This window comes from Vipera ursinii (genome assembly GCF_947247035.1).
Source record: "Vipera ursinii genome assembly, chromosome: 1".
In the NCBI taxonomy this organism is placed as follows: domain Eukaryota; kingdom Metazoa; phylum Chordata; class Lepidosauria; order Squamata; family Viperidae; genus Vipera; species Vipera ursinii.
This window is the reverse complement of record NC_139512.1, coordinates 112,631,096-112,775,274: the sequence shown is the minus strand read 5'-3', so window position 1 is coordinate 112,775,274 and position 144,179 is coordinate 112,631,096. Positions and strand designations below refer to the sequence as shown.

Genomic DNA, 144,179 nt, shown 5'->3' with positions numbered 1-144,179 from the left:
CCCTGACTTCCCAGAGCTGAATACAGGGTATTGCCTCTAACAAACGTAAGCTAAAATATGCTAACCAACTATAAATACGCTTTAAATCCTATCGCACTTTAACTTCCCTTAAATATAAGTAAATAATAATACATCTTATAATTCTAATATTCATTCATATGCTAGGTGAAATTTTTTAGTCCCATATTTATTCTGAATATAATCAATCCATCTTCTCCATTCCGAGATATATCTCTGTTGTGATTGTTCTTTCAAATATGCCGAAATTTTTACCATTTCTGCAAAGTTTGAAACTTTTAGAGTCCACTCTTCTATAGTAGGCAGTTCCTCCTTCTTCCAATATTGCGAAACCAAAAGTCTTGCTGCCGTTATTAAATTCAACATCAATTTAGTTTCTATAACAGTACAATCAATAATAATACCCAGTAGAAATAGCTGTAGAGTAAACCTTATCTTTTTCTTAAATATCTTCTGCATATTCCACCAAATTTTAATCCAGAAAGCTTTAACTTTTTTACAAGTCCACCACATATGGTAATACGTTGTGTCCTCACAACCACACCTCCAACATTTAGGCTGATAATTTGGATACATACATGCTAATTTTTCAGGATCTAAGTGCCATCTATAAAACATTTTATAAAAATTCTCTCTTAAGTTTTGTGCCTGGGTAAATTTTACATTTATGACCCAAATTTTTTCCCAAACATCCATTGTTATTGGCTCTTGAATATTCTGGGCCCATTTTATCATACAGTCTTTAACAAGTTCCGTTTCTGAATCTATTTCTATCAATGCATTATATATCCTTCTTATATGTGCTTAACTTTGATCTCTAATTTGTTTTACCAGATTTTCATCTGTTGTTGAAATGCCAATTTTCTGATCTTCTTTCCATCTAGCTTTTTTTTATTGAAAAGTTTTACAGTACATTTTATTTTTAACAAAACAAAACAAAACCCCTCCCACCCCCCTCCCCTCTTCCATCTAGCTTGTATCTGGCCATACTGAAACCAAGTTTGTACTATTTTCCCTTCTTTTAAAGTATTAAATGGGTTTAATTGCCATACATTCCTTTCCAGTCTGAGAATATCTTTATATGTAGTCACATCATGTTTAAATTCCAGACTTATATTTTCTATTGCATGTTTAGGTATTGCCCAAATTGGTATTTTATAATTTAACTTGTATCGGTATTTTTTCCAAACTCGCAACAGAGCATACCTTAATATATGTGTCTTAAAGATATTATCCACCTTTTTATCATACAATAAATATGCATGCCAACCATATAATAAATCACATCCCTCAATATTCAATAATCTTCCTTCTGTTAAATTAAACCAATTACTAATTGACGATAAAGCCACAGCCTCATAATATAATTTAAAATTGGGCATTTTAAAACCACCTCTTTCATGTATATCTTGTATTATCTTAAGTTTTACTCTCAGTCTTTTCCCTGCCCAAATGAATTTATTAATACCTTTCTGCCATTCCTCCAAATTTGAATCTTTTTTAAGTATAGGTATCATTTGAAACAAAAAAAAATTGGTAAAACATTCATTTTAACTGCTGCAATTCTTCCCAATAAAGACGGTTGTAATTTTTTCCAAGTATCTAATTCTTTTTGTATTTTTAACCATAACAATTCATAATTATTTTTGTATAATTTCACATTTGAAGCTGAAAGGTATACCCCCAAATATTTAATCTTTTTAACTATTTTAAATCCCGTTAATTTTTCTAGAGCTACCTTTTGTTCTGTAGTCATATTTTTAGACAAAATTTTAGTTTTTTGCCTATTAACCTTAAATCCAGAAACTTGTCCATATTGCAAAATTATTTCCATTAAATCTATAACCGACTGAGTCGGTTGACCCAATGTAATAACCAAGTCATCTGCAAACGCTCTCAATCTATAATCTTGATCTTTAATTTTAATTCCCTTTATTTTATTTGAGTCACGTATCTTAATAATATTTCCAATGTTAAAACAAACAGCAATGGTGACAATGGACATCCCTGTCTTGTACCCTTTTCAATTTTGCAAGCTTCTGTTAAACTACCATTAATTATTATTTGGGCTGTTTGTTTCTGATATATTGCCCTAATAGGTTGTAAAAACCTATCACCAAACTCCATCTTCTCTAAAAGTTTAAATAAAAATTGCCAATTCAATTGATCAAACACCTTTTCAGCATCCAAAAAAACAATGCTGCAGGGACTTGATTATTTCTTTCCAAATATTCTAATCAGTTTACAATATGTCTCACATTACTTTTCATTTGTCTACCACTTATAAATCCTGTTTGATCACTATAAATCAATTGCTGCATAACCTTCATTAATCTATTTGCTAAGATCTTTGCAAATATCTTATAATCCGTATTTAAAAGCGATATAGGTCTGTAATTTTTTGATTGGGTAAGATCTTGATCTTCCTTTGGAATCAACATTATAAATGCTGTTCTCCATGATGGAGGCACTTCCCTCCAGACAGAATTGTCCTAAATAATTCTTTCAAAGGTTCCACCAACTCTAATTGTAAATTTTTATAATAAGTAGCTGTCAAACCATCTGTTCCAGGTGTCTTACCCACTTTTAGTTGTTTAATTGCTAAAATAATTTCTTTAGCAGTTATCGGTTGATTTATCCCTTCCTTCTGTTCTTGTGTAAGTGTAGGGATATTCACTTCTTGTAAATACCTATCTATAACCTTGAGTTATATCCCTTGCATATAATTTAGAATAAAATTCAACAAAAGCCTTTTTAATAAGATTTTGTTGATACACCTCTTTACCCTTATATTCTATCTTGTCTATATTACGTGACTTTTGTTTTTTCCTTAACAAATAAGCTAACCATCTACCTGGCTTATTAGCATTGTAAAAAGCATTATGTTTGACATATCATAAGTTAGATGCCACTTGATCTGCCATCAACATATCAAACTGCCCTCTTAACAAATTAATTGCTTCTTTCAACCTCTTATTCGAGTTCAAGATAAAAGCCCTCTCTTTCATCTTTATTTCCTCCTCTAATTCTTTATGCTTATATTCCAATCTATGTCTATATTTATTATTCAAATATATTAAAACTCCTCTCATATAAGCTTTACTTGCATCCCAAACCATTTCAATTGGAGTACCCTTATGCATGTTTATAGTAAAAAATTCTTTCATTTGTTTTTTACATTCTTCCACATTTTCTTCATATCTAAACAGATTTTCATTTAATCTCCAAGATCTCCTATCTCCCAAGGGCTCGCAACTTGGGAGTCCTCCTAGATTCAAAGCTTACTCTGGAAGACCACATAACAACTGTGAGTAGGGGGGCCTTCACCCAGGTTCGCCTGGTGCGCCAGTTGCAGCCCTATCTTGACCGGGATGCCCTGCGTACGGTCACTCATGCACTCGTGACCTCTCGTTTAAACTACTGCAACACTCTCTACATGGGGCTGCCCTTGAGGACCACTCGGAGGCTCCAACTGGTACAGAATGCAGCCGCGAGAGTTGTGCTGGGAGTCTCCCGATACTCCCATGTTACACCTCTGCTCCGTGAGCTGCATTGGCTCCCAGTTGTCTTCTGAGTGAGATTCAAGGTTTTGGTAATGGTTTTCAAGGCCCTACATGGCATGGGTCCGGAGTACCTCAGGGATCACCTGCTGCCGGCATCAACTTCCCTCCACCCTGTGCGTTCCCACAGAGAGGGCCTCCTCAGGGTGCCACCGATCAGAGAATGCCGTCCAGTGGCCCCCAGGGGGGGGTCCTTCTCTGTGGGTGCCCCGGATTTATGGAATTGGTTGCTGGTTGAGCTCCGGATGGCGCCCGACCTTCGCTCCTTCCGGCGCGATCTGAAGACTCATTTGTTCAAACAAGCCGGCCTGGCCTGATGGGGGATGGGTTGGGATTTTATTGTTGTTGTAAATATTTTTACCTATTGTTTTAGCTTGGGCAGTTGTTTAATTCTCTTTTAACTTTTGTATCTTTGTATTTTTATATGTTTGCCCTGTTCACTGCCCTGAGTCCTTCGGGAGAAGGGCGGTATACAAATAAAATTATTATTATTATTATTATTATTATTATTATTATTATTATTATTATTATTATTATTATTATTATTATTCCCCTTGTCCAATTCCATCCATACTGGACTGTGGTCTGATAAGATTCTTGGACATATCTTGATCTTCTTAACCCTAGAAAAAAATCATTAGTAGTTAATACAAAGTCAATCCTGGAAAAAGATTGATGTCTGTCAGAAAAAAAAAGTAAAATCCCTTTCTTCCACGTTTCGTTCTCTCCAAACATCTCTCAGTTCCAGATCATCTTTCATGTCAAAAAAAGATTTAGGCAATCTAGCATGATTTGGAGTGCTTTTAAAAGGTCCTTTTTATCTTTTTGTGTGTCCAATACTCCATTCCAGTCTCCCATTAAAATACACGATTTATAATCCCATTGAATTATTTTATTATGTAGAAGTTTATAAAATTCTCCTTGCTGTTGATTAGGTGCATATAATCGAATTAAAAGTACTTTCTTCCCTTCTATTAAAAGTTCAATTATGATATATCGTCCTTGTTTATCTGCTTCAGTTAAGTTAGCTGTTAAATTCTTCTTCACATAAATGACTACACCATTTTTCTTTTCTGCAGCAGATGCAATAAACTGCATACCCAATCTAGAGTTTATCAAATATTTTTGATCAGATACACAGATATGTGTTTCCTGCAAGCATATGACATCATTTTTAAATTGTTTCAAGTACTGAAATATTTTCTTTCTCTTTTGCAGTGAATTTAAACCATTAACATTCCATGTTAGAAACTTTGTCACCATTTTTTGCAACTTGAAGCTTTCGGAGCGTATCTTGCAGATTCACAAGCATCTGCTTCTTTGGTCTCACTCCTCCCACTGCTTCAGTATAAGTAGATTCTTGAGTTGTAATTGTAGTATATTGTTTCTGTTGTTGTTGTTGTTGTTGTTGTTGTTGTTGTTGTTCCTTTTGTCTGGTTGCAGCCCGTGTCACTCTTTGAGCCCTTGATTCTTCTAATGGAGCCAAGGGCTGCGCAATTTCCAAAGTTTGCTGTGCTTCTTTTGAAATCAGCGAGATAATTTCTTCATCTCACTGTGTATCTTCCAATTGTGTCTGTCGCGCTTCTTTTTCCTTTCTTCTTTTAATTTCTGTGGATGTCGGTGAGTCTGCCTTCAGTATATTACAATAAAAATCTTGTGCCTTCAGAACTGTATTAAGACGATATCTTGTACCAACATAATTCACCACTATCCCAGTTGGTATCTCTCATCTAAACTGAATCTGTGGTTTTTTTAATTCATGGTTTGGAAGCCATTTTAACACCCAATTAACTTTCGTTTCTCACTTTCACTTTTCCGCCCAAATTACAACTTTGTTGCTTCACTGTTAAATATCCAAGTCTTTTAAATCACTTTTGAGCCAACTTCAAATGTTTTTAACAGAGTCTTTTACAACTTTAAAAATCCACTTTATATCTTCCTCCTTCTTTTATTCTATTTTCCTTATTCTTTGTTCTTCCCACTTTCTCTAAAGATTTATTCCGGCGCCATCCTCCTCCCCTTCCTTTAAGTTAAACCGGAGTTAAAGATCATATACTTGCTGTTTCAATATTCTCCTGCTCAGCTCTGCCTGTGTCCAAGTAATCCAAAATACAATATTGGGAGCAGGGATGGTTGCAGCGTCCTGTTCTGTTTCAAAGCCTTGAAACAGAGGAGTCCCCGAGTCCGGAGCTAATTCAGGCTCCGAGGGAGCTCTCACCCTTCGACCCCCAGAGTGATAATTCTGGGGGTCTAGGTGAGCTCTACCTCTACCTGAATGCTCACCCCCCCTCTTCTCCCAAGGAGGGGATTCCCAAACCGTGAAACAGCTGATTGTCACTGTTTTTGCGATTTAAATGCAGCAACGGGGCTGACGGTCAAAAATGACCGCCTTCGACGGAGCCTTGCCACCCGGAAGTGTCGATAAGGTGTAACATACTTATGAATTCAGGCCTCTGTTCCCTCTAAGATGAAAGGCTGAGATACTAATCAATGATGTTGAAGGTACTATTTTGTGTTTTGTATTCTAATACAAAGGTATTATACTTATCTGTGCTCTCTGCATGTGTATTTGAATACTTCTCTGACATTTAATCAAATGGCCTTAGGAACAAAAGCCACATACAGATCTGCAATGAGAAAAACATTTCTTAATCAGCTTCATGCAGAGAAATTTAAGGATGACAAAAGGGAGGATTGATTGCAGAATCAGAAAATGAGGCCACTGTTCAATCAGCAAGGTTACAATCTGGGTGGCTTTAAAAAGGCTGCAATGTGTTCATCTGTTCCTGTCAGAATCCATTTATATCACATTCATAAATGTATGTTTAAAACATTATCCCCTCCCTGGATTTTGCCATCTCCTGAGGAAGGAGGAGTGGATATGGATTCAGCCTGCCTTAGGTTATTTCAAAGACCAAGGGAAACCTTTTGAACTGGGGTAACAAAGGGGAGGGTTAGGGAAGAAGGCATCTGGCCTGTGTCTCCATTTGAATCTGTAAAGGAAGAAGGCAATAACCGTAAAAGATCCAGAGTTCCCTTTTTCCCACGAAAGGGATGACACGAAGTAATGATGGGGGGGCTGACCAAATGGGGTTGAGGGAAGGGGGGTTGAACCGGGAACTCTTTATAAAGTCTCAATCTGTAAAACGATACTAGGTCCAGAAATGCCACATGCTCCTGTTCACAGATAGGAGGAGACAAACACTCCTTGGTCGAGGATTCACATCGACTTTGCTGGGTCTTTCAGGGACAGCAATTTTTGATAGTGGTCGACAGCCACTCTAAATGGCTGGAAGTTATTCCAATTGCAAGTATGACTACTGCTAGGACCATCCAGGTGCTTAGAAAGCTTTTTGCAACACACGGGCTGCCGGACGTCATAGTATCCGACAATGGGGCCCAGTTCACAGTGGCAGAGTTTCAAGCCTTCTTGAGGACTAACCTCATAAGGCATGCTACATCAGCTCCCTTTCACCCTTCAAGTAACAGGCAGGCCAAACGGATGGTGCACAGTACAAAGGAGTCACTCAAGCGCATAGTGACTGGGGATTGGCACCACAGGCTGGCTGATTTTTTGCTTTGCCAGCACACCACGCCTTGCACAGCAATAGGCAAGAGCCCAGCAGAGTTTTGCTGAGGAAGAAGGCTCATCACTAAACTGGACAGGCTATACCCAGACCAGGTGGCAGCAGACGCCTCTCGCCCAAAGCTTCTGAGGGGGTTGAAAGTGGGTGATGGGGTGTGGGCCCGGAACTATGGGCATGGGAACTTGTGGGTACCAGGTAAAATTGCTAAAGTCTTGGGCCCCCTCTCATATGAGGTGGCTCTGAATGGCGGGCAAGTCGTTCGCCACCATATTGATCAGCTGCAGAAGCGGTTCCCAGAACGGCCACAAAGCAAGGACCTCACGACAGGTCCGTTCCCAGAGCCAGAAACCAGCAGCCAAGCAGGGCAATTCACATGCCCTGAGGACTCTATCAGTCAGAACAATGGGGAGGTGGCCGTAGATGGGCAAAGCCCAGGAGTGCAACATGTGTCCCCCAATGGGGAAAGTCAAACCAACCAAGACAGCCACTGTGCTAACTCTGCTCCAACGATGGACTTTGGCTTGGGCCAAACAGGAATGGCCAGCCAGATGGACTCGAGTCAGTCTGACTCTCGTGGACTCATGGGTCCCGGTCTACCCAGCCTGGCGGGCAAGCTGGTAGACTGGGAGTTGCCTGGATCCCCCAGGCAATCTACAAGGTCATGTAAGCGTCCAACTTATTTTCAGGATTTTGTCCTCAAGTAATTGTACTATCGTAAGTGCTTATGTAACTATTGTACTTGCCTCCTGTTCAGGAAAAGTATCTGTACTATTGAAAGTGTTTGTACACTGCTGTACTTATTTCCTACTATTGCTTTGTACTATTGCAAACATTGTAAACTGCTGTATTTTATTTTCTACTATTGTTTATTATAATATGTGTACATTCTAGGGGGAGTAATGTATTGGGCCTAGTTTAACTTGAGCTGTACCACATGGGTTCTGAATGCTTAAGGAGGGAGTTGGTAACGGTTCTGGCTCCTCAGACAGACAATCTCCAGGACCACCATTGGTTGGCTCTAGGGCGGCAATAGGTTCCTTTAAACCTGAACACTGGGCACTATCTAACAAAATGAAATTCAATTGTGAAAAAAGTAAGGTTCTACATTTAGGCAGGAAAAATCAAATGCACAGATATAGTATAGGTGGTACCTTGCTCAATAGTAGTAACTGTGAGAGATCTCAGAGTCCTAGTGGACAATCACTTAAATATGAGCCAGCAGTGTGCTGCAGCTGCCAAAATAGCCAACACAGTGCTAGGCTGCATTAACAGTTGCCCACCTGGCCAAGCAATGCTTGCAACTGCAGGGATGCTGCAACTTCCCCCACCCACCTATCTCCCCTGTTCTATGTGCTTTTGGCCACCCTGCCCAGTGACAGTCAGTGGTGGCAGCATTATGAAAGATGTCAAACCCTTTGGAAATTACATCAGTAAAAAACCTGTCTTAATTTTCTTCCTTGTCCTAAATGTTTCTAAAATCAGATACTGTATGCATTAAACTTAATAGCAGTTCTCTATACTTTGCTGACTTCTTGTCTTCAATATAAGGATTTGTTGAGAACAAAGAGCTAAACTGCTACTACAATTCAAATACTAGATCTCATCTTTTAAAACTCTTAAAAAGTCACGTAGTTTTAAAAGTATAGATTGGATTTCAAAAATATAAATGTCAGATGGTTGCCAAGCACCTGAAATGAAACCGTGTGACCACAAGAGGGTAGTGCAACATTTTATGATGATTAGAGGTTCTGTACAGGTAGGAGCTTTAAACAGTCATTAAGCAATTAGTCAAAAGTCAAGGACTATCTGTATATAAAACACTCTCCAAACTCTTATTCAGAACTAAACCCCATCAAGTTCCACTGTTATTATTATTTATCATTTTCTGTAGTACTGTGTTCATCAGATGTTTGGGATTTTAACTCCCACAATCAGCACACAGGAGGATAAAAAATGAGATTAGGGGAGCAGGAATTCAGTATTTCTGAAAACTGAGAAAGTTTATCCTAAGAAATATATTTAGAACTGCAAATTTCATCGAATGCAATGAAGTTGCATTCTACTTTTTGCATAAAAGTAGTTTTATGCAAAACTACTTTTCCATAAATGTATAGGAATGTACATTTAACTATTTCCAATTGTTCGTTTTAATAACTGTTATTTAATTTCATTTATGTTTTAATTTCATTTTTGTGTTCCAGATGGATTCACAAAATGCAAATTTTCTGTCTCTTTTTGGTCTCTTACTTTAGTGATTTACTCTTAATCCAAAGTGAATTATTCACCCTACCATTACTTTTCAGTTTGAGTTGATTTCATGTTTTTCTTGTTTTCTTTTTTTTTTGCTTCTAATGTACCATTTTTTCTAGTTTTGGCTGGCCATGTAAAAACAACCATAATCCTGTGTTTGTTATAAACCTTTCAATACCAAGATTATATTTTGCATCTGCTGTTGGACATATCCCTGGCCACATCATGATACCAGCTGTGAAGCAATATTGACATATCAGCATTTCAACATGTCAGCATGTTGCAAACACTGACACTGACGGTGCACTTCCTTTGCACTCTCCTAAAACCAGCTTCTTTTTCTGTTTCATTTCAGCATCGACATGGACACATACTTCTCCTATGTGCTGGGTTTCCATCAACAAAACTGCCTGCCATGCCCCCATTTCTCAGCTTGCATTTCTCAGCTTGGACCCTGCCAGTCCAAGAAAAAGCCCCCAAAATGAAGAAAAGCACAGAAATATAGACGTGCATGGTCATCTTGGTGATAGTATTTGTTTAGTAGTGCAAGATAGTTTCTCATTTCTCTTTTTATTAATGAATTTGGATGAATTACTAGATTTCTACCAGTATTGGAAGCTCTGGGTGAGAGAAACATCAGGTAAATAATATGGAATCTACAAATGCTAAAAAAAAAAGTAGAAGAAATAGGGATTGGTATCTTAGCTGCACTTTGTATCTGCTGATCCAGTTTAATCTCATATCATAATCCAGAATCCACTACAGCAGCTATTACATTTATTTTCATGACCGTAGCAAAACTGAGATCAAGTGTAAAAGTAGCAACAAAGCAATTCAATGAAAATTTTTGAGAAACTTTCCTACATCTTTATTTATGATGCATCCAAGACCCATAAGCAGAAAAGGAAAAAAAAGTGCTTATATTCATTAAGAAACATATTAAAGGTTAAGCTGAGGCCAAAAGTCTCTCCAAGCATTCTGTTTCATCCACAAATTACTTTAGGTTTTCTGTGCCCAAACACTGTCAGGTCCATCTCACATCTATTGTGTCTCTTCACCCTTCTTTCCTTGTTGAAGGCAGACTTTAGGATTTTGTGTTTTCTGTTCAAGATGATACGTTTTGAACCAGATTTCACCTGCAACCTTCAAGGAACTGTAAAAAAACAGAAAGTAAGTCCTGCTTCATTGCTATGAGAATTAAGACCTATTCAGAGAAAAATCATGCTTCTGATTCATGCAGAGGATTGAATTCAGAACGAGTACAATACATTGAGGACAGATTGAGAAGCACAAAAATCTCTCCGTGATTCCTACATCTTCTTTTAGGTATTTGATGTGACTTCACAGTTATGTCTAGTTTGCATTGATGCTTTATGGACTTATATATCATTATCATAAAGTAGCACTTTATCCAAGCACCCAAACTGAAAAGTCATGGTGATAGGGAGAAGGCAGACTCTGCCCATCTTCAAGAGACCAGCTGGGCATGTAATTTTCATGCTAGCCATATGGAAATAGTTTGCCATTGCCTGTTTCTAGAAGGTGGTTTTTGTTTTTTTGTTATTTTGCAACTTTACAGTCTAGCTCAGCTGCCCCTAACCTTTTGGGCACCAGGGATTGGTTCCATGGTGAAAGGTTTTTTCTGTGGATGAGTGTGGTTTCACATTCTACTGCATCTCATGGATGGAGCTTTGCTTGTTTGTGCAGCCTGGTTGCTGGCATGCTCCAACCAAGTGCAGTCCATAGAAAGGGAGTTAGGGACCCCTGGTCTAGCTTACACCTTTTTCTTGATGGCTTCTATCAAAATACTACCAACTTAGATGCTGCTTATCTTTTTTCAAGATCACCCAAGTATTGTTGAGAGCTACCACATATGAAAGGCTCTTTGATGTTAACTGATAACTAATTTTTAATTATAACTAATTTTATGAAAGAAGCATTTGATAGAGCACATGCTTAATGATTAGCATTTCTCTCTTTCTGACATTAGACTTGTTTTTTCTTAAAGGATCTACATCTTTATTCTCATTAACAGTTTAATGCTTTGCACAGCAGATCACTTTTGAAGCCTCTACCCAATGGACTTAGTGTTCAGTTGACATCTTCACACTTATGTATATGCCTGTATCATTGCAAGTTCGCCTTTCTCATGTCCTTAAGAGCAAAACCATGCAGATTCTTCATTTAATTTGCTGTTTGGCTAACCTTTATACGTATACTGAGTGTTTCCTAGATGCCCAAATATTCTTCTGAGCTGATAGTCTTTGCAGTCTGATACTTACTGCACAATGTCAGCAAAGCCAGTGAAGAGGGATTTTGATTGATATTCAATACCATGTTTGGCACACATGGATTTCACCAAAGGAGTCACCTTCCAAAAGTTGTGCCGAGGCATCGTAGGGAAGAGACTATAGGCAGAAAGGAAGGCAGAGAATTATGATCCCTTTACTATCTTTTTGTTTTATATGAACTATGAAGCAGTTTCTCACGGATACCTTAAAATCTTTCTCATTGCCCTAAATCTGTACTCACTGGTGCTCAATTTGAAAATTCAGGTGCCCCGTAAACCAGTCATTGAAAAACGATTGATTCACATTGCATGTTGCCTGAAGCTGGGAGAAGAGAGAAAGAGAGGTTTTAGTCCAGACATACTGTGAATGAAGGAAGAACAATTTTCAGGCAAATGTCCATGATTTATATTCATGTATGTTTGTATGTATATATTGGTATATAATTTGTATTTCTAGACAAATATATTGAATTTTGGAAAGCTTAAATTATATTAGTTTAAATACTCATTTGTTTTGGAAACATGGAGAATTAAAGTGTAATTCTACTAATATGTTTATTTTTCATTTTGTGAAACATTTCTTTTCAACAGTTACTTTTAAATCTTCTCTTTACTTATTCCAGACTGAATCAGGTTGTCTGGTAAGATTTGAACTCAAAAGCCTCCTTTTTTAAAAAGAATGTCCTGATCTTGATGAAAACCTGATGCTGGGAATAGAAAAGAGCGAAATGATTTCTGCACTGGCCGGTTTCTCTTTGGTGCTATTATCTTAAAATGAGCCAAAAAAAGTTATTTATTCTGCTCATCTCATTTCCATGTTTATAAAGTCCGAACAAAAGTGAGGGCAATCATAACCTGTAAGAAAAGACATGGTATTTTTAAACACACTTCAAATTTTTCTATGATAGGAAAATAGGTAAAAATAACTTCCAAAAAGGAATTCAGTTTTCACCTATGCAGATTATAGTTGATGCTGTGGTAATTGGATTATTATGGATCTGTGAATTATTGTCATATGATAAAATTACAGACAAGTGTAACTTTAAGATTAAAGTTTAATCATGTGCAGCCATCAATTTTATCTTTGAGATCTCTCTTACCTGTGTAGAGAACCAATCCATGTTTTTATCGTGATCAATGTACATAGGAATATGACTCATCTGCGATATCCATGTAAATAGGATACTCTCAAGAACACTGAGAGACAGAAATGAGGCAAAGTCAGGAAGTGAAACTATATCTACACAAATTAACCATTAAATAGAACAATGGGACATTTTATTGGTTTGTTCGTTAGGTTTAGAATGCAAGTCATTTGCTAAACCTACTTATGCCTTTCTGTGGAAGCCAATACCTGTCCAACTGAAACACACACACACACATACTCCAACAACATATTCAAACCAAAGATCAGGAGCCTCAATCTTTCTAAGTCAGTGGACATACTTGGAAGGTTGATCAAATACCATGGAAACTGATCCAGAATGGTCACTATAGAATGGCTTGGATAGATCCCAGATAGATATATAATGGCAAATGGACAACATATGATCCTCTGAGAGGAAGGCAAATTGGTGAGGTTGTTGTTGCTATTCCCTCCAGCCCCTCACAATGCTCTTTGTCATTTCTAAATGACAGTATAAACTCAAATAATAAAAGGGAATGGAGAGGAGTAAAAAGTGAAAGGAAAAAAGAAAGAAAAGTAAGCATATAATCAAGAGAAAAGAAGCATATAAAAGCTTCCAAACTTCATCACAATAAGTATATAAAAATAGTAACTCTTCACCCTCTGTAAAGTTCTAAACATTTATCTGTTCATCCCATATCTTATCTCTAAACAAATCCATAAAACATCCTTTTCCATCTTGTGTCAGCAGAGAATCCAAAAAAGATAGTAAGAAATAGTAACTTATCTTATCAAGAATGATCAAATGAGCCAACTTTATACTTAATCTTTAGCTCATTCATATATTGCCATAAGATTTTATCTCTCTTCATTTCTTTTTTGTTTCAGTTCTTCAAGGCTTTAACAAGACTTTTATTAAATTCCAGTTGGTTTGTCATTTGCATTTCATTTTTAAATTGTAAAACCTCAACAAGTTTCTTTTGAAGATCCAGAGAAACATCCTTTTCTAACTAATTCTTTTGGTCTACCACTTGTAAATCCAGTTTCAATACCATCTCCATCTTGTCAAAATTTGTTCTAAAAGTGACATTTCTTCAATAACATCCGTTGGACGTAGTTTATCCATTACAGCATCACCATTATGACACTATTGAAATTATGGCTACTATTTTCTAAATCACTTCTTCTCCTTCAGTGTTTTTATTTTCATAACATTTTGTACTATTTTGCAGGCCTGTATATCTTTCCTCTACTTAAAATCTTCAGTCTGCTCTTGTGCCCAGTTTTTCAAATCATGAAATTATTTGCATGCGCACCAATCTTCAACAGGAAGAAAATGAGTTTGGGTGTCCTAAAAAAGTGGGGGACTTTTTGGAGTAAGTTCAGATTAGCCTTCCACAGCCTGGGTATCAACTCCCAGAATTGCCTGGCCAACAAAGCCATTATTGCCAATGGTAGAACTGAAACCCACACATATGGAAGTGGGCAAGGCTGGGGAAGGATAATCTAGAGAATAGCCAGGGCCTGTGAAGGAATGGTGAAACACAAAGAAAATAGTACATATGATGAACAGTACTTCAAAAGAAAGAGGTATCCCAAAGCACCCTTGAATCCCAATATGGGGTTGAAGGCAATAAAGAATCGGATAAAATATGCCACAGTCCATGCCATTTCCTGCAGAAGAGAAGAAAAGGAACAGACATTAGAATAGCATCTTCCCTTGCTCCAAGTAGGCACCCTACATGGAATCGTAATGAGTTCCAGATGTGTATCTTCAGGAAACTCTGCTCTGTTTACTGCCTCTTAGACAGAAGCAGAAAATACCCTGGCTGCTTTTTTAATGGATTGACAGATTTAATGGGTTGAAAAGACTCACAGAAAAATTCACTAGACAAGATTGAGTATGCTTGTTTTTTTAAAAAAAGTACAATATTTTGAGCTCACATCATTCCAGAAAGTGATGGAGGAGAGAAGTGTCTTTGCATGTTGTTATAAGAGTTTTTTTTAATTAATCAGGGAAGACAAGCTTTCTATATAGTGATTATCAATACAAGAGACCATGTGTGATTGTAAACACCAATGTTGGTGTGTATGTGGATCTGTTTGAGCTCAGTTATTTTCAGTAACTGATCTGTTTATCAGATGTGAATGTAGAGATTTTGTTAGCTTTGATTTTCCCACAAAACTTCAGCCATTTTTATTTAGAGTGCTTGACAATAGTGCACGGCAGATACCTATGTTAGATAAACCTGCAAAAGTCTCTTCTGCCATCTTTTCAATTAGAAAAAGATAAGTCCAACCCCATTTCCAATCCCTTTAAATCTTTTTAAAGAGAAAGATGAACCATAACTTCATTTGTTTGTGTTCAACCTACTATAAACAATTCCTGAATCAAAGCCCTTAAAATCACTACTTGAGAAAACTGGATTGTAATTCTTGTACATTCTTAGTTCAACTGATGTCATTGTACAACTCTATGCCTCCAACTTCCCCCATTATACCTTCTACATGTTTGTTTCCTTAGAAAAAACTCTAATGCCTTCTTCATAAAAAGCCTTTTGAAAGCTAGCAATAGTTCATCTGGAAATGGTTTAGAATTGGGTGGCATTGACTTTCCTATTAACAATATTCCTATGCCAATTTTTATATGCTCTTAAAAATAGTCTAGCCTTTTTATATCCTCTTAAGGAAATAAAATTCTAAACCTAGAAATGTACCATGACCTGGGGGGGGGTGTCTCAGTATTTTAATATTTAGTAGGGATTATTTTAAGGGACGTGGTGGCTCAGTGGGTTAGGACGCTGAGCTTGTCGATCAGAAGGTCAGCAGTTTGGCGGGTCGAATCCCGAGTGCCGCGTAGCAGAGTGAGCGCCTGTTACTCGTCCCAGCTTCTGCCAACCTAGCAGTTCAAAAGCACGTAAAAATGCAAGTAGAAAAATAGGGACCACTCCGGTGGGAAGGTAACAGCATTCCGTGCACCTTTGGTGTCCAGTCATGCCGGCCACATGACCACGGAGACGTCCTCGGACAAGCGCTGGCTCTTCGGCTTTGAAACGGAGTTGAGCACCGGCCCCTAGAGTCGGAAATGACTAGCACGCATGTGCGGGGGAACCTTTACCTTTACCTTTACTTTAGGGATTATTTGTGTACTCACCCTCCAGAGTTTGCGCTGAAGTATAAAGTACAATGAGTAAACTTGGAAAGTTGGCACAACAATCAGTGGCAGTGCTGTAGAAGGAAACAAAATGCATATAGTCATTTACATGTCTTTTCTAAACATAAAGGAAGCATCAACCACACTCCTCAAATGTTTTGTATTTAACATTTGGGAAATATTATAATTGTACTTGAGATTTTCATCATCAAAAATAAATCAAACCCCAAAAAGCATTTGACAATGTAAACTGGCAATTTATGTTTCAGCAGCTTACAGAAATGGACTTTGGAAAAAACTTTATAAATACAATCCAAAAAATTTATTGCAAACAGACTGCCAAAATAATTGTAAATGGAGACTATACAGAAAACTTCAATATTAAAAAAGGCACAAGACAGGGATGTCCATTATCTCCATTACTATTTATATTAATGCTGGAAGTATTGAATGGAAACATTAGACAAGATACAGAAATTAAAGGACTGGAGATAAAAGATGAAAAATACAAATTACAAGCATTCACAGATGACTTGGTTTTTATACTGGAAGTTCCATTGGAAACAAGCACTAAACTTCTAGACAAAATACAATAATTTGGAGAAGTGGCAGGCCTGACAATAAATAGAGAAAAGACTAAAGTGCTGAGAAAAAATTTAATAGAAAAACAAAAAAAACTAACAAAAAAACAAATCTTCAAATAGTTAAAAAAAAGTTAAGTACTTGGGAATTTATCTAACAGCAAGATGTGTAACAGTAAAAGAAGATAACTACATAAGACTGCTAAAACAAAATTGGATTTGGAAAAGTGGAAAAACCTTCAACTGTCAATGTTGGGGAGAATAGCAACAGTGAAAATGAAGACCCTACCAAAAATACTCTTTTTATTTCAAACGATTCCTGTAAGGCTGGGAAAAGCCTTTTTTGATGAACTGAACATAATAATACTGAAATTTATCTGGCAAGGGAAAAAAGTGAGAATTAAAGTGAAAATGCTACAAGAAGTAAAAGACAGTGGAGAATTTGGACTCCCAGACTGGAGGTTATACTACCAAGCAACTATTTTAACATGGCTTAAAGAATGGATAATGCTTAGAAATAAAAAAAACTATTATGCCTAGAGGGGCATGACCTACAAATTGGTTGGCATACCTTTCTGTGGTACAGAAAGAACAAAATACACATATACTTTCAAAACCATTTTATGAGGAATGCACTTCTTTTAGAATGGGAAAAAAATAAAAGAAAAAAATTATATTAAGATACCTGAATGGCTTTCAACAATGGAAGCTTTTGCTTATCCAGACTTAATTAACTATGACAAAGTTGTGACATATAAAGACATTTTGGATAATGAAGGAAAATTGAAAGATAGACAAGACATGAGAACAAATTCAAAAGAGATATGAAAAAGATGTAAAAACAACAGGATTTTATAAAGAACAGACAGAATTTGAACAGATACAGTTAAAAACAGATTAAAAGTTGATCAAGAAACTATAGATTTCTGTTAAAGATGGAGGAAGAACAAGTAAAAGAAACGATGATAATATGGGGAAAGAATTTCGGATATAATATAGAATTAGAGGAGTGGCAAAAATTATGGGAAAGAAATATTAAATTAACTAAAGCAGTGCCATATAAAGAAAACTTATACAAAATGTTTTACAGATGGGATATGACACCAGTGACATTAGCGAAAATGTTTAAAAATACTTCTAACAATTGTTGGAAATGCAAACAAAGGCCAGGTACTTATTACCACATCTGGTGGACATGTCCTAAAGCAAAAAGGGTTTGGGCTAAAATACATCTATTGTTGGAGAAGATGACTAAAAATCAAACAGACTTCAAACCAGAATTGCTTTTGTTAGGAATAATAGGAGCCAAGTACAAGAAAGATTGTAGATATTTAATACTACATGTATTAACAGCAGCAAGAATTGTATTTGCCCAATATCGGAAAAATGAAAACTTACCAACTGAAGAAGTACTAATTAAGAAAATTCTATAGTGCACAGAAATGGATAGATTGACTTTAGAGATTAAAGTGAAAGAAGACTTAGTAAACTTTAGAACATGGGATAATTTTTACCAATGGCTAGAAAAATGAGTCAGCGAGAAAGGAATATGATATGCAATCCTGAATATATATTACTAAGAATTAGCCTACTGAGTGATTAATCAATATTGTTTATGATAGTTAACTATATCTATTACTGTTAGTTAAATACATGTACCCAGACAATATATTGTTTGCTAAATGTTGAAAATGTTCCTTGGGGAAACCCTAACCCAGTGGTGGCGAACCTGTGGCATGCGTGCCAGAGATGGCACTCAGAGCCCTCTCTGTTGGCACACGCGCCACTGCCAGCAGCAGCAGGTCCATCAGGCCGCCACCACTGCCCAGAACAGGAGCCCTGCCCAGCACAAAGGAGGCAAAGCAGCTGACTAGCAAGCTTCAGTAGAGGTGGTAGAGCAGAGGTAACCAACCACTGTCAATTGGTGGAGTGGAAGAAAAGGGAGGAGGAAGCATTTTGCATACGTGCGTGCACGAGGCCACGAGCATGCACTCACTGCAAATGGGGCCGGGCTAGTGCCTACATGATACTCACTAGCCCTGCCCTGTTCTTGCATGGTGCAGCGCTTTGTATCAGCGCCTTGCAGCACAGTGGCCCATTTTTGCACCCCTGATTTTTGCGTGCCAGAGACAGCACTCAGAGGGACCTCCCTGCCCCCCCCGAGGGCACCCTAATGCTGATGCACCCCTGGCACTTTGCAATATATAAGTGGGTTTTGGGTTGCAGTTTGGCCACTCGGGCTCTAAAAGGTTCACCATCACTTCCCTAACCCCAACCCTAACCCAAACCTCAATCCCAATCCTGACCCCATTTTATCTCTAACCCTATAAAAACCAATAAAATTTATAATTAATAAATAAATAAAACCCCAAAACTTGTACATGGCAGACACTGCCTGAATTTTGCCACTCAAACTATTTGTGTTGGCTCTATTAGAACCAATTGACTAAAATACACTTGAATGAACTAAATGAAGCTCTGTTATTCCTGGTGATAAGTGGACAATACTATCTTAATCTCTTCAGGTTTATTTAGAAGAAAGCCCTGGTAAATCCAGTGAGACCTGCTTTCAAGTGTTTATGTATTCAATTTATAACAGACATCTTGTAAAACTGCCCATCTTGTAAAACACAACTCTGGGTGACTTACAATATAAAACCTAAAACAAGCCACTAGTATATATAAAGAGAGCAAACCCCATTACCTTCTAGCACTGGTGATGTTACCTAGCTGGGTAATGAAATGTCTGCAAGGAAACTACCGACCTTGGAGATCACCAAAACCCCATAGTTCCACCCTGAGCTACAAATATCCTCTTCTATTGGAGCTAGCTGAATAAAAGTTCATTTTCCTTCAAAGGTGGGGAGGGGTTAATAGTCCAGAGGAAAAGAAGCATAGAGGCACAATAAGAAAAGTTGCAAGTGCTCTAGTTGCTGGCCAATAGCAGAGAAGAAAAAAAGGAGAAGAAATTCCAGAGAGAAGAATTAAGGGAGAACAATGTTTGTAAGAAGAAAACATTGTTATATAATATTACTATCGAGTCTGGTAATAGAGTATAATAATTGCAATCATTATAATAACTGTAATTAATGTAACAATATAGAAACAGCAATAGAATTAAATATAAATTAGAGGCAATAGAAACACACAGATAAACTTGTAAGTTTCACATTTCACTTTTATATCTTGGGTTTCTTTCAAAATAAAATATCTCCCTAACCCTTATAGGGATTTATTTATTTATTTTTTTTAAAAAAAAACCACTGTTCAGAGTCCAGGGCTTTTGTGATTCTTGAGACTCAGACTCAAGAGTCAATTTAATTGGAGACAGGTAAAAAAAAATCGTATGACAGAGGTCTCCTCTGAACTTCTGTAAGCAGTTATTGGTGGTGGCCACTAGCTTGTTTGGCTTCAAAAAACGGGTTGGACCAATTCATGGAAGTCATGCGAATCAATGACTATTAGCCTGCATGGCAGTCTGCCTGTCTGAAGGGAGACCAGTGGGTTTCCTTGGTAGGTCATTGTGAGAATGCCCTCCTGAACTTGTTGGGCCAGAGGTGGGATCCAGCAGGCACCATTGATGCTCTTATGAATAAAGTAGTTTCAAAAAGAAAAGCAACTTCTGGCCAAGAGGTTGGAGCATCTTTTGCATTATTTCCCAGTCTTTCTTTCATGGCAATTTTCTTCCACTCTAATTTGATTATGGATGGTCCTGCCTATAGTATAGAGCACCAAATAATTGAGCAGTTGCAAGAGAAAGTGCGGTAGCCCCTCCGGCTCTCTTTGCACTGTTTAGGCGTAGGCTGCTTTTGAAGACGTGGACTTAGAATCAGGACACCTCCCTCCACCTTGTGTACAGGGGTGTCTGTTTGCTCTGAGAAAGAAAAGAATTCTTCCTCATCCTCTGCAATGTTCTGCAGTTGCTGCCACTGCTCTTGTTCTCCCCTCCTCCTCCTCCTCCTTCTCTTTATCTTATTACTAATAAGACTGCAAGGGATATAAATTCTTCCATTCTCCACCATTCAGTCAGAATGGAAAAAGCTTCTTGGGTGAGAAGCGAAATGTCTTCAGAGAAAAACAAAGTCCAGTCGCCTCTTGTAAAAGCACCAAAAAGCTGAATGCCATAGACACTTATTACTAATACGTCATAAGAGTTGTTATTAATCTGCACTGGGCTGGGCATTATAATCTGTCCATGAGCTCATGGTGGAAAAGATAGAGTCCAAAGATGATACACAGCTTTTTTGTGAAAGTTGTTTTTTTACACAAAAAACTTCATTTACACTTAGCTAGAGGTAGGGGGAAAATCAGATACTCACTGAAGAAAAAATATTTGTGCTGATAGTTATAAGGCATGTATTTCTTTTTCTGCAAACCCAACTGTAAAAGAAAGAAAGTCATGAAAAAACAAATATCCTTCACTAGATAATTACACTTTAAGGCTCCATTTTTATAACATCTTTTTCAGCTGCTCTGTAAAATAAATACTCAGGCAAGAAAAAGGGAAGAAAAGTGAGATGCACACAACTGTCACAATAATAGACTGTAATTGTGGTAGTTAGAGTAGATTGCAGTCTTAATGTCATGGTTCTGACAGATGAAACTCTTCAAAAGAACTTCAAGGCATTGTTTACCTTAAAGAATCTTTTATTCGAGAAACAAAGTATCAGCACTACATAGTTGAAACCAAAAACTAAATTCCCCTCCCCTTGATACAAAGTAACAAAGTACAATTCTTTCCTCCAATAAACAGTCATAACTCACATTCCCCAATTAGCTTGAAGTGCGGGCTTTCTCCCCAGCTCTCCAGCCCGCCAAAACACTATCAGCTCTGGGCCCAATGTCCTTGGGTTCCCATGGCTGTTATTATTGTTATGACTACTGGACTCTCATCCCTATTCCCCTTCCCAGCATTGACTAATTCTAAAAGCAATAGAGAAAATGGCTGCATTTCCATCTGTTGCCAAAGCAAGAACATCCGATGTTAGCAGCATTGACACTTTATTTTCGAAGTTTCCAGATGCAGAAACTCATGGCAGAGTGAGGTAGCTTTTGAACTAAGTCCTACAATATAAATACGGAAAACAGCATTCTTAACCTTAGATATTTTTTTTAGCCAGGAGAGGAAGAGATCCCTTTTGGTAGCAGAAACACTAGATAAATTTTACTAATCTTTCCATTAGTAGAAGGCCCCAAAGGAAAGCAATACTGATGACCCTGGATCTTCTGAGTTCAAAGTGCTCCATTGTCCCAATATCAGCTCTTCACCCACACCATCCTATCGCTGGCACAATGAATGTGCTGACCGGTGTCAGTAGAGGTGAATTATTTTTTTATTTAGAAAACATGTACTGTATTGTTGCCTACTCGCATATGGTGACTCAAAGCAGCTTACATAAATAGAAAAACACCCTATAAAAATAAAATAACAGGCGGAAAAATAATAAAATAATATAATAACCCCCCACCCCAGCGACAACATACATTAAACTACCGGTAGCCATTTGCTAGGCTCTATCCCGCTCTGGGTTCCCCAGGCCCACTGACAGAACCAGGTCTTCAGCACCTTCCAAAAAAGTGTTGGAGTGGGGGTGCATGGATGGTTAAGGATAAATCACACAGCTGATGTTGCTCGGATAAAAGCAAAAAAAATTGCAAGTGAGGATGTCAATCAAAAAACAATATGAAAATATCTTAAATAACATTTTTATTGTTTTTGTCAGGTATTATTTAATATTTTTCATTAATATTTTAAAATGCTTTCTTATAACATAATCTAGTTTTCTGTACCTCTTTTTTTGTTCTTATTTAAGTATTAACTGCATGAAGTAATAAACTACCTTTCAGCACTGTATATCATTTTCTTATACTTAAAATGGTCATTAGGGGAGAGAACCGATTGTTAAATTATTTGAATCTCACCACTGAGGAGGGGTGTCATATGTGTACACCGAGGTCTGAACAGAACCATGTGGGCTGCTGCATTTTGTATCAATTGGAGTTTCCGGATGCTCTTCAGGGACAGCCCCACATAGAGCACGTTAAAATAGCCAAGATGGGAGGTGACTAATGGATGAGTGATCATGAGTAGGGATTGTTGGTCCAGGAAAGGGCATAACTGGTGCACAATCCACAGTTGTGCAAAGGCCCTCCTGGCCATGGCTGCCACCTGCTCTTCAAGCAGGAGCCGCGAGTCCAGGAGTCCTCTCAGATTATGCACAGGGTCTGTTTGGGGCAGTGCCACCCCATCCAAGATCAAAGATAGCAATTCTCCATGGGCCCCAAACCCAGAGCCACTCGATCTTGTCAGGGTTCAGTTTCAACCCGCTGCTCCCCATCCAGCCCCTAACAGCCTTCAGGCACTGCGAGACGGAGGTCATGGCATCACTTAACCCACCACAGGCTGAGATATACAGCTGAGTATCATCAGCATACTGATGATATCTCAGTCCATGGTGATGGATGATCTCACCCAATGGCTTCATGTAAATGTTAAATAGGAGCAGAGAGAGTATTGAGCCCTGCAGAACCCCGCAAGGCCTGGATCTCTCACCTCCTATGAACACCGACTGAGAGCAGCCACGGAGGAAGAAAGTGAACCAATATAGCACAAGCACCCCTCCCTCCCAACCCCTGAAGCAGCTCCAGAAGGATACCATGGTCAACGGTATCAAGAGGTCAAAAATTAACAACAAAAAGGGAATCCAGAATCTCATCTAAAGAGGCAGCTTCTTCATTTTGAGATTTTTACTGACTGCCACATCCCCAACCTTCAGAGATAAAACTTTTTTCTATTTCTGCTTGTGAGGCATAAGTAATTCCATATTTTCTTTGTTTTAAGAAAGAGCCAAGGCAAAATATGCTTATCAAATCTGAAATAATCCATTGACATAATTCACACATAATTAGTCAGCCCAATTCATAACATTAACCAAAGAAGGAGGAAACATGAATAAACATAGATGTTTAGCCTCCATATCACCCACAATGTTCTATCTATCCTACCTGAGCTGCCAGGGGTTTGGGCAAGCAGACAATCTGCTACTTTGCTTCCCTAACACACCTTCTTAGGACTGCACTCATGGCTATAAAAGCTTGCTGCTTTCCTCAGAATATACACTTATAAAGTCAATCCAGAGAGACAATTCACCCAGTAGTCCAATTCATAATATTTACCTATAGCTATGAATTACAACAAGAAAACCAGTTTGGTGTAGCAGTTAAGGCATCAGGCTAGAAATTGCAAGATTTTGAGTTCTGGTCTCTCCTTAGACCAGGGGTGTTAAACTGCCAGCCCGCGGGCTGATTTCATCATACCGAAGCCGCGCCTACCCCATTTCTGGCAATGCAAAAAGAGTCAGGATATGTCGCAACACATCACATGACATGGTGAGTTTGACACCCGTGCCTTGGACAAAGCCAACTGGGTGACCTTGATCAGTCACTTTCTTTCAGCCTTAGAAAAGAGGGGGCCATATATGGAAATACACTTTTGTTGTGGCCACCTTGGGCAATCATTTTGTCCATCCCTACTAATCTATTTTCTCTATGAGATCTGTTTTATCAGACAGTGCCAATAAATATAAATACATCCACAATACATATACTGTGTTCAACTCTAAACATTGACAATGGAGTAGCTAAACAGTTTCTGTTCTGATCTGAAAGGCCAGAGTTCAGTAAAATCTGTTGCTTCTTACCTCCAAAGAAAGAGGTTCCCCTAATGACAGAATAACAGGATGAAATGAAATGTCTGGGTCCTTCTGGAAACAGTTGGGTTTAGCATGATGCTGGGAATGGTGCAAAGACCACCAATTAGCTGAAAGTCCCTGTAGAGGAAGAGTGAAAGAAAGCATTTAGGCACTTTTAAAAGATTACTTGACTATTTACTACAGCAGTATTCTGCTTTGTATAGGCAATATATTATAGAGGAGATTCCATTGAACCTTTGAATCAGATTTTCAAATAAATTTGAGAGGTTGAATCAGCTGACTCTGAATTATCTTGGAGAGGTTCAAAAACAGTTTGAAGATTAAATGCACTTTCCAGCTTTGAAGAATCTCAAGCATTCATTGCATGTATGGAGAAAGCCGGGGGAATTTGAGTACTGTACTGACCTCTCTGATATTAACTTTAAGTAGGTGGCAAAGGAGTTTTATCACCTTTTCAAACCCTGTCTATCAAAGCACTGGAAGATGTGCTGCTCTGCTGTTTGTGTATTTAGAGAGATTTGTCTGGGGGGAAAAACAGAATACAAAATTGAGGACTAACTTTATTCCGCTCTGTCTTGCTTTTAATGAATCTTGCTCTTCCTTGCCTCCACGCCATTTTATCATTCTTCTTTGACTCAACTGTAGATTTGTGTCCCTGTTAGACTTGTGTCCTGTATTTTTCTTCCTTATTTATCACTGGCATTTAATCAAGCTTATTGATCAGGGAATTTTATCACTGGGATTTAATCAGGCTTATCTTACAGTTGTAGCAAAAGCAGGTGAAGATAACACCTGGTATGCTAATTCTCATCTGATTTCATTGCTAATGTTGATACAAAGATTTTAATAGCAGTGTTGGCAAATAGATTACAAATTGTTATTAAAAATGATCAAGCAAGATTAATAAAAACTAGGCATGCAGCAGATAATATAGGATTAGTTATAGATATAATAGACTTAAAACAAAAATCAACTTGCAATCTCACTGTTAGATGCTCAAAAGCTTTTGATAAACTACACAAACAATACATATTTATTGTATTAAATAGATTTGAAAATCCCTTGGAATTCATAAAATGCATTAAGATATTATATCTACATCTAAAGTAAGATTTAATGACATATTTTCTCCCATTTCTCCATTATTTAGAGAAACTAAACACTTTCACCCTTGCTTTTTAATATCTACATTAATATTTCAATTAATATTTAATAATTAATTTATTAATATTTAATAACTTTTTGCATCTGCTATTAGACAACATAGAATTATCTATGGAGTACTGTATAACTCAGTTGAATAGAAATGCCCACATTCTTTTGTTTATTTCCAAACCTCATACTGTTGTTTTAGTATTGAGGCAAAATAGCAGAATATTCTATTAATTTGTCCAAATCAGAACTGATTCCAATAGATGAAAATTGGGTTACCCATCAGCTAAATATCAATTCCATATTCCAAATCAATTAAATATATATACCAAGGGATACAAATATGGCTTGAAGCTTAACACCTCAAAAACCAAGATCATGGTCATCAGCAAACAATCCAATAAATTTGGAAGGAATACCATTAGAAAAAGTTGAGAGGATCACGCACCTCGGTTCTAATTTACATGAAAGCTAGGACATGACCATTGAAGTAAAGACAAGGATAAAGAAAGCTCGAACAAAATTCTTCAAAATGAAAAAGGTCTTCTGCAGTCATGACATAAGCCTAAGATTGAAAATCAGGCTTGTCCGATGTTATATATTTTTTTATCCCGTTCTATGGAGTAGAGAGTTGGTCTCTGACAGAAGGCCACCTGAAGAGACTCAAAGCATTTGAAATGTGTGTTTACAGGCAACTGTTACATATAAGCTGAGTTGACAAGATCAGAAATGAGGAGGTGATAAGCTGCCTGGGAAAGCCAATGTTGTGATTCAGGGTCAGCCTGTGGGTTCGGCAGTTGGGTCGGACGACTCAGAGGAGGAGGAGGAGGGGGGTGTTGAAGAACTTGCTGAGGGGATTGGACAGCTTGATGAGAGCCCCCAGCCAGGCCCCTCTCATCTGGTCACGACGCAGACCCAGCTGTGTGAGCCTGACAGCATGGATGAAGATGACCCACAGCTGGCCCTGTTCAAGGATGCCCGACGCAGGAGGCAGTCAATCAGGACTAAACAGAGGAAGGCAATGGGGCACCTCGGAAGGAGGCAGAGAGAGGCCACACCCTGAACTGTATTTAAGGGGAATGTGTGGGAGGGCTGGTTTGCTGAAGGCAACCGCTTGGAAAGTTCCTGTTTCATAGCTCCTGTTTCATGGTTGGTGTCTTGTCTTGCTCTGTTTTATGTGAATAAATTTGGCAGGCTTTATTCCAGCCTCTTGCCGTTTGTAAAGGGGTTGTCCCTGCTTTTGCTGCAGGGCCGGTAGCAGGCTGGTACAGAACAGCCAAGGGAAATCATCAAAACAATTAAAAAATGAAAGTTAGAATATTTCGGACATGTGATGCGACAGTCAGAAAAATAATTTAATCCTCCAGGGAAAGATTGAAGGCAAACAAGGTCCAGGCAGAAGAGGAACATCATGGCTTCAAAATCTAAGGGACTGGTTTGGACAAAACTCAGCAGCACTTTTTTGTGCAGCTGCTGATAACAGTAGGATTGCCAACATGATCGCCAACATTCGATAACGGATATGGCACAAGAAGAAGAAAGGATACAACAAGTAATATAAATAATTGGAATTGGGTATGTCTAGTTTAATGAAGAGAAGGACGAGGGGTGACATGATAACAGTGTTCCAATATCTCAGGGGCTGCCACAAAGAGGAGGGACTCAAGCTATTCTCCAAAGCTCCTGAAGGCAGGACAAGAAGCAACGGATGGAAACTAGTCAAGGAGAGAAGCAACCTAGAACTAAGGAGAAACTTCCTGACAGTTAGAACAACTAACCAGTGGAACAACCTGCCTCCAGAAGCTGTGAATGTTCCAACACTGGAAGTTTTTAAGAAGAGACTGGACCCCCTTTTGACTGAAATGGTATAGGGTTTCCTGCCTGAGCAGGGGGTTGGACTAGATGACCTTCAAGATCCCTTCCAACTTATTATTATTATTATTATTATTATTATTATTATTATTATTATTATTATTATTATTATTATTGGGAGAGGAGTATTTCTTCAGATATCAATAGATGGGTGTCATTAAACCTTACCCTTTGGGAGAAAGGTGAATGCTCTCAAAATGTATGTTATTCCAAGATTAATTTGTATTCTAAGACAAGTTCCAGTTTAAAAATCTGGAAAATATTTTCAGAAAATACATTCCTTCTTTAGAAAATTTTGATGGAGTCCTTTGATTCTGAGAATCTCTTTACAAAAAGGCCAACTTCCAATTAATGAGAGAGGATTCAGTTTTTAGAATCTGGAACTATCATGCTTACATATTGTCAAGCATTGAATCCTGAAAGCTAACAATTGGGGTTAATTTTCCAATTTGGGCAACCTTGGAATATACATATACAGCACCTTTGGTTGGATGGACAGTATTAAGATCTAAATATACTCAAGCTCTGATACCTCTGAAAACAATTACATTATTTAGAAAGTTATGGAATGGAATGTCTACTTTAAAAAACTGTCTGTTTTTCCCATGCCAAATTGACCTTATGGGGAAAGCCATCTTTAAAAATGAGGAGAAAGATGATGATATGGAAAAATTGGATGGAAACTGTCACACGCAAAGAATCAGGACTACACATTAAATTCCAGTGAAGCTGCTTTACTGCTCATTCCCATACACAAACTATTCAACTAATGGTCCGGACTAAATTGTCACTGTGTAAGAGTTAGAGGACTTCAAGAAGGGCTGGAGTTGGGCTACTTGTGGGAACATAATGACTCCAGGATTATTCCTCTCTTGACTCTGCTCCCCCAACTCTGACTCTGCTTCTCATACATTCTACTGTCTTTAAAAAAAACATTGTCACCATAGCACATAACCTGCTTTTTCTAGTTTATTAAATTTGACTAGAGTGTTTTCTGTTTTACTTCTGTATGGCTGCTCTATACACTTTTTGTTTTGGAGAACTAAGAGACTGTGCTGCTCTTTTTCACTCCTATTATTTCAGACTTAAAAGAGTAGAAGAGGAATGTTTCAAAATGTATGTCAAAATTCTATAGAAACCTTTCAATAAAAACATTTTTATTCGAACAAGCCGGCCTGGCCTGATGGGGGATTGGTGGGGTTTTTATTGCTGTACTTTTGGGGTTTTTATAAATGTATTGTATTAATTGTTTTTAATGGGCAACTATTTAATCTTTTTAAATCTTTTTTAATATTTGTAACTTCGCATTTTATTCTTGCCCTGTTCACCACCCTGAGTCCTTCGGGAGAAGGGCAGTATAGAAATATTAATAAACTAAACTAAACTAAACTACTTATCTCAAACTTTGCAGTGCCAATGTCCTCAAAGGTATCTACTATCTCTGTTATTTTCATTTTATTCTGCACCCCAAATGAAACAACTATAGGCATTTTGATGCTTTCCCATTCAAGTAAAAAAACAAACAACTTTCTTGAATTTATTTGACATGGATTTTGATCTCAGATCTCCTATACTAGAGTTTCCCAACCCATTGGCCAATACCCATGGGCCAATACGGCCTGTTGGGAACTGGGCTGTGTAAGTGGTGGGCGAGCTCACAAAGCTTCATTTGTGCATGCAGGGATTAGTTTGCACATGTGAAACCATCCCCTCCCTCCCCCCCACCTTGGCTACCAATGCCACTCTGTGGAGCCAGGACAGTTGGGAACCACTGTCCTATATGTATCAAGTCTTGCCACCTTCAGATCTTAAATTTGGATTGGCCCTCGGTTAATTTGCACATTCATATTATTTATTACAAGTGAAATTTCATTCCTTGTCTGCAGTTAGTAATGAGATAGATGAACAAATAATTTGATTTAATGTTAGAGAGCTTTCTATGTTCTTTGAGTGGGAATGGGAAAATGGGAACCCCATTTGACACATCTGTTATAAATAACACAACACATTTGATACTTACTGATGAAACTTTTTCACTGTATTTGCAATATTCCCTATTCCTTCCCTTCAATTCTGTGGAACATTCTAAGAATAATATACCATACTTACCTTTAAATGGCACATCACAAATTCCTGAAAAAGGTGGTTCCATTTTGGATTGCTGAAGACTGAAAGATGCCCCAAATCATGTTGTAGCCAGCCTGCTTGAGACTAAAAGGAAAGCGTGATTCACAACAGGACCACCTTTTGTGTCACTCCTACAGCTTATATGCAATGATATTTGTAATAGCTATGCAAGAATGGCTGGGATAGATAAAATACAGATTCATTCATTCTTGGCTGTTGTTGTTTTTATTCAATCAGAGAAGAGGCCACCCAGAGAAACATTACAAATAGGATATGCACAAGAAAGCAATTCTACAATATAACAACAAATACCTTTGACAAACCTATGTGATTTTTGTGATAGACAGTGATCAAATTCCATTTCGGATTGCTTTTATCTAGTTTTGGTGACGGTTTGTTGCTGGAACTTTGTACTTTGATATGGCCCAAGGGCTAATCAATAAAAGTTGTTGATAGACAGTGAGAAGACATAGCTGCTTTTTAATGCTCTATTCTTGTTTCATTACCTGCTGTCCTTCAGAATGGGAGATTTGAGATATAAGATAACATGGCATCATAGAACATAGAATATAGAGTTGGAAGGGACCTCGCAGGTCTTCTAATCCAAACCCCTGATCTAGCAGGAGACCCTATGCCATTTCAGATAAATGGCTGTTCAGTCTCTTCTTAAAAGCCTCCAATACCCTTCTTTTCTACAGAGTCATCTGTTGGGCAAAACAAAAGTGGCTTTTTATCTAAATGAATTGCTTAGTCTTCTTCAACCCTTGTTCCTGCAAACAATTTAGTGCAGTTTTCTGAAGGCCCATGACAATTGAATATGTGTTATTTTCCTTACAAAGAAATTATTTTAATTTGGCCGAAAGACATTCTGCTTGTAGGAAGCCAATCTAATGGAAAATGCAATTTTGCCTAAAAATAAATCCAAGAAAATTACCTGAGAAAAGGTCAGCAACAATGTGGCCAAAAAAAAAGGTACTATAGATATCCCAAAATACCACAACACAAACCAGCCAGCAGCATCCAGCAGTAAAATATGCAGAAGGGTCAGGAAAAAGAAGAATTGGTTTGCCTTGAAGAGTCCCATGTTTTTAACAGTGGACAGCAGCTCCCGAAAATCCTCTACTAATAATTTCTATGGAAACAAAATTCAGCAAATTTGCAGGAGTTTTGACTTTATGGATACAGCATAATTAGCCAGTGGCATCAACAGTTAACATCAAGAATTCTTGGCGGAATTGCCCCCCAAACTATCCTTTTCCTTCCAAACTTTTTACAGGGGAATGAAGAGAAAACCATGCAACCCCAAAATTTGATAAATATTCTTTTAACAATATTAAATGTGGAAGAAAGCAAATGAAATTGTTGCATAAATAAATTATTTTTGTTCTTAGTGACTGCTAGACAACTTACAGCTCATGTTTGGGACACTTGAAATTACTCAACGTCTACCTGGATTTAATAATCTTGGCATAAAGCACATGGAGAAACTAACTCACACACACTTTGGTATAAATAGCTTTATTGAGTGTCCACAAGGTGGCACCAATTTATATATTCCTATAATGCTCATGCAGTCAGAGAGTTGCTAGTTTAAACAAAACCACTGAGTGTTGCATTATTCAATGCTGTTTTTATTTATATATTTATTGTAATATATTTGCACATTAAATTCATTTATATAGTACATTTGTACTGTATTCCAATTAAACATAGTATTTATTACTGTTATAAAATATATAATTAATAGATCATGAATTAATATTATTATTTCTCATTAATAAATATTTATGGAACTGTTATTGGTATCTATTTACCTACTTTATTAATTTAATCAATTTATATTACTGCCCATTCAATGACTTTCATCAGGTTACATCAGTAGACGCCCATTGGCCAGGAGTCTCACCACAGGACATCCACAGGCATGACCAGTGCTGTTTCATTGCTGTGCCCAAGCCTGAAACCTGACTGAAAAGGATCCAGGTAAACCATTTTCTCCGGTCTCTCTGAGGCTGCATTGCAACCACCTGCTTAATAATCTTGAGAAAACAGGCTGGGATTGATTAGGTGAAGGCCGAGGAAGGCAACCTGAAAGAACTGGGTTTACTTGCCCAATCTTATTGCCCAGCTGCATTTTAAAAAGTACCTTAGATCTTTTTTGGCAAAATCAGATGGAAGTTCATCTGATGGGACATGAAATGAGTTTGCTCTGCATCTGGAACATGAACAGGATAAAACTGTGTACATTGGACACTACCTGGATATGACTTGTTGAGATGACAGAAGCCTTATCTTGTGGGGTTATTTGAGTTCAGGTGGAGCCTAAAGAAGCAAAGATGGTTCTCTCTGTGTTATTTACACCTGTGGAGTCCTACTTGCTTAGTGGAAGCAGACAGGGAGATGAGAGGAAGCTGAGCGTGAGTGGTAGTGAAGATATCCTTCAGATGTATTTGGGGAGGCTCAAGTGGCGCTTCAGGGCAATGTGGTGGAGAGTGGAAGGGAATGAAATGGCAGATACTAAGATCACTTCATAATTAAAAGTCTGCTGAAGGAAATGGACTTTTACTGTTTTTATAAAGGCCAAGAGATTCGGGTGAAGTACAAGGGCAATACAGAAAGATTGAGGAATACCTTATAAAAATCTCTTTTGTTGATCTTAATAGCAGATCAGTTTTAATGACAAAAGTGATCTTTGAGACAAGCCTTATAATATTTAAGGCTTTGCATTTTAACACCATAAGCCACTACCTCAATTTTCTGTCTCCAAACTTACATTTTTACTAGGTTCAAAGCTGGGCTGATCAGGTGCCAATTCCCCAATCAAAAGTGATGCCATGTGCTTCCTTACTAGAGTCTTGTCAACATGAAAGGCTGTGAAAGGATCCTAAAGCCAAAGCATAAAGAAAAAAGAGAGAAAAAAGAAAAAAATATTATAATAAAGAACCAGTTTAAAGGCAACCTGGAAGAAACATGTTTAGGCTAATTGATTATACTTGATTCTTACCTTTCTTCTTTCCAGTTCAAGGCATCACAGACAATAATCCACAAGAGTTGTTTGACCCAAGATATTGAGACACTTGCACTATTGTTTAAGGAATTGGCTCTGAAGGGTTATGATTAATTCTAAACTATAATTATTCAGAAAATTATTTTGGCTTTAAGTAACATATGGAGTTACAGATGACAAAGAAACTGCAGTGATTGCAGAAAAGATCAAAGACAGCAAAATGTACAAATCACCTATTTTACTTGTTTAATTCTTTCTAGAAAGTAGTATTTATAGATAGTTTTTATCAGCAATATACAGTAAACCAGTTTTACTGCTTTACTCTGCATGTAGAATTCCTGCTTCTCTCTTTTCAATTTATAGGTGGAAAATGCACAATTTGCTTAGTTCTGCATTAATTTTTGTTACTTAATTTTAAAGTTGAGAAAACTCTGTGCTTCTTTTTGAAGACATTTATAGTAAGTATCTTTTACATTTCATTCATACATAATTATACACCCACTTTCCATGAAGAAGCTTCCTGATATAAAAAGTTAACCTAAAGAACATAAAACTTAAAAATATATAATATGTGGACCAAATAAACAAAAGACATCTAAGAAACTGCTTAAGGCTTTGAAAAATAAAAGGGAAATACAAAAAATAAATCAAAATCATGATCTGGATAGTGACTTTCCAGTGGATCTACAAAAGAGGTCTGCTAAGGACTTGAAGAAGCCTCTGTCATACAACAAGAAAGATAACATCTGAATGAATTAAAGATCAAAATTGTTAGAAGTAAAAGAAAGGAATATAAAGTTGTTCTGTTTAATTAAAATAAGACATGCTTTTTTTGGTAATTCTTTATGGGCTTTTTACTGACACCAGGACTGAAAAGTTGATCATTGATCATTATATATATAGAAAGATAGATTTGGGAAAGGAGAGATATTTATTTATAACTTTATAGCAGGTAATGAGTTATCAATTTTTTTTAATTTGGCATACTGAAGATTAGAAGTCACTTCTTTTATATATTTCTTTTCTTTTTATTTATTCTACTTCTTTCCTTTTGTTTCTCTATTTTTTCTTTCCATTTTTTAATGTATGTCAATGATGACTCAATCATCTAGGCCAAAGGTGTCTAAAGGTTGAATCATGGCAGCTGGACCAAACTTTGTTAATCTGAGACATCCAAGCAACTTCATCAGAGTAAAAATTAGGTAGGCAGACAGTACATTCCATTCATTGGAATGTACCAACTCTTGCCACATCAATTTCAGTTGAATCTTGACTCTCTCTCAGATTAATGTCTCAGATTAACAAAGTTTGGTCCATTTGCCATGATTTAACCTTTAGACACCTTTGGCCTGGATGAGTCTCCGTTGACATACATATTGCAACTTATTTTGGGTTGAAACCCCTGAAATTGGTGTGGTAAGAGTTGGTACATTCCAATGACTCTCTGTCTCACTGCCAATCTATTTTTTACTCTGACTGAGGAAATTGAAGTTGAAGTTCATGAAGTTGAGCAATGACCATCTGGTCAAAGTTTGGTCTAGTTGCTGTGATTCAACCTTTATACACTTCATTTTTTCAATTCTTTCTCTTCTTTATTTTTCTGAGTTTAATTTGTATTTGATTTTACTCTTGTACTTGACAGGAGTAGATTATTAATCAGAAATTTCTAATAAATCGAAAGGTCTGTAGGAGAAGCCACCTGAAAGTCATAAACTCAGACAAGTTAACTATATGCAAATAAGAAAAGGAGAAATTGCTGGCTAACTGAAAGCACAAGCAGAGGAAATACAGAAATAACTATAGGAGCCAAGCTTTGTTAATAGAAAATTAGATGGTGATAGATAAGATGTGCACAAAGGGGCTTCCTGGAACATGGGAGGGGATAGTGGTTTTAGACAGTCCGGATTAGTTTATTGGATGATTAGGGAAGGGGCACTGAGTGCAATCGGGGAGGGGGGAATCTGCATCAGGAGTAGGATATAAAAATGTGTCAAACAGCTCTTTAAGGTGTGGCTGGACTCCTATGTGTGTTTTAGCTCACCAAGCCTTTGCAAATGCTTCTTTTTAAATAAAACTTTGTTGCTGGAATTCCAATTTAGTTTGTTTGTTTTGGGATCTTGAGCCATGTTCCAAACATACTGAAAATCTTTATAAAAATTATTTTTAAAAAAAAAGTACGTAAAAGGTAACAGAAAAAAATAGGCTAATTTGCTTTCAAAGTAGAAAAGGTTATAGCGACTGGATGCAAACTTATTTTTACAATGATAAAGTGATTTTTTTTCCTTCTTTTCAAACATGTCCAATTCTCAGGGACTGCTGGACAAGTCTCTGCACTTTTCTTTGCAAAGATTTTCAGAAGTGACTCACCATTGCTCCCTTCCTGGGGCTGAGAGAAAGTGACTAGCCTATGATCATGCACAAGGCAGGACTTGAACCCACAGTCTCCCAATTTCTAGCCTGATGCTAGAAATTGGAACCAAACTGGCTCCATATGAATATATAATTTATATCTTATTTTCTATATCCAGGTTGTTTTGTGTGTGACAGAGATATATTTTGTTTTGTGAGCTCCTGCTTGCAGTCTGCATTAACAGAGGCCAGATACTGGTTTTCCCAACTGACCAAAAAGGTGTAGAAGTATGTGTATCTTCAAATAATCATGTGATATAGATCCAGTTTCTCTCTTTGCAGAAGGGAAGACAGACAGAATGGTATTGCATGACTGAACTACTGGCTCCTTGTTAAAGTTGTGTATGATTAATTAAAAACTTACAAATTGATTATTTAATTTCCACAATAACAGGTTATGATTTAACTACACTTAAATATAGTTGGAAGGATTTTTTTTTGTTCTGATCTTCACTTTTGGTTTTGGTGAAACTGTAAAAACAAGGAAATTGCAATGTTTTATCAACAATTCTAAGAAAAGCTAACCTACAGATCATAGATTTACATTGCTTTTTCTTATTTTTTATTTCTTAAAAACATAGTCTATATCAGGAATAATATGTGTGTGAGAATGTAAAAGAGAAAGAGAGAATGTGTGTGCTGATTTCACTGCACCATTCTGTAGATAGGATTCCTGTTTTATTTCTCCCATTTCTATTTAAATTAACAATGGGATTTGCAAGATTTGTTCAGCTGTTTGGCTCCATCCTTCAGACTTGGGAAACAGAGCAGAATCAATGGAATGCTTTGTAAATAACTGAGAAAGCCAAAGACTAGCAAAAAGAAGTCAATATGTGCTTCATATATTATAAAAAGGCTTTTAAAAAGTGCTCAGAAAAATGGGAACTCCAGAATCTCGTTGTCCTCATGAGAAACTTACATACAAGTCAAGAAACCACAGTACAGTCAGAACATGATATAATAATAATAATATAATATAATATAAAGTTGGAAGGGACCTTGGAGGTCTTCTAGTCCAACCCCCTGCTCAGGCAGGAAGCCCTATACCATTTCAGGCAAATGGCTGTCCAGTCTCTTCTTAAAAACGTCCAGTGTTGGAGCATTCACCACTTCTGGAGGCAGGTTGTTCCACTGGTTAATTGTTCTAACTGTCAGGAAGTTTCTCCTTAGTTCTAGGTTGCTTCTCTCCTTGACTAGTTTCCATGATAAAACAGATTGGCTCCAGGTTAGCAAAGGGGTACAAAGCTGTGTATTTGACCCTTATATTCAACCTATATGCTGAATATATATTAAGGGGGACTGGGTTAAAAAAATGACGGGCATGGTTTTAACATTGGAGAAAGAAACATTAATAGCCTATATTATGCTGGTAGCCCTACCCTGAAACTGAATATACAGAAAATCTGCAAGTTTTAGTAACAAAAGTCAAGGAGCAGAGTGGAAAATGGGATTACAAATAAAAAAGACCAAACTAATTACAACTTGCCGCGCGCCTTACCGTGGCGTCCTGCCCTGCGAAGCTTGCGATGGTCCGAGAACCCCCTGGGTGCCTCCTGTAGAACCGGCTGACGTCATAGACTTTCCTGTCAATCACCAGCCAGCGCTCCTGTGGCGGGTCTCCCTGGCCAGTGCGCAGCCCGATCTCGTCCCAGGTAAACCACCGCGAAGGGCCGGAGAGATCGGCCGCGGGATCAGCCTCCCTCCTCTGCCTGACCCCGGTTTCTCCTTGCTGGGAAGCCATCACCCTCCCGACTGAGACTTCGGGGTAGCTGGCACTGTCCTTTTCAGCACCACCGGGAGGGCGGACTGGGCGGGTCCTAGTGGGGGGAGTTTCCTTCCTTCCCCGTCTCCGATTGGCCGACAGAGTTTCACTGGAGCTGCTGTTGTGGAGAAACACCGAAACAGCAACTCGGCCGGGCCTGGGATATTCGGCTTTTCGAGTACAAAGGAGAAGCAGGCTGCCGGTCGGGGTGAGTGATTGTATTTTGAAAGGTTGCCCTCCCCCAGCGGGTAGTGATGAAATTGAAATCAGCTGTGCCAGTATTTGTTTATTTTGGAGAACAGACTGGTGTGGGATTCAGAGTCACTGTTGATTCATCTCTGCCTGCCTTCTCTCCATCCCACAGGTTGAGAATTTCCACTCGCTGCACAGAAAGGAGACTGACACAATCTAAAACAGCTTTCATTCGTTTTTAAGCATTATAGTGGCAAAACACAAATCTTACTGGTAGCTTTGGGGAGGGGGAGGCTGACAGGGACGAATCACTAATAAACTACATCCTTATCTTGCAATTGCGTAAATACTTAAACACAGATCAAATTTTTTTTTCCTTGGGAAATCTTTATTTCAGGGATTATGTATACTCTAGGGCCTTACAGTTCTTCTATTTATTTTGTATTTATTCTGATGGAATGATTGCATGGCAACAGGCTCCAAGAAGTTACTTTGAAAGCCTAGAAACAAACTTTTCAGAACAACTGATAGAATGTTGTTGGCCACAGCTGGATCTCAGCTAATGATATTGGAAAGAGATGTTTTTCTAAGCTGTAACAGAAAATACTGAAAGACCCATGAAAATGTACTGTAGTCTAAATGCAACTAAATGGCATGGTGACAGAATTTTACATGTTTAAGAGTTTTTCATCAGGTCAACCTAAAATTGTATAAACAGTTTCAGCAATAAGGTAGAGGGAAAGACAAAACAATGAATGAAGTATCTGTTAAATCAGAAACCAATGGATCATCAAACCAACCAACCCTGAGTTCTCCCTAGAGACACAAATGGTCAGGCTAAAATTATTCTATTTTGGACACATTATAGCTCTCTGGAAAAGGCTGTAGTTCTGGGAAAGTTGGAAGGAAAGAGAAGAAAAGTTGGATGGACTCATTTTCATTGGGAATTAATGCACCACTGGAAGACCTGAAAGTCTTTTTGAGAATCATGGAGAAAATCTATCTATGTGTTTCCTAGAAATCAAAAGCAATTTGATGGCACATAATCGATAATCAATGTTTATAAATCTTGATGCACAATGAACTTTCCCAAAGCTTCCCTCTCTAAAAAACTTTTTGGCACTAGAAGATGGGTGATTCATAGGCAATAAGCCAACAATTGGTTGTTACTGGTAAAGAGTTGAGAGGGTGCACTGCTCTGGCTTGAGAATGAAACTCTGACATCAGGACTTCCACGGTGCCACTATCCCTGAGAATATTGGTTCTCTGTGCTGTAGGAGACATTAAACATTTGATGTATACTGCATTGGCTTCCGGTTGCCCTCCGGGTGTGATTCAAGATGCTGGTTATAACCTTTAAAGCCCTGCATGGGTTAGGCCCGGGGTACTGTACTTGCGGGACCACCTGCTGCCATTGTCAACCTCCCATTGCCCGGTTCGCTCCCACAGAGTCAGCCTCCTCAGGGCAATGCTGGCTGGGGACCCCCAGGGGGAGAGCCTTCTCTGTGGGTGCGCTGACCCTCTGGAATGAATTGACCCCAGAGCTGCAGACGACCCCTGACCTTCGGTCCTTCCGCCGTGACCTGAAGATGTGGTTGTTCCAACAAGCGGGCCTGGACTGACTATGGTTTTAATTAGCTTTTTACTGGTTTTTAAATTGTCATATAATTATTGTATTTATTGTTTAATTCTTTTTAAAATTTTCTATTTTATGTTTTTAATTTTTATTGTTCTGCGCTGCCCTGAGTCCTTAGGGAGAAGGGCGGCATATAAATTTAAATAAATAAATAAATACCTCCCTGAATTAGAGACATTTACAGGCAATGGTTACTGAGTATCTTACTCCCATTTTCTTACCTGTCTTCCACTAGAAAGTAATGTGGGATGTTTGTAAAGGAAAAGAGGAAAGAAAAGAGGAAAGTCTGGAGACAAGTGAGGTTTGTCAAGAAAGCTTTTCTAATAGGCTAGAAATCAGCCCTTATAGAAAACCCTTAAGAAAATAACCAAGTTTGTCCCAGACAGCTTATTTAAAAACATCAAAAAATATGAGTTTTCTCAAAGTGTACTTTCTAATTATTGTTGTTTTATTTCTCATAACTACTTATTTCTGCATGGAAGCCATATGGTTTCTCTGGATGTCTCATGTGAACCATATCCCTGCTCAAGTGAGAATATTTCCACTTCTGCTTAGAGGCACCATCATTCTTTCACTCAATCCATTAATGTTTTGGAGCACCAAGTCTTTGAATACTGTCTTTGATTGCCACTAATTTGTCTGGTCACACCTTTGGGAAAGAGCAAAACCTTGATTCTTTGCAAGGATTAACTCATTGTCTTACCAGCTAGAAAAAAAAAAGTTCATGGCTGAGGGAGGGTCCTTTTGGGCAATGGCTTATCCAGCAGAGGCTGCAGCCAGAAAGAGCACAGAAGAGATTGCATGGAGAAGATGTTCTCACTGCCACCAATCCCTTTCTCCTTTGTCTTTCTGCAGCAGCCTGGAGGAGTCTGGGCAGCACTGGCAGGGGAGAAGGAAAGGGTGAAAGTTTGGCAAATAAAATCAAGAGAATAACTAGGGGCAAAAGTATACAGTTGTAAATGGTTCTCTTATTTACAATTATTAGACAGATTTAAAATAGAAGAATTTACGGTTATGAACATTGTAAGGCTAAATTTAAAACAGAACTCTGTGTAAATGATAAGCATGTTGTTGCTAAAATGTATAAAATCTCATTGAAATGTAAAACAGAAAAAGAACAAGTGAAAGAATGCATGCCACTATGGTCTAAAAATGGTTTTAATATACAATGGAAAATATGGGAAAATATGTATTGAAAGTATTGACATTTACACTATGTTATAATCTTAAAGAAATTTTTTACAAAATGATGTACTATTGGTACATTTCACAAGAGAAATTATCTAGAACATATAGAGGCACTTGGAATTTATACTGGAAATTTGAACAAGAAGGGATATTTTGTCACGTTTGGGACTTGTGAAAAAGCTAGAAAATTCTAGATTCAAATGCATGCACTGATTCAGAAGATTTTAAAGATTAATATACAATTGAAACCAGAGGGTTTTTTTTTTGGGATTGATGGGCAAACAATTGAAAAAAGTTATCGATCTTTATTTCCCTATATGATGATTGTAGTGAGATTATTGCATGCGCAAAGATGGAAATATTCAATGCTATCCACAATGGAGAAATGGTTGATAAAGATGATGTGATTTCTTTGATTAGAGAAAAGATGGGTTCAGGTCCAGTTTGGCAATCATATGGAGGTTACTTGCTGTTGTCTGTTTGGGGTGTGTATGAAGGGACATCCCAGTCTATAACCCTGGGATTCCCAGGTAATTCCCCTCCAACTACTAATCAGTTCTGACCATGTTTGCCTTGTCAAATCAATCAAGGACAGCTAAATATTGCTACACTCTCTAATAATTAATAAATCAGCACAGAAGGACCCTATTGTGTCTTACTTTTTTTTCCTTCCTATTATTGCCTCCCTCCATTATTGCCATAGCATAGAATTTAGTTTATAAATTCCTCAGGAAGCAACCTGATCTTTGTTTATGGAGATTCTCAGTCATCCATGGGTCATAACTGTCTCAAAGGCACTTTTTCAAGAGGCAACTGGACTTTGAAAAGTCCAGTTGCCTCTTGAAAAAGCGCTTTGAGACAACTTGGTCTTTGCTTATACTTTGTGAGCATATGTTATTTCAGTGCCATTGTCTGTGTGCTTGTCTATGGAGATTCTCAATCATCCAGGCCACGGTTGTCTCAAAGGCACACTTTTCTAAAAGGCAGCTGAACTTTCTTGGGTTTTTTTTCATTGAAAACATTTCATTTCCAGGGGGTGAAGCTAGCTCAGATGGACAATGGATGCTGAATTTCTGCCTCCTCTGGACCATCACAGAGAATTGATTAAAAAATATAACACCCAATGAAGGACTATGAAAATTTAAGAGATTATGAAATGTGAGTTACTTCCCTTGCTTTCCTCCTGAAGTTTGGATTGTATTTGATTTGGTTTTGGACATTCTCCCAGAGAAGCTTTAATTTGGATGTTTGGCTAAGAGACTTGAGAGGCTTTTGAAGGCTGATGGGGAGAGGAGGGGTCCTATGATTGAAGACTGATAGGAGAAAGAATTTGGAGAGAGTTTAAAGAAGTATAGCTGAAAAGATAATAGCTGGTATATAAGTGTGAAGGCCCGTTACTCCCTCCTATCAGTTGAAGTGTTGAGATCTGGAGAAAGTGAAAGTATTAAACAACTTTAAGACAGAGCCTTGATAAGGCATGTGTAATAAAGATAACTGCTCCCTTTGGATTTATTTGCTCTCATTGTGCTGCTTTCATGGAGATAAGTTGATAAGGACAAGATAAAGGGAAGAAGTGATGTGTATGGACTATAGACTATGTAAAAATTCTTACAAGGTTAAGAGCTCTTCTTGGTGGTTGGATGTCAAAACACAACCAAAGTGGAGAAAGTGTATGGCAAAGACCCAAAGCGGGCCTTAGACCTTCAGATTTACACCTGATTCGAGTGGAAAAAGCCTTAGAAATGGATGTGAGGGGGGAAAATCGCCTGAGAAGTCACTGACTCAACCAGATAAACTTGACATTCTCTTACAAGTTAAGAGAAATGAAGATAAATATAAAAGAAATGAAGACCAATATAAAAGAGGATTTGAAGCAAATAAAAGATAATATGTAATAAATATTACAGAAGTGAAGACTGAGATGGGAGAACTTGATAAGGTGTTAAAAAGCCAGACAACTATGACGCATCAGGTGAAAAAGGATTTGATTGAGATATGTGATCATCAGCGCCGATCAAGTTTATGTATACGTGGATATCCGGAGAAAAGTAAAGCAAAATTGAAGCAAAATGAAGCAAAATTGATTCAAGCAGTACTGGATTAGGCTACCTCGATCCTCCCAGATGTCCCTTTTACAAGATATGATATTGATGCAATACATAGAGTCGGCCCAAAAAGGTTGGTGTTATGTACATAGGGGATGTTACGCAGACATAAACCACTGACACCACCAGGTGGCAGGGTGCCCTGTCCGGATTGGCAGGGTAGTCTTTGGCGGGAAATCCAGATAATGGGATTGGTTCCAAGTATACCTGGCTAGGTATATAAGTGGGGCAGTTGCCCCTTTGTTTGCCCAATCTGTGCTACATCAATAAAGAGTTGGAATGCTGAACCCTGGTGTTCTGAGTCGTCCATCTTGGCCATGCAGTCCAGAGCCCACTATTTAACACTGGCGACAAAGGTGGGATGCTGCTTCAAACAGAGCTGAAGTCACAAGGAAGGAGGAAAGGCAAATCTTTCCCAAGGAACCTTCCTAACGCTGAAGACACTCAGAAGCAGGAAAGGTAAATTTTCTGAAACCTTCCTAACGAAGCAGCATTCAAGGACCGGCGCAACATGGCTAAGTTTGGAGCGACCAGCGAATTCTGTTTCAACATCAACGAACCAGAGTGTTTGGAAGCACATCTGGGACGGATCGAAGGGTTCCTGATGATCAACAGGATCACAGAAGACAAAATGAAAGCAGCGGCACTTTTGTGCCTAAGCGGTCAGGATGTGTATGATGTGGCCGTGGGACTGTGCTCACTGATACCCATCGCAAATGTCTCTTATGCTGACCTCAAAGCGAAGTTGGTTGAGCATTTCATGCTGGCGAGAGCCCCAATGTATTGGCGGTACCAATTCATTCAGCGCAGCCAGCTGCCGGGTGAGCCAACTTCGCAGTTCGTTGCGGCACTGAGACAGGCTGCCCGCCTGTGTAAATTCCCTGATCTTGAAGACAGAATCAGAGACCAGGTGGTGTTCAGACTGAGAGACCACCAGTGCTGACAAAAGATCCTCGCCAAGCCGCCAATGAATCTGTGAGAGGTCTTAGACGAGGTGATGGCTTACGAAGCAGCCAACGACTCTGGCAAACCCACACACCACCCAAGCAGCAGCTCAGGAGCAACCATTCATCACAAATGTGCTTTGAGCGATGGAAGCGTTGACACGGATGGAGAGGCAGAGATAGATGCAGTACAGCAAAGACCCGGGAAGCATCCATTGCAGCAGGAGAATGACGGAGGCCACCGGAGACACACATTGGCCAGCAAAAGCACAGCGTGCAGTTGCAACTGCAAGGAACAGAGGGGAGCCAACACATCCAACCAGAAATGTGCCAGCTGTGGGGGAAATCATCCGCGAGTGACCTGCAGGTTCCAATCCGCGAAGTGTCGCTCCTGCGGCAAGACGGGGCACATCGCAGCCGTCTGCCAGAATCGAAGCCAGGACAGCCTGAATGAAGTACAAGCTTTGGCATTGGCACTCGAAGGTACTGTTCTTCCTTGGCACAAACCCCAGCTCAAACCCTCCAACCCTGGAAAGAGCAGGTGGACCGTGTCTCACATGGAGATCCATCAGCTGCTCAAACCAAAAATAACAATACAGGTCCACCTGCAAGGGGTACCTTGCATGATGGAGCTGGACTCCGGTTCCGCAGTCTCAATAATTTCCCAAGAGACATTTAAAGGAATTTGCTATCAGAGCAGGCAAAGGGTCCCCTTAAAGCCCACCAAATTACAGTTGTCAGATTTCCAGCACACCCCCATTAAAATCAGGGGAAAGGCCACTGTGTTTGTGGGGTTTAAGGAGTTCCAGGATCCCTTGGACATCTTGGTGACCGATGGGCGGAGAACTAGTCTAGTGGGGCTGGATTGGTTTGATACCCTGGGCATTTGGTTGGGGGGAGTGAATAGCATCCAGCCCAAACATCTTGAATCCATCTGCAATGAATTTGCAGACGTATTCGATGACAGGCTGGGAAAGTACACGGGGGGCCCTATCAAATTTAAACTAAACCTGACTGTTCCACCGGTATGCATCAAGCCCCAGAGAGTTCCATTCGCTCTCAAGCATAAGATTGAGAGCGAACTGGACAAGCTGGTAGAACAAGGGGTGTTAGAGCCCGTGGACGGGGGAGACTGGGAAACCCCTATTGTGACACTGCTAAAGGCCCATGGGGAAATTAGAATATGTGCAGATTACAAGGCCACGGTTATCCGAGCCTTAAATCTGCACGCTTACCCAGTCCCGATGGTCCGGCAGGTACTCTCCGCTGTCCAAGGTGGTGCTTTCTTTGCAAAGCTCACAGTTACTAAAGAAACAGCTGATGCTCAGACAATAGTGACACATAGAGGAGCTTTCAGAGTTTGGTATTTCAGTAACTCCTGGAATTTTCCAAGAAGTAATGGAAAGGACTCTGAAAGGCATTCCGGGTGTATGTCCTTATTTTGACGATGTCCTTATTGCTGGGGAATCTGAGATCTTGGCTGACAGGCTGCAAGCTATTTTAAGCAGATTTCGCTCTGCTGGGCTTAAACTCAAAAAAAAGTAAGTGCAGTATTGGTGTGGCATCCACTGAGTTCTTAGGGTTCAGGATTGATGCCAAAGGAATTCACCCCACTGACTCTAAGGTAAAAGCAATTAAGTTGGCTCCAACCCCAACAAATAAGGCTGAATTGCAAGCTTTTTTGAGGTTACTTAACTTCTATCACACGTTTTTACCTCACAAAGCAGCAACTGCAGAACCTTTACAAAGACTGCTAGATAAGAAATCCCCATGGAAATAGACTAAGGTCCATGAACAGAGTTTTAGAAATCTCAAACAACTTTTATCCAGTGACTCAATCATCACCCATTTTATAGAAAACAAGCCTATTTGCATTCCGTGTGATGCATCCCCTTATGGGGTGGGCGCTGTATTAAGTCACATAGAAGACAATGGGGAGCAAAGGCCCATTGCATACTACTCCCGGACACTGTCAAAGGCAGAAAGGAATTATGCACAAATTGACAAGGAAGCCCTGGCAATTGTGTCAGGAGTCAAAAAATTCCATGATTACCTGTATGGCAGGGAGTTCACCATTTTTACTGATCACAAACCCTTGTTGGGGTTATTCACAACTGATAAACAAACACCACAAATTCTATCCCCAAGAATGCTTATGTGGTCCATTTTTCTATCCGCCTATGCTTGCAAACTGGTCCATAAACCGGGAAGGGACATGGGCCACGCAGATACATTAAGCAGATTGCCATTAATGAGCACTGATCCTGACCCAGCACCAGCAGAGCAGATCCTACTCATCCAAGATCTTCCAGACTGCCCCCTCCAGGTGAAAGATATTACTGCTGGCACCACAGCAGACAAGGTACTGAGCAGGGTCATCACATGGGTAGCGTCTGGGTGGCAGGAAAAGAGCCCGGGACCGGAATTCCAGGCATATTTCATGAGGACACATGAGTTGTCTTCTCATAAAGGATGCCTGTTGTGGGGTAGTAGGGTTATTATTCCAGAGAAATTGAAGGAAAGGGTCTTGCAGTCACTACACGAGGGTCATCCAGGCATTGTCAGGAAGAAGGCATTGGCTAGGAGCTACTTATGGTGGCCTGGTCTTGACAAAGCCATAGAAGAGCAGGTAGCGGGGTGCTACACTTGTCAGAGATCAAGGCTTGAACAGCCACAGGCTCCCATTCACAAATGGGAAGCAACACACACCCCATGGTCTAGGTTGCATATTGACTACGCCAGGCCCTTTTCGGGGACAATTGTTCCTGGGAGTAGTTGACAGTCACTCTAAATGGCTAGAAGTAGTCCCAGTTTCTAGCATGACCACTGCAAAGACGGTTCAAGTGCTCCGGGGACTATTTGCCACTCATGGGTTGCCTGATGTGTTGGTCTCCGATAATGGCCCACAATTCACATCTGCTGATTTCCAGGCATTCACCAGGGCCAACTCGATTAGGCACGTCACATCAGCGCCTTTCCACCCATCGTCTAACGGTATGGCAGAACGAATGGTGAGGACAACCAAGGACACATTGAGGCGCATCATCAGTGGAGACTGGCATCAAAGGTTGGCTCAGTTTCTGTTGGCACAACATACCACACCATGCACAGCGACAGGCAAGAGTCCTGCTGAGTTACGTTGGGGTTGGTGACTCATTACTAAGTTGGACAGACTTCACCCTGACAGAGTGGCAGCACAAGAGGATCACCCCAAAATGGACACCTCCAGAGAACTTCACATAGGTGAAATGGTTTGGGCCCAGAACTATGGTCATGGGCATACCTGGATTCAGGGAGTGGTAGTCGACAAAACGGAGCCTGTATCATACATTGTAGAGGTGGAGGAGGGTCGTGAGGTGAGAAGACACATTGACCAGTTGAGGAAGAGACACCCGGAAAAACCACAAACTGTGATTCCAGAGCAACATCTGGCTGGGAAGCACAATGACATTGGGGTGGATAGGGCTCAGAATCAGGACCCAGTGGGCGACCCAATTGATGACTCCTTTGCAGACCCAGTTGACCAGAACACGGGGCAAACAGTGAAACGGTCAGCAAGAATCCATAGGCCACGAGCGTACCTCAAGGACTATGTAAGGTCTTGAGGCTGGGGTTATCACGTGATAAGCAAGCTTCACACTGCAGGCGTTTTCTTTCATTAGTATGTTTATTCTTTTCCATTGTTGTTGTTTTTGTATGGGGGAAGGGGTGTTATGTACATAGGGGATGTTACACAGACATAAGCCACTGACACCACCAGGTGGCAGGGTGCCCTGTCCGGATTGGCAGGGTAGTCTTTGGCGGGAAATCCAGATAATGGGATTGGTTCCAAGTATACCTGGCTAGGTATATAAGTGGGGCAGTTGCCCCTTTGTTCTCCCAGTCTGTGCTACATCAATAAAGAGTTGGAATGCTGAACCCTGGTGTCCTGAGTCGTCCATCTTGGCCATGCGATCCGGAGTCCACTATTTAACAGTTGGGGGAAAAATTGCCAAGAAATATTGTGGTGCGACTCTGGTCGTATGCAAAAAAAGAGCAACTGATGTGAAAATTGCAAAACGTGTCTATAATGTTTGAGGGGCATCAGATACATTTTTTTCCAGATTTATGCAATGAGACTTTACAATGGAGGAGAGAGATGCATCAAGTTTGTTAAATATTGAAGAAAAATGACATTAATTACATATGGGGATATCCAGTTCTTTTGAGATTTTCATATAGTGGAAGATTTTACAGAGTTGAAACAAAGGAGGAGGCAATAGAGAAATTAAGGGAAACGAATGAGATGTCAAAATTCTCAAGAAAGGAGATGGAGAAGAAGGAAGAAGATCTATAGGAGAAAGGGAAGCTGGATGAAGCAACAGGAGTTACAAGTTTGTTGTAGAGATAGTATATAAGTATTTGTTATGTGTTATATGTTTGGGTGTAGAAATTAAGGGTAAAGATGGTCAAGGGAGGTGGAGTGGGCAACCAAAGTCTGTGCAGGGATAGCTCCTCTTCCTCCCCACAAGAGGCCTGATGCAGTGTAGAGGAGGAAGATCTCCTGAAGAAGGAAACGGGGAAAATATATATGTATATGGGTGGGTAAGAGGTTATTTATGTTTTGCGACAATATGCCTACTTTGTAGTTTTAGTTTTGTAAGATTTATGTTAGAGCACATATGGAGACCAGACGGAATACTGTATGTAATATAAGGAATAGATGGAGAAATCGTTAAAGGTAGCTTCATGGAATGTACATAGCTTGGGGGAATAATACAAATGAGCAAAAATTGAAAAATCAATTAAAGAGAAAATAGATGCTGTAATTTTACAAGAAACACATCAAAAGAAAGAAGCGGTAAATGAACTTATATTGGGCTAATATATATGAAAAGGCATTTGGTAAAGCAAAAGCAAGAGGGGGTAGCAATCATTGTAGCTAAAAGATGTAAATTTAAGATAAAGCCATAAAAAGGGATTTTCGGGAAGATTTCTTACAACTCAAGGCTTGATTTATGGACAAGAGGTCACTTTAGCAAATTTGTAGGCACCTAATACAAATCAAAGAGAGTTTTATAATAGGGTATATAAAGAAATAGAAGAAATAAAAAAGGTTATGTGATAATGGCAGGTGATTATAATATGGATATGGATACAAGAATTGATAAATCTAATCCATCAAAAGCGGAAATTTATAATAATACAGATTTAAGAAAATTTATTAATAGAAATAGATTAAAAGATGTTTAGAGAGAATTACATGGCAATCAAAAGAGTTATACATATTTTTCTAGTAGACAAAAATTTTACAAGACTAGATTTTATATTTGTAACATCAAAAATATCTGAAATAATGAAAGAAGAGATAAAAATCATTAAAATATCAGATCATGCAATGGTAATTATGGAAATGGAAACAGATTGTGATTATAAACAGACAAGTAGATGGAGAATGGATTCAAGGATTTTTAAAAATAAAGAGATTTTAGAGAAAATGGAAAGAGAACTAAAAGAAATATGGACTATAAATGAAGAAGTAGGTAGAAATATAGATGTAATATAGATGCAATGAAAGCAGTGGTAAGAGGTTTAGGGATAAAATATTCTTATACATAGAATACATAGAAAGTAGAGAGAAAGTAGATAGAAAGTAGAGAGAATGTTAGAATTATCAGCTAAAAGAAAAGAGTTGCAAAGTATTGAATTAGAACAGGTTTAAAGAAATTAATTTATTTAAATAGGCAATTTTATGAAAATAGTAATAAAAATTTTAGAATGTTGGCTAGAGCCACACAAATTAAAAAGGCAAAAAGCCTGATTGGAGTAATAAAGAATGATAAGGGAGAAAGATGAAACATGATGAGAGAGAAAAATGTTGATATTTCAGAAGTTCTTTGAAAAGTTATATAAGGGAAAGGAAATAAATGTGAATGAAACGTCAGGCATATATAGAAAAAAAAATAAACTGTAAAATATGATAAAGAAATAACGGAATCACAAATAGAAGAGGAGGAGATACTGGAAGTTATTAATAAATTGAAAATAGGTAAAGCATCAGGGTTAGATGGACTATGCGTAAAATATTATAAACAATTTAAAGGACTATTGGTGCCGAAGATGAGGTTAATGTTTAATAAAATAATGGAAGGGGAAATTATTCCAAGTTCCTGGAAGCAATCTCTGATAGTATTGATAGCGAAACCTAATAAAGATCTTACAAACCCAGGATCATATAGACCAATATTTCTTATTAATCAGGATGCTAAGATTTTTTCAGCAATATTGACTAAATAAATTTATAGAGAATTATATTAAAAAATGATCAGTGTGGATTTATAAGAGGTCACCAAATGTCAGATGTAGTAAGAAGGGTATTAAATATAGGTTATTATATAAAGAATCAAAAATTAAAGGCTGGTTTATTAGCATTAGATGTATTTAAGGCCTTTGATTATGTGGAATGGTCTACATTGAAGATATTAATAGAGAAGTTAGGGTTTGCGGGGAAAAATTAGAAAGGTGATAAATCAACTATACTCAAAGAATAAGGTGAGAATAGTTATAAATGATGGTGTTATGGAGACAATAACCTTAAGCTGGGGGATGAGACAGGGTTGCCCCTTATCCTCAGTTCTATTTGTATTATTGATGGAGGTTTTGACAAATGCAATCAGGAAAGATTCATTGATTGAAGGAATTGGTGTACATAAGAAAGCTAAAATAAATTTATTTGCAGATGATACATTACTAACATTTCAAAATCCCATAACTACTATAGAGAGGGTATATTCACATTTGAATGATTTTGGGAAATATAGTGGATTGCAAATAAACTGGGGAAAATCAGAAATGATGTTATATAATCATAGTAAAGAAGAAGTGGATGTATTGAAAGAAAAATATAAATTAAAAACAGTAGGTAGTATCAAATATTTAGGCATTGACATCCCAAAAAAATATTCAGGAATTAAAGAGGATAAATTATGAAAAGTTAAAGAAAGATATAAAAGATAAAATAGATAAATATGGAAAAGTAAAATTATCATGGTTTGGAAGAATTACAGCAATAAAAATGAAAGTTTTACCAAAAATTATTTTTTTGTTTTGGATGATCTCAATTAAGTTTCGGATCAAGAATTAAAGGAAATACAAAGGTTGCTGGAGGTGTATTGTAATGGAGGTAAGAGAGCAAGAATAAGTAAAGCATTATGGTATGAACCATTAAAAAAGGGTGGGCTTGGTCTTTCAAATGTTAGAAATTATTGGGCAGCTAATCAATTAAGGGTGGTCCCAGATATTATAGCAGTAAATAGAGATTTATTATGGAGTGATATAGAGTTGAAGGAATTAAGGGAAATAGGTGATCCTATAGAAACATATTGGTTTAAAAAGGATATTAAAAATTGTTAAGAGGATTCAAAATCCCTTTTTAAAAAATTTGATAGAACTATGGAATAAATGGAGATATCAGTTAATGCCAGGAATTTCTCCTTTAACACGGGTGATTGAATTGAAAGAATGGATTGGTAAATTTTAAAAAATCAGATATAAATGGGAAGACTGGAAGAACAAGATAAAGAATATAATACAATTAAAAATGTTTTGTCAGATATTAAATTAAATTGGTCGAATTTAATACAATTAGAGAAATGGAGAAAAATGGAAGAAAAATTCGAGGTAAAAGATAGTTAACAAAATTTGAAATGATTATAAAAGAAAGTGAGGAAAATGAAGAATATATAGGTAAAGGAAGAATTGGGAAAATATACAGAATATTAACTGAACTAGAAGATCAGGGAAAAGATTTAAAATTAATCTAGAAAACAAATTTAGGAGAAATAAATGATATAGATTGGAAAAATATTTGGAATACAAGAGTATATAAGAATATGTCAGTTAGAGTTAAGGAAAATGGATATAAAGTGATGTGGAGGTGGTACCTGACACCACGTAAATTAAATTAAATAGATGTTACGGTAAATGTACAAATATTTGCTGGAGGTAAAAGAGATTGGAACATAGAAACATATGTGATGGGATTGAGATAGGACACAAAAGATATGGGACATGGTGTTTAGGGAAATTAGAGAACTTTTGAAGGTACGGTCAATTTAGATATGTCACCGAGGATTGTATTACTGTTGCTGGTAGAAAAACAAGACATAAATGAAGCAAAAAAGGAATTGATTGCAAATTTTATAACAGCAGCTAAATTAGTGATGATTAAATATTGGATATGGAATGGGTTATTCAAAGAAATGAGTGGTATAATGAAATATGGAATATGGCAATAAATGATAAATTAACAACAGAAATTAAATTTAAAAAGGGATGATTAAAGTAAATAATTATAATGAAATATGGCAGGATTTTATAAAAACAGTCTTGGTGGAAGGCAAAGGGAATAAACCTACTCAAGAATATATGCTGTTTTGGAGGGGATAAGGGCACAATTGAAATATATTGTATATTGTTAGTTCTTATATGAGAAGAAATATAGGTAATAAAAATGGCCTCCAGTGGGGTGGGTGCATTGTAATATTTGTATTTTTATACTTTTTTTATTTAGACTTATATGTATTATGTTTGTATTATTTGTATTTGAATAAAATTTTGAAAAAAACCATTTCATTTCCCATCCAAGAAGCTTTTTCAGTTCTGACTGAATGGTGGAGAAGGGAAGGATTTATATTCTTTGCAGTCATCTGGTCATTAGCACTCTGAAAGGTGGAATTCAGGTGATTCCAAAGATGGATGAATATAAATCCTTCCATTTCCCACCATTCACTTAGAACTGAAGAAGCTTCTTGGATGAGAAATGAAAGGGTTTTTAAGGAAAGAACACAGAAAGTCCAATTGCCTTTTAGAGAAGCAGCTTTGGGACATTTCTGTGTGCATGTTAGTTCAGAAAAACCCTAATGTGCAACATTAAAAGAAAAATATACTGAGTTGCCTTTATTGAAGTGCTGATTTTGCTTAATAGAATATATGCCATATCTTTTTTTTAAAAAAAAGTTCAGAAATATTTAAGCTCTATTCTATGTATAGTTCCTGTTAAACAAGTCATACCTGTCAAGTGATAGAATACAATGCTGCATGTGTTCTCTGCTATAATACTGACATAGTGTTATGGTCCTAGTGGATCTGGAGACAAGGAGAGGGGGAGTGGGAGGGGGAGTGGGAGAGCCAGGGACTTTCAGGGATAACAGTCCTGGAGCAGGTGATTTTGGTTGCACTGAAGGCAATAACTCCATTCTGGTTGAGGCAGAATCAGCAAGACAGCCAACCTGCATCCATTGACAGCCTCTCAAGGACTTCAGCCTCTGAAGTTCAGCCATCCCCATCCCAAGCAGTGGCATGTCTTAAAAGCATTAACAGCACAGGCTAAACATACCTAGTTCCCTTAGCCGTTCATCATACAATTTAGCCTCCAGACCCCTTATATTTGTTGTTCTTCTCTGCACTCTTTCTAGAGCCTCAGCATCTTTTTTGTATTGTGCTGAACAAAACAGTATGCAGTATTCCAAATACGTCCTCACTGGTGCAGTACAGAGTGGTACTATTGCTTCTCATGATCTCGATGCTATCCCCCTGTTGATGCAGCCTAGGACTACTTTTTTGGCAGCTGCAGCACACTGCTGACTCATATTTAAACAATAGTCCGGGACACTTAGATTCCTCTCAGAGGTACTACTGTTGAACCAGGTACTGCCTATTCTGCGTCTGTGTATTTGGTTTTTCCTGCCTAAGTGCAGGACCTTATTCTTCTCACCACTGAATTGCATTTGTTGGATAGGGCCTGTTATGTATTGACGTAAATTACTTGGAATCAGTAACTGCTGTGTCCATTTAAACTCCAGACTGCCTGTCTCCAGAACTGTTAACTTGTGTTTGGGGCGGGAATAACTGCTTTAATTCCATTGGTCGCCACCTACCGGCGATCCATATAAATACAAACTAAGCGGCTGTTAAGAGCTGCTTCTGTGTTAACCTAATAAATGTTCTGCAATCCCAATACTTAACAGGGCCCAATGCTGAATCTGTCAAGATCCTTCTGAATCTTAACACTGTTAGTAATTCCTCCTAGCTTGATTTGATGAGGTACCTTCAATCCTCTCAGATTCATTTCTTTCATAAGCTATGGTGATGCAGTGGTTAGAATGCAGTATTGCAGGTTAACTCTGCCCACAGCCAGGAGTTAAATCCTGACTGGCTCAAGGTTGACTCAGTCTTCCATCCTTCTGAGGTCAGTAAAATGAGGAGTCAGATTGTTGGAGACAATATGCTAACATTTGTAAATTACTCAGAGAATGCTCTAAAGCACTGTGGAATGGAATATAAGGCTAAGTACTATTGCTATTCATTGATTCCAAGGCCACATCTGCAGCTCTTTCAGTACCCTGGGATGTAAACCATGTCTTCCCAGAAATCTCGATTTATTCAAAGTGGATTGGTGTTCTCTTACAAATTCCTTGCCTATCTTTGACCTGCCTTCCCATTCTATCTGGTGCTGGTTTTGATAGGTTGTACTATTTTTCCTTTTGCACAAAGGCAGATAGAGAGAAGGAATTCAGCCGTTCTGTTTTCTTCCTGCTACCTGTCACCTTCTTGCCATCTTCTCCGATTAATAGACTGATTATTTCCCTGACTTTCTTCTTGTTCCCTACATATTGAAAGGAACTTTTATTGTTATTTTTTTTAGCATTCATTGCAAGTCTGAGCTTATTCTAAGCCTTAGCCTTCCTGATTCCATCCTTGCAGATATGGGCTGTTTGCTGGTATTCTGTTCTAGTTAGGAGTCCCTCTTTCCATTTTTTTATACTTGTTCTTTTTATCCCTCAGTTTTTCAGAAAGCTTTTTGTATAACCATGCTGGTTTCATCTGAAATCTCTTGTTTTTCTAGCTCTATGGTATAGTTTTTACTTGGGCCTTTATTATCCTATTTTTCAGAGTATTCCAAGCATCCTGGACTGTTTTCCCTCTAGGATTTCTATCTGTGGATTCCTCCCTATTCTTTCTCTTAGTTTGTTGAAGTCAGCTCTGTTAAAATTTAAAACACATGTCTAACTTGGTTTGGTCACCTGTGCCTGCATTATGGTTAATTCCAGTATGAAATGATCACTCTTCCCCAAAGTTCTTACAACTTCCATTCCCTCAACCATTTCATCCCTATTAGTAAGAATCAAATCCAGCATAATTGGCCCTTTAGTTCCCTCCTCTATCTTTTGGATGGCAAAATTGTCAGCTAGGCATGTCAGCAGTCTGTTTGATCACTGCAGAGTTTGTTTCACAATTGATATCAGGGTAGTTAAAGTCCCCCATTGTATAGTGGCATATTTCCTGCACCCTTCAACTAACTGATTAGCAAAAGGTTCATCTATTTCCTTTGCTTGCTTCAATGGATGGCCTCCTAGTACACATGTATAGCAATGTCTATTTTTCCCCTCTAATATTCACCCAAATACTATGCAAATCCTATTGGTAAAAAGGATACTTCACTTCTAAAACCTCTGTCTGGGTTTGCATATCTCTGGACTGTAACAGGCATCCAATTAATTATCTTGCTTGCTGGCAACCAGCAGTGCTAGCACACAAAAAATATTTATATTACAGCAGTGACAGATTACTCAAAACTAAGTAGCAATTAAATGGCATTTCCAAACAAGTTTGCAGAAGATGTGATAGACATTTAAACAATGACTTTGGAAAACATTTCAAACTTGTTTTGAAATTCACAGAATAAATTAGTGGTGTGCCTTAGAGCATGAGCTGTAACACCACAAGATCAAAGCAATGCAAAATCACAGGAATTCACACTTAGCTGTCAAATAAGCAAGAATTTTCATACCTCATGAGAATCTGGGGCCCTCCACCCAAACCTTTCTGCACGATCCAGTATATCTGCCAAAGTTTGAGTGAGGCTATCAGGAAACAATGCAAAGAATGAAGTTATCCTTAATACAGAATCCACTTGAACATGTCTGAGCAACTCATCCTCCATTTGAATACTTCTAGTGAAGAACTCACCACTTCATATAGCAAGCTTTCTATTGACTAAGTCTACACAGTTGGAAAATTTCTTCTTGATAGCTTGTCTGAACTTCCTTCCGTGTAATTTTAACCTATCAGTTCTGGTTCTGGTCTCTGGGGCAATAGGGCATGTCCATTCTTCTTTCTATGTGACAGCCCTTCAAATACTTGAAGAGGGCTATCACGTCTTCTGTATGCTGTCTTTTCTCTAGGCTGAAGATACTCAGATATTCCGTTTACACATTCCCCATATTGCTGGGTTTCCTGATCCTTCCCCCAACCTGGTAGCCCTTCTCTGCACTTGCTTCAATTCTTATTGTCCTTTTAAAATTGAATTACCCAGAACTGGACACAATATTCCTAGCATGATTATGGGAAAATCATTCGGGAAGATACCTGGCTCTTGTTTAGCTTCAAGGCAGTGAAGTAATTGACAATTGTACTACATGGGTAATTTGGATAATCGGTGTAATGCCCTTATAAAGTGTATGCAATAAAACATAGTACAATCCATCCAATTAACAACAGAGACAATATTTCCATCTGTGTTCATTTAGTAGTATGGATCATTTAGTAGTATGGATCAACTTATGCTACAATGTGCCCTATGTGTATCCTTGAAGAGAATCCAGAAGCTGCAGCTGGTGCAGAATGTGGGCAAGTGAGCTGTTCTGGGTTTCCCAAGGACTGTGTTATAACACCTCTGCTGTGCTGCCAGTTTCAAGGTGTGGTTTGTTATCTTTAAAGCCATTCATAGCATGTGATCGGTTATCTGAGAAGCCATTTTGCCCCAGTTACCTCAGCCCATACCATCTAGTCATGCTGAGAAGGTATCTTATGGATCCCTTCAGTTAAAGAAATCTGACTGATGTGATCTAGGAGGACAGTCTTCTCTGCCATTGCCCCACCCTATGGAATATTTTGCCCCATTTTTCTGGGGAAGAACATGAAAACCTGGCTTTGCTAACTTGCACGAGGATCAAAAAGCAGCACACAACTTCGGGGGTGGTTGGTAGCCATATTGGCTCAGGAATTCTGGGAGTTGAAGTCAACAGGTCATAAAGTTTAGAGGGTTAGCCCTTCTGGAAAACAAAATTTAATTCAGGCATAAAAAGTGGCCATAATAAATGAGCAATATCGAAAGTTTTGTTTTAATTCTCCTCTTGCACCTCCAAAATGTGACAGATTTTCCCAAAGAATAACACCATTTATTTGCACTAATAATTAATAATAAGTCCATCAACGTTCATTAGTCTCCTTTCACTAACTTGTCTTGTACACTTATAGAAGAGGCATGTGGATAATTATATTACATTCTTTATCCTTTTATGTAAAGTACATCCAGGAATGTCAGGGAGTTGTGGCACAAAAGACAATACTCTTTTCCTCCCCATAGCTAACCTTGCCTGATTATTCTCTAATGATTGTGAATTACATCCAGGAACTGACTGATTTCTACTCAAATAAATCATTGATTTATTTCCTTCATATGCTGCTGTATTTCAATCAAGGCTCTTGGCCCCTGTAATCTCCTTTGTTTCTTCCTTCTCCAAACATCTCCAACGCTAAAGCTATGGCTTGAATCTTCCCTACCAGGAGTTTCTATTCCCAGCTCCTGAATTTCTTTTTCCAGGTTCTCTTCGTTCAACTGCTTCCACAAAATAGGTTCTTGTAAATAATAGACAATTAAGGCAATGTTGTTGTTGTTTTGGTAAACACCAAGTTTAGCAAAGTGGCAGTGAAGGACTTTCCTGGTACTGCTTTCTGGTCCTGAAGGCTGGACAACATGCATTTTTGAACAAACTTTTGGATGATAGGAGATGGTAGATGCACACATTAAAAAGGAAAACAGGAGAACATTAGAAGCAGCAACACCAGGTTTCAGAATTCTGCCCACAAGGGTAATCTTCCCCAACTGAACCAGGCGCTTGCTTTCTTCAGTTGTGGAGGTGACGAGGATGGGGAACTGTCCCCCATGGGATGGTGTTTGGCTCCTACTTGTGCAAGTAGGCATCCAACCACAGCTGCCCCGATTCCTTGAGAGAGCTAGAAGAAAGAGTAGAAAAGAGGCAAAGCCAACTCAGGCACTACAATATCACAAAGAAGCATTCATTATTGAGCAAGGAAATGTGGGGTATACACCAATGAACAAATGTGAATGGTAGTATAAGAAATGTAAGGATCATCCAAAATGGAATAACATGGACTGGGGAGAATTAAATTACAGGGAATAAGGCAGTATTATCTGCTGGAGAAAACCACAGGACTTATTCATGTACATAGACTTATCATGAAATGATATACAGGTAGTCCTCAAGTTACAACAGCAATTGAGATCAGACTTTCTGTCACTAAGCAATACGGTCGTACATTATCTAATTGCATTGTTTAGCCATGACAATCCTGGCAGTCCCCATTGCCATCGTTAAGTGAAGATTGCAGGTCATTCAGCAAGGATCTCATATGACTATAACTTGCGATTTCCTGCCAGCTTCCAAGAAGCAAAGTCTCAGGCAGCCTGCAAGCAGGCTGGCAGGCCGGCAAGTGCTATGGAGTGCAGCCAGGTCAGTAAGGAGACAGTGCTGTATTGTGCAAGCAAGTGTGGCTGGGTGGGGGAGGGGATGCTGTGGCACCATGCAAGCACAGCCAGGTGAAGGAGATCCCTGAGATCTCATTCTCTGTAGCAGGTTCCTCAGGGGGGAAAAAAGGAGCAGAAAAAAAGGAGCAGAAATGACTTGCAACCTTCCCTCCTGGGAATGATAATGTGGCCATCAGATTCTGTTGTAAGTGTGAACTGGTCGCCAAATGCCCAAATCACAATCACATGATCTGGCAGGGGGGAAGTTGCTGTGATGCTCAGAATTTCAAGGACTGGTTGTAAGTACTATTCGTTCAGCACAATCACAATTTTGAACATTTGCTAAGCGAGTGGTCATTAATCAACAACTATCTGTATGGTGAAATAGAGGCTTGCATGTTTGAATAAACCATTCAGTGAATAAGCCATGGCAGCGCCTTCATCACATTTTGAGGCTATAATTTTCAGTAGTAAAAGGGGAAAGATTTATATGATCTGAAGAAAAACCAGAGTATAAGGCTATAATTTTCAAGAGATTCAGTTCACATATTTGTTTGTGACTTGTGAGAACCAAATAATCATAGGAGATTTCTCATGTGCTTACATCAATTTGCATGCCATTCACCTGCCTTTCCTTTCTATATGCTACCCCTACTAGTGCAATCTCAGAACTCTAAGATTTCCTCAAAGACAATTGGAGAATCAAAGGTGGTGACAGACTAGCAGCTCCTGTAATAAATTCCTGATCTGTGACTATCCTTATCCCTTCGGACTCAGTCCTACGGTTTAAAAACGCCATCCAGAGGGAAGAAAAGAACCTGGACCAGCCCCAGTAATGATACTGGGGTCCAATACTTCCAGTAAGGAGAGAGATGAGGATTGACTATCTCCCCACCGCAGAGACAATGCAAAATATGAGTAACAGATGTACAGTTTCAGGATCTCCTTAATCCCCAAGGAGTAAGCCAGGCTCTTCCTTAGCTTTCCAAAGCTTCAGCCGAGTACCCTCCAGAGCAGGGAAGTAGGGAAGGTAACCTCCTGAAACAAGTCACATGCACTTCCCACAACCACATTACTCAACCTTTCCATGTGGTCTGCCTTTTGTCTGCAGAAATCTTTATAGCATAAAATTTAAATCCTACTGCAGTCAAGGCAGACAGCTTCCAACAAGCCCTTGAGTTGCAAATCCTCCGTGACAATCAGGGGTTTAAAATGGCAGCAGAAGCTAGCCCCATGGGCATTTTGGCAGTATGTTCTACAATATCAACAGGGCATCTGGAAGCAGTCATTGCACCCAACTACTGCTGTGTGGTGCAAAAAAGCAACTCTTCCTAGAAATCCATCTTTTGGCAGACTCATCACATCCAAAGTGCCAGAGTCTTTAAGAATAAGTTAGTCTGTGACCTCATTACTGGAAAGTAACAAATGGCTCCTGATCGTGTCATAAGAGCCATAAAAATCTAAGCAGCGGTAAATCTGCAGGCAGGTGCATGCCAGTAAATCTTCCAGCCATGTCAAGAGCGAAGAGCTGAAGGACACTTTAAAGGAGGAAGCTAAATCTATAAAAATATAAAACACATTTTGAGAAATCTAAGACAAAAGCTAGCAGACATCAAAACAATTCTAACACACACCCAGTGCTGGTAGAAATATGGATGTCTAGCACCAACACCTGTCCTACTAAGCTGCTAATCTAAACCATCACATGCTGCTTTCTCTCGTTTGACTCATGCAGGAAAAAGCTGTTGGCACACTTCCTCATCAATAACAGTGAAAATGACTCTGGCACTGATTTCTCTGAGAGTTCCATATCAGCAGTATTCAAAGAATCCAGATAACTTCAAGTAGCTGATGCCAAAAGAATCTGTCTTGGAAGCAAAATAAACTCCAGACAAGCAGTATCTTCACAGAAAGGTATGCCCCCATCTGCTTCCCAATCTGAGGGGACTTTAAGAGAACCAGAAGCACAAAAGGAACAGTGCAACTCACCTTTTCTTTCCTGAAACAAGCCAAAGGACACTTCTGCTAAAAAATTATGAACCTTGATTGCCAGTGATCCACATTTTGCTACCCAGGATTCTTCTATGTGTAGCAGACACGGAGCACTAATTGCATCTAGCTAGGACAACAGATACTCTGCCTCCCCTTGGCATGCTTAGCCAATGGGGGGGACTGTCACACTACAGGTGGCTGATAGATTAATAACACATTCCTCCACCACCACCCCACCACCCTGCTCATCCTGCTCCCTCCCTCCCATCTTTTAATTATAGCTGATAGTTTGTATTTTTTACAGTTTTATTTTTATAGACATGTTTCTGTATTGTTTTACTCTTTTTAACATTATAAGCCATCCAGAGTCAACTTATTTATTTAATAAAAGGTAAAGTTTCCCCCGCACATGCTTGCTAGTCGTTTCCGACTCTAGGGGCCGGTGCTCATCTCTGTTTCAAAGCCGAAGAGCCAGCGCTTGTCCGAGGACGTCTCCGTGGTCATGTGGCCGGCATGACTAGACGCCAAAGGCGCACAGAACACTGTTACCTTCCCACCATAGTGGTCCCTATTTTTCTACTTGCATTTTTATGTGCTTTCGAACTGCTAGGTTGGCAGAAGCTGGGACGAGTAACAGGTGCTCACTCTGCTACGCGGCACTCGGGATTCGACCCGCCAAACTGCCGACCTTCTGATCGACAAGCTCAGCGTCCTAACCCACTGAGCCACTGCGTCCCTTATTTATTTAATAAATAAATATAAATCAATCAATCAATAAACTACACTTATCGTATCTAAACACTGGAGGGCCTTTACTCTGGCATGATGTCATGCCCTCTCCCCTCAGCTCTCCTTGAAGGCTGATACAGGAAGATTCCTTACCCAGTAAGACCAGGCTCCTGTGACTCTGGAGACACTGAAACAATAGAACAGCTGCTTTTCCAGGGCCCGTATTGCAGACATCTGTAGCCTCATCTTACCATTATTGCATAAATGCCAGGCCACCAAGGACATTTCTAGATCTTTGACCAACCTCTTTTTATGACTGTTATGACTTACAATTGTGATGAGCAGGCTACATTATGGTCATTAGTCAATGTAATTCCTCCTGTTCCTCTTCTTTATAGTTCAGTTAATCAAGGCGACCTTGGCCTGAGCTGATTTTGAAGATTGTTTCATTTCTCTAGATGGAATTTCAACCTCCTTTCTCTAGATAACAGTTCTTACGTGTTTCTGTCAAATTATCTTCCTTACTCTTTCCATGAGTGAAATTGCTTTTCCAACAAAGGCTCAATATCCGTGGAGATTCTCTGTCACCCAGGTTATGGTTCTCCCAAAGGTGCTTTTCCAAAAGGCAACTGGATTTACTTGGATTTTTTTTTTCTTTGAAAACGTTTCACTTTCATCTAAGAAGCTGAAGAAGCTGGATGAGAAACGAAACATTTTCAAAGAAAAAAACAAGTAACTCCAGTTGTCTTTTGGAAAAGCAGCTTTGGGGCAACAAAGGTTCGACCTTCTAACAAGAGCCAATGCTTACCATACGACATCTGCAAAGGCTGTGAGCAATGGCTTAGACTGATACTGGATGCCATGCTTTGCACAAATGGACTTCACCAAGGGGGTCACCTTCCAGTAGTTATGTCGAGGCATGGTGGGAAAAAGGCTACATGAAAGAAGAGAGAGAGAGAGAGAGACCTGTAAGATGTTGTGCAGTCTAGTGCTCCCCTTCTTATAACTGTGAGATAGGCAGACATTCAAGCCCAACAACCTCTTCCCAAAGGAGCTGAACAGAAAGATTTGTCACCTAAGCATAGTTCTGGCATCTCTTGCCTAGCTTGATTGCGTTCTTAAGCAAAAGAAGCAGAAACATATCTAAGACTGCTTGCATAGTGGGGGTTTTTCTGCTACGGGTATGTCTTGCCAACTTTTTCCCTTGACCATCTTCACAGATTATTGTAATGGGTCTTGTCAGGGTTCAGTGGCTGAATGGGAGGCCTAGAATGAGGAGAATAGAACAAGAATCTATCATTGACACTAGGAGACTTAGAGGAAATCCAAGTCTCCTCGGCAAAAAGGGTGGATGGCAAGAGAGTGTGAAATATTCAAACTCTGAGTGGTTATAAATTAAGATGGCTGATCTGCATGAACAACTTGCTATAATGCATAAAAGTCCTGAAATGCTTCCTCTCAATGAAAAATAATTAAATTTCTGTTATAAACTTCCATTTCCTGCAATAGAAAAAATGTGATTTCTAGCCATGTTCATCCTTACCTCTAGGAGCCTGGCAAGTCTGGATGTCAACTGACTGACTCACATACAGCCTTTATAGGCCAGCCACTCACACTATTTCAAAACATGGAGGAGAAGAGCAGGAGAGGGTGCTGTATGTGAGGAAAGACCGTGGGTCCAGTCCCAACCTTTTATACCCTTTCTTGTTATAAGGCTGTAGTCAGATGATTTGCTGACTTTTGCTGACTTTTTACTGACCTCCTGCTGAGCTTCTGCTGAACATAACTTTCTACATATACCCGTGTACATTGGAACCCGCATCCAACAGCTACAGTACTTTCAGTTCCCTATTTCTTACTGTTCCAGTCTTTATGTTCTAGTCTCTAAATTGGGCTGCCCTTGAGGACCACTCGGAGGCTCCAACTGGTACAGAATGCAGCCGCGAGAGTTGTGTTGGGAGTCTCCCGATACTCCCATGTTACACCCCTCCTCCGCGAGCTGCACTGGCTCCCAGTTGTCTTCCGGGTGAGATTCAAGGTGCTGGTAATGACCTACAAAGCCCTTCATGGCATGGGTCCGGAATACCTCAGGGAGCACCTGCGGCCGGCATCAACTTCCCTCCGCCCAGTGCGCTCCCACAGAGAGGGCCTCCTCAGGGTGCCACCGGTCAAAGAATGTCGACTGGTGGCCCCCAGGGGGAGGGCGTTCTCTGTGGGCGCACCGGATTTATGGAACCATCTTCCGGTTGAGCTCCGGGTGGCGCCCGACCTTCGCTCCTTCCGGCGCGATCTAAAGACTTACCTGTTCGAACAAGCCAGCCTGGCCTGATGGGTGATGGGTTTGGGGTTTATTGTTTTTTATGTATTTTAACTTAACTTATTGTTATAGTTTTTGGGCATCTTGTTTAATCTTTTTTAACTTTTGTATTCTTGTTTTTTAACATGTATTGCCCTGTTCACCGCCCTGAGTCCTTCGGGAGAAGGGCAGTATACAAATATAATTAATTAATTAATTAATTAATTAGTTAATATATTTGAAACAAGCAAGCTTAGCAAAATCATATTAAGAAAAGTACAATTGCAAACAGCAAAATTAAGCATAGCACAGACTTTGGTTCAATACTTTGTCCATGAGGCCTGATTCAGTTTACCTGGGCCTAAACCTTGCATAAAAGAACAATAGCCAACATTTTCATTTTCCACAGTGAGAACAACAGTGGAAGATGGTAACCAACACAATTATCAAGCAATATCCCCTTTATTTTCTAGGCTCTGGGTTATTTGAAACTGTGATACCCCCCTCCCCAAATTTCCATTTTCCCTAAGGCAAATGTACTTACTGATGCTCAATTTGGAAGTTGAGGTGCCCTGTAAACCAGTCGTTGAATAAGGACTGGTTTACATTGCATGTTGCCTGGAGCTGAAAAGGGAAGAAAGAGAGGAATAAGCCAACTCTAAGAATGAGTTAATTTTATTTCAGGCTGGACATTTCCATTTCACCGCAGCTGTCTCAATCTGTACTCTAAACAAGAAGAGTTTTATACTTTGAATCAAAATAAAACAGTGTGAGAACTCCATGGTGAGTCTCTTATGAGCAGAAAGCTGTCTACGATGATCACAACTTTAAGATTTGTCTCCACTTTCTAGAAGCCTGATTTTATTTGTGCCCTGAATTAGAGCTAGGCTTAGGTTCTACTTTTCTGGATGGCATAAATTGATATCCTTAGAACTCACTGTCATGCAAACAAGGTGTAATAGCATGGTTCGCTTTATAAATATTCTGCTTATAATGGACTCAGGACTTTGTCCTGAACTTCACCCATGAATGCTATCAAGACTATTACAAAACAAATATGCTTTCTCATTTGCAATCTGAACTGCAGACAGCCAGCAACGAAGCAGTGGCATTAACAACATGACTTCTAGGTTATGGCTGCAATGACTCTGATCATTCTGCCCCTAGCAAAATAAACCCCACAAACCTATGGCTATTGCTTAAATGATAAATCATGTTTCCTAATACAACCTCTGTAATCTCAGAGAGTAGCAAGAAATCTCAACCAGATCTCAACCCCAAAAGCCCTTCAAATATCTGCAGGTACCTGACTAGTCTAGTGGAGTGTTTTATTCCCAGGGCAGATCTTGTCCTGCATGTCCAAATATTTTGGGGGGAGGGGGATTTTTAAGGGCTACAATCTATTTCATCATAGGTAAAGGTAAAGGTTCCCCCACACATGCGTGCTAGTCGTTTACGACTCTAGGGGCCGGTGCTCATCTCCGTTTCAAAGCCGAAGAGCCAGCGCTTGTCTGAGGACGTCTCCGTGGTCATGTGGCCAGCATGACTAGACGCCAAAGGCGCACGGAACGCTGTTACCTTCCCACCATAGTGGTCCCTATTTTTCTACTTGCACTTTTACGTGCTTTCGAACTGCTAGGTTGGCAGAAGCTGGGACGAGTAACAGGCGCTCACTCTGTTACGCGGCACTCGGGATTTGACCCGCCAAACTGCCGACCTTCTGATCGACAAGCTCAGCGTCCTAACCCACTGAGCCACCGCGTCCCTCCATTTCATCATACTTCATATCTAAAGACTAACAAAGCTTGAGATCAGACAATTCTTGCCTCATACCAGACTTCTTCCCCAGAAAGAGAATTTCATTTTTCCCTTTTGCCTTCTTCCACCCCATCTATTATATTGCATTTATATATGAATAGATATGTCACCTGAAGTAAGGGTTGGGGAGATTGTGCATCTCACCTGCATTGAAAGCCAGTCCATGTTCTTATCATAATCAATGGCCATTGGGATGTGGTTCATTTGTGTCACCCAGACAAACCAGTGACTTTCTATGACTCTACACAACAAAAATAAAGGCAGATTACAATTTTTACAGCCTACACAAAAGTACAAATATCCAATTATCTATGTATCCTATGTTGTATGAGATTGATGGAGTTTTTTGTAATGTTGGAGGTGAATAAAAGTTCAGCGGGCAGTTGCTCGGGAGGTTTTTTTTGGAGACGAGGCTGCCTCGCTGGTTCAGAGCATCTCTATCGACCTGGGTCTGAATTCTTTTCCCTTCAAGCACCTCTGAGAAGACACAATGCATCTATAGATGCAAAAAGGCATTGTACATGAACATGCTCCGTCCCACAACATTTTCTCAGGGAAGGCTGAAGCATTCCATTCCTGGTCTGAACCAGAGCAATCAAGCAAGAGAAAAAGCAAAATTCTGGTTTTGGCTCTGAATATTGATGTATGTGTTTATTCAATTTGCCCTGACTGGTGACCTCCCAACCGTGTGAGAATCAACTCTTAGAACGTCTTGGGAATTGCAGAACGTGAAAGCCAATACACATGGCTGCATCAGGCAGAAAGCCTACAAGGATATGGCATGACAACCCAAAGAAATCAGAAAAAGTGTGGGATCAAATGGAACTCACCTGAGCAGGAGAAAGAGACCCAAGAGGCTCTTGAGATCTAGTAGAAATGAGTATGTTATGAAGAATCGAAGGTAGAAGGTTATCATCCAAGCCAAATCCTGCCACAAAAAACAGAGGAATATTCTATCAAATAGTATGCTATAATCCCATACCAAGATACTTAATCCTAAAAACCCACCTACATTTTTGCTGTGGCCCCCTTTATCATGCCATAATGGAAATGCAACCTCCCTTTAGAACCATAGTGGAAATACTACTTACCGCCCATTGTTTGCGCTGAACAACGAAGTAGAAAATATACCACTGCAAATAGAAAGGCACCAGAGCTGGTGGACCAACTAAGGAAGAATGCAAAGATACATGTCTAAGTAAAATCAACTCAAAGCAAAGTAGACTATTTGTAGCTCAGGATTAAAAAAAGAGGTCCTTGGTGCTTGCTAAGCTTTGTTATTTTCTTGCAGATGTTTCATCATTCAAACTATGTAACATCATCAGTGCTGAGCTACAAATATTCTCCTTTATGTATATTTATTGATCTCACTTTCTCTATTCCTTACTACTGAAGAGGAGAGGGGGGAACTGTGTCAAGATTCGGATATAGTGGGTCTCACTTTCTTGCAAGCCAGAGAAGAATTATGCACTCACTCACTGGCTCTAAGTGTCAGGAACACCTAAGAATTGTTTTCATGGATCAAACCTCAGAGCCTCACATGACCAACAGATGTAAAATAATGCTAATATTTTCCCCACAATAAGTAGCAATATCAATAGAAACTTAGACTTGTTTTCCACTCCACAATGCATTATAACACTCTATGAGTGGTTTACAAATGTCATCATATTGCCCCCAACAATCTGGATTCTCATTTTACCAGCCTCAAAAGGATGGAAGGCTGAATTAACCTGGAGCAGGTTAGGATCAAACTCCTGGCTGTGGGCAGAGTTAGCCTGCAATACTGCATTCTAGCCACTATGCCCCTACAGCTCCATGAAGACCCCATTTGGTTCATTGTGGCTCAGTTCCATCATTATATGCATCTAAATCTACCATATTTTCAATTATTAAAAGGGGATACAGATAGTGTTGAGCTAGGTGGACCAGGCTTGTATTAACCCTGGGATACAAAGCTTCATTTGCCAGGTGTGGTGCAGTTTGTCATGGAGTTTTTAAATATAATTTAATGGGTAGACATTTGAGATTATAATAAATTGACATGAAACAGCTATAGTAATATTGCACACAGAAAAATGTATCCTTCTAATGATATATGACAGGAATATAACTAGAATATAACTAGAAGGCATTTTTTACAGGAAAAGATTATCCCCACATTTCCCAGATAAAAAGGGTTTCACTCTTCCTTCCAACCAATGGCAGCAAAACCACACCACACACAAAAAATCAGTTTTTTTGCTATCCTATGTGCCCTTAATAAAAACACGAATATCTCAGAAAGAAAATGATACTCACGGAGAAAGAAGTATTTGTGCTGGTGATTGTATGGCATGTACTTCTTTTTCTTTATGCCAAGCTGTGAATGGGGAGAAAGGTTCATAGCAAGTCAACACTCAGCAAATCATACCACATAAATGCACAAATATGTCCTGGCAAACATATCAATGACTCTCTATCATTTGTGCCAAGGTTATTTGAGCCAAAGTTATCTTAGCGGCACCAGTGTTTCCGTAACCCTGCCCTATAAAAGATTGTATATATACATCGGCACTACATAAATAAGATTAGAACCCAGTCTAAAAGCAATTGCAGTTTCTTCAGTAAAGCCATCAATTTTAAAAATCCACATGCTATATGTTTTAGGAGTTGCTAATATATAGTAAACCACTGACTGAAGATGCAGAGGTGGGTAGAGAATACTAGAAGATATAATCTCTTAGTCTACAAGAGAAGGCGATCCTTTGTATCTGCACCCAGCCTGTATAACAAAGCCACACTTCCAGGAAAAGGAAGGAGCAACCAGATTAGCAAGTTGTCTCACAGGAAGACAGCATACAAAACTCCAGAGAATTGCATTGGCAACTTCCCCTAACTTCTTGGGAGAAAAAGATCAGTAAACATATGTGACACCCAGTAGATGGTATGTAGAAGATGAAAGAATGTACATGAAAGGAAAAAGAGGGGAGAGCAATTGTCAGTTTGGAAGGAAGTGAGAATAACAGACAGTTGTAGGTGGAATCAGTTAAACCCACATGATGGGTGAAACATGAAACTAAGGAAGCAAATTGTTTTCTATCATGTTTAAGTCCCTGTTTCCCTTCTCTTGACCCTTGCCTTCATATTTCTGTAAAGAACATTGCAAAGATGTCATTTGCCTCCAAATGTTTTTCACCCCAAAGAAACTAAAACCAGTAAACTGTCCTGGTGCTCCTCACCATTTGAAGAGAAGGGAAACACACAACACTCTTCAACTTTGCTTTATTTCTAATAAGGCTTATCATGGGAAATAAGGTGACAGCTAAAAACCAATGAGGTTCTTCTATGAAATCTGGCTAGCAAAAAAATTTAATGGATGTAAGGAATGCCCCAGACAAAGAAAGAGTTCAAACTGCTCTTGCATACCTAAGTAATCAAATCAGTATGAGCCTAAAAGAAGGTACTGTGTGCAACTTTGTATAAATCCTTTCATCCATAATCCAGCCCCTAAAAGAACTGGAATCCTTTAATAGGTTTTTGTTGCTGCTGCTGTCATCAAGGAAATTATGATGGCAACACATTAGAAACTATTCAAGGCAATAATTAGAATTAGAATTAGAAATTATTCAAGGCAACACATTAGAAACCACAGTAACAAATCTATTCATACTTGGGGGGAAAAACATACAGTAAGAGGTTAAGAATAGCTCTTAAGTGGTTCATCTTACTCCAGCAGTTTGTTTCTGGTCAAGCAGATATTTCTGAGTTGCCTCCAAGCAGCACATGGAAACCTGTTACTGCTGTTGTTCCACTGCGCCTGGTATGCCCCCCCACGCCCAACTGGGTAATAACATTGACTCTTCAATCCTAACAGACTAGTCTTCCATGAATGTAATCAGTTCCCTTTTAAATCAAGCTGCTAGCTGCCATTGTGCAGTTTTGTGGTAGGAATTCCACAAGTTAATTATGCACTGTTCAAGGCAGAGCTTCCTTTTGTCTACTTTAAACTTCCTTTCAAACAACTTTACAGAATGACTGCTGGTCTTATCATTTCAGAGAAGGAGAAAACTTCTCTCTCTTTACATTATCTACATTACACATAATTTTACATGTTTAGGCATGTTCCATGTTCAGTTGCCTTCTTTCTAAGATAAGGTGTCCCCAACACTTTTGGTTTTTACTATCATGAACAATTTAGAATAATGTGCAGTCACCGCTTCCCACAGGTCTTCATAGCTCTCTCTATTGAAAAACAAAATTGCCCATTCATTCCTACTTTTTGCTTTCTGGTTTTTAACCAACAAGCAATACAGCAAAGGGAAGGTCCTCTTATCTATAGCTGCTAGGTTTGCCTCAAGATTCTCTGATGAGAAACTTTCTTAAAGGCTTTTTGCAAATCCAGGTTAACAGCATGCTGACATTCTCAAAAAAAAAACTTCTAGAAGGTTGGCAGGCAAGATTTACTCCCCCAGAGGATTATTCTCAATATGAGAAAATATAGATACATCTTTCTAAGAATGTCCCCTTTCTGGGAACATTCTTTGAAATGATACCCTCCTTCTCCAAACCCTTCTTTCTTTCTGCCTGAAGGAAAGAAGCTTTCCTCCTGGGATTGAAGTGAGCCAAAAGGTCTTGGGTACGTACCTGTCTGGCTGACTAAGCATATCCAACTGTCCAACTTTCATTTCAAAATTGCTGTCTGAGCACCAAAAGCTCATGACACTGACAACAACCGCACAACTTAAGCTCAAAGTAAAAACAGTCATACATCTGACTCTTTATAAAGTAAAGTAGAAAAAGTACCTTCACTTCTGGTGTTCTGTTTTTATACTGAACTTTCATCTGAAGTAAAACTTTGTCCCGTTTGCCGCTCAGATTTTCCAATATTTTCATTTATTTTAAGTTAGCTGTCCTTACTTCCATGAGGCTTAAAACCTAGCCATTTAAAAACTTTTAAAGTCAACGCACTATACGCTGTTAGTCTTTTTGTTCTTTTAAAGCTGTAGTTTTGACCAATATCAATTATTATACATAATCTTATTCACTATGTCTTTATGTCAAATATATAGAAAAAAATCTACATAACTATGCTTTTTTATTTAAAATTATACAAAAATTTCTGAATCAGTCCAAATGACAAAATAAGCCTCAACAACATTAAACTATTAACTCATGTAAAGAGGCCCAGGACAAAACAAAGTTGTTTTAAGATTTATTTTCCTTTCTAATTCATATCACCATCCCAATGATATAATTGATAATTTTTCCATTTTGTTAGATTCAAAAGTACACAGTGGTAGCAATTTTTGAAGATCTAAAAGTATGTTGGGGCTCCACTAAAGAGTTGATGCTTCAGGATGCATGGAAAAGTTTCCTCCTCACAACATTCCCCAAATCCCATACATCTCACCTCTACAGAGAGTATCTTTCCCAGCGCAAATAACAAAGGATGCATGTTGAGATCAGGATCCTTGCGAAAGCAGTTAGGCTTTGCATGATGCTGGAAGTGCCAATGATTCCACCAGCTGGCTGGTGCTCCCTGCAAAACAATGCAAATGCAAGAGGCCTCTTTAGATATTTATTTTCTGACCAGGCAGGGCAAAATCTGAGTGCAAGGGGCCCAATTGTTCTTGAGCCCCAATGCCATGCCATGGCTAAGAGCCCATTTTCATGAAATTCACCTTCAAATGTCCAATCACAAATTTGTGAATCCAGTGGTTCCATTTAGACTTGCCAAAGACAGAAAGATGTCCAAAATCATGCTGCAGCCAACCGGCTTGGGCCTGGAAAACATTGCCACAGCTAGCATAACCACAACGCCATGAGTGCACACGATGCTTTACAATGTAACCTGTGAAGTCTTTGCTCTCAAAAGGTTATGCAGAGTGATGGTTGATGGGAGGGGGAGGAGAGAAGGAGAAGAGATCTGAGGACTGTACTACAATAAACAAGTTTAACAGGCAGATGGCCTGAGATCTGAGGAGACAAACCAACAATTTCATGAAAAAGTGGACTCCAAAGAGAGACCTGAAGGGGAAAAATATTCCTAACATACTTGGAAGGAGCTTTCTTTGCATAGATTAGTATAGGATAATGGGCACAGTTGTCCAAAACCGGAAACCAAAGGTGATCAGATGAAAAGAGCTATGATTACCATATTGGTTTATCTAGAGAGAAAAGCTGAATTAGAAAGTAAGGATAATGCAAACAGGTACCTCTCCTCACGGAGGTCTAAATTATAAATATCTTTAGTTTGTTGAAACTTCAAGCCCTGCTCTGCTTAATCTGATCGACTGATTACCTGGACAGTCCCAAGTAGGAAAGCAGTGATAAGGAATGGCACCAAGGATGTTCCAAAGTACCATATATTGAGCCAGGCTGATACATCTAGCAGCAAGATGTGAAGAAGGGACAGTAGGAAGAACAGATGGTTGGAATTCAGTAATCCCATCTTTTCAACAGTGGCGCGGAGCTCACGGAAGTCCTCCACAAGTTCTTTCTATGAAGAAACACAGTATTATACTTCCTTTGTTCTGAAGGTAACTTTTTATTCAGAAGTGGACAACCTGACATCTTGGGCCATGGGCACCTCTAAAGACCACAATAGTCTGAAGCCTTTAAAGTCTCCCAAAAAATATGACCAAAATATAACAATAAAAAAGTCATACAAAGGGGAAAGTATTCAATATGCATTTGGCACAGAATAATATAGAATAATAGAATAATAACTTTATTGTCACTTTGAATGTACACTGATCAGCATATATTAAAATGAAATTTCGTCGCATACAGCTCTCAAAGTGTCAGCACCTCCGATATACACTGCATAAATTTGACAAAAATAAATAAATAAATAAATAAATAAATAAATAAATAAATAAATAAATACATACATACAGAATTATGCACATACCCACATACCGTAGATTCCGGCGTATAAGACGACTTTTTAACCCATGAAAATCTTCTCAAAAGTCAGGGGTCGTCTTATACGCTGGGTGCTGAAAATTTAGGGACAGGGCTGGCTGGAAAACCTGGAGCAGATCTTCCATTTAGTCTGCGCATGGAAAGCGGGACCAATTGGAGTAGAAGCTGCAGTCTGTGATTTTTTACAGGCTGGGGTCTGGGCTTCTTTCCTTCTAAAGTTGAAGAGCAGCTGTAGGCAGGTGGGGAATGCAAGAGCAATTTGAAAGGCAGGTGGGGAATGCGTAGCAGAGCAGCAGCTTACCTCTAAGGACACATTTGACTCAGGAACTGGGCAGGCTGGCTGGAAAACCTGGAGCGGATCTCCCATTTGGTCTTTTTTTTTAATCCCATTTATATCCCACCCTTCTCCGAAGACTCAGGGCGGCTTACAATTTAAAGCACAAATCAATGTGCTTAGCAATAGCCTTCATTCTATGTATATGCCTGCCTATTAGAACGTTCACACACACCACACAAGCAGCATTATTACAAAGTCAGCTTATTGCTCCCAACAATTTGAGTCCTCATTTTACCTACCTCGGAAGGATGGAAGGCTGACTCAACCTTGAGCCTAGTGGGATGAGAACCTGCACTAATTGCAGGCAGCTGGTGTTACATAAGGCTCTGCGCAGGGAAAGCTTTAGAGTGAATTAGGAAAAGTGAAAAAGTGAATTAGGAAAATAGGAAACGGTTGCTGGAATTGGGTATGTGTAGTATAACGAAGAGAAGGGTGAGGGGTGACATGATAGCAGTGATCCAATATCTCAGGGGCTGCCACAAAGAAGAGGGAGTCAAGCTATTCTCCAAAGCACCTGAAAGCAGGACAAGAAGCAACGGATGGAAACTAGTCAAGGAGAGAAGCAACCTAGAACTAAGGAGAAACTTCCTGACAGTTAGAACAATTAACCAGTGGAACAACCTGCCTCCAGAAGTGGTGAATGCTCCAACACTGGAAGTTTTTAAGAAGAGACTGGACAGCCATTTGTCTGAAATGGTATAGGGTTTCCTGCCTTAGCAGGGGGTTGGACTAGATGACCTCCAAGGTCCCTTCCAACTTCTTCTTCTTCTTCTTCTTCTTCTTCTTCTTATTATTATTATTATTATTATTATTATTATTATTATTATTATTATTAAGTTTAATCCACTTGCACTGTTTTATGTTTACATGTTTGATGACAAACAGCCTTATGTTTATAAGTGACAGTTTTCCTACTAAGTACCTGCATGTCATAAGCATTTGAATTAAAATTACCATATTAAAATCAAATCTGATGTTTTTTTGATTTTTATTTGGTGTGCGTTGGAAGAGGGGTAGTCTTATACGGCGAGTATAGCCCAAACCCTATAATTTAACAGGAAATGTAGGGGGTCGTCTTATACGCCGTCATCTTATACGCCGGAAAATACGGTATATTATATGACACAGAGAAATAACAGTCTAGTTCGGGTTATGTATACATGTGCACGGCGAGAAAAAGAAATCTTGCGAGTTTGCCAGATGGATGGCATAAGGAACAAAGCTATTACAGAATCGGGTAGTCCTGCTAGAAATACTTCGAAACCTCCTCCCAGAGGGAGCAACAGAAGCAGACTGTAAAGTGGGTGTTTGGGTTCTCTAACAATGCTTTGAGCTCTAAGCACATAGCGCTTATAAGCAGCATCTTGAATACCAGGAAGCGAGCTTCTTATGAGGTACGTAATTGAATCAACTTTTATGTTAACAAAATTAAAGGCAAATGTGGCTTTTGTCCTGATGCTACTCAATATACCTTAGAGTGATATCATCTCTATTCTACTTTCATGACAAAAGACTTTGGAAAAAAATTCCCTGTAATGCAGAGTATGTGGCTATGTACTATGTTCAACTACGTATACTTTTTAGAAAGCCCATTCCCATTGAGATATCGTTCCAAGTTTTTTTTTTTTGCTCTGAAAGTTGGCACATGAATATATGAGACATTTTACATCACATTTCATATTTCTCCCTCCAAACATCTCCTAGTAGTCCCCAGTTTGAGACTCTGATTGATCATTTTTGTTATTGCTCTGGTATTAACCAGTCTTCTCCCACCTGTAAACTACCTCTTAACATTTCCCAGTTCTCCTTACAGTATGTTTCTGAATTTCCCATTTTGGGCAGGCCACCAAAGAAAGGTATCTTTGACGTTGTTCCCAAATTTTTACTGCAGATTCCTCATAACATCAGCAAAGATCTCTTTCTCAAGACAGTTCTCAGAAAAACTTACATTTTTGTTGGGTTCAAAACTGGGCTGATCTGCTGCAAGCTCCCCAATAAATAAAGCCTTCAAGTATGTTCTCACTAGATTCTTATCCAAATGGAATGCCATGAAAGGATCCTACAAAACCAAAACAGAACAAGGCAAAAATAATAGGGCTGTGCACACAAAATGATCAATAAAACAAGCTTCCATTTTTGTTTCAGAAGATCTTTGTTTTTTATTAAAGAAATCTAATTATAAGCCTGGAAAAAAAAATGGAATTGAAGGAATCCATTCAATTCTTAAAGCTGGAGCAGATTTTGTTGTCTATTGTTAATAATGTGGAGTCAGGGAACTGGTGAATAAAAATGGGTGTGGTGGTGAAAGATTTCCCTTTTAGTAACTTCATTTTAGAAGCATGCTAACTTTTTGCTATATTAAATTGGCATTGTCTCCAAATAATTCACATGGCTGTCTAAATAGTTTTTCGTATAACCCTCACCTAAGTCCAAGTTTTAAAATTACCAAAAACACCACAAAGAGTCTGGTTTTCCCTTCCTGCTTTGCCCCACCTAGTTTAAATTCTGCCTTGGTCTGATCATTTTAGGCATCTAATGAAGTCAGCTGCAGCTTACAAAAGCTTACGCCTTTTAAGAAAATGTATTTAGTCAGTAAATCTCTCTCATTTGTTTTTTCAATCTTTTTTTTTTTCAAAATTCTTTTTTCACCAAGTGTCCTTACTGCACTCAGCACTGTGTGTAGTGGCAGAGAGGTTGTTAGTCCTTAGACAAGTCTCCAGCCAGCACATTGGTTCCAATGGCTTCTCCTTTTGATTTGAAAGCCTTTGCATTCATTTTGGCAATTCCTGAAAGGAATCCGAATGGAAGCCAAGACAATTAAATGCCTAAGTTACACTTTTTGCTTCTGGCCACTAGATGCTGCTATAGAAACCTGTATTCCTGGAATACTATGTGTAAGTGTCTACTCTCAAATGAAAGAATTTCAGACTGATGAAACAGCTAAATCACGATTCATCAGGTGCGTTAGTTTTATCAAAGTGTCATGAATCAAAAACATTTCATTATTTTTATGTAAATGCAAATATAAATGCATACATGCATGCACACATAGGGGGTTGCTATTTTATGTCAAGGTTGTTAGCCATCCAGTGCCTTTGGGAATGAGTAAAAAAATGAATGTATCTTCCTGTGACAATTACCTTACTGACTACAGGAAACTTTAGTTATCAAGAATATCTTCTGAATAGCAATTTCTTTTTGACTTCCGTGTTCATGGTGCCTCCACCACTATCAAACTCTCTATACTTGGAATAAATTATCTCCTCCATCATCATCTCCTGGGTAAATCTTTCTACAAGTGAATGATAGAAATGAAATGAAAGGAGAGCTATACAAAAAATATCCCATCCTTTATGAAGTGGTGTTGAGTCCATGAATACGTGGGCCAGATTAAATTTCTTTAAATGCTTTTTTCATTGTTGCACTTGTACGTAGCTCATTCTCTAAGTTGCCAACATCCTACTGTACCAAAAGAGCAGATTTCTCCAGCTATGTACCCAAACCCAGAAAGACCAGCTCAGGGCAAGCTGACCTACTGTTGCAGATAGTGGGCAATATTAGTCCTTTAACTGGTGTGGGCACCAAGAAAGGGCTTTAATTCTATTGTTGATACAGCAGCTCAGCTCCAGCTGAGCTCCAGGATCTCATCAGAGAAAGAAACATCAAACCTTCCTTGGTAAAAACCTATTTGAAGGGAGTGAGAGTGAGAGACTGGGAAGACTGAGATTTCCTGGTCAGTTTTTTTAACTGCAAATGGGAAAGTGGGTGGGTCACAGCCAGAGCTGAAGACGGTGGTACCATAAGTTTCAACCAATCATCACAATGGTGGATGTAAAACCTGGCAATAATGTCTGAAAGGGAGAGGAAGGGGGCAATGATGAGCAGATCATTTGCACAGCATCTTTTTAGAATCACAGTGCTTTGTGTGTCAGCAAGACACAAATGAAGGTCTGATTCTATACATTTTTTTTCTTTTAGAAATAAGCTTGCTTGCTTTTCTTAGCATGCCGGTGCAAAAGGTCTTATTTTAGAAAACCTGGAATTATTAAAATATTTGCTTTCTTTACATGAGCAGCTTTGTTTCAGTTTATACAAAAAGCATTACGCTCCAGTTACATTGAGACTAAAGTGCCTGTTTCTCTCCAGTCTGTCTTAGATTATTAAGACAATTTGTACACCTCTGAAAGACATGGTCCTGGAGGCTTGTATGGGCTTAGCTTTTACTATGTTTGTGATGAACCAGGCCAACGAAGGTTTTCTTAGAAATACAGAGACATGTTTTGCCCTAATATTTCTCAGAAACTCTGAGTGGTTGAAAGATTGTTGCAATGCAACTTCACAAGGCCTGGGTTTTGACAATAGATTTGCTGTATGCCCCCAAATATCTGAGTATCTCCAAGAATCCAATGAAACATTAAATATTAAATGTAGAAATAATTCCCCTCAGTTAGTAGGATTAAATTAAATTTGGGCTAAAGATGCTAAGTGAAGAGAAGACTTAATTTAGATACAAACGGGAGCTCAGCAGTGACTATCCTTAGCAAAATAGTTGGATTTTAAATGCACATTAAAGCAAATAAAAATTTTAGCTTCCATTCTCAGAGGCAACAATGAGATAAAAATCAATCAATGCAGTATTCTAAAAATCAACTATTCAGGTTTTTTTGTCTGCTGCACTGTGAGCCAAATCCCCCTTATGCAGCTACAAAATCTCTCCCAACAGGTCACAACAAAAGTCTGTTTTTCACTGCCATGTTTAGTCATAAAAGGGTCAGGAAAGCTCAGAAGGTTGCCAAGAAAATACATCAGCATTCGCAAAATTGTTCTCAAGCAAAGCTTAAAGAAAAGTGAAAATTATATCCAGGTTACTAATATAAAACACTTCATCCAGAATTTCTACCAGGAACATCATGTTAATATATCCAGCCCATGAATTAAAGAACCACTTACAGATGCCAGAACATGTCAAACGTTCAAATGATATAACCTTCTGACCATTTTTGAGAAGGGCAAGGACCTTGATTTAAAGTGAATGAGGCTACACATATACATGGATGTGGTCAAGATTTGGGGAGCTTTTTCCCAAGTTTAGAAAGAAGTTTGATCTAATGGTTATTCCCACCTGGGTGGCTTTGGGCAGGTCACCACCCTCTCTTAGCCCAACCCACCTCACAGGGTTGCTGTTGGCGGGGGAATAGGAAAAGGAAGATGTGTTGGGTATGTTTGCCACCTTGAGTTATTTGTAAAAAAATAATAAAGGTGAGATACAAATAAATAATAATTTTCCATTTGTTTGGGGTTTTTTAAGCATTTGGTGTATTGTAGGGCTTACACTAGTGGCTTTGGTGTTTTCCGACTCAAAATAATAAAAAGCCAAGCCATTCTTTTTCACGGTTGTGGTTCAATGGCCTCAGATCCCAGCAAAAAAGAAGCTTGGGGAATGTATCTAGCCTTAGAGCTTAGATTGACCACCTTTGCCATAGCGTGATATGCACACCTTTCCACATCTTGTGTGCAAACTTACAATGTTTCACAAACCCTACTTTCCAGAATCCCGATTGGGTATTATACGGCAACCTGAAAGTGGGGAAGCAAAGCCAAAGAAGTTTTTACAGAGACCTGTTGGGGGAGGGGGGAGTAGAAGAGCATTGCTTAATGGTTAAAGCAGACATGTTAAACACAAGACCCGGGGGCCGAATCCGGCCCGCAAAGTGGTTTCATGTGGCCCGCGAATCTATCCTGGAAACATTGAGGGAACGGCCCCCACTGCCTTGGCCCTGGCCCAGAGACTCTCCTTCTGCCAGGGACCCTCAGATCTGTCCCACTCCTGCCCAGGCCCCCATAGGCACCCTTGACACAAATGATGTAGAGCTGGTCATGCCCACCCAGTAGGCCATACGCACTCTAGCCACGCCCACCCTAGCCATACCCACCCGGCCCCCTGAGGGTAACCGCAATGCTGATGCGGCCCTCAATGAAATTGAGTTTGACACCCCTGGGTTAAAGCAACGTTCAGCACGGAGGGCACCCTAAATTCAGATCTTGGAATTGAACCAGTCAACTCTAGAAGATCCCCACTGGAGAGTTGCTCCTGCCATTCTGTTTGACAAGGCTGAGTTAGAAGGATCAATGCTCTGCCTAAGAAAAAGGAGAAGCTTGTTAGGTACTATTGCACAAGATGAAAGATAACGAGGGCCAACAGCTACAGCATGAAAACTTATTCTCACTCTTGGTAGCTTTTCTCCTTAGTAAATCAAGGGAAAGGATTGCCTTTAGCTCAGGGCTGTCAAAGTGCCAGCCCAAGGAGCGGACGTGTCACAAGGAAACCGTGCCTACCCCATTACCGGCAATGGGGGAAATGTTCCGATACATCACGCAATGTCACCTGTCATGTGACATCGTGAGTTTGACATGTCTGCTTTAGCTCTTCCCTGATACATTTGGGGTGGGTGGGGGTGGAGTTTATTATTATTGGCAAAAGGCCTTTTTTCAAGGGTAGACATACAAGGGTACAAGTTATTGCCTCTACACTGAAATAATACACCACAGGCTAAATCTTCTTCCTCATTATAATGTACAGTTTGGACCTTAGAAACAGAATGTTATCCACTTAGAGCTACTTAAATTATTAATTTTTTGGCTTATTACGTGGCCAGCATTAGCATGAGCATTACATACTAGCTTCCTATTAATTACTGTAAAATTACATGATAACTAAGCTTTTCCAAAATGTCAGATGAGAAAAAATGTCAGGGGCAATACTTATGGGAACATAACATCTATATATGCAGATGCCCAAGCATAGATTGGGTTGAATCTCCTTAAATATTCTTCACTGGGGAGGGGGGGGAAGAGGAGAAAGGGGCGATCCTTCTATTGGTCTTGTGAAAGCTTGTCACTGGAAAAGAATATGTGTGAACCAGATAAAATATTCTTTCTTTGCATGGCTAGGTTGAAAGTTTTCCAGCAGAGGATCCACCTTATAATTCTTATATGTTGAGGTGACTACAGCCTTCCTTGGACATATATTCTAAAGCCTGGGTTCAAATATTTTTATTAGTTTATCAAAATATAAAATACAGAATTACAAAGGAAAATGAAAATAATGGGAAAAGGAGGACAGGAGGAAGAGGGAAAAGGGAAGGGGGAAGGAAAAAGAAAAGTCTTTTTTTTTCTTTATTCAGAGTCAGTTTAGCCATCTCTGCTATCTCCATCAACTTTTGCAGCCATTCATCCATTGTGGGAATTAAAGTGCCCTTCTATTTTTATGCATAAAGCATTCTTGCTGCTGTCAGCCTGTATAACATCAAAGTCCCATCTTTTCCAAGTTCTTGGACACATATTCTAATGCCTATGGTACCTATGGATACGAACATGTGTGCTAACCCCTCCCGGGCATTTACTAGCAACATGTGCCACTGATTTTTTTCCCTCATTGTTTTCATTTTATAACAATCAGTTAGATTTTGTAAATTGTCAGGGTCAAGCATTATCTTTATTTCTAAGAATGACTCTGAGGCCACAAAAGCCCCAGGTGTTCCAAGAAAATAATAATGTGAGTGACCACAGCTATTTCATCCTGTGCCCAGAGAAGAGATAAAGGTAAGCTGTGGACAGCATCTCGGGCGGTCAGACAGCATCTTGGGTGGTGGCAGGTAAAACCTCACCATGTTATTTTCTGATGACTATGACCATGCCCTCCATTGTAGCCCCTTTGTGGAAGGGCCCATACTACTTTCTCTGAATTCTCAGTATTTCCATTGGCTGAAAACTGAATGGCGGCTCCTGTCTAAAGACATGATATTTACCCACATGGGTGTTCTTAGAAGCAGCCAGAGATATCTTCATAGTTCAATTCCTCTACTATCTCTCAGTGAACAGAGCCCAAGTAACTCATGCTCCAGCTACTTTGAAGGCTTGTAGGTGGCAATAAGACTCCCTGAACATGCTCAGAGATCTACCACATTCTCTGAGCCACTGGAGATGCAACATATCCAGGACAAATTCCAGGAAAAAGGTAGCTTCCAAAACTGAACATCTTCCAGAAGTGATAGACTAAGCTGAAACCCAAAACTCTAGAATGATGTGGGGAGGGGGGGCGGTACATACAAGTCCTTTCAGGACCTTACTGGGTTGGTCAATGTCTACTCAGCCATTTGTGTGGTTGCAGAAAATTATTTACTGTACCTCTGTGGGAAAAAAACAAAGTAGTGAGGAAGTTTAAAAATAAAAATATATATGCTTTTAGTATTATCATGTAATCATATTTTATATTTTATAATAATCATTTTATAATCAATTGCTTGAGTAGATGCTTTGAGAATATGGGGAAAAATACAGGCCTCAGATGGAGGGAGGGGGAGAACAGGAGTTACTATGGGGCCCAAATGTGAGTCACTATCTAGGAATTGTTTTTAAGTACCTTCTGGTGCCTGGTATCCCTGGTGGGTGTAGAAGATGGAAACAGGATAGTAGGGGAGGGATCTTATTAGTATAATGTAAGCAAACAGGGGCAGAGATAATGTATTCTGTTTAGGCGCTTCTGATAGATTGTAACCTCCAAAGCCTAAGCCAATGGGGCCATGGGGGAGGGAATGGGGCGTCGCAATAGGATGTATAATAATATGTGATTTTAGAATTTGGGGTGTGGTTCAGTGTTTGGCTACATTGTTTGCCTTCCTGAATCCACCAGCTTTGCAAACCATTACTTTTTAGACTTTGTTGTGAAGTCTAATAAACTTCTTTTCTATTTGTAACACAAACAGAGTGAATTTCAATTTGTGACTATTTTTGTGTCTAACACCTCTGATCCAGGGATTGAGTTTTTGCTTTTGGCATAAGGAAGCAAATTTCCACATTCCACTCATACACAGTCTTCTTTGTTCTTGCCCTTCTCATCTTGCTTTTGATCATAAATATTCTACAGTGGAGGGAACATTCTAGCAATGATTTTCTTGGATTAGAGCCTATGGAAGTGCAAATATGGTATTGTACAAGCTTTCCTCTAATCTAGGAAAACTCATGCCATGTTAAAAAGTTTCCCTTACATGAACTCTTAAGCAAGTTCTTTCACCCTGCTAGTCATTCTGTCACTTTGCAATTCTAGAACGTCTCCAGTCTACTACCTTCCTTTGGATCACTGCTCACCTCAGAACTCCACCATTAAGCCATTATTGTTCTGAACATATGCAGAATGCTCTTTCTTTCACCACACAAGAGCTGCTGTCAGCTGTTCTGCACCTTGTTGCCGGAGGAGAGGCTTACTGTGACCCCCCTTCTCTAATTTTGATCCAAATAGCAAAGAGAACATAAAACTCTGCTAAGAGAACCAGACACCTCTGCGTACAAAAGACACAAAAGCCTAGCTGGGTGGAACCTTCCAATGTTAATTCAAGGAAGGTGCAGTCCACATAGCTCATTCATTTAGCTTCCGATACTCTGCTCTGCAGGTCACAAAACATCTTCTCCCTTAAACATCTCTCCATCCATGCCTGCAGCCGAGCTCTTTGCAAGCACTCTCCCGCCTCCGCCATCAAACCAGTGGGTGCTCACAAAGGATCTCTGCTGCCCCGCCTCTCTCGTTCCCTCCCAGATTCCCGACAGCCGCTCAGAGGGATCTCCTCCAGACAGTCGCCCGTCCTTCCTTTCCCCCCCCCCTCTCTCTTTCTCTCTCTCTCTCTCTCTTTTCTCCTTCTCACCGTGGCGTCTTGTCCAGCATAATGGCTGATCACGCGGGAGCCCCCCGGATGCCTTTTGTGGAACCGGCTGATGTCGTAGACCTTCCTGTCAATCACCAGCCACCGCTCTTGCGCCTGGCTCGAGTAAGTCTTGATCTCGTCCCAGCTGAAGAACCGCGGAGTGGAAGGAGAGCCCGGCTGCGGAGGATCCATCCCGGCAACACCCGCCTCGAGGGACCGAGAGCAGCTCTCTGTCTTGACTGAGCACCGTCCCCTACCGAACGATCAGCCTCGTTCGGCCTCCAAGCCCGCCCCTCGAGTCCCGATTGGATGGCCGCTTTCTCGGCCTTCGGTCGGAAAAGGTCGCCGGATTTTTGCCCCTGGAAGGGATCCCCCGTAGTAGCCGGGAGGCTGCGCTCTGGGGGCGGCTGGTTGGTTTGATGGAGCTACGCGGCGCCTTTTGTTTTCCCTGCCGCAGCGCTTCATATCTCGTGAGAGTACCGTAATATCTTCGTGGTCCTTTAAAAAGAGTGCAGTTCTGGGCGCCTCCCCTCATTCCAGTGGCGTAGCGTGGGTTGTCAGCACCCGGGGCAAGGGAAGTAATTTGCGCCCCCTAACCCGTGGATTTTAGCACTCGAGTCTGCCGCAGGGAGCCCCGCATCCTGGGCGTCCGCCGCACCCCCCACCCACGCCTCCCCCGGGAAAAGGGGGAAGGTCCGGCATCCCCTCCCTCACGTGCGGCAGAAGCGCCGGGACCCGAGGCCGTGCCAGGAGGCGGGCGGCGCAGCGGAGGATATACAGAACATTCAAATAGAAGGAAAATATGTGCATCAATAAGACAAAACCAGATTTACATATATTATTCCCCTCCACTTGAATATTCATAAATATATTGGAGCAATATTACTTTCCTTCCCTTACGAAGTAGGCCCAAAATTTATGAAGTTCTACTTCTATTTACAACCAATTTGACCTTAATCTACTTGGTAGATAGAGAGGCAAAGTAGTTAACAGGTGAACCAACAGCAAAGTTAAAATGTCAAAGCACTTTGTTAATAATCTATATTCTATTTTACTTCTATAAAGCCTCAAACAGCTTCTTATTTACAGTAAGTTACACAGTGCCTGCTCATTTCTGTATCTGTCAACTGCCCCACTCTGATAGTCAACAAGAGAAACTCCTGGGTTTATTTTTTCCTCCAAGAGAATACGGTACTGAAAAGCCATGTGGGTACAGAAGTGGGAAATCCAGTTCTAACATTTTGCTTGTAAAAGTCATAAAACAAATTCCTCCTTTCTTCCCTGGATCTCCCACTGTCCTTTCAACATCAATCAGTTGCATTTGAGTTGTTTTGACAACGATCTCAGAGAAGTGGAGGCAATTAGAGCTCCCAGACCTGTCACTTGACCTAAAATTATTTTATTTCCTCCGAACATGGGAACGGGGGTGCCCAACCTTCCGGGAAACACCAGGATCTCCCAGGCGGGGAGCCGGGCTGCGCCAAGAGGTGGGGCTGCGGGGCAGGAGGGGGTCTTGGGGGAAGGATCTGAAGGGGATCGGAGAGCCGTTCGTGGAAGCCGCAACCCAGGAGGAGGAGAAGCGAAGGCGCAGCGCTTCCCACGGAGCAGAAAAACTCGCGAGGAAAGGCGGAGACTCGGAAGGGGAGGGGGCGCAACTGGGGGAAACCCACCTGGCTTTCCCAGGAATCCCTCCTCCCCTTCCCGCCCCTCCTATTCCCTCCCCCTCTCGCGGCGTCCTTGCCCACCTGGCGCCCCTCCCCCACCACAGGAATCCCTCCTCCCCTTCCCCCCCCCGGGGATTCCCCCCTCCTGATTGCCCTCCCCCTCTCGGAGCCTCCTTGCCCACCTGGCGCCCCTCCCCCACCAGGGGAACCTCCGCAGCCCTGGCGTAAGAGGCGTCGAGAGACCAGGAAGGGGAGATGGAGGGGCAGGAAGCTGGATTCCCAGCCCCCCTTTCTCCTCTCTAGGCGCAAAAACTCTGTGCTTAACTCCTCCGCTGAAGCGCTGCGGGGAGGGGGCGACTGGGGAGCCGCCGAGCAATGCTAAAGTGCTCCAAGCGGGAACAGCAAAGGACCGTCACCCTTCATGCAAAGACCCAAGACCAAAAACTAGGATCCAGATTGAAAAGGAAAGTTGCGTGTGCCAATCTGCACCTCTAAATGCAAATTAGGAATTCGTCGCCGAGCGTGCCCCCCCCCAGATGTTGCGCCCGGTGCGGCCGGCCCCCCCTGCACCCCCCACGCTACGCCACTGCCTCATTCTCTTTTTATTAGTGCCTTGCCGTCCATTTGACGCTTTTGTTTAGGAGGAAGAAGGTTGGCACGCTCTCCCCGGATTTAAGGCATTTTCTCCCCCTGGTGCCTTCCCATCTGATGGATGACCCGTCCCATAATTCCCCACCAGACGAAATCGTTGATTGATGGTGCTTATTCCTGCCTTTCCCAAATCCTCACCTCTACACCCAAATGTCAATACTGTATATAGAGCACCTGCAAGACAACTAATTAGCCCCCACCCCCACTATACCTAGCATGGAAGGTATTGTGTAGTGGGTCCGACGCAAGAGAGACGCCAGCCGGTGTGTGAGTTCAGCTCTTTATTGGAAGGGGAAGTGAACTGAGGAATGAGGGCTACCTGGCCTCCTTATATACCTGGCCAGGTAAGCTAACAGCCAATGGGGTTGGCCCTAGGTTTCCCGCCGAAACTGTCCAGGCCAACGCCCCCTAAGGGCTGTTGCTATGCAGATGCCTGCATACATAACAGAAGGCAAGGCACTTCCAAGAGAGAATTAATGTGTATCGTTAATGCAGAGATTATATGAGTATGTGATCATACATGTAGGCTTCCATTTCATTTTAAAGTAGATGTGTATTGGCAGCAATAGGAATGTACAGCAACGGCAGTATGATACCCGAGGCAATCCTACTCTTAAAACCATACATGTTGAAGTGAATCACACTGAAATCTACCCAAATTTCCTCATAAATCCCTGGGCCTCTGTGGAAATGTTCCATTGGAACTATGCAGTGTGTGAAAAAATAAGAGATCCTGGTTTCTTGTTATTGTCTGGCAGTTGATCTTCATGGAATCTTTTGTAGTGATGTTCATACAGTAACAACACATGGCATTTGTTTTCCTCAGAGGGGTCTCTTGGTGTCTTCACAGTTTTCCAGTAAAAAAAAAATCTTTGAAATAAATGCCACTCACCAATTCACAGGATGATGTCATACCTACAAAGATTTGAGGAATCCAAATGGTATTCTTGCCTGTGCAGTGACAATGAAATTGGTTCAAAGTAGAGAGTGTGGTTTCCACGTATTAAAAAGGCTTGTTTTTTCCCCTTCAATTATGAACACCACAGACATACACACCCATCGTGTTGTTTATTTCTGGGTAAACAAAAGTAAGTACATAAAGCACAGAAAAGGGAACATAATAAGCAGGTGAGAAGAAATATTTGAACGGATGGCTGGAACAAGAAATTGCAAGTCTGCATTTAAGTCCAAGGCAGTCAAAGACCACTTGATACTAATTAAGAAAGACTGGATGCAGAAAACAAAATCAAAATTCAAACTTGCTTTGGGATTTGGGATGAAGGAGTGGCATGGCCTGGGAGTGGAGTCAAAAGAGGAATCACACTAGAGCAGGGGTCCTCAAACTTGGCCACTTTAAGACTTGTGGACTTCAACTCCCAGAATTCCCCAGCCAACTGGCTGGGGAATTCTGGGAGTTGAAGTCCACAAGTCTTAAAGTGGCCAAGTTTGAGGACCCCTGAACTAGAGTCTCTTACGTTCATGCATAGGCATGAGCAACAAATCAGTTTAATTGGAACTTAATGTATGACTCTATTCTTTTGCACCTGACATTACAATTTAAATTAGTAATCCAGACCCACTTTTAAAATATAGGAAAAAAAGTCTACAAAGACAATGGATAGCTCAAAGATCACATTAAAACCATCGGGAAGATAGCTTTGGAAAAAGAAGAGAAGTTAAAGAAGAACATAAAAATGATTTCAGTGAATGACACACAGTACATTTTGAAAGGATGAATTTATGCAAAGGTTGTTTGGATTAACACCATGCCAAACAGTTGTTACAGTGCAACCATTATGAACTATTTTGACTATCTGACTCTCTGCCAAGATTTAAACACCCCAGAGAAAGGGCAAAACTCCCATATCTTTATAAGGTACAAGAATTTCCACATTAATATCTGGAAACTGAGGACGTTTTGCCTATGCAAAATGTACATGAAGCACTGTCAAAATAAAAAAGGGCAGGGATTTATTTCTGCCCTGCCTGAGGATACAGCAAAAACCAGAGTATGTAAGTTTTACACAGAGAGATTCAAACTCAAAAAAAAAGAATAAATTCCTAACTGGGAGAATTACAGGTAGTGTTTAACTTGCAGCAGTTCATTTAGTGACCATTCAAAGTTACAATGGTACAAAAGGCGCTTGCGACCATTTTTTACTCTTACAACCGCTACAGCATTCCCATGGTCACATGATCAAAATTTGGAGGCTTGGCAACTGCTTCATATTTATGACAGTTGCAGTGTCCCGAGGTCACGTGATCACCTTTTGCAAGCTTCCGACAAGCAAAGTCAATGGAAAAGCCAGATTCACTTAACAATTGTGTTACTAACTTAACATCTGCAATGATTCACTTAACAACTGTGGCAAGAAAAGCCGTAAAATGGGTCAAAACTCACTTAAATGTCGCACTTAGCAACAGAAATTTTGGGCTCAGTTGTGGCCCTAAGTTGAGGACTACTGTATTAAGAACAGTCTGTCTCCTGGAGTTGTGAAGGCTCAATCATTGGAAGTTTTCAAGCAAAGGCTGGTCAGCTATTGGTCTAGGACAGGCATGTCAAAACTGCCAGCCCGCAGGCCAGATGCATCACGCCAAAACCACACTCACCCAATTGCCGGCAATGGGGGGCAAAGTCGCGATACGTTGTGCGATGTCATGTGACATCATGAGTTTGACATGCCTGGTCTAGGACAATCCGAGAATTCCTTCCATGAGAAAGAGGTTGGACTAGAAGACCTGCAAGGTTCCTTCCAACCCAACGATTCTTTGTTTCTATATGATCCTATCTCTTTAAATAGAAACCTGATTTCTATTTAAATTTCATTTTAGATTTCTGGAAAGATTATTGCACCAAGCAAGGCAGGACAGCCTTTCTCTCACATTTTTCATCCACCTTGTATCTAAACAGTTATAAGAACACCAGCCTCCACAGGAGAATTTCTAAAATAATCTGTTCTTTAAGCTACAGTAATTTCTAAAGGGACTCCTCTTCCGATAAATAGAAAACTGGCAGGTAGAAAACGCAGCAGAACTAGCACCAGGGGAAATGACTGCGCCGTATTGCCTTGTTTCTGTCTGAAAGGGACAAGAGCTGATGAGGAATAGAGGCATGAAATTACCCAAAGATCTGGCTGAATACTTGCCTCTTTGGTGGGATTATTCTTCAACCATATTTAACTGGTTATGCAATATATAAAATTGTTCGATGTCCTTAAACCTTTTCGGAGGGTCTAGACTAGAGTGACCTATGAGAGCCAGTTTGGCATAGTGGTTAAGGCACCAAGCTAAAAACTTAGAAGACCATGAATTCTAGTCCTGCCTTAGGCAGAAGCCCAGCTAAATAACCTTGTGCCAGTCATTTACTCAGCCCTAGAAAGAAGCCAAGGGCAAACCACATCCAAATACTGCAGGGACCAGTCCAGGCAGCCACCAGGAATCAACTGTTACTCAAAGAAGGAAGAGGAGAAGAGCCATGTGCTCCTTTTAATTTTGGAATTGTTAAAGAGAAGTCAATGAGTTACTCTATTTTTTTAAAAGACTTTTTCCGTTCTTTGCAAAGACGCCCTAAGTTTTTAACGAAATTAGCACCATTTTTGACTATTTTAAGTCTTCCAGATAAAGGAAATGATATTTTAAATTATATAGGGCGCTCTGAATTTCTGCAGGAGGCTTGAGCTGCAGAGGATTCTTTATATTTTAAATACAGCAAACCTCACAGCATCTATTTTTTTTCCTCATTCCTTTATCTTTTTGTTTCTTTTCAGTTTCTGACCTACACTTTTTCCTCCCTTTTGCTATTTGTAATTCTCATCTTATTTCTCCCACCCACCAGCCTCTCACTTTCAATCTCTGTCCTTCTCTCCAGGACACAGAGCCCTTGTTTAATCAGAGCAACTCTAGTCTGCACTGATTTCCCAAGCTGTTGCTACAATGTGTAACCTTTTGCCTAATTGGCCATTGGCACCATGCTTGAAAGAAAATAGGGTGAATTAATTGGTATTCCTTTCTGTGGCCAAAGTAGAATACCTCACAAAAAGATGTTATTTGGGATGCAACCAAAGCTGAAACTCAACTAAATGAGATGAACGGGTCTTCTGCATAGCAACGTCCATATAGCCTAAGGATACCACCTTTAAACAATGGGAGGCCTGAGAGGTACAAAGAGTGCTGGAATATCTGCACTTGGTAAAGCACATTGTGTGCTTTTTGGCTAAATTCAGCTTTATCCTGCATCCAAACTAGATGTTATTTTCAAGCTGGGTATCATCCTCCTAAATCAGAGTAAGGGTAAAAGGGTAAAAGGGTAAAAGACTTGCCTTTCCATCGTGAATTATTGCTTGAATCCCTGACTCCCAAACTCAGATTAGTTTTTCCCAAACCCCAAAAGAGTTGAAACTATAACTGCCAGCTATTCCCAGCTAGGATGGCCAACTCAGGGAGCTGTGGTCCTTAATGGAAAGGCAATAGGGTGGAGAAAGCTTTTCAGATGTTTACTTTGAATTGGAAGACTAGCTGAGCTCAGCCAGGCAAGTGTGGGTGGGGTATCATTTGTTATATGTGACCTAGAGAGAAGTTTAAGAGAGAACTGATGCAATGTGTTTTTTTTCCTTCCTGGGGGAATGTCCCTTTTTACACATTTCTATTAGTCCCCACTAAGAGGGACGTGGTGGCTCAGTGGATTAGGACGCTGAGCTTTGTCGATCAGATATTGAGCCTTTGTTGGAAAAGCAATTTCACTCATGGAAAGAGTAAGGAAGATAATTTGACAGAAACACGTAAGAACTGTTATCTAGAGAAAGGAGGTTGAAATTCCATCTAGAGAAATGAAACAATCTTCAAAATCAGCTCAGGCCAAGGTCGCCTTGATTAACTGAACTATAAAGAAGAGGAACAGGAGGAATTACATTGACTAATGACCATAATGTAGCCTGCTCATCACAATTGTAAGTCATAACAGTCATAAAAAGAGGTTGGTCAAAGATCTAGAAATGTCCTTGGTGGCCTGGCATTTATGCAATAATGGTAAGATGAGGCTACAGATGTCTGCAATACGGGCCCTGGAAAAGCAGCTGTTCTATTGTTTCAGTGTCTCCAGAGTCACAGGAGCCTGGTCTTACTGGGTAAGGAATCTTCCTGTATCAGCCTTCAAGGAGAGCTGAGGGGAGAGGGCATGACATCATGCCAGAGTAAAGGCCCTCCAGTGTTTAGATACGATAAGTGTAGTTCTTTACTGAGCATGCCCAAGATGGCGGACGTGCATGGCTGAGCTCCGTTAGGAGCTTCGGCAATTTTAGCAATGTGGCGACCCTGGGGAGCTTCACAGTGATATTTGGGTCCTGTGAAGGTTTCGGGTGAGGATGAGGACGAGGACGAGGGAGCTGAGCTTCGGTGCCTGCCTTTAGAACGCCTACATGGTTTGCCTTGGCTCTGGGAGCCTGGACTCACCGAGGGCTCCGAGGACTCCGAGGACTCTCTGAGGACTATCAGCTGAGCCCGGAGGAGCCCGGAGGAGTTTCTGGAGTTTCTGGACAGCTTGGTGGACATGGAAGAGCTGAGCAGAACCCCGTGTTGTACGGCGCCGACCAGCTGTTTATCGGTGCCGCAGGGACCCGGCGAACTCCGATGGAGGCTGTTGGACGCGGAGGAGCTGGGCGGAGCCCCGATGGAGACTGCTGAGGCTGCTGAGGCGCCCGGAAAGATCCCGATTTTTTGCTGGAGCTCTGCTCAACGTGGCTCCGACCGGCTGACCGTCTGTGCAACGGGGGTCTCGAGACCCCTTCTACGGAGCCTGGTGGCGTTCCTGAGATCTGTGACGCCCGGATTAATTTTTTTACAGTTCGGTGATGCTCCAGAACGCCTTCCTGCTGCTTCAGGAGCCGCGTGTTGTTGGATTGACTATGAATCGCGGCTTGGAGCGGCGGGGGGGGGGTGAAAATGCTGGAGTGGGGGAGACGTCGTCTGGCTGGTTTCCGAGATGGCTGACGGTGAAGGGAGTGGGCCTCTCTGACATGGTGACCTGGCCTGGTGGTGGAACGCGGACGCTGTTGCCTCGGACGTTTGTGAGGCAAAATTTAATCTCTGCGCCGCCAGAAAATGATTAGACCATGTTGTGGTTTCCTTCTTGACTGACTATCATCCAGTCTTTTTTGCAACATGGAAGTGACTTATATAATCGGAATCTCTCCTACCATTTTGTGACTATACCGGCTTATTAATCCTGATGTATTTTATAGATTCTTTGCTCTAACTCCATCCTCTTCTCCCCCCTCCCCTATAATAGAAGGCCCGGGTTATAACCACTGTGGGAGAGTGGTTAAGTTTTTACATCTGCTGCCTCCCAGAGGTGAGAGCTCTGGGGGGTATTGCTCCCCCGGTTTTTATGTACCAGGTTGCCCCCCGGCCTTGACCGCCGTGAAAGGGCGGGATTCGATCTGTTCCGGGATTTCCCAGCTCTAGTGGCAGTGGAGCTGGGCTGGCTCTCTGGTCATTTGCCTTCGACTTATTTATTTTGAGATCCTCCCGTGTTGATCTGGTCTGCCTTGCTGTCTTTTTTGTCGGACTTGTTTAAGATCATGCGTCTGACTTATTCTAGCACGACCTTATACGCTCTCAGGGGGGCCCCCCATCCTGGGAGCGACCCGCCTTACTCTTTACATCTCCTCTTGATGAAGGGCCCGAGTGTTGGGACCCTGAGAGATGGCTGGGCATGGGTAGGGGCCTCCGATATAAGCCAAATAAGAGGCCCCTGGTTAGTTTTTTGGTTAAATTTTTTAGGAGGTTAGGGAGGGGGGTGGGAACTTCTTTTGGTTGTTCGGATATGGGGGGCAGTCCAGCAACCACTGTTCAGGCCAGGGCCGGGATTGATCGCGGAGGGGAGGAGCGGGGGTCGGTCGCCCCTGGGGCTCCAGGGCAAGTCGTGGGATTGCCCATTCCCACGACGTTAGGGAATGGCAGCAGGTGCAGGAACAGAGGGCCGTATCGATCTCAGGGAAGGCCTCTCCGCTACTTGCAAGCGGTGAGGCGTTCCGACCCTCTTGTTCTGCCCCAAGGTCCCGGGAGTGAGGATGTGCAACCTCCTGAGCTCCGGCTGGTGTACTTGAATGCCAGGTCTGTCGTTAATAAAGCTCCTCTCGTCCGTGACTTGGTCGAGGGTGAGCAGGCGGACCTGGCTTGCATCACGGAGACTTGGTTGGGCCCAGAGGGCGGTATTCCTCTGGCTGATCTTTGCCCACCAGGTTTCCGGGTGCTACACCGGCCTCGGGCTCAGGGTAGGGGTGGGGGAGTGGCTGTTGTTATGAGGGAGACCTTAGTTCCGCGGGAGGCCACCGTTCCGCAGATAGTCGGATGTCTCTCTTTTTGAGATGCGGCCCTGGTGCGCAGTTGGGCTTGCTGCTGGTGTACCTTTCGCCTAGTCACGCAGCAGCAGCCCTGCCTGAGCTTCTCGATGTCCTCTCTGGGTTGGTGGTTGAGTTCCCGAAACTTATAGTTTTGGGGGACTTCAATCTACCATCTCTGGGAGGATCATCTGAGTTGGCTCGGGAGTTCATGGCTTCCATGACGGCCATGGACCTGACGCAAGTAATTTCAGGACCGACTCATGAGGGAGGCCACATCCTTGACCTAGTTTTCTTATCTGGTCGGTGGTTAGATGATCTTGGTGGGGGCTCTCCAATTATTATGCCCCTGTCATGGACCGATCATCATCTCCTGCGGCTGGTCTTCCGTTTTGCCACCCCCCGCCGTGGGTGTGTGGAACCAGTTAGATGGTACCGCCCCAGACGCTTAATGGATTCCGCGAGGTTCCAGGCAGCGCTGGGGTCCCCACCTGCCTCCCCCACTCACAGCTCGGCAGATGCCTTAGTGGAAGCTTGGGAAAGGGCAGCCACTGAGGCTCTTGACCGAGTTGTACCCTTGCGGCCCCTGACCCGATGCAGATCCCGTCGAGCTCCATGGTTCTCCGCGGAGCTCCGGGAGATGAAGCGTCGGAGACGGGGCCTAGAGAGTGGTTGGAGGTCCATCCGATCCGAATCCGACCGATTGCGACTAAGAACCCATATTAGGTCTTATCTCGCTGCGATAAGGGTGGCGAGGTCTAATCACTTCGCTACCCTTATCGCGTCCGCAGATAATCGCCCGGCCGCTCTGTTTAGGGTGACTCGCTCCCTTCTTAATCAGGAGGTGAGGGAGGAACCCTTGCAGGGTCGTGCCGAGGAGTTTAACAATTATCTGTCGGACAAAATCGCTCAGATTCGGACCGGTCTGGACTCTGACTGGGCAGAGTCTGGCGATCAGGACACGGGCGGTCTTGTCGATATCACCTGGGAGGAGTTTGATTCTGTGACTCCGGAGGAAGTGGACAGGATTATGGGGAGACTGAGCTCCACCACATGTTTATTGGACCCGTGCCCTTCCTGGCTGGTCTATGCAGCCCAGGAGAGGACACGCAGCTGGTTCCTGGCAGTTATATCGGCTTCTCTGAGTGAGGGTAGCTTCCCCGCCATCTTGAAAGAGGCGGTGGTGAGGCCTCTCCTCAAGAAGCCTGCCTTGGACCCAGCTGTATTGAACAACTTTCGTCCGGTCTCCAACCTTCGCTTTCTTGCGAAGGTTGTTGAGAGTGTGGTGGCGCATCAGCTCCCTTTGGTCCTGGATGAAGCGGATTATCTAGACCCGTACCAATCGGGTTTCAGGCCCGGGCACAGCACGGAGACGGCATTGGTCGCGCTGGTGAATGATCTCTGGAGGGCTCGGGACAGGGGTCATTCCTCTGTTCTAGTCCTATTAGACCTCTCAGCGGCTTTCGATACCATCGACCATGGTATCCTGCTGTGGCGTCTCAGGGGATTGGGAGTGGGAGGCACGGTTCTACAGTGGTTCTCCTCCTATCTCCAGGGACGCTCACAGTCGGTGTTGACAGGAGGGCAGAGGTCGACCGCGAGGTCTCTCGTTTGTGGAGTTCCTCAGGGGTCGGTCCTCTCGCCTCTCCTGTTCAACATCTATATGAAACCGCTGGGTGAGATCATTCGTGGCTTTGGAGTTGGGTATCATCAGTACGCTGATGATACCCAGCTTTTTCTTTCGACCCCAAACCACTCCAGTGATGCCCTCAACGTGATGTCCCATTGCCTGGAGGCGGTTCGGGTCTGGATGGGGAGGAACAGACTTCAGCTCAACCCCGACAAGACCGAGTGGCTTTGCATACCTTCATCCCGGGTCTATTCGGATATTCCATCTCTTTCTATGGGGGGTGAATTATTACCCCCCGTAGATAGGGCTCGCAACTTGGGAGTCCTCCTAGATTCACGGCTCACCTTGGAAGATCACCTTGGCTGTGACTAGGGGGGCTTTCGCCCAGGTTCGCCTGGTGCGCCAGTTGCGGCCCTATCTAAGCCGGGATGATTTATGTATGGTCACTCACGCGCTCGTGACCTCTCGTCTAGACTACTGCAACGCTCTCTACATGGGGCTTCCCTTGAGGACCACCCGGAGGCTCCAACTGGTACAGAATGCAGCCGCGAGAGTTGTGTTGGGAGTCTCCCGATACTCCCATGTTACACCTCTGCTCCGTGAGCTGCATTGGTTGCCAGTTGTCTTCCGGGTGAGATTCAAGGTGCTAGTAATGGTGTTTAAAGCCCTACATGGCAGGGGTCCGGAGTACCTTAGGGAACACCTGCTGCCGGCGTCTACTTCCCTCCGCCCTGTGCGGTCCCACAGAGAGGGCCTCCTCAGGGTGCCACCGGTCAGAGAATGTCGGCTGGTGGCCCCCAGGGGGAGATCCTTCTCTGTGGGCGCCCCGGAGCTATGGAACCAGTTACCGGTTGAGCTCCGGATGGCACCCGATCTGCGCTCCTTTCGCCGCGATCTGAAAACATACTTGTTCGAGCAAGCCGGCCTGGCCTGAGGGGGGATTGGTGGGGTTTTTTTACTATTTTTATTGGGGTTTTTTACCATGTATCAACTGTATTTTTAATCGGGCATGTATTTAATTATCTTTTAGTTTTTGTAAATTTCTGTGTTTTATTCTTGCGGTATAGAAATATTAATAAATTAAATTAAATTAAATTATTGATTGATTGATTGATTGATTTATATTTATTTATTAAATAAATAAGGGACGCAGTGGCTCAGTGGGTTAGGACGCTGAGCTTTGTCGATCAGAAGGTCGGTTTCGCTTCTCATCCAGCTTCTTCAGCTTCTTAGATGAAAGTGGAACGTTTTCAAAGAAAAAAAAAATCCAAGGAAATCCAGTTGCCTTTTGGAAAAGCACCTTTGGGAGAACCATAACCTGGGTGACAGAGAATCTCCACGGATATTGAGCCTTTGTTGGAAAAGCAATTTCACTCATGGAAAGAGTAAGGAAGATAATTTGACAGAAACACGTAAGAACTGTTATCTAGAGAAAGGAGGTTGAAATTCCATCTAGAGAAATGAAACAATCTTCAAAATCAGCTCAGGCCAAGGTCGCCTTGATTAACTGAACTATAAAGAAGAGGAACAGGAGGAATTACATTGACTAATGACCATAATGTAGCCTGATCATCACAATTGTAAGTCATAACAGTCATAAAAAGAGGTTGGTCAAAGATCTAGAAATGTCCTTGGTGGCCTGGCATTTATGCAATAATGGTAAGATAAGGCTATAGATGTCTGCAATACCGGCCCTGGAAAAGCACCTGTTCTATTGTTTCAGTGTCTCCAGAGTCACAGGAGCCTGGTCTTACTGGGTAAGGAATCTTCCTGTATCAGCCTTCAAGGAGAGCTGAGGGGAGAGGGCATGACATCATGCCAGAGTAAAGGCCCTCCAGTGTTTAGATACGATAAGTGTAGTTTATTGATTGATTGATTTATATTTATTTATTAAATAAATAAGGGACGCAGTGGCTCAGTGGGTTAGGACGCTGAGCTTGTTGATCAGAAGGTCGGCAGTTTGGCGGGTCGAATCCTGAGTGCCGCGTAACAGAATGAGCGCCTGTTACTCGTCCCAGCTTCTACCAACCTAGCAGTTCAAAAGCACATAAAAATGCAAGTAGAAAAATAGGGACCACTACGGTGGGAAGGTAACAGCATTCCGTGCGCCTTTGGCGTCTAGTCATGCTGGCCCATGACCATGGACACGTCCTCGGACAAGCGCTGGCTCTTTGGCTTTGAAACGGAGATGAGCACCGGCCCCTAGAGTTGGAAACGACTAGCACACATGTGCGGGGGAAACTTTACCTTTACCTAAGTATTTGAAAGCATGGTATACCTCAAGCAAGCAAAGAGGAACCTGTGTTTATAATTTACAAAAGAGAAACAAAACACAGAGATACAGGAAATAGCTGAGCATGACCTTCAAGAACAATGATATGTGTATGGTATCTTACTAAAGCCAGGGATCTCTCTCTCTCTTTCTGACACCTGTGCATAGAATTAAAGCTGATCATGGACAAGTATATTTCCTACAGGTACTTATATATTTGAATGGGAAACAATTATTATATTATATTGGGAAAAATAAATGGAATATTTATGAGCAGGAAAGGGTGAATCAGTTTCTTTGGCATACTTTTTTCTGCAGTCATAAAAGATACATTTCAGAAGAAACAAAGAATAAATTGTTAAAGCATCGAGCTGACGAAGTAATCCTACGGTAGGTTGAAGTCCACCCTACACTTTGGAAAATCACTGAATGGCTTTGGGCTAGTCACTTTCTTTCAGCTCAGTCTGCTTTACAATATGATAATTGTGGGGAGAAAATGGAGATTGTCTCATTTGAGCCACTTTGAGTTGCTGGAGGAAGCTTTCTATCATCCAGCCATCTATTCAGTCTGTGGGCTCTCTAGACGGTGCTGAATTTCAACTTCCAGACGTGCATCCACCATGAGTGAAAGCAAGAGATTATGGGACTTAAGAGTTCATCAAAAGCTGAAGGGCTGCTGATTTCACACACACACACACACACACACACACACACACACACACACACCAGTCTTGCACACAAGCTGAAGCTCAGTTTAGGAAAAGACTCACTCATGATTATACAAACTTTTGTTCTGATAGCCATTGTGACTACAGATGTTCAAGGATGAGTCTCAGTTGCCCACTGCCTTGTTCTACTTGCCAAATACCAGAAGAAGCCAAAAGTACAGAGATTGCAGCAGCTGTTTGCCTCCACCTAACTTTGTAACCTAACTCAAGGGTCATGGAATGTCTGCACAAGAATAAAAATCCTGGCCAAGGAATACCCAATATTTTTTTCCGCACATCTCTATTTGCTGTTCTGGGACCTGTCTGTCTATCATCTCAAATTATATATCAAAAAGCTAATTATATAAACAAGCTAATTACCATAAAGTTTGAGTCAGTTAAGAGCTAAAAGGATAGTAGATGGGGTGGGCATGGAAAGCATATTAGCAGATGTCTGCATCACAGCACCCCAAAGCAGCATACATGAATAGCTGATGACTTCACCATCTTCTGTCTTTGGGAAATGTTGGTTACTTCACATCCACCCCACCCCACAGTCCCATCTTCATTTCTTCCTTATGAAGAAATGGAGCCATCCTTTCCTCCTAAGGTTCAGGTGATGGAATCTTAGGTGAGAAACTGATGTCATTGGTCATGCCTTGTTTTTAGGTGAAGAAATGTGATGGTCGTGGCTCTTTTGCATAAAAAAAAAGAATCATCCTGTGACATTTGGGTAGCTGGCACGTGTGCAAAATACAACGAGCTAAGAATTGAAAAGATGTCACTAGGGACACTGCTGTTACTCCAGATTTGCATCGTTTGGATAACAGCAAAATGAAAATGTCTACCCTTAAAGCCTGCTGACAAATAATTTGCGCTCATATGCTCCGACAACATTTTGTGTTCAAATCATATTTATAGTCTCCTTCATAAACAAGGAAGTCGACCGGGTGGGACTTTTGAGTAAACTGGCATTTGGGGGGAGTATTCGGCCCATCAAAAATCCGATGGAGCTACCAAGCTCTCCTGGCCGCGAAAGCTGCCGTCACTGGCTCCTCTGGCATTCGCGTAAGCATCCCGAGGGGATCGCTAAGTAATCTTAGAAACGAAATGAAATTGCCATTTCCTTTTCATTGCATCGCATTTCACGGAAAACGAGAGGGCAGCAAAACTAGAGAATCAACTGGAGGGGGTGGGGGGGTGGAAAGGAAGGCATCCTTTAAAAGCCAGCCGTCTTAAATTAAAGCGGTTTCCTTTCTAGAAAAATAACGGCAGAACTTCAAAGACACGTCATATCTCTACTCCTGCCGAAAAGAGCCCGGCGGCAGCCTCCACGCAGCATCTATTGAGTGGCAGCTCGGCCAATGCCGGGTCGCGTCGCCCCATCTCGCTTCGTCTTCAAATGTAAGCCGAAATCGGCCGGCCTTCACCTTCGAAAGATGGTCGCCAGCCAATGGCAGACCATCCTTTTGCCGGGGGAGAGCGGGGATTGGCGCACCAGCTCTGCTGATCCGCTCTGGAAAGCTCCTTGGTGTTTCCAGGAGCGGGGATGGAGAGGCGGAGGTGGGCCCGGCTGGCGTGGGGATTATAGGCGAAGGAAAACCCTCCGCGGCAGCCTAGGGGATACTCCGAGCTGGCGGCGGAGCCGGGGAATCTCACACGCTCGGGCGGCAGGCAAGGTGGAGGGAGGGGAGAGAGAGAGACAAAGAGGGAGGAGGGCCAAGCCAAGGCGCAGAATTACGTCGGGGGTGGGTGGGTGGGTGGGAGGGACGCTAGAGCAGCCCTTTCTCCTTCGGCCAGGCGGCTTCCCGCAGGATCCAGAGAAAGACGGGCGAGGCGGACAAAGAGACCGAATCGCCCATGGGGAAAGGCGGGGAGCAAGGCGAAGAATGCGGCGGCGGCGGCGGCGGCGAACGGGAGGCGCCCATCCCCTCGTACAGCTGGGAAGAGATCCAGAAGCATAACCTGCGCACGGACAAGTGGCTGGTGATCGAGCGAAAGGTGTACAACATCACCCAATGGGTCAAAAGGCACCCGGGGGGGATCCGCGTGATCAGTCACTACGCCGGCGAAGATGCCACGGTAAGGGCTCCAGGCGGCGGCGGCGGCGGCATCTTGCCGGGAGCAAATGGCTGCTGCTGCTGCTGCTCCCGTCCCCCGCCGGGGCTCAACCTCTTTCTCTCACCTGCCGCTCTTGGAAACGCAGCCGCGGGGCTGGGAAATCGGTCGCTCCGGCTGGCGCGCGGGAGACACGACGGATGGTGTTCCCCCAGACTGCGGAGGAAGCTAAGCTGCCTTTAGGCCAGGGGTCTTCAAACTTGGCCCTTTTATGACTTGTGGACTTCAACTCCCAGAATTCCTCAGCCAGCAAAGCTGGGAGTTGAAGTCCACAAGTCACAAAAGGGCCAAGTTTGAAGACCCCTGCTTTAGGCTTTGCTCTGCCGCGCGGGTTTGGAGTGCCCGCCGCTTTTCTCCCAGGCGTCCACTAGGGCTGAGGGACAAAAGCGAGCGCTTGTAAACGACGGCCGGGAGCAAACCGTGGCACGCCGGGCTCCTGCATCTCTCCTGCCCGCTCCCTTTTCTGCAGCCAAGTGGTACCGTAGTCCCGGGGTGACGCGAGGTCAGCACTAGAGTCGGCTGCCTAGTCTGAGGCGGGCAGTACCTCCGGACTGGCTTGTTGCCTTGGGTACCCTGGATCATCACCAACACCCCAAAAGGCCACCCCACCCCCACACCGCGCGGCTCCTTGCAATAATAGTTGCAGAGTTCTTTTCTTACGAAGCCCAGCCTAAAACCCAGGGCATCTCTGTGAACCCCACGGGCTTCTAAAGGCTAACCAGGACTTAAGAATCGCTCCAGGCTCAATTGGAACCTGTGCTTTGTAGACCAAAGGCTAGAGAACAACAGCAGAGGTGCCCCCCCCACCCGCTAGAGTGATCCACCTAAACCCGATTTGCAGAGCTCCTATGACATTCCTAGAGGGGCCACCATTAATAGCAATCGCACTTAGACTTATATACCGCTTCATAGTGCTTTACTGCCCCTCTCTAAGTGGCTTACAGAGTCAGCATTTTTGCCCCCAACCTCATTTGACCCACCTCAGAAGGATGGAAGGCTGAGTCAACCTTTGAACCAGTCAGGATCGAACCCCTGGCTTGTGGGCAGAGTTAGCCTGCAGTACTGCATTCTAACCACTGCACCAACCACCCATCTTAAGCAGGAGGAAAGGTAGAAGGCTTCCTGGCTGACAGTAGTAGCCAAATGTGAGGTGGTGAGGACTGGAGGAAAAACTCTCACATATGCTCAGAAGCCATGTTTGAAATCGTCTCCCATATCCCGCAGCTAAATCCTGAGGAGGTCTGGGAGAGGAACACCAATTGTTAGCATTCAGTAGTCCTGGACGTGAAAGGCATTGCTATTTCTCAGTTCCAAAATAAATATATTTGAGCTGACTTATTTACAGTAGTCCTCGGCTTACAGCAGTTCATTTAGTGACCGTTGAAACTTACAACAGCACTAAAAAAAGTAACTTATGACCGTTTCCATCGCAGCATCCACAGGGTCATGGTGATCAGAATTTGGACACTTGGCAACTGATTCACATTTATGACTGTTGCAGTGTCCTGGGATGACGTGATCATCTTTTGCGACCTTCTTACAGGCAAAGTCAACAGGGAAGCCAGTTTCACTTAACAACCATGCTACAAAACTTAACTGCACTTAACGACTGTGGCAAGAAAGGTCGTTAAATGTGGCAACTTAACAAATGTTTCGCTTAGCAACAGAAATGCTGGGCTAATTATGTTTGTAGGTCGAGGACTTCCGGCATTTAAGAGGGGCACTCTAGATAATGATTCTGTTCATTTGTCTTGTCCTTACTTTTTACGGTTTAGTGCAAAGCCTGAGTAACCAGAATATGCATGTAGCTTGGTGGGTAGATTCATGCATTCATTTTACCTTCCCCCCTCCCTCTCCCCCTCCCCCTCCCCCTCCATATAAAAGAAGACCATCTCATTCCCAATCAGGTCCTTTTTAATTTTTTCCTCTACTTTCTCAATAAGAGAACGCATGCCTGAACATACTAAAGAAATAAGAAAACGTCTATTTAGAACTGTGCTGTCAGTATTGGGATTTAGATTTGCCCACCATATTTTGTGGAATGTTGTGTTGTTCCAGAAATCCATATCTTTTCAAAACAGCTGAACCTTCAAAGGCTAAAATGTTGGTGAGGAGGAGGGAGGATTTCAGAAGATAGAATCTAGTTCTTGTCGATTATTTTTTTCCTCCAGAGTCTGCAATGGTGGCATATTAAATTGATTGGTTCAGATGATCCACCAATCTGCATCTGTAGTTGTCAAGTTGTTTATAAAATTTATACTACGGTTTATCGTCGTTCCACTTGTCTGTGGTGTTGGTCCTATGAAACACACAGAGATTGGTTCTATTGTCTGTTGTTTCAAGCCACAGTGAAGACTCTCTAAACCAGGGCTTTTCAACCTTTACACCTATTGTACCACTTTTAGGATATGGCAACATGCGAGTACCACCAGTCACCTAGCAAGGTGTCAAAAACTTGATGACCAAAAAAAAAAAAAGGAAAAAGGTGATGAAGTACAGGTAGTCCTTGACTTACAACAGTATGCTTAGTGACTGAAGTTACAATGGCACTGAAAAAAGTGCCCCCTAAGCCACAGCCAAGCAAGACACCTGCCTGCCCGGATGGCAGCACTCTTCCTCCTGTCCAAGGTTTTCATTGTTGTGAGCATTTCTGTTGAGGATTGGCAATGGGGGTGGGGTGGGGGGGTGTTTGGTTTTTATTCCCCCCCCCCTGTCTGCTGGGTGGTTGCAGCAAGTTTTGGTCACTTCACATGACCCTGGAACACTGTGACCATAATAAATATGAATCAGTTGCCAAGCATCTGAATGTAAATCACAAGTCCCTGGAGATGCTGCAACATTCCAGCTGATCAGCACTTCTTCTGGGTTCAGCAGAAGCACCAGGATCAGCGCCAAGCTCCAGCTGGAGCCTAGCGCTAAGCCTAGCGCTTCCACTGAGCCCTGACAGCCCTGCAGCTCCAGCGGTCTCTCGCTCAGGCTTGTGCAGTGCTGCCATTGGTTCAGCTCATTCCCTTCCCCCTTATCACTTTTCTAGGATGGTCGCGTACCACCTGCCAGGTGCCAATGTACCACAGGTGGTACCTGTACCACTGGTTGAAAAGCCCTGCTCTAAGCAACACTTTTAAAAATTTGAAACACTGTGAACTAAAAGGTCTGAGCTATGGAATTCTGTAGAACAAAAAGGGTTTTAAAAAACATAATGTCATTACTTTCTATGGGATCCTAATTTGAGATGGAAAAGGAAGCAATTTTTAATCACAGTGTAATTCTATCAAACCTGTGAGGTTCAGAGTCCTGAAATTAAAACAGCACTTTCCTGATATCAGAATTATTTCCTTTTTCCTCCTAGATATTGGGAGGGGGTGTCTGCTAGTCACAAAAATAAGTAGTCAAAGAGAGAAATGTGAGAGTTGATTCCTGGATAATCCAGGTAATAGCAGTGGATCTTACAATAAGACATACAATAAGCTTAGAGCCCATGATCAAGATTGATTGGTGGCAGCAGAAATGCAAGCTGAAGTGCACAGGGACCGTGTGACTCATAATATATAATGGGAGGAGTCTCTTAGTCAGGTGAAGGAGCAACAGATTTCTGCTGATATTCAGCATTTAATAGAATCTGACAGGTGCTAGTCATCTTTGAGTTCTAGGAGTACTAAGTATACCCTGCAGGCACCTGCATCAGCCTTTGTGATTGCAATATGATTTGCCATAAACATGAAGTGTATGTAGCAACATCAGCTGCATGTATCATAATGGATTATGAAATACTAATAGATTTTGCTTGCTTGTCACTTAAACTATGTGTGTAATCCAGGGATCCAAAACTCCTTAAAATAGATCCTTTGTATTCCATTTCAGTGTTTTGCAGTAGAAGTGGATTGTGGAAAGGACTGTTTCCCTTTTTGATGGGCAAGTTAAGTGGCAATATATAGCCTTGTACACATTTGTTGAGAAATATGTTCATTTAACTACTACTACTACTACAGTCATGTCAGAGCATCACTTTACAATGCCTTGGTAAGGCCACACTTGGAATACTGCATCCAGTTTTGGTCACCACAATGTAAAAAGATGTTGAGACTCTAGAAAGAGTACAGAGAAGAACAACAAAGATGATCAGGGGGCTGGAGGCTAAAACATATAAAAACAGTTGCTGGAATTGGGTATGTCTAGTTTAATGAAGAGAAGGATGAGGGAGGACATCATAGCAGTGTTCCAATATCTCAGGGGCTGCCACAAAGAAGAGGGAGTCAAGCTATTCTCCAAAGCACCTGAAGGCAGAACAAGAAGCAACAGATGGAAACTAATCAAGGAGAGAAGCAACCTACAACTAAGGAGAAATTTCCTGACAGTTAGAACAATTAACCAGTGGAACAACCTGCCTCCAGAAGTGGTGAATGCTCCAACACTGGAAGTTTTTAAGAAGAGACTGGACAGCCATTTGTCTGAAATGGTATAGGGTTTCCTGCCTGAGCAGGGGGTTGGACTAGATGACCTCCAAGGTCCCTTCCAATATTATTGTTGTCATTATTGTTATAATTATTAACAGTGACATCACTGCCTAGGGGATGCTCAGTTGGGGCTCCTTTCACGTCCCCATTAAGTTGCCCACCAAAGTGGTACCCATTTATCTATTTGCAGTCACCCGCTTTTGAACTGCTGTGTAGGCAGGAGCTGGAGCATGTGGCGGGAACTCACCCTCCTATGGCAGCAACTGGGCCTTGAACTCAAGCTTACCAATCATCAGCCCAGTGTCCTAACCTCCTAAGCCAACATACACTCCCTTGTTCATTCAACTTAATATGGTGGAATCATAATTCTAGTATTAGACTAATGTGCTAGCTTTTTTATATATAAATATGCAATTGAAAGGACAGCAAAGTAAGTATACAATGCTCTCCTATAATGCAGGGTTTCTTCAACTTTTCAAAAGCATGGAACACCGGGTTGTTGTTTTTTTGTTGTTGTTTTTAAGAGAAATATCTTGACTGTTGCTTTCGAAATAAATAAAAGGATAAATTGGTAAATTCAGTACCTGGCTTGCCTTTGCACAGCAAATTTGCCTGGGTTGTGTATGTCTTGTGCATGGAGATCACAGATAACAGAGCACCAATGAGCTAATTGGGCACCCAGCCTGAAGGGCCACACTTCAAGCTGGCCACTGCAGGTCAGCTGGACTTCCATAGCACATCTATAAGTTGTTCACAGAGAACTGGTGTTCCTTAGAACCTAGTTTAAAAACACAGTGAAATCCAATCCATGCAGCTTGTTCCTTTCCTCTTCCACCCTTCAAGGAAGTAGAAATTTGGTCATTTCTTTCCTAGTGCCAGTCCCTGGTGCCTGTCCATAAAGACACATTTGTTCCCAGGGATATCAGGGCTTTTAAGGAGAACCATGTTCATCATTAATTGCATTTTCTTTGCTTAAAGAAAATAATAAAATGTGCAGGATTGTAACCATAAATCCTGTAAGCCTGTTAGAAGCAAATTATAGTATATGCAAGTGCTAAAAAAAGGGGCAATGGAGCATACATTGGCTGAATTTCCTAGAATAAGTTCCTAACCATTTTCCTGTGTTCTTTTTAGTCCACGAGCAAAAGATCCAGATATTAGGCCCTAATGGTTACTTTTCAGGAACCTCCTATTTTCCCTGGCTCTAAATGATGCTGCCCTGTAATCTTTTGCAAAGGCCATTCTGATCTGCTAAAGACTTGTTTGTTTCTTTTGCTGCCTTGCCTGAGAATCTTTTCTGTTGAAGTTGCTGTGAGCAATTTTCTGACTCAGCAGCGGGCCTCCAGTGCCAAACTTCCAGACAAGCTGTCTTGACATCTGTTTGGCGTTGGCTGAAGAAGGGTCTTTTTCTGATTATACTAATCTCAGAAGACAAAAAGATTTATTTATTTTTTAAAGAAACGCTATGAGTGAACAAAATGGAAGAGGGGAGATGTCTTGATGAGTATATCTGTATCACAGTTACACTTCCAACATAATCCTCTTGCAATTGAAATGCGAATTCAGCCATGCAAACGACAAATCCAACTTTGTCCCCCGAATAATGATTATCAGCCTTGTAGGAAAAATGGGAAGTGGGACATGCAATCCTTGAAAATGAATCAGTACATCAAACAGTACCATAACATAGATGGAGGAGGCAGGTCTTTTGTTGTATCAAATAAAGCAGTTCAGTGGGAAACTGCTAGGAGCATTTATGCTTGTGCACGGCATACAAATGATCCTACATCCAATGTTGGCATCTCTCGTGAAAATAATCCTGTAGCAGGGTTGTAGAATCCTCTATTTTGAAGTGCCACAGCTAATCAAAATGGAAGAAACTCAGCTGCGTGGACAAAACACTGGAACAAGTATATTACAGGTAGTCTTTGGCTTACAACCATAACCGAGGCCAGAATTTCTGTTGCTAAGCAAGGCTGTTGTTAAGTGAGTTGCTTCCAGTTTTATGACCCTTTTTTGCGATGATTATTAAGGGGATAACTGCAGTTGTTTGGTCATTAGACTGTTTTCCTTCATTGACTTTGCTTGTTGGAAGCCAGTTGGGAAGGTTAGGAAATGGCGACCACCTGACCCTGGGATGCCACAAACATCCTAAGCACGTGCCAGTTTCCAAGTGCCTGAGTTTTGATCATGTGATCCTGGGAATGCTGCAACACTAAGTGCAAAGACCAGTTATAAGTCACTTTTTTTCAGTGCCGCTATAACTTTGAATGGTTGCGAAATGAAGAGTTGTAAGTCTAGGATTACCTGTATAGCTTTTTGCATTTCATTAGAAATGTTGTTTGTGCCACAGTGTTCAGTTTTCTGCATTTCCCTTTGGTTGAGCAAGCCAGTTATTGTATAAGGTTTTAAAAGCCTGTTTGCAGGACACGAATGTAGTAATATTCTCCCATGGGTGTTTCCTTAACAACTATTTTTAAGAAGCATGAAAAGATAAAGACTCCCTTGAGCCTCCTCCTAATTACATGGACATATTACTATGGTTTTCTTGAGCGACAGCCTGTTTGCCATTGCCTTCTTTCATAGGGTTACCACACTGGTTTGCAAAATGCCAGATGATCTCAAGATGATTGCAGAAATGGAGAGAATTTTCTCATTACTGACCCCAAGCAGTCAACCTTTTATAGTAGCTGGGTGGGTTTTGCTTTATTTCTTTTTTTTTCTTTTTAATTTTCCAATCCAGTACATTGCCCTGATGGTTTCCTGTCCAAGTACTAACCAGGTCTGGCTGTGCATTTTGAAACCAAACCAAGCTGAAACTAGTATTGTCACTGATCTCTAAACAGAGAAGCACCCTGCCTTGAATAAAAAAAGGGGATATAATTTCACCATAATTAGCAGCTGATAGTCTTACTTTTCTTAGATTGTTTGATCTTCCTTTAAGTCCAAGTTGGAAGTTATTTGCATATGCTGAATTAACAAATTTGATTAAACATACTTGGGTCATGAGAATCCCAAGATGTTCCCAAGATCTAGTACTGTTAAAGAGTAAAACTCTTTGGTAAACATGCTCTCTGTAAGATGTGTGTTTGTGTGTGTATAAATGTATACACATGTAGCCCCCTTCCTGATTGTTCCATATTCAGAGGAAATAAAGGGGAATTTGAGCTTCAGCTGGATTTTTGTAAAAATACTAAAGTTGCTACCTTCAAGAAAAGTGGAGGGGGGAGGACTGTCATTTACCCTATAAAAGGGGGTCGGGAACTGTTCACATTCAACTCCTATGGAGGAAAAAAATCACCAGTGTGATGTTACTGTTTCTGGAAGGAAAGAAACAGTTCAGCCTTCTCCATAAAGACAATACAGAGTTACTCTTTCCATCAAGCTATTGATTTGGTAAAAAGGAATAACTTTCCTCCAGATCATTCCTTTCTTAAAAGCATTTCTTAAAACTAAATTACCAGCAGGCTAATTCTCATGTGAAAACCCATGTCTCTTCAGCTGTTTGATGAACCCTGCCATCCTAATCTTGTCCCTTTAGCTCTGCTTTAAAAAGAATAAAATAAAAGGAAGACTTTATTTTTTAAAAAAAACTGATATTTTTTTTAGTGTGGATTATACAAGGGCTAGATTAGTCGTGATGAATTTCTGTACATAAAGGAGGCTTCGATGCAAAATCCCATTTTAAAATAATGATGTCAAACGTCCATAAAAAGGAAAGGTAAAGGTTTCCTTTGTTTGGTCGTGTCCAACTCTAGGAGGTGGGGCTCATCCCTGCTTCTTAGCCAAGGAAGCCAGCTTTGACCAAAGATGTTTCCATAACCATGTGACCAGCATGACCATACACTGAGGCACTTGGAACACTATGACCTTCCCACCAAAGTGCTACCTATACATCTACTCGCATTTGCATGTTTCAAACTGCTAGAGGAGGCAAGAATGGGAGCTTACCTTGCCATAGCGTACTTGGGCCACAAAATGCCAACTTTCCACTTGACAGCCCAGCATCTTAACCATTAGGCCACAACTGCATTTAAAAAAACTTTACTTTGGAGAAGAGGAATAACAAGAGAAGACAAATATCATACAACCTGGTTTACAAATGAGAATGAATAAGTTATTCTAGATGCTTTAACTCTAACAATGTCTCAGCCTGTACTTTCTCACTTTTTTATGGGGTGTGTGTATAAAAAAACTTAGTGAATAGTTGCAGTCAGAAGGGGGAATCATAAATGAATGTCAAAGGTATAATGTAGATAAACTCTCTTAGGATATCAATGCTTATCTATCTTTTCTTTTTTATTCTAGGATGCATTTCGGGCCTTTCATCCAGATATCACCTTTGTAAAGAAGTTTCTTAAGCCATTATTGATTGGAGAACTTGCTCCAGGAGAACCCAACCAAGATAGAGGAAAGAATGTAAGTAAGAGATGGCTTCCCTTTCTTTTAAATGAGAGAATGAGACCAAAGAGAGCCTGAAGGAAGAGACATCACATGAAGCATCGGTAAAGAGAGTAATGGAGAGAAGGATTGAGGTTAAAATAGGTAGCAGGAAAATAAAGTGGGAAAGAAAGTAACGAAATGTAGTGAAACTGAAGAACAAGTTAATAGCAAGTACCTTACTTAGGAATACACTGATGTGTCTCCTTACTTAACATTAGCTGAAATCTTCTCAGGCGAAAGAAATCCACATATAAAGTTTAAGTTTAAGTTTATTATATTTGTATACCGCCCTTCTCCCGAAGGACTCAGAGCGGTGAACAGGGCATATATAAAAATACAAAATACAAAAATTAAAAAGAGAATTAAATACGAGCCCTCACTAAAAACAGTAGAAAAATGTAAAAAATCCCCAATAAAAAACCCCAACGCATAAAGCCTTTACATTAAGGTATTTCACTCAATAGTTGTGCAAATCTTTGAAAGGGTGTTTTATTTTAATAAAGACTCAGAAGAAGCAACCTTTAGAAAAGCCAAATGTTGCTTCACTTTGTTTTTCCTCCTCCTCTCTCCTCCTCCTTCTCCTCTTCCCCTTCCCCCCTCCATAAAAGACATGGCAAAGTAAACTCAGGAAGGAAAATAAAAATAAAAAATAGAAAGTGCAAGAGAAAATAAAATAAGCAAAAAAGAAAGAAAATGAGAAAAATAAGAGAAAGAAAAGAAATGTTTTTAAAAATGACTTCCATTTTTCATCACAAGCATGAACAAATTTAGTAATTCTTCAATCTCCATAAGATTGCATATAAGCATGTCTTTCTCCTATAACACATCTCTTATCCATCCATAAATCACTAATATTCAGACCAAGGCTAGCAAAATGTCTATAAAGAATTCACAGAATTTTATAGAAACATATCTTATTTTAACATATCATATATTAACCTTAGTGAAACAAACCAAAGTACTTTGTATTTCTTCCTTTTGTCTCTAGCAATGTTGATCTTTAATTCATTCAGATCCCTTATTTGAGGCTTTAGTAAATCTCTTGTGAATCCAATAAAGCATCAGTCCAATGAAGCATCATTCTCTTGGTTTATCATTTGTATTTCCACTTTGTCATCTCTGTCTTATAATCCACATTTTTTTATACTTTTCCAGTCTTTCAACAACTTCTTTATAATATTTCTGCATCGAATGATGTTTATTTCAGGTCTTTATCTTGCAGGTCTTTCAAGGTATTCTCTTTGATGTCTGTCATTTCTTTTTTACTGTCCTTTGGACACAGTCGATCTATAGAAGCAGACATCACTGCTGACATTGTAGTTTTGCTAGTTTCTGTCCCCATTCTTCAAATCTCTCCTGGAGTATTTCAAATGTCATGCCATTTTCTGTCATTTTGTTACTGCTGACCAATAAAAGGTAACCCTGCCCCTCTCTTTTTTTCTTTTTGGTTTCTTTTTATGCATGAAATCTTTCATCCTCTCTAGTGTAGAATTTCTGAAATCATAAAGTCTTAAATTTCTATTAAAATGTAAGATAGATTAAAGAACTTGATTCCCAAGAAAGTGCTGTTTATATATTTTCAAAATCTTATAGCAAAAGTCCTAATCCAAATTTGTGTGATCCCTTAATTCATTTATAACTTTCTTAAGTTAAAATTTTATTTAGCTTTTTGCTGTTTATTTCAAAAAAAATTTAAACTCTTGTTATTTTTCTTTTATTCTGAAATGAAGGTAAACTAACCATAAGCTTTGCAAACTTATCATTTTGAAGATCTTTATTAGTGTTCAGATAGTTAAATAGGTAACTCATAAAAGTGATTAGAAAGTGAGGTTAGTCCTTTAAAAGCCTCCACAGCTGTTGGAAGTACTGTATTTTCTGGCGTATAAGACTACTTTTTAACCCATGAAAATCTTCTCAAAAGTCAGGGGTCGTCTTATACGCCGGGTGCTGAAAATTTAGGAACAGGGCTGGCTGGAAAACCTGGAGCGGATCTCCCATTTAGTCTGTGCAGGGAAAGCAGGACCAATTGGAGAAGAAGCTGCAGTCTGTGATTTTTTACAGGGTTTATAGGGTTTCCTGCCTTAGCAGGGGGTTGGACTAGATGACCTCCAAGGTCCCCTCCAACTTATTATTATTATTATTATTATTATTATTATTATTATTATTATTATTATTATTATTATTATTAAATCCACTTGCACTGTTTTATGTTTACATGTTTGATGACAAACAGCCTTATGTTTATAAGTGACAGTTTTCCTACTAAGCACCTGCAGGTCATAAGCATTTGAATTAAAATTACCATATTAAAATCAAATCTGATGTTTTTTAATTTTTATTTATTGTGCGTTGGAAGAGGGGTAGTCTTATACGGCGAGTATAGCCCAAATCCTATAATTTAACAGGAAATGTAGGGGGTCGTCTTATACGCCCAGTCGTCTTATACGCCTGAAAATACGGTATAATGATTCCTCTCTATTTCCCAATATTAAGACACTCAGTAAAAAGCTTTCCAGTGGGGATTTTATTTATTTATTTTATTTGCCACCCATTTTGCCATGAGGAGATATGGGGTAGCAGGTAGACTCAGGATAGCAGGGAGAAGCCAACTGGAGCACAAGTGAGTGCTCCCCTGTCCTTATCTGGAGAGGTTCCATGGTACTCAACAAGTTTCAGCTGGGAGCAAGTTTCCTAGACTAAGTTAAATCCAAAAATGCTAGAAGCTTGGCATTCAGACCAACCACTATCACAATATCATAAATAGGTAGAGCTAAGTTATATTTCCACACCATTCAAAAGAGACAATAAAAATCTAAGATGGAAACAAAAAGGCCAGAATACGTCCTCTCCAACAACCAATAACCAGATAAGCATTAACATCAGACAAGCAATCTTGCAGGAAACAATACTCTAATCAAGGAACTACCAAGGATAAAACCGCACTCCCACTGGGGGTACAAGTTACTGTATAGAAACAAGGAACAAACCTCATACCCACTAGCACTGATGGTGTAACCCAGTTGGGTAATGAAACATCTGAAAGCAAGCAAGCAAGCACAGAGAACACAAGGATTCCCCTCTGAGGTACATGTATTCTCTTTCATGGAACTGTTCTACTTCACAGTCCTTTGGTCATGACCTCTATTTGTTCAGAGATGGGCTAGCTTGCCATCCCTCATCGAAAAGCCTGTTTTCTGGATTTCTTCTGGTTTCAAAATTGGAAGTTCCAGTTGCAACATTAAAAGCGCAAGGACATTTGTCTGTTCAAAACATATGCAAAAATTTATTCCCATACTTCAGCTGTTAATTGAGGCTTTAAGATGATTTGAAATACCTTGATGAAGACTGTTGCATTGCCTTTGAAGTATGAACTTTGCTGAGGCAAAGCTCAGACTCCTCGCAGGAGGCTAAGCATGCAGCTGAGATTAGAAACAGTGGTACAAAGAAGGAAGAATATTGAATGTACTCAAGCAAATATTCAGGGAATTTTCATCACTTCTTATTCCACTTGCTAGGATTTTGCTCTCTACCTCCTCTTGGGAATTCCTTAATCCATGCATTTTCTCAGGATTTAAAGCACCTTTTCATTTCCGAATCTAAAGTGCTCACAGCCCTCTCCCTTTTCCTTCTTCCTCACATGAGATCAGGCCTGGTTTTTCTGTCTGAAAGCAGCCTGTGGCCTTTTAGTAACCTGATGCTTTTCTGAACTCTGACTTGGAAGGTAGCTCACAGATATGACTCTGCCTCTTCTTTCTCATCTGTCCCTTGTCTCCCAGCCATTCAGAATTCCTCAGCTCCCAGCTGTTCAAATATCAATTATTCAGTCACTCTGCTTTGCTTGAGCAGTTGCAAGCAAAAGTCCTTCCGTTCCCTCTTTTCTTTTTGGAGGGTTGCAATTAGGATAACAAGCCAATGTCTAAACATCACCCTGCAAATGCCCCATTAATGCTTTCAGTATTCCATATCACAGAAAGTGGGTAGTGATGCTTAAGTGCTTTTAATTGGTTCCTAACAGCCTGCAGCTAGGTGGAAATATTGAGAAGCATAAGGTATATCAAGTTATATTTCATTAAATTAGTCCTGACAGTGGCCTCAGCAGCCACCACAATTTGCAATGGCAAAATACTTGGACACTTATGCTCCCAAAACTTCAGACATGAACTGAGCTCATTACCTTTTTACCATGTATATAGAGAAGACCTTTTGTAAAACAGCTGGTACCATCTATATCTGAAGGATGATACAAAAGAGATGGCTGAGCAGCAAGGCCCCTACTGCTCTGAACCCAAATAAATTCCTGTCATGTTTAAAACACTACTTGAGTTTTTATTTAACAGCCAACACTAAAGTCAAGAAGAGTTCAGAAATAAAAAGTAGAACTCTGTGTTCTGTGCATCCTTGAAATCTAGAATGTAGCATTCGGAGAATCAGCATGTATATAATGTTGTGTTATGTTACAACATGTCATTATATTTTTATCTTGCCTGTATTATTTTTATCAAGGTGATAAACATACTCCTTTCTCCCCCTATTTCCCCACAACAACCACACTCTGAGGTGAACTGGACTGATGGAGCCATTGGTCCAAGGCCACCCAGCTTGATTTCGTGCTTAAGGCAGGACTAGAACTCACTGTCATCAGTTTCAGTCACCTAAACCAGGGGTCCCCAACCCCTGGTCTGTCAGCCGGTACCGGGCAGTGGCATGCTAGCAACCGGTCCACACAAACAAGCAAAGCCCCTTCCATGGGATGCAGACAACAACAAAACCACCCATCCTCCGGTCCACAGAAAAACTTTTCTCCGTGGAACCAGTCCCTGGTGCCCAAAAGGTTGGGGACCTCTGGCATAGACCAATATTAATATTTTTTTTTCTTCCATTCAGTTGTGTCTAATTCTCAGAGACTGCCTGGACAGGTCTCTGCAGTTTTCTTGGCAAGGTTTTTCAGAAGTGCTTTGCCATTTTTGAGAAGTGGTTTCCTGGGGCTGAAAGAGAGTGACTGGCCTAAAGTCATCCAGCCAGCATTCAGGATTAAGGGAGGGACACACAGTCTACTGGTTTCTAAATTGGTGCCTTAACCCCCTACAACAAACTGGCTCTGTATAAACTGATGTGGGATGGATGGGGTGGGGTGGGGTAGGGTGGTATGTATGGTGTGGTATGGTATATATTTAATGATTTTACAGGACAGTTGAAGTATATAAGGTTATGTGTTGAAGATTATATAGAATTCTTGCTACACAATCAAGTTCAGCATTGGCTTGACAGAGCAGGGTTAGCAGGGTGAAGATTATGTAGTGCTTAAAAGTGAAGCTGCCCATTTGAGTATAAAACACCTGGATTTTTTTTTAATATTTTTTTTCCTTGTTTTCAGCCTCAGCTGGTAGAAGATTTCCGTGCTCTGAGAAAGACAGCAGAGGACATGAAGCTATTCAGAGGCGATCCTGTATTTTTCTCCCTTTATTTGGGTCACATCATTGTGATGGAAATTTTGGCTTGGTTAATGGTATCATATTGTGGGACGAGTTGGAGTATAACCTTTGTACTTTCCATCATCCTTACAGTCTCTCAGGTGAGATTTTGTTTGCTAAATACTGAAAGTTATCAATGTTCAGTCACAATGTTCATTTGTCATGGAACTCTTTAAATAAAAGCACAAGTTATTTAAACTTCCAGGTGACTGTGCTTTTTGTGGAGGAAAGTGAAATAAATTATAATTCAAGAAACTATAAGCAGGAAGTCATTATTAGAAAGATGATCAGTTGCCTTTTTTTTTTTTTTGCTCTCACCCCAAATAGTTGCAAACCTGTCTGCTTTTGTCTTGCAAATGGATTAAATTTATCCCTCACACATATACACGCACCACTTTTAAACTGGTTTTTACCAAGTAAAAGAAAATCCTAGTAGGTTTCGGCACTGCCCAGGCCTAGAGTAATGACAACCCAATATCCTGTGTTCTACACAATTGAGTATTAATGACTGAAGATCAGCTTGCAAGTGTTGTATAGAAAGTAACTTGCACTATTTAACATCTTATTTTAAGAACTAGAGGCCAGGAAGCAAGAGAATCTGGGCAAAAGTAGAAAAACTGGAGGAGATGCAGATCTGCTCCAGGGCAAGAAAAGAGGCAGTGACAAGATGGTCAGGCATTGGATAGTCACTCTAAGTGCAGAGATTTCAGCAGCAGGATCAAATATTGTGGAAAAATATTTAAATGGAAAAATATCTACAGGTAGTTCTCGATTTACAGACTATCATTCAACAACTGTTCAAAATTACATTGGTATGTAATGGACTTATGACCATCTCAACAACTCCATAGTCACTTGATCAAAATTCAGGTGCTTGGCATCTAGCATCTATTTACTACGGTTGCAGCATCCCAGGGGCCATGTGGTCACCATGTTGTGATCTTCCCAACTGGCTTCCAACGAGCAAAGTCAATGGGAAAAATCAGATTTGCTTAATGACCTTGTGGTTCACTCAACAACTGCAGTGATTTGCTTAACAACTGTGACACAAAAGGTGGTAAAAATTAGGCTTACTGAACAACTGTCTTGCATAACAATGGAAATTCAGCTCCCAATTGTTATAGATCCAGGACTACCTGCATTCAGATTTTTTTTTCCTTTGAACACAAATGCAATATTTGGAGAAGCAGTACTGAATATTGCTTATTGTTGACAATGGCTGCTGTAGGTCTACTAAAAGTAACTTGGAGACCCATTTCTTTGGGTTATGAGCAGACAATGTGACATTTGAATTCATTTTATTTCAACTGCCCTGATAGCAAAAGCATACAGAACTCTGAGAAGAAAACATATATAAATACGTGTGTTTTTGTATAAACTAAGAGTGGACAACTTTAATTTAGTTAGTTGTCCCACTAATTAAAATGGAAGATAAGATGTAGATCAGTTGTATATGATGTTACTGTATGGAGCAAGGGCAGAATTCTCATCTCCTGTTTTTAGGGAAGGAATGGACTTTATAGTTTTGTAGGTTTACTAAACTCTGATTTTTGTAGTTCAAATTTAGGTGAGCTCAGAGCTGCAAGAAAAGCATTAAAGACTAGATGTGTAGCTGATGGATGGTGAGATGCCCACCATGCCATCTTAAAGGTATCTTTGTATTCCTTAACCCTTTTCTTTTCTTCCCAGGCCCAGGCTGGGTGGTTGCAGCATGACTTTGGACATCTCTCTGTATTTCAGAAGCCTGTATGGAACCATATAGTTCATAAGTTTGTGATTGGTCACTTGAAGGTAAGGCCTAGGCCTGTCAAATTACAGTAGACTAACTGCAGCAAGATATAATGAGGCTATGTTGCCCACTCTTTTGAAACAACCCCTGGGCCTTAAACATCATCATGATAGCACATATTCAGAGTAAATGGGCTTCCCAATTCAGAAAAATTTAGGGGAACCAGTTGGTTATATTCTACTCTTAAATTCTAACACCAAGCCTACCTGATTTGCTTCAGAGTAAGGAATAAGCAATCCGTTTTAGACAAGTTTGTGTAAAAAATTGTATGCTGGTAACCAGCATTCATAGATCCTAAACAGTATTAAAGAAGAAGAAGCATACCATTTTTTGCAATAATTACACCAGCATTTTAGCTAGATCCAACTTAATATCCAATTGCATTGGAAGAATTTGTAATCCAGAAACCAAAATTGAAAGATCTACTTGAGGGTAAGTTAATTATAGTAATGGTCAATAAGCTCTTAAAAGTACAACAAAATAGGGAGCATGACCAATAATGAGAGATGCTAGGAATTGTAGTTACAAGTAAGGAGTTTAAGGTTGATATCAGGATGACTTCCTCATTGTACTAAAGAACACATAGAACAGATTACTACAACACGTGGTTCTTCTTTACTAGAGGCCTTCCATCAGAATCTGCATATTCCTCTCTCAGAGATATTCTTACAGATCCTGCACTGAGCATGGGATAGATTAGCTGAATTTATGGCTACTTCCAGCTCTATGATTCTATGTTAATACATGGAATGGAGATGATGAGATGAGATGAGATAAGATAAGATAAGATAAGATAAGATAAGATAAGATAAGATGGCAAGTTAAGGCAAGATAAAATAAGGCAAGATAGGATAGGATAGGATAGGATAGGATAGGATAGGATAGGATAGGGGTGTCAAACTCAATTTCATTGAGGGCCGCATCTGCATTGCAGTTGCCCTCAAGGGGCCGGGTGGGTGTGGCCTGGGTGGGTGTGGCCTACTGGGTGGGCGTGGCTAGAGTGCGTGTGGCCTACTGGGTGGGCATGGCCAGCTCTACATCGTTCGCATGAAGGGTGCCTATGGGGGCCTGGGCAGGAGTGGGACAGATCTGAGGGTCTCTGGCAGAAGGAGGGTCTCTGGGCCAGGGCCAGGGCAGTGGGGGGCCATTCCCTCACTGTTTCCAGGATGGCTTCGCGGGCCACATGAAACCACTTCGCGGGCCGGATCCGGCCCCTGGGCCTTGTGTTTGACATGTCTGGGATAGGGTAAGGCGAGGCGAGGCAAGGCAAGGCAAGGTAAAGTAAGGTGATGATAAGATAAGGTAAGATAGATAAGATAAGATAAGATGAGGCAAGATAAGGCAAGATAAGGCAAAATAGGATAGGATAGGATAGGATAGGATAGGATAGAGCAGGGGTGTCAAACTCAATTTCACTGAGGGCCACATGAGCGTTATGGTTGCCCTCAGGGGGCCGGGTGGGCGTGGCCAGGTGGGCGTGACCAAGTGGGCATGGCCAGCTCAATGCTGCTCACTCAGCGCAGCTTACTCGAAATGCCTGGGTCAGGAGAGAACAAGTTGCACCAGCTAATTTGATGTGGGGACATCTCATTGCCCCACAAGCTCTTCACCTCCCCAAACATCTGCAGCCAAGCATGTGCAGAGGATGGAAAGGGCCTTCTTCCCAAGTTGAAAAGTTGAAACTTAACATTAAGAAAACCAAGATCATGGCATCCGGCCCTCTCAATTCCTGGCAAATAGATGGGGAAGAAATGGAGGTAGTGACAGATTTTATTTTCCTATGCTCCAAGATCACTGCAGATAGGGACTGTAGCCAAGAAATTAAAAGACGCTTGCTCCTTGGGAGGAAAGCCATGACAAATCTAGACAGCACACTAAAAAGCAGAGACATCACCCTGTCAACAAAAGTGCGTATAGTCAAGGCTATGGTCTTCCCAGTTGCAATGTATGGCAGTGAAAGTTGGACCACAAGAAAGGCTGAGCGCCAAAGAATTGAGGCCTTTGAACTATGATGCTGGAGAAGACTCCTGCGAGTCCCTTGGACTGCAAGGCAATCAAACCGGTCAGTCCTAGAGGAGATCAACCCTGACTGCTCTTTAGAAGGCCAGATCCTGAAGCTAAAACTCAAATACTTTGGCCACCTAATGAGAAGGAAGGACTCACTGGAGAAGAGCCTAATGCTGGGAAAGATTGAGGGCAAGAGAAGGGGACAACAGAGAATGAGGTGGCTGGATGGAGTCACTGAAGCAGGAGGCATGAGCTTAAATGGACTCCAGAAGATGGTAGAGGACAGGAAGGCCTGGAGGAACGTTGCCCATAGGGTCGCGATGGGTCGGACACGACTTCGCAGCTAACAACAACAAAGAACATTCTGGAGGATTTCTGGCTAACAGCCCATTTCTAAAGGAAAAGCGATGTCTTAAGCTAAATTTGCAATTTTAGCAAATAATATTTACCGTATATACTTGAGTATAAGCCGACTCGAGTATAAGCCGAGACCCCCAATTTCACCCCCAAAAACTGGAAAAAGTTATTGACTCGAGTATAAGCCGATCCGCCGTTCTGCAAGCCTCTGCCGCCAGCAGAGGCTCGATCCGCCATTTTGCAAGCCTGAATACACAGGAATACCCTGTGTGGCCGCGGCTCGTCGGCAGGTCTCCGTTCCTCCTGCCGACCTTTGGGGAGGTTTGGGCGCCTCCCCAAACCTCCCCAAACCTCGGCAGGTCTCCGTTCCTCCGCGCAGACCTGCCGACGTTTGGGGAGGTTTGGGCGCCTCCCCAAACGTCCCCAAACCTCGGCAGGTCTCCGTTCCTCCGCGCAGACCTGCCGACCTTTGGGGAGGTTTGGGCGCCTCCCCAAACGTCCCCAAACCTCGGCAGGTCTCCGTTCCTGTTTGGGGAGCTTTGGGCGCCTCCCCAAACCTCCCCAAACCTCGGCAGGTCTCCGTTCCTCCGCGCAGACCTGCCGACCTTTGGGGAGGTTTGGGCGCCTCCCCAAACCTCCCCAAACCTCGGCAGGTCTCCGTTCCTGTTTGGGGAGGTTTGGGCGCCTCCCCAAACCTCCCCAAACCTCGGCAGGTCTCCGTTCCTCCGCGCAGACCTGCCGACCTTTGGGGAGGTTTGGGCGCCTCCCCAAACGTCCCCAAACCTCGGCAGGTCTCCGTTCCTGTTTGGGGAGGTTTGGGCGCCTCCCCAAACGTCCCCAAACCTCGGCAGGTCTCCGTTCCTCCGCGCAGACCTGCCGACCTTTGGGGAGGTTTGGGCGCCTCCCCAAACGTCCCCAAACCTCGGCAGGTCTCCGTTCCTGTTTGGGGAGGTTTGGGCGCCTCCCCAAACCTCCCCAAACCTCGGCAGGTCTCCGTTCCTGTTTGGGGAGGTTTGGGCGCCTCCCCAAACCTCCCCAAACCTCGGCAGGTCTCCGTTCCTCCGCGCAGACCTGCCGACCTTTGGGGAGGTTTGGGCGCCTCCCCAAACGTCCCCAAACCTCGGCAGGTCTCCGTTCCTGTTTGGGGAGGTTTGGGCGCCTCCCCAAACCTCCCCAAACCTCGGCAGGTCTCCGTTCCTCCGCGCAGACCTGCCGACGTTTGGGGAGGTTTGGGCGCCTCCCCAAACGTCCCCAAACCTCGGCAGGTCTCCGTTCCTCCGCGCAGACCTGCCGACCTTTGGGGAGGTTTGGGCGCCTCCCCAAACCTCCCCAAACCTCGGCAGGTCTCCGTTCTTCCTGCCGACCTTTGGGGAGGTTTGGGCGCCTCCCCAAACCTCCCCAAACCTCGGCAGGTCTGCGCGGAGGAACGGAGACCTGCCGAGGTTTGGGGAGGTTTGGGGAGGCGCCCAAACCTCCCCAAACAGGAACGGAGACCTGCCGAGGTTTGGGGAGGTTTGGGGAGGCGCCCAAACCTCCCCAAACAGGAACGGAGACCTGCCGAGGTTTGGGGACGTTTGGGGAGGCGCCCAAACCTCCCCAAAGGTCGGCAGGTCTGCGCGGAGGAACGGAGACCTGCCGAGGTTTGGGGACGTTTGGGGAGGCGCCCAAACCTCCCCAAACAGGAACGGAGACCTGCCGAGGTTTGGGGACGTTTGGGGAGGCGCCCAAACCTCCCCAAAGGTCGGCAGGTCTGCGCGGAGGAACGGAGACCTGCCGAGGTTTGGGGAGGCGCCCAAACCTCCCCAAACAGGAACGGAGACCTGCCGAGGTTTGGGGAGGTTTGGGGAGGCGCCCAAACCTCCCCAAAGGTCGGCAGGTCTGCGCGGAGGAACGGAGACCTGCCGAGGTTTGGGGAGGTTTGGGGAGGCGCCCAAAGCTCCCCAAACAGGAACGGAGACCTGCCGAGGTTTGGGGACGTTTGGGGAGGCGCCCAAACCTCCCCAAAGGTCGGCAGGTCTGCGCGGAGGAACGGAGACCTGCCGAGGTTTGGGGACGTTTGGGGAGGCGCCCAAACCTCCCCAAACAGGAACGGAGACCTGCCGAGGTTTGGGGACGTTTGGGGAGGCGCCCAAACCTCCCCAAAGGTCGGCAGGTCTGCGCGGAGGAACGGAGACCTGCCAAGGTTTGGGGAGGTTTGGGGAGGCGCCCAAACCTCCCCAAACAGGAACGGAGACCTGCCGAGGTTTGGGGAGGTTTGGGGAGGCGCCCAAACCTCCCCAAAGGTCGGCAGGTCTGCGCGGAGGAACGGAGACCTGCCGAGGTTTGGGGAGGTTTGGGGAGGCGCCCAAAGCTCCCCAAACAGGAACGGAGACCTGCCGAGGTTTGGGGACGTTTGGGGAGGCGCCCAAACCTCCCCAAACGTCGGCAGGTCTGCGCGGAGGAACGGAGACCTGCCGAGGTTTGGGGAGGTTTGGGGAGGCGCCCAAACCTCCCCAAACAGGAACGGAGACCTGCCGAGGTTTGGGGAGGTTTGGGGAGGCGCCCAAACCTCCCCAAAGGTCGGCAGGTCTGCGCGGAGGAACGGAGACCTGCCGAGGTTTGGGGAGGTTTGGGGAGGCGCCCAAAGCTCCCCAAACAGGAACGGAGACCTGCGGAGGTTTGGGGACGTTTGGGGAGGCGCCCAAACCTCCCCAAACCTCGGCAGGTCTGCGCGGAGGAACGGAGACCTGCCAAGGTTTGGGGAGGTTTGGGGAGGCGCCCAAACCTCCCCAAACAGGAACGGAGACCTGCCGAGGTTTGGGGACGTTTGGGGAGGCGCCCAAACCTCCCCAAAGGTCGGCAGGTCTGCGCGGAGGAACGGAGACCTGCCGAGGTTTGGGGAGGCGCCCAAACCTCCCCAAACAGGAACGGAGACCTGCCGAGGTTTGGGGAGGTTTGGGGAGGCGCCCAAACCTCCCCAAACAGGAACGGAGACCTGGGGAGGTTTGGGGAGGCGCCCAAACCTTCCCAAACGTCGGCAGGTCTGCGCGGAGGAACGGAGACCTGCCGAGGTTTGGGGAGGCGCCCAAACCTCCCCAAAGGTCGGCAGGAGGAACGGAGACCTGCCGAGGTTTGGGGAGGTTTGGGGAGGCGCCCAAACCTCCCCAAAGGTCGGCAGGAGGAACGGAGACCTGCCGAGGTTTGGGGAGGTTTGGGGAGGCGCCCAAACCTCCCCAAAGGTCGGCAGGAGGAACGGAGACCTGCCGAGGTTTGGGGAGGTTTGGGGAGGCGCCCAAACCTCCCCAAACGTCGGCAGGTCTGCGCGGAGGGACGGAGACCTGCCGAGGTTTGGGGAGGCGCCCAAACCTCCCCAAACGTCGGCAAGTCTCCGTTCCTCCGCGCCCTGCCTGCCTGCTTCTTTCCGCTGCGGAAAGAAGCAGGCAGGCAAGGCGCGGAGTTTGGGGAGGTGCGCGCGCACCTCCCCAAACCTCCCCAAACTTCGGCAGGTCTCGGACGGCGGTGGCTTGGGAGAGGTGCGGGCGATCCCGGAAGCACCAAAGCCTCGGCCGCGCACAAGTCCTCGGTAAGTTTTTTTTGTTGACTGGAGTATAAGCCGAAGTGGAATTTTTCAGCCCAAAAAGTGGGCTGAAAAATTCGGCTTATACTCAAGTATATACGGTATGTTGCAATTCTTAAATAACAACCAGAAAATTGTCTTCTAATTCTATTAAGTGATCTACAGTACTGTATACATTCCATATTCTACCATTGTGCCATTGCATGCCATGCTTCTCTGGCAATTCATATCAAAGAAGGGAGAATTCCTTATTTGGCAGAACTCCAAACATTTTTATATTTACATTTGATGCCTTGCCAAGTATTAGTTGGTTGCAGAAGATACGTTGACGAATGAGTTATAAGGGACTCTGTATGTCTTTCAGGTGATTTCACAAATATTTATCATCTTGAATATAAAGTATTACCTGTTATGAAAGGGTTACCCAGCTAAAAGGCAGCACTGACTTACCTTGGGTAATCTCAAAAAGGCTAAGTGGGTTCAGATTTGTATTGGATGAGAGATGACCAGCAAACTGTATGGCTAGACTAAGAAATCAAAAGAATCTCAGAAGCAATAGAGAACTACTATGTCATTGCAAAGAAAATCATAGATAAATGATTGTCTATGAAGTTATGAAGGGGAGACCTTAAATTTTTAATCCCCCTCTTTGGCGGTGTTCAAATGATCACCTTGACAGCAATAAAAATGGATTATCCATATGTTTCCACAGGGTGCTTCAGCAAATTGGTGGAACCATCGGCATTTTCAGCATCATGCAAAGCCAAATATCTTTAAGAAAGACCCAGATGTGAACATGCTGCATCTCTTTGTCTTGGGAGATACTCAACCTGTGGAGGTAAGATGAACAGATGTCAGTTCAAGCACCTCAGATGCAAAGAAAATTCCAAAAGGTAATAGAGACCCAGGAAAATCTAGTTCTTGAGGCAAACACTTAGCTATTAGCCAGTATTTAATATCAATATTGGTATCAAGTCCTCTTAGTCCTTATCCCTTGCTCTATCTGCATCACTCTGATGGGAGAGGTGTTTTTTTTTTAATCAATTCCCTTTGCTGGCAGATCACACAGCCATGATACAATGCATCATTCTTTTTCAGAATCATATTACTAGGACTACTAGCTAAATAGAGAACTGATTTAGAGAACTGACTACCTCAATAGGCATAGTGAAGTGACTGATTCAAGTGATAGATTAGAAAAGCAGGTGGGTAGGCGAAAGGCCTGGAAAAAAACTGGAAAAAAATGGGGGGAAAACGGAGTTTTTTCCATTTTTTTCCAAACAGCTTTTTTTAAAAAAAAAACCCATTTATATCCCGCCCTTCTCCAAAGACTCAGGGCGGCTTACAATTTTAAGCACAAACCAATGTGCTTAGCAGTAGCCTTCATTCTATGTATATGCCTGCTTATTAGGGCTTTCACACACACACCCCCAAGCGGCATTATTACAAAGTCAGCTTAATTGCCCCCAACAATCTGGGTCCTCATTTTACCTACCTCGGAAGGATGGAAGGCTGAGTCAACCTTGAGCCTGGTGGGATGCGAACCTGCACTAATTGCAGGCAGCTGGTGTTACTTAAGGAGGCATTAGCCCACTGCTCCACCAAGGCTCTTTCCCAGTCTTTCCAGTTTTTTTCCAGGCCTTCCCACCTTTAGTCCAATATTGTATTTCACCAAACTAGCTGCTTTTCACTTTGTGCTAAGGACAATCTGTGACAGAGATTGTAGCAAAACTAGCATGTACTCGTTTGTTTACTTGTTTTCTGTTACAGTTTATTTTACTTTTTAAAGTAAAATTGCTTCCCAAATTCTATAGAAAATAGTGTCATTTCTACAGACACTGACAATCTTTGCACTTTGATCAATATATTTTGAAAGAAGCATTGAAGTTTGTCACATGGATATATCTCACTTCATTTATAAAGATTAATATATAGTACTATGTTGCCTCATATCTATTACTAAACTATGTTTAAAATAAAAACTTGGCAGGATGATATCTCCATAACCACCTTTCCTGGATCAAAAGTGTACTTTGGGATGGTTTGATAACTAATGACATGGCATAGTAGAATTCAGAGATGCAAAATTTATTCTGCTGCTTCTTGGAAACCCAAATTCCATTATCATTGCCTGGTGCAAAATATGTAGCCTAGAATTAAAAAGTTCAGAGTCCAGAAATTCCAAATCCCAAACTAAAACCTGTTCATATTCTTTCCTCAATCTGGTTTCCCACTAAGAATCAAACTGAAAATCAAAGAACCTTGTCCATTTACTGCAAATTCTGCAGCAATATACCAGAAGACCTAGTTAGATCTACTTTCTGTTTACACTTTCTCTAAGAAAATTCCCTTTCCAGATTCATCTAGAGATGACTATAAAATCTAGATGAGTTTTGCCTTGTATAGATCAGCAAGGAAAAGTATCAATATCATGTGGTGTTATAGAATGGCATATTTCCTACGGACAATGCTAGAAGAGCGTGCCCCTGTGATAGGCAGTGTCCTTGAGGGACACTTTGCTCTTCTCCAGAACAAAAATGAACTTTAGCTAGGAAAATCAGAGAGCTTCCTGTCATAACTGATTCCAGTTAGAAACCTGAGCAATGGTTGCTACAGCAACTTCAAAAGTGCAATGTATTCCAGTGCTTATTATGCAAATGTTGCAATACAATCTAAAATATTTTTACATTGTAACTAGGTAAATACATTCCACAAAATGTGATATTGATGTAATGAATTGAACCCCAAAGGGCAAAAAGAACAGATTGGTGAACAAGTTAGCCAAACTTGCTTAATTGTTTCCTACGCAATCTTTCTTCCTCTCATTCCCCAATATCACCCACCATCCCATTACACTTAGGATTCATTTGTTGTCTGGTTTTTTTGGTAATGTTTTTTTTTAATTCCTTCTTCAAAATTATGTGTTTCCTTCTGTGGGATGCTTCAATAGGATTAGGATTTATTAAATTTATATGCCGCCCTTCTCCCTAAGGACTCAGGGTGGCTCACAACAATAAAAATTAAGAGACATAAAATACAAAAATTAAAAAAGAATTAAACAATGAATATAAGAAATACGGGACAATTTACACAATAAAAACCAAATTAAAAACCATGGTCAGTCCAGGCCCGCTTGTTGGAACAACCATGTCTTCAGGTCACGGTGGAAGGATCGAAGGTCAGGGGCCGTCCACAGCTCCGGAGGCAGTTCATTCCAGAGGGTCGGCGTGCCCACAGAGAAGGCTTTCCCCCTGGGGGTCGCCAGCCGGCATTGCCTGGCCGACGGAACCCTGAGGAGGCTGACTCTGTGGGAGCGAACCGGGCGATGGGAGTTTGACATTGGCAGCAGGTGGTCTCGCAAGTACCCCGGGCCTAAGCCATATAGGGCTTTAAAGGTAATTACCAGCATCTTGAATCGCACCCGGAGGGCAACCGGAAGCCAATGCAGCTCGCGCAGGAGTGGTGTAACATGGAGTATCGAGATACTCCCATAAGCACCCGCGCGGCCGCATTTTGCACCAGCTGAAGCCTCCGGGTGCACTTCAAGGGCAGCCCCATGTAGAGAGCATTGCAGTAATCCAGGCGAGAAGTGACAAGGGCGTGCATAGGGCATCTTGGTCCAAAAAGGGGCGCAAGTGGCACACCAGGCAAACCTGTGCAAAGGCCCCCCTGGTCACGGCGGTTAGATGGTCTTCCAGGTTAAGCTTTGATCATATCATCCAATTAAAGCAGGTTCATAAAGTAGCTTGGCATTCTGACGTATTTGGAGTGGGGCAGCCATGCCTCCTCTTTGATAGCTTCACTTTGCCATTTCTGAGAAGTGAAGCAGCGAGCTGAGACAGATCACCCCTTCTCAAAGCTTCATGAGGTGGAGTTCATGACCTACGAGGTATGGCTTTGAGTGTCAAGACCAATGAGGTCAACTCCAGGTCAAAGAAAAGCACCAAGAAAGGTCATTCCTGCTTTGCTCATATCTGGTAATAATGTGTCAGCCTTGTTTTCGTATAATGGAAAAGGCTAATTCCCCATATATGAGAATGCCCAATCTGTGATGAAGAAAAGCAGATGTAGTGATTTAGTTTCTCTGAATACGAATATTTCCTTCTCTCTGTGTGGTCAGCAAACCTACTATTCTTTCCTATTTGTCCCTTTGCTTTGCTATATGGAACAGTTTTACCAGACTTAGACATAAATAGCAAAATAAAAATATGGTCATATGCAGCTTTTCTCTTCTGTTCTCTAAGAATGCTGTTTATCATTCTTTCAAAAAAGTTAGCTCTCCATTTCAGGAAGGCGAAGAACATTTCACCAGCTTGCCTTCTGTCAAATGTTTTGCGACAGGCTACATCAGGGGTCTCCTAAGTTGGCAACTTGAAGACTTGTGGACTTCAACTCCCAGAATTCCAGGAGTTAGCTTCTCTTTGAAGCTATTTACTTATAAAGCTTACATGGCAAAGGGCCTGGTTGCTTGAGGGATCACCAGTCTTCCATAACATCTGCCCAGTCAGTTCAATATGGCAGGGTTGGCATGCTCCAGGTTTCTTCAATGAAGCAAATGCCATCTGTCAGGACTCCAGACGAGAACCTTCTCTGTAGCAGCACCTACCCTCTGGGCAAGGTTTCTCCCAAGATTCAAATCCCCCCCCCAACTGGAATTTCTAAAGGCCCTAAAGATTCTTTGCCCAGGCCTTTGACAAAGACAACTGACCATCCTTTCTGTTTTCCTTTGGGTTTTTTCTTCTCTATTGTCGACCTTTTCGATTATGGTGTTTTTGTACTGCTCTTCGTTTTTAATTGTTTTTAACCATTGTAAACTACCTAGAGTTACTGGGAGTCAGGCAGCACATACATGATTATTACATGTAATCCTCACTTAACAATGGTAATTGGGACCAGAATTTCTGTTGCTAAGCAACGCAATTGTAAAAGACATCATGTGACTGTGCCACTTAGTGACAGCAGATCTGGCTGTCCCCAGTTACCATTATTAAGCAAGGACCGTAGTTAAGCAAGTATTTCACATGATTGCGAGTTCCGATGTCATGTTGGCTTCCCCATTGATTTTACTTGTGGGAAGTTGGCATGGGTTGTTGGAACAGTTTAAAAATTCAAGTCAGTTGCTAAGCAACCTGACTGCAGGTTGCAGTGACAAACAGGACTTTGAGGACCAGTTATAAGTACCACTCATTCAATGCTGTTCCTGAGCCTGTGGCTGCTGAATCTGTGTTTGTAAAACTATCCTCTCTGTATTATGGTAGCCACTAAACTTCAGTTCTTTCAAGCAATACAATAAAAAATATTGAAATCTCTGAAAGTCATCTGAAATAGCACCAAGCTAAATTTCTAATATTTAGATTTAGAAATATGAATGTTTTAAGATTACAATTCCTACAATGTAAAATAAGTATTGTCAACAGGTACAGAGATTATGTCTGTATCAAAATTAATATATTTAATCTCCCCAATGTCACTGAACTCTTGGTTTTTTTCCCGTTGTTCATCTAACAAGTTCAGTGGTACAGTACCAAATGGGGTTTTATTGTCTTGAATAGTCAGCACTGAAAAGCTTTTGTCTCCTCCTTCAGTATGGAAAGAAGAAGCTGAAATACTTCCCTTATAATCATCAACATGAATACTTCTTTTTGGGTAAGTACAGTTCTTTATAGAGAAGGCGGTCCTGATGTTTATTCCCTGCTTATTTTTCCATAAGCTGTCCCAAACACAATTATTACAATCAATTCACTGATGTTTTCCCTATATGTTAAAACTGGTTTGTAAGTTAGAATCCCTATCTCTTTCTAAACTTTCTGGGAAGTGAACATATTTGAAAGTGCCAGAGTATCCCCAGTCCTGGGAATTGGCTAACTTCAAGATTACAAAATGGCCATCATGACAAGCACAAATTGCTGCTGGGTGTGGGCAATGCATCTTGAATTTAAAATGTTTCACAATCACAATGGAAGAGTGAGTTGTTCTGACCGTAGTCAAATGTTGAAAGATGCCCAACTCTGGAGCATTTCCAGAATAATTGGAACAGCACTGAAACATTTCCTGTAAAGTCAGGAAACTGTTTCTGATTTGGATGGAGCATGTGGAATCGGAAACAGTATTTTAAGTTGTAAACATTTTAAAATTGAAACCTTTTGCAAAGTACAGTGAAGCACCTAATGAGCACCCTCACAATTCCCTCAGCCACCCCACATTTTCCTTATTAACTTTATCGTATCCCAGTGTCTTTTTAAATACACATTTGGTGGACACAGGTGAACACATTGCCAGCCCATTGCAGGACTGCACCACCTATTATGTTTATTATTTAAGAAGGGCTAGAGTACCTGTTCCAAGCTCTCTTGCAAATGGTTGATGCTAGAGATTCATGTTGCTTTCAGCATTTTCATTTCCTTTTTATCAATTAAATATTTTAAAAATTAAAGAAATGGGCCAGGAGCCATGTGGGCAACTGGGGAGATGTCTGTGGGCCCATTGGTTCCCAGAGGGTATCATGTTGGAAACACAAGTCCTGATTATTTTAATAGCTTAAAATATTGGGCTGATCACAAACCCAAAACAGCATTTCTCATCATTTACTATCACATGCGCGCGCGCACACACGCACACACACACACACACACACACACACAGAGAGAGAGAGAGAGAGAGAGAGAGAGAGAGAGAGAGAGATTCACTTTCATCATTCTATGCTTTGTGTCACCAACTTCCCGTAATGCATTTTGTTTTGTTCACAGTTTTCCCACCTCTCCTTATTCCAGTCTATTTCCAAATGCAAATCTTCACAACAATGTTCAAACACAGGTTCTGGGTGGTAAGTGAAAAATCGCACATGTCCTTTATTGCTTTCATTTCACTGCATGAAATGAAATTTCATCTGAAGAAGATCTCAGCTGAGGGGGGTGAAGCAAAGTTTCTATGCATATTCTTTGGAAAAGAAATAATTGCTGGCCTAGAGATAAAAGACATATAGCATTTGCCACGTATAACTTTTCCCTTGTCTCCTAGGACCTGGCATGGGCCTTCAGCTACTATGTACGCTACTTTATCACCTACATCCCATTTTATGGCTTTCTTGGGTCCTTGCTTCTCCTCACCTTTGTCAGGTAGGGTTAGCCACTAAAACATTTAAAAGATACTTCTGGTGATTTATAACAATCTGAGAAGTTCGAGATCAAATTAGTTGTAGACCCATCGATTTCCATACAAATCCGCCCAATGTTTGTGCGCAAGAAAACGACATTGTGACTGACTGATACAGTTAGTCCTTGCTTAATGTTGCTAATTTGGACAGGGAATTCTGTTGCTAAGCAATGGGGTTGTAAAGTTTGACTTCAAGTTCTGACTTATGATGGCAGTTATAGTAGTCCCAGTTGACATTGTTAGGTGAATCTTGTGTGGCTGCAGCATCTCATGAATACATGGTTGCCATTTGCAAATCTCCTGCCAGCTTCCTCTTTGACTTTGCTTGTTGGAAGCTGGCAATAAAGATTGTAAATGGCAAGGATGCTGCAATGTTGTAATTATGAGCCAATTGCCAAGCAATTGGCAATTGGCTATGGAGATGTTGCAATGGCAGCAACTATAAGGACTTGTTTTCAGTTCCCTTGTTCAGTGTTGTCATAACTTTGGTTCTTGAATGAGTGGTAGTTCAATGAGGACTACCTATGCTTATTTCTGCTATAGATAGGCATTATCTGCACTAGCAGCACCTGGAGTATTTTGTTGAAATTTTCCCTCCTAGGACTTTTCTTTATTTTATCAATTGTTCTAATATTTACTTATTTATCATTGATCAATTGATTTGATTTGTGTAGCTGCTCATCTTATAGCAACTCTGGACAGCCAACAATGTGTTAAAACTCAATCCACAATAACATCAAAACAGTATTAATATTGAGAGTTGCTTTGCATAGTGAGATGAGTGGGATATAAATTTAATAAATAAATAATCTAGAAAGACAGCTGAGGTAAAACCCAATCTACAATGAACTTGGGAACCACAACTCCGCTGGCTTTGACTTACCTCCTGGCCTCCAAATAACATTCATGACTTCAACATTTTCCAGAAGCCTGGCAGAGTTGAGTTCAACCATATCTTGACAGGTAAGGTCAAAAGCTAGGTCATAGAGCAGAGAAATCCTGTAAGATGACATTAACTGCTGCTGCTGAACAGATGGGTGGAAATAGTTTCCCACAAATAACCCTTTCCCACTCTTAATTGGACTCTAAAAACCTGTTTTTCCTTCCAGGACTTGAGTTAGATGTTTCAGGGGAGGGGCCGAGGGTTAATTGGGGGATGATGTAAATATATATTGTAACGTATTGTTCCCTCAGATGATTGCTGTGCTAATAAATATATATATATATATATATATATATATATATATATATATATATATATATATATATATATATATATATATATATATATATATATATATATATATATATATATATATAGTGTGTGTGTGTAGCTATATCTATGCTTGTCTTTTTTCTTTTCTTTTCTTTTGGTCTTGTGAAGCCACCCAGAGTAATTTTGGAGGTGGGAGACTTAGAATAAATAAAATAAAGGCAAATAACACATTAGAAAACAACTGTATGCCTACAAAATGTGGCAAGTTCAAGACTGTTCATGTTATATACTGGGCTTGTGGTGATATACCACGTGCATTGCTGGAGCAGCTAACGGCTCTCCATTAACCCAGACTAGCTGTCTCCTGTCCTGCAATTGGCTAGCCCCAGGCGGCAAGAGTGGGTTCAAACCTATTGGCTGCCGCCTAGGGGCTAGACTATATATTGTGGCTGGTTGCAGCCAAGTTTCAGTACAGTTCTAGCAAGAATAAAGTATGTGTTATCCTGTACTCAGCCTCATGTCTTCCTTCCTGCACCAAAAAGCCCACTACTTAACAGTTCAGACAAGAATTTTGACCTGTTATTACTGGACATAAACCTAATCTTTGACCCTTTTGTTGTCCATAGGTTCTCTAGATTATAGCTGTCAGGCTCTTGAGCTCAATCTTCTCTCTCTTTCTTGCTCTTTAGGTTTATGGAAAGCCATTGGTTTGTTTGGGTTACTCAGATGAATCATATTCCAATGGAAATTGACAATGAGAAGCACAGAGACTGGCTCAGCTCCCAGGTAAACTTTGTTTACTGAAATCTCATCCCTATCTAGGAATAAGTGTCACCGAGTCCAAGGGAGTTTTTGAGCAACCATGCTTGGGATACTCTGGTAGAGTATGGAAATGTGTCATACTGACTTTATCTCAGTTTGATGAAACTAAGAAAATGTTCCTCCATGCTCCACACTTCTTGTAAAACAAACCATACTGGGTTAAGGATTTAATTTAGCAAGGTTTTAATTTAGCTAAATCCTTAGTTACCATTTGATATAGAAAATATCAATTTAGTCTGGCATCTTGAGACAAAGGAACAATGGTTGACCTATTTTTCTAAAAACATGAAGCTGACTATAATTCAGATTTACACCAAAGCGCTTGCCACTGCTCTGTTCCAAAGCTTCTTTGAAACATATTATTTCTTAATTTCCTGCCTCTTGCATTACCTCGCTATTTTGAAGAATTCAAAAGATTACCGTTTTAGTCTGCAGTCAGAGTAATCAATTGCAGCATGCGCACAGTGCTGGAATGGCAGACTTTACCCAAAAGAATAAGGTAACGAATTTGAACTTAATCTCTTTTCAAATTCAGGTTTATTGGGATTCACGATTGCTTTTCTTTCACAGTTGGTAGCTACCTGCAATATTGAGCAGTCTTTTTTCAATGACTGGTTCAGTGGACATTTGAACTTTCAAATAGAGCACCAGTAAGTATACAATGTTTGGATCTGAAGGAACGTTGGCAGTGAAAATACATATGCAAGATGTAATTGTCACCTTGGAGAAATTGGAAGAAAAAAAATATTGGCTACTAGCAACTACCATAGAATTTCAATATAGTACACACATATTTATTATTTAATATTTATTAAATTTATATGGAACGAGCATATGTAATAATTATATATTAATGTAATAATATATATTAATGTAATTAATAATTATTATTAAATGTATATGCCAGCCAGAGTCATTTTGCAAAGATGGATAGCTTAATAAATAAAAAATGCAATGTACATAAAGCTATTGTACACCATTCCAGTGGTCTGCCATATAAAACATCCGAATATTCTATCTATTTAGAAATGGAAAGGCTAACCACCCCTCAAACAACATGGAGTTTTAAAACCCTTCTTTTCAAAGATTTAAACTATTGCTATCTTCTGGGGGAAAAATAAAAATAACTAGATTATGAAATCTTTCCTCACAGTTTTAGTTTAAAGTACATATAAATAAAACAAGTATATAAGATGGTCTGGATATATGGAGACAAAGAGAGAGAGAGAATACAAAAGATGTTATACTCCACCCAAGCTCACCGTAGTGCCTCAAAGTGATGTACTCATATCTTAGATGCTGATGTAATACAGTCCATCATATCACTTCTGGATTCAGCTATCTCATCTGACTGTTGAACTGACTATGCTCTATATATTTCCATAAGTGAAAGCTAGTGCATGGCATGTCCTGCAGAACTGCTGCTCCTGAGCTTTCTTCATGCCTTCTTCTTCTGTTTTATTTGAGCTTGTTTCCTACAATGCCACGCCACAACTACCACAAGATAGCACCATTGGTAAAGTCCCTGTGTGCCAAGTATGAAGTTCCTTATGAAGAAAAACCTCTTCTGAGAGCATTTGCAGACATTGTTGGGTAAGAGACTAAATAGGGATGGTCAGTCTATTTATCTTTTGGTGAGTATAGAGATGCCAGCACAACTTCATAAAGCCAGCCAGCCATCTTTATATGCTTTATATGCTACCTTTATATGGGTTCCACTTACAAAAATGCAGATTAGAGTAATGCTTAATCTGTATGTGGGTAGATCTGGGGATGCTCTGTATTTCTTACAAATGTTTGCTATAAATTCAAGTGGAAGAAAGATCAGGGTCGGCTTACACAATCAGACTTTTGTTATACTATTGGAATCTCACCCCTCTCTTCTTACTTTTTAGATCCCTAAAGAAATCTGGAGCACTGTGGTTGGATGCTTACCTCCATAAATGAAGCTGGATTTCAGTGAAGAGAATGACTTAGTGAAGGGGAGGGCTGGGGAAAGGGGTAATATGTATTCTTCTTGTCTGATTTCAGTCTGTATGTGTACACACATTTGGAAAGAAGTTTCCTGTACTGTATTGTCAAACTGAAGTTGAGGCAAATTGAGAGAACCTATTTTAAATCAGAAGGAATTTCAGATGTGTCAGATACTGAAAAAAAGAAAAGAAAAGATTCAACACAGGGTAACTCAGAAGGTTGAGACCTTTCAAAGAGAACAGATAAAGGTGTGAAAGAAGGAGCAAGTTGATCTTTGTATCTTCTCCTAAGTCTTGCTGTTATAGTTCCAGCTCTGTCTCTTACCCCAGGAGTTTTCAAACTTCTTCAGGACTTGGAACCTTCAGTTGGAAAAAAAAAATCAGAACCCAATTAAAATTAAGCAAAGCAATGACTCATCATAAATACAAATATCCCTCTCCAACGGGGTTGGAGTTTTTGAATGTCAGCCAAACAACCCCATCCTTTTCCACTGTACCATGGAAAATTGCTGCAGACAACCCTGGCTGTGTCTAACTGGACCTTTTTCTTGCTCTTAGCCTCTCATGAAACCCTAGGGTTCTATAAACACAGTTTGAAAAACACCTGACAGAGATGGTTGGGTCACATGCAGTCCAACTATCTATTTGATCCACATTAAACACAGGAGCCTTAGCTAGTTCTTTCAAAGAATAAACTGTAAACAAATCTGGGGACTTATTCTCCTTAATAATGGTCACACAAGAGAGGAGGAAAGGGTGAGGTATGTTTAATTCAGAGAATAATACCTAAATTGTCAGGTGAAAATGTTTACATTCTAATGTTTTTAAGAAATCAAATAAGAAAGTATTGTTTCTTACCAAATGGAGCTTTTTTCTCCATTTCCAAAACATACACACACACACACAGAGAGAGAGAGAGAGAGAGAGAGGTGGGATTCAGCCAGTTCACACAACTTCGGCAGAACTGGTAGCTAATTTTTTGTTGCCCAGGCCCAGAATGGACTTCCGGAAATGGCATCCACACAGACAACCGGTTGTTCACATATTTGAATCCCACCACTGTGCTCTCTCTCTCTCTCTCTCGCACACACACACACACACACAAACGGAGGCATAGCTGCAAAAAGGTTTCTCAGAATGTTGATAAAAACTTGCTGGGGATTTGCATATAACTATATGCATATGTTTCTTGAATTTTCCCTACCTCTTCTTTCATACTGTTTGAAGAAAATTTAATGTGCTTCACTTACACTGAGCTTCCTGGAGGTTAGTTCCACTTCTCTCTTCAATGAGCATTACAAATGCCTGTTTACACTGGATCAACCAGCCTAAACCAACTTTGGGCCATGTGTGTATCCCTAACTAGATTCCTAATTAGATAAGAGATACTGTATGCATATGAATGTGTACGCATGGTTCACCAGCCATTGCTGTAGACCAGGGGTCTTCAAATGTGGCCCCTTTATGACTTGTGGACTTCAACTCCCAGGATTCCTCAGGCAGGCACACTGGCTGAGGAATTCTGGGAGTTGAAGTCCGCAAGTCATAAAAGGGCCAAGTTTGAAGACCCCTGCTGTAGGAGCAAACAGGAAAGCCTATTTATCATTCTCCATGCCAAAACAGCTGATTAGTAATAATGATGGACTGTACATTTACATTTTAACACTGGACCAGCAAGTTTGTGTTCTGCATCATTGCTCGGTTTAGTCACAATTTCTACAAGAGCTGACATAAAACAGAATCATGCTTGCTTTAAACAGAAACTTTGTGAAGATTTGCTTCAGGTTCCATGCATGGTAATTCTTAATTGCTACTGTATATAAAATTGCAATCAAAATCACTCTCATTTTTTCCTCCTGTTAATCAATCTCATCTGTCTTACAATATCTAATTAATTGGGGAATAGATTTTTTTAAAGAAACCTTTTACAGTCCATGACCAAAGTTAAAAGGACCAATCGTAGACAAACTTTGTGATAGATAGATATTGCCTTAAATCTGAGCCTCACCACTTGGCCTGTTTTCTAAAATCAAAATAATACAGGCTCTTCTAGTTTTATTCCTAATGTGGAATTCCAGAGGCCTTTTAAGAATTACTTTAATCACTTACAAGTCATGAAAACAAATTGTCTTCTTATATATTGAGAGGACACCTGCCTTTTTTCTGTGATCATATAGATAATTTCCTCTATTTGTTTTGCTAATTAAAATTGTCCATATATGATTTTTTTTTAAAAAATCCCAAAACAAGACAATCTTTCCATCAGATGTTCAATTTCTGGAAGCAATCCAGCTGCAACTGATGTGTTTGAGGCCATTTTCTGTCATTTATTTCTTATCCTTGCTGAGAATTGTGATTCTCTCAGTACAGGTAATCCCTACTTGCAGAGGATAAAAAAAGTAGTTTGGATGATTACAAATAGAGCTTGTGACAGTAAACTAAAAAATAATAATAATAATCTTTTAAGTTTTCCAAAAATGAAAACTAATACGGTAATTTAATTGCATAGGTTTTTACCATATGTGAAATTGTCCCAGATTTGCTGGCTTAGAGTCTTATATAGTTTAGGTAATTTGATCAGCTGTGAAGCTCATTGTGTGTCTATACTGGAAATAGTTGCTTTGGCTAATATATGATATAGGTTTCTTGTGAGTAAAACATTGAGCATAATTATCTAACTACATATACCATACTGAGCTTCTGGAAAGAAGTTATTTTAAGAAATTAATATGTCCATGTAAATGTATTCCCCAGAAATGCTAGAGACATTGTGATGGGCAAGGCTATATGTTTGGTGAGTCAGCTCTTGGACATTTCAAATATGCATCTTAGAAGCTTTCAGAAATCTCAGTTCAAGCATTTCAATATTATAAATCAAGTGCTCTAAATATATGTATGCTATTAGCAAAGAAATCCAACTGGATGATGAGCAAAAAGGCATCTAGTTTCTTACCGCTAATGAAATTTTGGACTAGCTCTCTTTTTCTCAATAATTTCATTGAAGGTTGTATTATACAGATAAAAGTAATACAACTACATAGTGCAGAAAGACATTTTAAAAATTTAAAAATTGCCAAAAAGGGGAAATAAAAGGAAAAAAATAATAAAAGGAAAAAAACCTTTCCCTTTATCCTCAGCAAGCATACTCAACAACTTATCACTAATATAAACAAACACCTCTCGTTCCACACGTCACCCTATTCTCTATAAGACTGCTTCTGAAACGTCCATATTAATCAGCAAAACCCAATAAGCATTATCAGAAATAAGTCTTATAAACTTTATCTATTACCCCCAGTTTGAACCTTTTTGTATTTATATTTAGTTATATTTAAAAGATCCCCCCATTTCCTCTGTTCAGAGTCTAGTCCCAGTCAAAAACAATTAAATGTTACCAGAAATAACCATCATCAACCAATCCCAAACAGAAAACCATTTAACCCCACCAGAAAGAGCAATTCATTATTTTAACCTTGATCTAATAAATTGATTTGTATTCGTTCTTCTTTCTCCCAAGGATCTTTGAATTCATCAAAGAAAGTTCTAACATCTGCTTTCTCATACTCTTTTTCTCTTTTCTCACAAAATTCTGGTCATTTTTGTCAGGCCACTTTTGCAATTCTAGTGTGACAACTCTAGTGTGGCAGAGGTGAGAGGGGAAGGGGATGGTTTTGTGTGTGTAACCTAATCTTGCACAGGCACAAATGAAGCTTTGTGTGCTTGCCCGCCGCTTGTGCTGCACGTTCCCAATAGACCCCAGACCAGTACCAGTCCATGGCCCAGGGGTTGGAGACCCCCGTATTATAAATGTATATAACTAAAAAACTTCCTTCACCCCTTCATCAAAAATTTATTTTAAGGTAGCCATTAGGCACCCTCTAGTGTTGAACTTTCAAAGTCACCTTATCAGTTTCAAAGTTTAAACGAGCATTTTCCCATGAGAAGGATCCTTCAATTAGATTCAGTCTTAAATCAAGTCAACTTCATCCCTTGATCCATTTAAAATTTTCTAAATCCAACAGTAATTATTATGTTGCTGTATATTAAATATATTACAAATCTTTAACTTGAGGTTAAATTTTTAAAAAAAAGAATCGAGGGAAACTCACCTGTAATTTCAATAAAAATGGCCAGACTGAAAGTTCTCAATCTTTTAAAACAAAATGGCCAAATGGGAGAAAAATTAAATACAAAGTGATTAAGAGATGAACCTCAGTCAAATATATGGTCCATATAGACAATATTAGTGGCTCTAAGCACAAAGAAATCCCATGACTCACAACTCATAATGCGTTGATCACAAAAAATGCATTTCCTGCTGTCTGCTCACAAAAAACAGCTGTGTGGGGTACATGGCAGTAATATAGCAATCTCTTTTTACTTTGGAGAGATGTTGGCAGCACAAAAGCATTTGGGTGCCATTTTTAGCCACAACATGTTTCTCTAACATCAGTTTGCCATGATGGTTCACTGGAAGCTTGAAAGTTTGGGTTAACTCTCAAAGAATACATCTCAAATTGCAGTCAAAATTGTTCCTAATGCCTCTTCATTGCTTCTTGATTATTGTTAAGTAATGGAATTCCTACTTGTCACCATGCATATAACTACCACAAGGGTGGTTTTAAGCTTAATTACTCAAGAGACTTTTTATTATGAATCTGAGAATCTCTGGTTCCAGAATTAGCAGAAACAGTCCATATTTTTAGCCTCTTTAGAATATAATATAGGGAGTGAGTAAACATTAAATTATGGATAACACAATACTTTGCCTTAATCCAGACTTTTCCTATCTGATGTCCTCTAGAGGTTTGGAGCCAGAGCCTTTGGCTTTCCTAGATTGGGATATGGGAGTTGAAGTTTTGGATGGTAGCAGAGAAAGGCTGTCTTAATCTCTCAGGGCATGACCCAGCCAAAGTTAAATGTGAGCAATTTAAGCACATAATTTAGCATTGACTCATATAAATGTTGGCATTTGGCTTAGTCATGCCTGCCTAGTTCCATGAATGTACTTCATTTTCTTTGTTGCAACAGGAATGAGCACAAAAATAAAGGTCCTGTAACATCTCTTATGCAGTCTTCCAATTGGAAAGCTCACTTAATCTGAAGGCTTCTGATTTCTTTGTTGTTCTCTCGACCTTTTGTTCAAGAACAATTCATTTCTATCAGAACTTGCAGGAATTTCCTACAGTTTTGTTCCACTCCAGCCACCTTGCATTGCCTGGCTATTTTCTATTTGTTTAACTCAAGAGGAGCCCCAGAATTTTGGGATTTCAGCTTTCTCGATTCAATAGCTTTATTCTTACCAGGTTATTAATTTTTTTTAAAAGAAATAAATCTGTAAAACACCCTGCACTGCCAGCAGTTTTGGGGAAAGGCAGCTGCATCTAATCATAGCACCTCTAAGTAAGAATCATTTTTAAAATAAACAGCAATGTTGCTGGGACAATCCACAAAAGAAGGGGCCAATACACAGTTGTGCATAACAATTTTTTCAAATATAACAGCCCCACTAGAATAAGATAGGCAGAGGAAAGGAAATGGTGTGATAGTTACTTTTCCTTCCTTAACTAAAAAACTCAATGGTTGCTTAAATTTTCTTGTTTGTGAAAAAACATTGAAAATAAATGGTAGAAATAAATTGAAATAAAATGGTAGCTTTTGCATTTGGAAGAGAAGTCTGTTTCATTGTACACGTTCTTGGAGATTAAAATACTTGGTAATCAAATGCACACATTAATGGGTACATCTACATGTCAATCCATGTAGATTATTATTAGCTCTAAATATTGGGTCTTGTGTTCAGTTTTCAATGTTCTGACACATTTTTTTCTCTCATACTAATCTGAATCAGTAGGTTCCAAAGGAGTGTGTGCTTTCTCTGGATTAGTGAAGCCTTATAAAATATCGCACTAAGCAAGTATAGGCCATGCAAAATATTTGTTCCACTCTACATTGCCCTGATCAGATTCTACTTGGAATACTTAGTTCTATTTTCCATAGTACAGAAAGGACATTGACTAACTTCAGAGAAGGGTTACCAAAAGGGTGAGGGATCTGGAAACCAAGCCCTATGAAGATCAATGAAAGCTTCTACATTTGTTTAGCCTACAGATCAATCAACTGAGGGAAGATATTTGATTCTTCAAATACCTGAAGATTATCCACAGAATGAGTGGACCTATTTTTTATTGTCCCAGAAGATAGGGCCAAAATTAACAGGTTAAAATTATGAAGTAGGCAAGATTGATTGTATAAGCTTTCAACCAAAGGAATGCTGCCACATAATATAGTGAGATCTTCAATGGAAGTCTTCAAACTGAGGCTGGATTTTCATCCCTCAGAAATACTCTACCTGATCCTGCTTTGAACAGGGAATTGAACTAAGTCTCTTCCAATTCTATAATTCTAAACTGATTAAGTATATTTGCTTGTTTGACCAAATAGATGCTTGGATGATGAAATGATATATAGAAATATATCCCCAAATTTCACATTAAATTTCTTCTCCAACTAAATTATTTTAGGAAGTTGTTTCAGTGTTGGACCATTGTATATGCAATAAAGGAAGACGAAACTGATACCTAGGTGGATTGATATATATAGACAATACTAAGTTTGTTCAGCTGAATTGGTTGCTTGTTTAGGCTTAGTCCTGGCTATTCAGTAAATCTGAGGTGTAATTATATGAAGAAGTATGGCTGAAGAATTAGATTTATTTATTTATTTGCTTATTTATTGTGTGTCACTCATCTCATTTAGAAGTGACTTAGAATTACACTTCAATGAACATATTTTATGCTGCTGTTCTACAGCCATTTTCATATTCTTGGTTCACCCAGAAGATCTGATATCAGAAACTGGAAAATATATTTACGGGTTTTTTTTAAGATATCAGTAATTTTACTGTTGCTTGAGGCAGGACTATACACTGAGTTTGAATAATTCCCTCAAGACAATAGAATAATGTAGCAGCATTGCAAATATTAATATTCAAATTAAAGCATACTTGACAGCTTCTGCTTGAACACATTTACAAACAGGAGACAACCTTCTCATTAGATAATCTGTTTTAACATCAGCCTGCTTTTGCAGTTAGTATTTTTCCCCAACATATTCAACCAGAGTCTATCTTCCTGTAACTTAAATGCCTTGTTTTGTTGCCTGCACTCTAGAACAGGGCTTTTCAACCTTTTCACCCATTGTACCACTTTTAAGATATGGCAACATCCGAGTACCACCAGTCGCCTAGCGAGGTGTCAAAAACTTGATGACCAAAAAAAAGGAAAAAAGTAATGAAAGGACAGGTAGTCCTCGACTTACAACAGTTCGCTTAATGACTGTTCAAAGTTACAATGGCACTGAAAAAAGTGCCCACTAAGCCACAGCTGAACAAGACACCTGCCTGCCTGCCCGGCGGGGCTCTTCCTCCTGTCCGAGGTTTTCATTGTTGTGAGCATTTCTGTTGAGGATTGGCAGCGGGGGAGGGGTGGGAGGGTGTTTGGTTTTTATTCCCCACGTCTGCTGGGTGGTTGCAGCAGGTTTTGGTCACTTCACATGACCCTGGGACAGTGTGACCATCATAAATATGAATCAGTTGTCAAGCATCTGAATGTAAATCACAAGACCCTGGAGATGCTGCAACATTCCAGCTGATTGGCACTTCTTCTGGGCTCAGCACACACGCCAGGATCAGCGCCGAGCTCCAGCTGGAGCCTGGCGCTGATCCTGGTGCTTTTGCTCAGCCCTGACAGCCCTGCAGCTTCAGCCATCTCTCGCTCAGGCTTGTGCAGTGCTGCCACCGGTTCAGCTCATTCCCCTCCCCCGCTACCACTTTTTTAGGATGGTTGCGTACCACCTGCCAGGTGCCAATGTACCACAGGTGGTACCCGTACCACTGGTTGAAAAGCCCTGCTCTAGAATAATAAAAGAGCACATGCTCTTTTGGTACTTTGTACTGACATATCTCCTTTTAGCTTCCTCACAATGAAACCTATCTATTTCTCTCAGCCTTTCCTCCTAGAACCTAGTGTCCATCTTTGTTATCCTACCTGAACCCGTTTTTATTTATCTGCATCCTTAAAGTATGGTGCACAGAACTGCACACAATACTCAAGATGGGGTTGAAAAATGCAGGAGAGAACAGATACTTCACATGACATGTGAACCAGCGTAGTACTATTATTGTTGTTGTTGTTGTTGTTATCATCATCATCCATATTCAAGTTTCAGAAGAAATAATAAGCCTGCCTGCACTTTGTATAGTTCATACAGAATGGATTTGCCTCCAAATAGAATTTATTTTAGATGCCATTATAGTTAAAGCATACAGTATTTGCCTCCAAAGATAGTAACAGCTATATTGAATTTTGTTTTCTGCTTTTGTTAATATAAGAAGAGCTTCCTTAAGTTTCTTGGTTGATAAAAGAAGAAAAAGCAATTAGGAACAATGAGGGTTTTTTTTCCTGATGAGGTGAAGTAGGGTAATTCCTAATTGACATTTCAACCAAGATGAACCTTTAAGCAGATTAAGTTAGAGAAATAATCTCATTGTGGCAAGGAATACTAAGGTAGAAAGGCTGTTGCTGAACTATATCATTACAGTCTTTACATGGATGAAATGCACATATTTTATTAAGATTGCAAATACAATAACAGATGAAAATTCTACAGATAATATTAACTCCATGGTTTAAGAATGGACAAGAAACAATTTAGAAATAATTTAGATGCTTTGCTTATTTCATTCTTCATTTGTAAGAGCAACATCAGCTTTCCTGTGACAAAGGTCTAGTGCAGGGGTCAGCAACCTGAAACAGTGAAAGAGCCACTCGGAACCAATTCCCTCACAAAAGGAAAAACTGGGATGCCGCAAAAAATGTGTGCACATGCGCGTACACACGTGCATGTGCAGAACAGGGTTTGACTGAAGAGTGGAGCCAAGGCGAGATATGCACCTCCCCTGCATATTTGAATTGATTGGTTGAACTTTTTTAGTCCCACTTTTTTTTTTTGGACTGCACATGGCAGAGGACTGGGAGCCGCAGGAGATGGCTGAAAGAGCCGCATGCAGCTTCGGAGCCGTGGGCTGCAGACCTGTGGTCTAGTGTTTGGGATGGCACAATAGTGCCCAGGGAACATCTAATCTAGTAAGTGGCCTAATAAACTGACAGCTTAAATAAATGGAATTCAGTTTTCTGTTTTTCAGAAAAACCACTCAAGTAATTGTATTTATTCAATGACATACTTCTATATGACTCTCTGTGACTCTATCAAGAGTCACTAGGATGTTGGACCTAGCCAGTAGATAATTGCCCGTCTGCTGGCTACATTCTGATATCATAACCTTTTTCTTGTTTGAATAGAGATATTTGTCTCTCCAAGGAAGCTTTTACTTATCTTTTGTGTTTTATAAAACTGAAGAGAGTGATGAGGAAAGAGAGAAAAAGAAAGACCTGCCTGGCAACATTCAAGCAGAAGGTTGAAATTAACTTTTTTTCAACGATAGTCTCAGCAGTGATTCCTGAATATGTAGTGAAACAACTATCTTATTCATCTCTCTCAAGCCATCTCACAGGGTTGTTGTTATGGGAAAAATAGGAGGAGGAAAATATTAGGTGTGTTCGCCATCTTGAGTTACTTACAAACTAATAAAGGTAGGATAACATCTAATAATAAATAAATAATCCATTTAACTAGACTTTGTCGAACAAATCTAAAATGCACCAGGCTGAGAACTTATACAACCTATATTTTTATTATATCTTTTTGTAACTACAGTTGTGAGAATTTTAAGTATGGCAGCATTTCTGGGACCAAAAGAGCCATGCTGGATCAGTCCTTCAGCCTTAAAATAATATATAGAAAAAAACTGGAACTCTAACATACTTGCTATCAGAAGATGATTAGGTGATTTAATTGCATTTGAAAAGATTGTGCTAGATGTATGAAATAACTTGTTCTGGTATGTGCAGGTATAGTGCAGCTCTCTGTAAGCTTCATGGGTATGTTTTCAATGAAAGTTTTAAGTGACACATTGGAACTGAATAAGGTAATTCATCCTCAACATTAATCTTCCAGTCTGTACTTTAATGGCTCAAATCTTCCTCCCTCAATGCTGTTGAAGATATGAATAGATTCTAAAGTAGGCAAACTATGAAAAACAGGTCAGGCTATTCTTAGAGATTTACATTAGGTTATAAAAAAGCACGGGAAAGCTAGAATAAATTTTAATATATCGTGAAACTGGGCTGGATCAAAAAGAGTATGACATAAGGGAATCAAGAAGAGAGAGCGCCTGAATTTCAGAGCCTGAATCAGATACTACCCTGGACCTCAGAAAACGCACATAAGAAAGGGATGGGCTTTCAATGATGTGGTCATGGCTGTCATCTTTCTTGCCCTTCATTCTATGACAGCACTTCCTACTGTTCCTAGCCAACAGTGATGATGCCTGAGAATTGTTGAAGTTGTAGCCCAACATACCTGCAGGCCACCAATTTAATAAAGACTGTCATCAGGGGCATCCAGGGAGAATATTAAAAAGAAGTCAAGTGGGTGGGATGACTGCATGGTTGAAGCCCCACCCTTTCATCTGTCCATCGATGTGGCATGTGTATAAAGTGGGGGGCCAGGCTTCAATTATGTGGTCACACCTCCCCATATACATATACACAAACACAAACACATACATATGCATATTACACAAGAGCATGAGACATTTCAGGGGGGGGAACCCAAATGAGTAAATCTCCCAGGATTGTCTAACAAAGTAAAAAATCATGAACAAGTTTTGCAAAAATCACAATCTTTCTTTTACGCTATGCCTTTTGGATTTGAGAATATATTAGGATTCTTGCTACAAAATGGTCGTTATGGTATGATCAATCTCAAAGTACCCATGTGCCTGAAAGTAAATAATTGAGATAGCTACCTATTCACTCATAACCTTCCAGAAAGCTTTATATCAGACAAATTTTGATTATTTTTTTTCCTTTGGCAGGAGGGCACATTCCCAAGCAAAGCATCTAGGCTATGTAGAATCCAAGAAATAGAAATATAAATTGACGTAGATTAACCTTGCAAGGGTTTTCCATTGCAGATATTTCCTTTTCTTAATTTACAGAATCTTTTAAAAATGAAATTGGACAAGGCCAAAAGCCTGGTGAACATTAATAGAAGTATCCAGTATCCTTTTACACTATGGTACATCTGGAAACTAAGATAAATTGATTCCTAAAGAGTCTGCTCTAAAAAGATGGCAAAAGCAAGGTTGCTAGGCCTGTACTCCTTGATTTCCCTTCCTCTATCTCTTATCATCATCCTAAACCTTTTTTTTCATAATTGATGCCTAAAGATAGAAGAACCAGTGATTTAAAGGACTAAGCCTTGGATTCCAACAGAAGAGCTCTGACTGAACTCTTTGCTTAGCTGCAATGATCACTATTATAGTGGCACTTGCATCAGGCATTTAACCTATTCCACCCATTATTGTGAAGATAAAATAAGAATGGAAAGGACAACATACATCACCTTGAGTTCCTTGCAAGAAATGCACTATAACAATGTGTAAGATGGCCAGATTGTAAAACCCTGTTAACTGAACCAGGACATACCCTGTTGCAGTTTACAAAATGTATATTCCAATAAACAAAACAGAGAAAATAATTCCATTAAGAAGTGGTTAAAGAAATGGCATTTAACCATGCCGTTTTCAAGAGACATAGTACTACATAGCAGGCCCATAAAGTGATGTTCAGGTGATCTTTGACTTATGACCATAATCGAGACCAGAATTTCCATTGCTAAGCAAGGAAGTTGTTAAGTGAGTCATGCCCAATTTATGACATTATTTGGCACTGTTGTTAAGTAAATCGCTGCAGTTGTTATGTGAATTATGCAGTTGTTAAGTGAACCTGGCTTCCCTCATTGACTTTGCTTATCAGAAGCCAGCTGGGAAGGCTACAAATGGTGATCGCATGACTCCAGGACTGTGCAACTATCAGAAATACATGCCAGTTGCCAAGCTCTCGAATTTTGATCATGTGACCATGGGGGATGCTGCAAGTGACATAAGGGTGAGAACCAATTATCTTTTTTTTTTGTACCACTGTAACTTTGAACAGTCACTAAACAAATGGTTGTAAATTGAGGAGTACCTTTATAAAAACATTGAGATTATTAACTGCAAATATTCATTATGGCAAGAAAAGATTACTCTCAATGATTAGTTGGCAAAGTGCGGAGTAGGGTGGGGAATGGAATGAAACACTAATTTCTGTCAATATTCTCAGTCATTGAGAAGGTTTATGTTTAAGACCAAACTAATCCCATTGGCAGTTGGCTTAAAATCTAGATCAAATCATAATCATGGAGAAAGAGAATGGGATGAAACATATTTATTAGCAAGAGAGAACTCCTACCTTTTGATCCTAGAGCTCAGCCAAAGAGAATCATATGGGGAGTGGGGAATAAAAATTAAAAAGATATTCTGTAGGAAGGCTAATCGTAGATTGTCATCAGATTCTTGCATCCTCCACACATCCTGTTCTATTTTAGAGTTGTTGTTTTTTTAAAAAAAATAATTTGTGCATCAAGCTGATTCATGTGCCAGAGAAGATGTGCCAATTTTTTCTCTCAAAGGTATGCATTATCTGCATTTGGAAAAGCTCTTCTTTGGGGACTGTTGGTGTATTTTATTATAAAAATGCATAATTGTCCCCAACAATAAAATCCACATTTGTCTGTCTTGTCAAGGGAGATTGACCATGGGCTTTGAACTCTTATCTACTTCCAGTTCACATATTGGATGTTCCTTTACTAGCAGATTCTGCTTCTTTCAGACATGTCTCCCTTTCACGCCCTTTGCCTGCTCTTGTAAATATTAACCTTCCTTTAAGATTTTTCATGAAGGTGCAGCCTCTGAAACAGGGCAATAGGTGCTGTGAACTGAGAAGGCATTATTCTAGCATTTGAAGACACAATATGACATATATTCTCGATTTAGAAACTTAAAACTGTTTTATTTCAGTATCTGGTTCACCCACTTCAAGAACAAATGTAATCTCATACAGAAAGACAAACTGATGTATAACAAATAGCTTTATACAGTAGAAAGTATGTGTGAGGAGAAAAACAATAAAATTAGTATATGTTTTGCAAGAAAGTAATCAGGCTCATGCTTGAGTGAAAGAAAATAAAGACAAACTTTATTTAGGAACTAATTGGATGATAGGAAAGACTGAGTTAGTTATCTACAGCTAAGGAATTCTTTTCCACTGTAGACAGAGTGAGACAGATACGTAACTGAATTGCACAGGTGAGAGTCAAAGAGGAAGGAGACTGAACTGAGAAGGAAGTAATGAAAGTGAATAGTTTGTACATTTATTGGCCCTAATTGGTTCAGTAGGCTAATTCAGGGGTCCCCCAAACCCCAATCTGTGGATTGGTACCGGGCCGTGGCATGCCAGCAACTAGACCACACAAACAAGCAAAGCCCCATCTGTGGGATGCAGACAGCACA

At 40.9% G+C, this 144,179-nt stretch overlaps 3 protein-coding genes across 5 annotated transcripts; 1 reads left to right on the top strand and 2 right to left on the bottom strand.

Moving 5' to 3' along the window:
• Positions 1-9,485: 9,485 nt before the first annotated feature.
• On the bottom strand, positions 9,486-36,591 carry LOC310631675 (acyl-CoA (8-3)-desaturase-like). The gene is made up of 12 exons (XM_083348324.1): positions 36,344-36,591; positions 32,203-32,313; positions 30,364-30,561; positions 29,412-29,513; positions 24,267-24,395; positions 20,886-20,946; positions 15,986-16,059; positions 14,408-14,505; positions 12,806-12,902; positions 11,948-12,027; positions 11,698-11,823; positions 9,486-10,568 (listed from the first exon to the last, which is right to left on the bottom strand). The coding sequence occupies exons 1-12, from the start codon at positions 36,584-36,586 to the stop codon at positions 10,457-10,459; spliced, it is 1,431 nt and encodes a 476-aa protein (XP_083204450.1). The 5' UTR covers positions 36,587-36,591; the 3' UTR covers positions 9,486-10,456.
• A 19,093-nt stretch (positions 36,592-55,684) lies between these two features.
• On the bottom strand, positions 55,685-81,444 carry LOC310631680 (acyl-CoA (8-3)-desaturase-like). 3 transcript variants are annotated; one of them, XM_083348329.1, is made up of 12 exons: positions 81,042-81,444; positions 73,292-73,402; positions 70,381-70,578; positions 69,761-69,862; positions 69,490-69,618; positions 66,399-66,459; positions 65,189-65,265; positions 64,928-65,025; positions 64,242-64,338; positions 62,824-62,903; positions 60,792-60,917; positions 55,689-56,730 (listed from the first exon to the last, which is right to left on the bottom strand). In XM_083348329.1, exons 1-12 carry the CDS (start codon positions 81,231-81,233, stop codon positions 56,679-56,681), a joined length of 1,323 nt encoding a protein of 440 aa, XP_083204455.1. In that variant the 5' UTR covers positions 81,234-81,444; the 3' UTR covers positions 55,689-56,678. The 3 variants fall into 3 exon arrangements, with proteins under 3 accessions (XP_083204456.1, XP_083204457.1, XP_083204455.1); XM_083348330.1 differs by lacking the exon at positions 70,381-70,578 and having other exon boundaries at positions 55,685-56,730; XM_083348331.1 differs by lacking the exons at positions 69,490-69,618; positions 69,761-69,862; positions 70,381-70,578 and having other exon boundaries at positions 55,685-56,730.
• Positions 81,445-97,126: 15,682 nt separating this feature from the next.
• LOC310631678 (acyl-CoA 6-desaturase-like) lies at positions 97,127-130,669 on the top strand. Its single transcript, XM_083348327.1, has 12 exons — positions 97,127-97,384; positions 106,183-106,293; positions 111,692-111,889; positions 113,478-113,579; positions 120,210-120,335; positions 125,083-125,143; positions 126,244-126,320; positions 126,515-126,612; positions 128,555-128,651; positions 129,258-129,337; positions 130,155-130,280; positions 130,583-130,669. The coding sequence occupies exons 1-12, from the start codon at positions 97,163-97,165 to the stop codon at positions 130,632-130,634; spliced, it is 1,350 nt and encodes a 449-aa protein (XP_083204453.1). The 5' UTR covers positions 97,127-97,162; the 3' UTR covers positions 130,635-130,669.
• The last annotated feature ends 13,510 nt before the right edge of the window (positions 130,670-144,179 follow it).

Bases quoted from the DNA above. Each gene is read 5' to 3' on its own strand.
- LOC310631675 (XM_083348324.1), bottom strand. From the start codon at position 36,586: ATGGCTTCCCAGCAAGGAGAAACCGGGGTCAGGCAGAGGAGGGAGGCT. The intron at 20,947-24,266 runs GTAAGAAGCAAC...TTTCTTTTACAG, and splicing joins GGGAACCTCTTTCTTTGGAG to TTGGGTTTGCAGAAAAAGAA. The intron at 12,028-12,805 runs GTAAGAGAGATC...CTCTTCTCCCAG, and splicing joins TGGATTGGTTCTCTACACAG to CTTCAGGCAACATGCAATGT.
- LOC310631680 (XM_083348329.1), bottom strand. From the start codon at position 81,233: ATGGATCCTCCGCAGCCGGGCTCTCCTTCCACTCCGCGGTTCTTCAGC. The intron at 70,579-73,291 runs GTAAGTTTTTCT...GTTTCTTCATAG, and splicing joins GTTTTGAACCCAACAAAAAT to AAAGAACTTGTGGAGGACTT. The intron at 65,026-65,188 runs GTAAGTAGTATT...TTTTTGTGGCAG, and splicing joins TTCAGCGCAAACAATGGGCG to GATTTGGCTTGGATGATAAC.
- LOC310631678 (XM_083348327.1), top strand. From the start codon at position 97,163: ATGGGGAAAGGCGGGGAGCAAGGCGAAGAATGCGGCGGCGGCGGCGGC. The intron at 111,890-113,477 runs GTGAGATTTTGT...TTTTCTTCCCAG, and splicing joins TCATCCTTACAGTCTCTCAG to GCCCAGGCTGGGTGGTTGCA. The intron at 128,652-129,257 runs GTAAACTTTGTT...TTTCTTTCACAG, and splicing joins GAGACTGGCTCAGCTCCCAG to TTGGTAGCTACCTGCAATAT.